The 118,591-nt window shown below is 46.3% G+C and overlaps 1 protein-coding gene across 1 annotated transcript; it reads right to left on the bottom strand.

The window, feature by feature from the left end:
* Positions 1-31,259: 31,259 nt before the first annotated feature.
* LOC149470710 (uromodulin-like) lies at positions 31,260-112,533 on the bottom strand. The gene is made up of 17 exons (XM_089661621.1): positions 112,410-112,533; positions 103,847-103,990; positions 98,689-98,948; positions 98,485-98,610; positions 84,227-84,404; positions 80,828-81,028; positions 79,588-79,602; positions 69,385-70,215; positions 69,154-69,267; positions 65,394-65,596; positions 64,077-64,231; positions 61,288-61,536; positions 59,925-60,087; positions 47,353-47,428; positions 36,154-36,174; positions 34,328-34,348; positions 31,260-31,946 (listed from the first exon to the last, which is right to left on the bottom strand). Exons 1-17 carry the CDS (start codon positions 112,471-112,473, stop codon positions 31,882-31,884), a joined length of 2,886 nt encoding a protein of 961 aa, XP_089517747.1. The 5' UTR covers positions 112,474-112,533; the 3' UTR covers positions 31,260-31,881.
* Positions 112,534-118,591: the final 6,058 nt, after the last annotated feature.

Below are 118,591 nucleotides of genomic sequence, written 5' to 3'. Positions count from 1 at the left end.
ATTTATAGGTAACATAACCCCCCCCCACCCCCATTTTTTTTCCTTGGTGCCTTGCTTTTTAGACCTGTTCTTGTGGTTACTTGGGGGCGCTGATTCAGAAAATTGCATTGGATAGACTGAATCAATTCTAGTTTCTTAGATATGGTCTTATCTCCCATCTACAGCCACCAAAAATATCTGCACAGAAGGGCTGGTTGTTGGGCAATGGATTGACTTCAGTATAACCAGCCTGATCATAGATGGATTGAATCTTGGCTCCTCCATGTTGAACCGGCTGAGATTTGATCCTTCTATGGTTGGCTTTAGTGTATTACACTTTTATTTTAATGTTTAATGTGTTTCTTCCATGCTGCAAGGAGATTAAATAAAACACTACATTATTATATCTTGATGTTTGATGGGTGACCAGAGTAAAGAGTGATTTATGGCATTTTTGCTGTATTTCAAAAACTAGAGCTGATAAGGAAAAATTGGTGCCATCTTTGGAATCAGGGGGTCAAATATACCCAGGAACAGGTCCAATATTTGAGGCACCAAAAATATGTGCTGGTCAGTTGTCAGATGCCTGTGATAGTGAGACCTTGTAGATCATCAGCTCGGGGTTCCCCAGGGCACGGAGTCTAAGCCCCAGCCTGCTTCTTCACCAGGGCCCCTGATGGTGGGGATGGGCTTGCAGCAAGGTAGAACCAGGTCCACCCCCCAGGTACACCCAGCTGTGGATGTGGAGACCACCTGCCTGTGAAGAGTACAAATGGCAGAAAACTGAAGAACAACACATGTGAAAGGGATCACGGGACTAGGAGAAGCACTGCGACAAGGAGGTAAGAATTACACTGGCAGGAAAACCGTATTATATTTTGCAGTGAAAGTTATTGAGTTTCATCACAACTGGCAAGAGATTTAATATAAAGTTCTGTAATATAAATGATAAGAGACCCAGCCCTGCAATACATTTCCTACAAAGAATATAAAACGCGCTGATACATAAATCACTATAAAATAATTCAATATCCTTTAGTGAAAAAAATTATAAATATCATCTGAAAAGTCCAGTGAAAAACAATGTATGTCTCTCATACAATAGTCAGCATTCCACGTTGTGAATAAAAGGGCCAACTTAGGGGGTGATTTACTAAAGGGAAATAGACTGTACACCAGACAAGGTGTTGTTGCATGTTGCAAGTGCAATTGCTCCAGAGAATTGTAAATGAGATAGAGATTCACTTTGCCAGGAATATCCAATCACGTGCAGGGAAAATTAAAAAAAAAAAGCCCTTTTGCTTTCACTTGATTGGATGATGGAAGTCCTGTGACTGCTGTGTCCAATGGAGCCAGTGATTAAGTAAAGCTTCATCTGAGGGATAAAGTGATGGTGGGGGTGGAATCAGTGACATCAGTGTGACATACAGGAGGGGGGAAGGCATACAGAACCCGAGGAATACATAGTAAGTGATCCACTATCCTTAAGGACTTTAACCACTTCCTGTCCGGACACTTTCACCCCCTTCCTGTCCAGGGCAATTTTCAGCTTTCAGCGCTATCACACTTTGAATGACAATTGCGCGGTCATGCAATACTGTTCCCATATGAATTTTTTACCATTTTTTTGAGACAGATAAAGCTTTATTTTGGTGGTATTTATTCACCGCTGAGATTTTTATTTTTTTTACTATGTAAATGAAAATGTCCAAAAATTTTGAAAAAAATGGTTTTTTTTAATAAAATTTTGAAAATAAATAATATTCCATCATAAATCTTGGCCAAAATTTATTCCGTTATTTTTTTAGTAAAAAAAAAAAATCCAAACTAGTTTATAACCAAAAATTACAATTTTTAAACATTTTTTCTTACATTTTTATTTTATTTTTTTATATTATTTATTTATTTATTTATTTATTTTTTTACATACTGTCACCCTAGCAGTACACTGTCACCATGGTGACACTGTACTACTTGTGGGGGTGATGAAGATTTTTTTTTTTTTACACTGATTGCTTTTACACCCATAGGATGTAAAAGCAATCATTTCTTTCTCTCTGTCTGCATTCTTGTAGTCATTGAGAAGTACTGAGTGAGCTGTGATTGGTCACAGCTTGTCACATGGTACAAGGCTGTTGTGAATAGCTCTGTACCATGTGACCTCTGTGATCATTCACAGATTTCACACGTAGTAAGCAATGATGTCACAAGTGACATCTTGCTTACTACTTTGCATGTGATCACTGATTCGCCAATCAGTGATCACATGATCGGGACCTCGTACAGAGGTCCCGTCCGACGATCGGTGTTTCACTGTGTCCGGAGGACACAGCGGGCACCGGATCGCGGTGCTGTGCGCTCCCAGGGAGCGCGCACAGCTAGAAAAGGCGGGTGCCGTTTATGAATGGCAACCCGCTCCTGGACTGCCACCGCCCTGCCGTTTATATACAGCAGGCGGACGGCAAGAGGTTAAAGTGATTCTAAAGGTTTACTTTTTTTTTAATAACAAACATGTCATACCTGCCTGCTCTGTATATTGGTTTTGCACAGGGCAGCCTGGATTTTCCTCTTCTCAGGTCCCCTGCCGGCCCTCCTGACCTTTTCCCTCCTGTCAGGTGCCCCCACAGCAAGTAGCTTGCTATGGGAGCACCCATACATGCGCACTTCCCAGCCGCTGCTCCGTGTGTCCATTCACTCACAGAGCCGCTGCTTGGTCCTGTCCCCTCGCTTTTCTCATTGGTTCACAGGCTGTGATTGACAGCAGCAGAAGCCAATGGAGAGGGAGAGGGAGCCACAGGTTTAGCTGACACTCCAGTGCACTTCGCTGGATCAAGAGGGGGCTCAGGTGTGTATTAGGGGGGGGGGGCTGGGGGGGATGCTGCATACAGAAGGTTTTTTTTATACATTGTTTTGGTTGTATACAGTATACACTTTATCTGAAAAGCTGTATCATAGTATGTGGAGTGTTCAAAGATTGACTAAATGGCTAAATAGTTAGCATTAGAGATGAGCGAAGTATTCAAAAATTCGATTCGACTGATTCGGCGAATTCGTGAAAAAAATTTGATTCGAGTCGAATATATTCGCTGTGAATTTAACTTATAAAAGGGTGTTTCTAGGCTTCAGAGAGCCTTTATATTAGTGCAGAACACTGTACCTTTAATTTAAATGCCCTTGGAGTCTGCTGGGGAAGAGAAATAATACTGTCACTCAGTATGACATGCAGATGAGTGCCGTCGATCTTAGAATCACCGCACACTTCACTCATTTGGGCAGTCACGGGGCCAAAACCAGAGTGTGGAGCCACAGTGTGGCGGTGGAGGCAGCAGCAATGGGAGGCCATACAGCACCCTATGACAAAATGGAACCCACCAGCAGTGTGAGGAGACCTGAAAGTGGCACATGGCAGAGTGTGGCGATGGAGACAGCAGCAATGGGAGGCCGTACAGGGACCCACGCTGCTGGTGGAGCTGCCACTGCTCCTACCACCCCACCCCTCCCCTGCTGCCATGGCAGCGGAACGCGAGCGCACAGGGCCCACAGTGTCTGAGGATGGACGTTGGCGCAGAAAGGCAGAGACCAACTGACTACATAGGTGGTTTTTATAGTACGTAATTTTGGCCTCCCTCTCAGCAGGTGTGAAAAAGGCCACCATTTTGGAACGGTAGCGAGGGTCCAACAAGGTGGACAGCCAAAAGTCATCCCTTTGTCTGATGGTTATTATTCGGCTGTCGCTACGCAAGCAACCGAGCATGCTATGGGCCATTTGTGCCAAGGAATGCGAGGGACTCCCTGCCTCCATCTCCACAGCATACTGCCACGGTGCGTCTGGGTCCTCTGTCTCCTCCTCCTCCTCCTCTACCAGATGCTCCTGCTCCTCCACTCCTGTCCGCTGAGTGGAAAAACCACCCATTTCACTCAATAATTCCTGAGCACCAATGTCCTCCTCTACCTCCTCCTCTTCTTCCTGTCCTGCCCCCACAGGGGTCATGTGGCGTTGAGATCTGTGCGCCACGTCTACCGCACCCTGACCAGCCATTGTTAACAGCATTTGTTCCAGGATGTGCAACAGAGGAATGACGTTGTTCATCCCATAGTCCTGCCGACTCACGAATAGCGTGGCCTCCTCAAAGGGCCTGAGCAAGCGGCAGGTGTCACGCATGAGCTGCCAATGGCTGACATCTAAGTTACACAGGGGAGTACCTTTATCCGCTTGTAACATCAGGAAATCTGTGATGGCCTTTCGCTGTTCGTAAAGGCGGTCTAACATATGTAGGGTTGAATTCCACCTTGTTGCAACGTCACAGCATGAGGAGGCGGTACAGGGGCCCATGGCAGATTAGGGGCCTGGCCGCAGCAATGTGAGGCCCGTAATCTGCCAGCACCCTATGACAAAATGGAACCCACCAGCAGTGTGAGGACACCTGAAAGTGGCACATGGCAGAGTGTGGCGATGGAGACAGCAGCAATGGGAGGCGGTACAGGGACCCATGAGACACTGTGGACCTGGCAGCAGCATGAGGAGGCGGTACGGGGGCCCATGGCAGATTAGGGGCCTGGCCGCAGCAATGTGAGGCCCGTAATCTGCCAGCATCCTATGACAAAATGGAACCCAGCAGCAGTGTGAGGAGACCTGAAAGTGGCACATGGCAGAGTGTGGCGATGGAGACAGCAGCAATGGGAGGCCGTACAGGGACCCATGAGACACTGTGGACCTGGCAGCAGCGTGAGGAGGCGGTACAGGGGCCCATGGCAGATTAGGGGCCTGGCCGCAGCAATGTGAGGCCCGTAATCTGCCAGCATCCTATGACAAAATGGAACCCAGCAGCAGTGTGAGGAGACCTGAAAGTGGCACATGGCAGAGTGTGGCGATGGAGACAGCAGCAATGGGAGGCGGTACAGGGACCCATGACACACTGTGGACCTGGCAGCAGCGTGAGGAGGCGGTACAGGGGCCCATGGCAGATTAGGGGCCTGGCCGCAGCAATGGGAGGCCCGTAATCTGCCAGCATCCTATGACAAAATGGAACCCAGCAGCAGTGTGAGGAGACCTGAAAGTGGCACATGGCAGAGTGTGGCGATGGAGACAGCAGCAATGGGAGGCGGTACAGGGACCCATGAGACACTGTGGACCTGGCAGCAGCGTGAGGAGGCGGTACAGGGGCCCATGGCAGATTAGGGGCCTGGCCGCAGCAATGGGAGGCCCGTAATCTGCCAGCATCCTATGACAAAATGGAACCCAGCAGCAGTGTGAGGAGACCTGAAAGTGGCACATGGCAGAGTGTGGCGATGGAGACAGCAGCAATGGGAGGCCGTACAGGGACCCATGAGACACTGTGGACCTGGCAGCAGCGTGAGGAGGCGGTACAGGGGCCCATGGCAGATTACAGGCCTGGCAGCAGCAATGGGAGACGCCCGTAATCTGTCAGCATCCTATGACAAAATGGAACCCAGCAGCAGTGTGAGGAGACCTGAAAGTGGCACATGGCAGAGTGTGGCGATGGAGACAGCAGCAATGGGAGGCCGTACAGGGACCCATGAGACACTGTGGACCTGGCAGCAGCGTGAGGAGGCGGTACAGGGGCCCATGGCAGATTAGGGGCCTGGCCGCAGCAATGTGAGGCCCGTAATCTGCCAGCACCCTATGACAAAATGGAACCCAGCAGCAGTGTGAGGAGACCTGAAAGTGGCACATGGCAGAGTGTGGCGATGGAGACAGCAGCAATGGGAGGCGGTACAGGGACCCATGAGACACTGTGGACCTGGCAGCAGCGTGAGGAGGCGGTACAGGGGCCCATGGCAGATTAGGGGCCCATGGCAGCAATGTGAGGCCCGTAATCTGCCAGCATCCTATGACAAAATGGAACCCAGCAGCAGTGTGAGGAGACCTGAAAGTGGCACATGGCAGAGTGTGGCGATGGAGACAGCAGCAATGGGAGGCGGTACAGGGACCCATGAGACACTGTGGACCTGGCAGCAGCGTGAGGAGGCGGTACAGGGGCCCATGGCAGATTAGGGGCCTGGCCGCAGCAATGGGAGGCCCGTATTCTGCCAGCATCCTATGACAAAATGGAACCCAGCAGCAGTGTGAGGAGACCTGAAAGTGTCACATGGCAGAGTGTGGCGATGGAGACAGCAGCAATGGGAGGCCGTACAGGGACCCATGAGACACTGTGGACTTGGCAGCAGCGTGAGGAGGCGGTACAGGGGCCCATGGCAGATTAGGGGCCTGGCCGCAGCAATGTGAGGCCCGTAATCGGCCAGCATCCTATGACAAAATGGAACCCAGCAGCAGTGTGAGGAGACCTGAAAGTGGCACATGGCAGAGTGTGGCGATGGAGACAGCAGCAATGGGAGGCCGTACAGGGACCCATGAGACACTGTGGACCTGGCAGCAGCGTGAGGAGGCGGTACAGGGGCCCATGGCAGATTAGGGGCCTGGCCGCAGCAATGGGAGGCCCGTAATCTGCCAGCATCCTATGACAAAATGGAACCCAGCAGCAGTGTGAGGAGACCTGAAAGTGGCACATGGCAGAGTGTGGCGATGGAGACAGCAGCAATGGGAGGCCGTACAGGGACCCATGAGACACTGTGGACCTGGCAGCAGCGTGAGGAGGCGGTACAGGGGCCCATGGCAGATTAGGGGCCTGGCTGCAGCAATGGGAGGCCCGTAATCTGCCAGCATCCTATGACAAAATGGAACCCAGCAGCAGTGTGAGGAGACCTGAAAGTGGCACATGGCAGAGTGTGGCGATGGAGACAGCAGCAATGGGAGGCCGTACAGGGACCCATGAGACACTGTGGACCTGGCAGCAATGTGAGGAGGCGGTAAAGGGGCCCATGGCAGATTAGGGGCCTGGCCGCAGCAATGTGAGGCCCGTAATCTGCCAGCATCCTATGACAAAATGGAACCCAGCAGCAGTGTGAGGAGACCTGAAAGTGGCACATGGCAGAGTGTGGCGATGGAGACAGCAGCAATGGGAGGCGGTACAGGGACCCATGAGACACTGTGGACCTGGCAGCAGCGTGAGGAGGCGGTACAGGGGCCCATGGCAGATTAGGGGCCTGGCCGCAGCAATGGGAGGCTTGTAATCTGCCAGCATCCTATCACAAAATGGAACCCAGCAGCAGTGTGAGGAGACCTGAAAGTGGCACATGGCAGAGTGTGGCGATGGAGACAGCAGCAATGGGAGGCCGTACAGGGACCCATGAGACACTGTGGACCTGGCAGCAGCGTGAGGAGGCGGTACGGGGGCCCATGGCAGATTAGGGGCCTGGCCGCAGCAATGGGAGGCCCGTAATCTGCCATCATCCTATGACAAAATGGAACCCAGCAGCAGTGTGAGGACACCTGAAAGTGGCACATGGCAGAGTGTGGCGATGGAGACAGCAGCAATGGGAGGCCGTACAGGGACCCATGAGACACTGTGGACCTGGCAGCAGCGTGAGGAGGCGGTACAGGGGCCCATGGCAGATTAGGGGCCTGGCCGCAGCAATGTGAGGCCCATAATCTGCCAGCATCCTATGACAAAATGGAACCCAGCAGCAGTGTGAGGAGACCTGAAAGTGGCACATGGCAGAGTGTGGCGATGGAGACAGCAGCAATGGGAGGCGGTATAGGGACCTATGAGACACTGTGGACCTGGCAGCAGCGTGAGGAGGCAGTACAGGGGACCATGGCAGATTAGGGGCCTGGCCGCAGCAATGTGAGGCCCGTAATCTGCCAGCATCCTATGACAAAATGGAACCCAGCAGCAGTGTGAGGACACCTGAAAGTGGCACATGGCAGAGTGTGGCGATGGAGACAGCAGCAATGGGAGGCCGTACAGGGACCCATGAGACACTGTGGACCTGGCAGCAGCGTGAGGAGGCGGTACAGGGGCCCATGGCAGATTAGGGGCCTGACCGCAGCAATGGGAGGCCCGTAATCTGCCAGCATCCTATGACAAAATGGAACCCAGCAGCAGTGTGAGGAGACCTGAAAGTGGCACATGGCAGAGTGTGGCGATGGAGACAGCAGCAATGGGAGGCGGTACAGGGACCCATGACACACTGTGGACCTGGCAGCAGCATGAGGAGGCGGTACAGGGGCCCATGGCAGATTAGGGGCCTGGCAGCAGCAATGGGAGGCCCGTAATCTGCCAGCAACCTATGACAAAATGGAACCCAGCAGCAGTGTGAGGAGACCTGAAAGTGGCACATGGCAGAGTGTGGCGATGGAGACAGCAGCAATGGGAGGCCGTACAGGGACCCATGAGACACTGTGGACCTGGCAGCAGCGTGAGGAGGCAGTACAGGGGCCCATGGCAGATTACAGGCCTGGCCACAGAAATGGGAGACGCCCGTAATCTGCCAGCATCCTATGACAAAATGGAACCCAGCAGCAGTGTGAGGACACCTGAAAGTGGCACATGGCAGAGTGTGGCGATGGAGACAGCAGCAATGGGAGGCCGTACAGGGACCCATGAGACACTGTGGACCTGGCAGCAGCGTGAGGAGGCGGTACAGGGGCCCATGGCAGATTAGGGGCCTGGCCGCAGCAATGGGAGGCCCGTAATCTGCCAGCATCCTATGACAAAATGGAACCCAGCAGCAGTGTGAGGAGACCTGAAAGTGGCACATGGCATGACACACTGTGGACCTGGCAGCAGCATGAGGAGGTGGTACGGGGGCCCATGGCAGATTAGGGGCCTGGCAGCAGCAATGGAAGGCCCGTAATCTGCCAGCACTCTATGACAAAATGGAACACAGCAGCAGTGTGAGGAGACCTGAAAGTGCCACATGGCATGACACACTGTGGACCTGGCAGCAGCATGAGGAGGCGGTACAGGGGCCCATGGCAGATTAGGGGCCTGGCAGCAGCTATGGGAGGCCCGTAATCTGTCAGCACCCTATGACAAAATGGAACACACCAGCAGTGTGAGGAGACCTGAAAGTGGCACATGGCATGACACACTGTGGACCTGGCAGCAGCATGAGGAGGCGGTACAGGGGCCCATGGCAGATTTGGGGCCTGGCAGCAGCAATGGGAGGCCCGTAATCTGCCAGCACTCTATGACAAAATGGAACACAGCAGCAGTGTGAGGAGACCTGAAAGTGGCACATGGCATGACACACTGTGGACCTGGCAGCAGCGTGAGGAGGCGGTACAGGGGCCCATGGCAGATTAGGGGCCTGGCAGCAGCTATGGGAGGCCCGTAATCTGCCAGCACCCTATGACAAAATGGAACACACCAGCAGTGTGAGGAGACCTGAAAGTGGCACATGGCATGACACACTGTGGACCTGGCAGCAGCATGAGGAGGCGGTACGGGGGCCCATGGCAGATTAGGGGCCTGGCAGCAGCAATGGGAGGCCCGTAATCTGCCAGCACTCTATGACAAAATGGAACACACCAGCAGTGTGAGGAGACCTGAAAGTGGCACATGGCATGACACACTGTGGACCTGGCAGCAGCGTGAGGAGGCGGTACAGGGGCACATGGCAGATTAGGGGCCTGGCAGCAGCTATGGGAGGCCCGTGATCTGCCAGCAACGTATGACAAAATGGAACACACCAGCAGTGTGAGGAGACCTGAAAGTGGCACATGGCATGACACACTGTGGACCTGGCAGCAGCATGAGGAGGCGGTACGGGGGCCCATGGCAGATTAGGGGCCTGGCAGCAGCTATGGGAGGCCTGTAATCTGCCAGCATCCTATGACAAAATGGAACCCAGCAGGAGTGTGAGGAGACCTGAAAGTGGCACATGGCAGGGGCATGATTCATGGCGGATTTAGTCAGTTGTGTTAGGAACTGGTGGTTTGAAATCCAGACTAATCCACGCCTGATTCATTTTCACAAACGTGAGTCTCTCCACACTTTGGGTGGACAGTCGTGTCCTCCACGGAGTTACAATACCTCCTGCCGCACTAAACACGCGCTCCGATGCCACGCTACTGGCCGGGCATGACAGCCTTTCAAGGGCAAATTCAGCTAGTTGGGGCCAAAGGTCAAGTTTCGTTGCCCAGTAGTCAAGGGGATTGTCTACCTCGGTTGGCAGGGTGCTGTCCAAGTAGGCCCAAGCCTGTTGTTTGAGCTCCTGCTCCAGGTCCACCTGATGCTGCTGCTGCTGCTGCTGCTGCGGCTGGTTAGTAGTTTCCTCACTGCGCTGGTGAAGAAAGCTACTCATCATCGACTGCAGACTGAGGCAGCCGCTGCTGGTGGAGCTGCCACTGCTCCTACCACCCCACCCCTCCCCTGCTGCCATGGCAGCGGAACGCGAGCGCACAGGGCCCACAGTGTCTGAGGATGGACGTTGGCGCAGAAAGGCAGAGACCAGCTGACTACATAGGTGGTTTTTATAGTACGTAATTTTGGCCTCCCTCTCAGCAGGTGTGAAAAAGGCCACCATTTTGGACCGGTAGCGAGGGTCCAACAAGGTGGACAGCCAAAAGTCATCCCTCTGTCTGATGGTTATTATTCGGCTGTCGCTACGCAAGCAACCGAGCATGCTATGGGCCATTTGTGCCAAGGAATGCGAGGGACTCCCTGCCTCCATCTCCACAGCATACTGCCACGGTGCGTCTGGGTCCTCTGTCTCCTCCTCCTCCTCCTCTACCAGATGCTCCTGCTCCTCCACTCCTGTCCGCTGAGTGGAAAAACCACCCATTTCACTCAATAATTCCTGAGCACCAATGTCCTCCTCTACCTCCTCCTCTTCTTCCTGTCCTGCCCCCACAGGGGTCATGTGGCGTTGAGATCTGTGCGCCACGTCTACCGCACCCTGACCAGCCATTGTTAACAGCATTTGTTCAAGGACGTGCAACAGAGGAATGACGTCGTTCATCCCATAGTCCTGCCGACTCACGAATAGCGTGGCCTCCTCAAAGGGCCTGAGCAAGCGGCAGGTGTCACGCATGAGCTGCCAATGGCTGACATCGAAGTTACACAGGGGAGTACCTTTATCCGCTTGTAACATCAGGAAATCGGTGATGGCCTTTCGCTGCTCGTAAAGGCGGCCTAACATGTGTAGGGTTGAATTCCACCTTGTTGCAACGTCGCAGATCAGGCGATGCTGTGGAATTCCGTTCTGCCGCTGCAGCTCAATGAGGGTGTTCTTTGCGGTGTAGGAATGGCTGAAATGCATGCACAGTTTACGTGACATTTTAAGGATGTCTTGCAGTGGGATGGTGGATTTTAGGAACCGCTTGACAACCAGATTGAACACGTGAGCCATGCATGGCGCATGGCACAACCTTCCTTGACGCAGAGCAGACACCATGTTCTTTCCGTTGTCGGTCAACATGGTTCCGATTTTCAGTTTGCGCGGAGACAGCCATCTGTCGATTTCTCTGTTCATTACACTCAGAAGTTCCTCCCCTGTGTGACTACGTTCGCCAAGGCATACCAGGTGCAGCACAGCGTGACACCGTTGCGCCCTGCACATGTGATATGCCGGTCGGGTAATGGGACTTGGCACGGGGGTGGCGGCTGAGGACACGGCGGAAGAAGAGGTGGTAGAGGCGGACATATTTGCTGGACCAAGGACGTGCAAACGTGGAGGCAAAAGCGTCGTGACCTGTCCAAGTTGCTGGTGCGGCTGTGCCGGCACCACGTTCACCCACTGGGCCGTAAATGACATGTACTGTCCCTGACCGTAGTTACAGCTCCACACGTTGGCACTGCCGTGCACTTTGGCAGAGACCGACATGCTCAAGGACTGGCCCACCATCTCTTCTACATGTGAATGCAGGGCTGGCACTGCCTTTTTGGCGAAGAAATGCCGGCTTGGCACTCTCCACCGCGGCGCGGCACAAGCCATCATTTCTCGGAAAGGTGCTGAGTCCACCACTTGGAAAGGGAGGGACTGCAGCACCAGCAACTTGGACAGGAGGACGTTCAGCTTTTGCACCGTCGGGTGCGTGCTCGCAAACTGTTGTCTCTTGGAAACGGATTCCAAGAAAGACTGCTGACGGAATCCGTGAAGAGGAGTAGCAGGAGAAGGAGCATCTGAACGAGCGGAAGATGCCAACGAGCGACAACTCCCCTCAGCAGAGGTGTTGGAGCCTTGACTGGCTGATAGAGGGCGATTGACGTCGGGTGACGGAGCAAGTAACAGAGCGGGTGATGGAGCGGGGGCTGGGGCATGCAGAACCGCCGTATCTTTATCACGGTTTTCCCAGGCCACCAAATGGCGACGCTGCATATGCTGACGCAACGCTTTAGTCCCAACATCGGCCCCCTGGCCACGCTTGACTTTCTGGCCACATAGTCGACATACGGCTACGTTTACTTCCTCAGGCGGCTTGACGAAAAATTGCCACACCGCCGAGTAGGAAACTTTGCCCCCGCTACTCCTCACTGGCTGACTGCTACTTCCTCCATGCACACCGGCACCACTACTGGCCGTGGTGGTAGGCTGCAGTGGAGCTGGTGCTCTACTCCGTGGCCGTTTGCCTCCACTGACACTGCTGCGACCCTGCTGAATCCTGGGCAACCCACCGACTGTTTTGCTCGCTGCCAAGCTGGCACCCTCTTCTCCTGATGATGCGGAAGAAATTGCCTGATGACGACGAGGCTGCCAAGTGCGATCAACCTCCTCATCATCAATTAGGGTCTCCGCCTCACTACTAGCCCCCTCGGCTGCGTGTGGGTCAGGAGACAGACCTGTCTCTAGACCGGCTACCGAGCCACTCTCCTCGCCAGTACTTCTTCGCCTGGCTGCTGAAGAGGCGGATGTCTCCCCCCGTTCCTGACCGCCCTCTGTTAGCTCTTCCTCACTGTACAGTGGGGCTGAGCCCACAGCATGCGATACTTCGCTTGGTGAGGGAACAGCAAAGGACAGGGGCAGGTAGAGGACACGTGATTTCAGTGGGCTTGCTCCCGGCCCATGCCAACTAACGGTTGTGTCTGACGTACACACCGACCGTTGGCTGTAGGTGTCAGAGGTGACCTGGGAAGAGGAATACGACCGAGCCAACCAATCGATGACGGCACGGTTGTCGGTGGAGACACGACCGCTGGATGACACCGGGAGCACTGGCCTCTGGCTGCGACTAGTGCTGCCTCGACCCCTTCCTCTGCTGCCACGTCTGCTCGCTCCTAAAACATTGCCTCCTCTGCCACTCCTCTGCATGTTGTCTGACATACTCTTTAATTCAACGATTTTGTGTCCCTGAGTAACAATTCTGTGTCCCTGAGTAACAATTCTGTGTCTGTCCCTGAGTAACAATTCTGTGTCCCTGAGTAACAATTCTGTGTCCCTCAGTAACACTTCTGTGTCCCTCAGTAACAATTCTGTGTCCCTCAGTAACAATTCTGTGTCTGTCCCTGAGTAACAATTCTGTGTCTGTCCCTGAGTAACAATTCTGTGTCTGTCCCTGAGTAACAATTCTGTGTCCCTGAGTAACAATTCTGTGCACCTGAGTAACAATTCTGTGTCCCTCAGTAACAATTCTGTGTCTGTCCCTGAGTAACAATTCTGTGTCCCTGAGTAACAATTCTGTGTCCCTCAGTAACAATTCTGTGTCCCTGAGTAACAATTCTGTGTCCCTCAGTAACAATTCTGTGTCTGTCCCTGAGTAACAATTCTGTGTCTGTCCCTGAGTAACAATTCTGTGTCTGTCCCTGAGTAACAATTCTGTGTCCCTGAGTAACAATTCTGTGTCCCTCAGTAACAATTCTGTGTCCCTCAGTAACAATTCTGTGTCTGTCCCTGAGTAACAGTTCTGTGTCCTTGAGTAACAGTTCTGTGTCCATGAGTAACAGTTCTGTGTCCCTCAGTAACAATTCTGTGTCTGTCCCTGAGTAACAATTCTGTGTCCCTCAGTAACAATTCTGTGTCCCTCAGTAACAATTCTGTGTCTGTCCCTGAGTAACAGTTCTGTGTCCCTGAGTAACAGTTCTGTGTCCCTGAGTAACAGTTCTGTGTCCCTCAGTAACAATTCTGTGTCCCTCAGTAACAATTCTGTGTCCCTGAGTAACAATTCTGTGTCCCTCAGTAACAATTCTGTGTCTGTCCCTGAGTAACAATTCTGTGTCTGTCCCTGAGTAACAATTCTGTGTCCCTCAGTAACAATTCTGTGTCCCTCAGTAACAATTCTGTGTCTGTCCCTGAGTAACAGTTCTGTGTCCTTGAGTAACAGTTCTGTGTCCCTGAGTAACAGTTCTGTGTCCCTCAGTAACAATTATGTGTCTGTCCCTGAGTAACAATTCTGTGTACCTCAGTAACATCTCTGTGTCCCTCAGTAACAATTCTGTGTCTGTCCCTGAGTAACAATTCTGTGTCCCTGAGTAACAATTCTGTGTCCCTGAGTAACAATTCTGTGTCCCTCAGTAATTCTGTGTCCCTGAGTTACAATTCTGTGTCCCTCAGTAACAATTCTGTGTCCCTCAGTAACAATTCTGTGTCCCTCAGTAACAATTCTGTGTCTGTCCCTGAGTAACAATTCTGTGTCTGTCCCTGAGTAACAATTCTGTGTCCCTGAGTAACAATTCTGTGTCCCTCAGTAACAATTCTGTGTCTGTCCCTGAGTAACAATTCAGTGTCTGTCCCTGAGTAACAATTCAGTGTCTGTCCCTGAGTAACAATTCTGTGTCTGTCCCTGAGTAACAATTCTGTGTCCCTGAGTAACAATTCTGTGTCCCTCAGTAACAATTCTGTGTCCCTCAGTAACAATTCTGTGTCTGTCCCTGAGTAACAGTTCTGTGTCCCTGAGTAACAGCTCTGTGTCCCTGAGTAACAGTTCTGTGTCCCTCAGTAACAATTCTGTGTCTGTCCCTGAGTAACAATTCTGTGTCCCTCAGTAACAATTCTGTGTCCCTCAGTAACAATTCTGTGTCTGTCCCTGAGTAACAATTCTGTGTCTGTCCCTGAGTAACAGTTCTGTGTCCCTGAGTAACAGTTCTGTGTCCCTCAGTAACAATTCTGTGTCTGTCCCTGAGTAACAATTCTGTGTCCCTCAGTAACAATTCTGTGTCCCTCAGTAACAATTATGTGTCCCTCAGTAACAATTCTGTGTCTGTCCCTGAGTAACAATTCTGTGTCCCTGAGTAACAATTCTGTGTCCCTGAGTAACAATTCTGTGTCCCTCAGTAATTCTGTGTCCCTGAGTTACAATTCTGTGTCCCTCAGTAACAATTATGTGTCCCTCAGTAACAATTCTGTGTCCCTCAGTAACAATTCTGTGTCTGTCCCTGAGTAACAATTCTGTGTCTGTCCCTGAGTAACAATTCTGTGTCCCTCAGTAACAATTCTGTGTCCCTCAGTAACAATTCTGTGTCTGTCCCTGAGTAACAATTCTGTGTCCCTCAGTAACAATTCTGTGTCTGTCCCTGAGTAACAGTTCTGTGTCCCTGAGTAACAGTTCTGTGACCCTGAGTAACAGCTCTGTGTCCCTGAGTAACAGTTCTGTGTCCCTCAGTAACAATTCTGTGTCTGTCCCTGAGTAACAATTCTGTGTCCCTCAGTAACAATTCTGTGTCCCTCAGTAACAATTCTGTGTCTGTCCCTGAGTAACAGTTCTGTGTCCCTGAGTAACAGTTCTGTGTCCCTCAGTAACAATTCTGTGTCCCTCAATAACAATTCTGTGTCCCTCAGTAACAATTCTGTGTCTGTCCCTGAGTAACAATTCTGTGTCTGTCCCTGAGTAACAATTCTTTGTCCCTCAGTAACAATCCTGTGTCCCTCAGTAACAATTCTGTGTCTGTCCCTGAGTAACAGTTCTGTGTCCCTGAGTAACAGTTCTGTGTCCCTCAGTAACAATTCTGTGTCTGTCCCTGAGTAACAATTCTGTGTCCCTCAGTAACAATTCTGTGTCCCTCAGTAACAATTCTGTGTGTGTCCCTGAGTAACAGTTCTGTGTCCCTCAGTAACAATTCTGTGTCCCTCAGTAACAATTCTGTGTCCCTCAGTAACAATTCTGTGTCCCTCAGTAACAATTCTGTGTCTGTCCCTGAGTAACAGTTATGTGTCCCTGAGTAACAGTTCTGTGTCCCTGAGTAACAATTCTGTGTCCCTCAATAACAATTCTGTGTCCCTCAGTAACAATTCTGTGTCTGTCCCTGAGTAACAATTCTGTGTCTGTCCCTGAGTAACAATTCTGTGTCCCTCAGTAATAATTCTGTGTCCCTCAGTAACAATTCTGTGTCTGTCCCTGAGTAACAGTTCTGTGTCCCTGAGTAACAGTTCTGTGTCCCTGAGTAACAGTTATGTGTCCCTCAGTAACAATTCTGTGTCCCTCAGTAACAATTCTGTGTCCCTCAGTAACAATTCTGTGTCCCTCAGTAACAATTCTGTGTCTGTCCCTGAGTAACAGTTATGTGTCCCTGAGTAACAGTTCTGTGTCCCTGAGTAACAATTCTGTGTCCCTCAATAACAATTCTGTGTCCCTCAGTAACAATTCTGTGTCTGTCCCTGAGTAACAATTCTGTGTCTGTCCCTGAGTAACAATTCTGTGTCCCTCAGTAATAATTCTGTGTCCCTCAGTAACAATTCTGTGTCTGTCCCTGAGTAACAGTTCTGTGTCCCTGAGTAACAGTTCTGTGTCCCTGAGTAACAGTTATGTGTCCCTCAGTAACAATTCTGTGTCTGTCCCTGAGTAACAATTCTGTGTCCCTCAGTAACAATTCTGTGTCCCTCAGTAACAATTCTGTGTGTGTCCCTGAGTAACAGTTCTGTGTCCCTGAGTAACAGTTCTGTGTCCCTGAGTAACAGTTCTGTGTCCCTGAGTAACAGTTCTGTGTCCCTCAGTAACAATTCTGTGTCCCTCAGTAACAATTCTGTTTCCCTCAGTAACAATTCTGTGTCCCTTAGTAACAATTCTGTGTCTGTCCCTGAGTAACAATTCAGTGTCTGTCCCTCAGTAACAATTCTGTGTCCCTCAGTAACAATTCTGTGTCTGTCCCTGAGTAACAGTTCTGTGTCCCTGAGTAACAGTTCTGTGTCCCTGAGTAACAATTCTGTGTCCCTCAATAACAATTCTGTGTCCCTCAGTAACAATTCTGTGTCTGTCCCTGAGTAACAATTCTGTGTCTGTCCCTGAGTAACAATTCTGTGTCCCTCAGTAACAATTCTGTGTCCCTCAGTAAAAATTCTGTGTCTGTCCCTGAGTAACAGTTCTGTGTCCCTGAGTAACAGTTCTGTGTCCCTGAGTAACAATTCTGTGTCTGTCCCTGAGTAACAATTCTGTGTCCCTCAGTAACAATTCTGTATCCCTCAGTAACAATTCTGTGTGTGTCCCTGAGTAACAGTTCTGTGTCCCTGAGTAACAGTTCTGTGTCCCTGAGTAACAGTTCTGTGTCCCTCAGTAACAATTCTGTGTCCCTCAGTAACAATTCTGTGTCCCTCAGTAACAATTCTGTGTCTGTCCCTGAGTAACAGTTCTGTGTCCCTGAGTAACAGTTCTGTGTCCCTGAGTAACAGTTCTGTGTCCCTGAGTAACAGTTCTGTGTCCCTCAGTAACAATTATGTGTCTGTCCCTTAGTAACAATTCTGTGTCCCTCAGTAACAATTCTGTGTCCCTCAGTAACAATTCTGTGTCCCTCAGTAACAATTCTGTGTCTGTCCCTGAGTAACAATTCAGTGTCTGTCCCTCAGTAACAATTCTGTGTCCCTCAGTAACAATTCTGTGTCTGTCCCTGAGTAACAGTTCTGTGTCCCTGAGTAACAGTTCTGTGTCCCTGAGTAACAATTCTGTGTCCCTCAATAACAATTCTGTGTCCCTCAGTAACAATTCTGTGTCTGTCCCTGAGTAACAATTCTGTGTCTGTCCCTGAGTAACAATTCTGTGTCCCTCAGTAATAATTCTGTGTCCCTCAGTAACAATTCTGTGTCTGTCCCTGAGTAACAGTTCTGTGTCCCTGAGTAACAGTTCTGTGTCCCTCAGTAACAATTCTGTGTCTGTCCCTGAGTAACAATTCTGTGTCCCTCAGTAACAATTATGTGTCCCTCAGTAACAATTATGTGTCCCTCAGTAACAATTCTGTGTCTGTCCCTGAGTAACAATTCTGTGTCCCTAAGTAACGTTTCTGTGGCCCTAAGTAACGGTTCTGTGTCCCTAAGTAACGTTTCTGTGGCCCTAAGTAACGTTTCTGTGTCCCTAAGTAACGTTTCTGTGTCCCTAAGTAACGTTTCTGTGTCCCTAACTCTCTCCCTCAATACAGCCAGGTCTGCCTCTCTTGAATGACTGGAGGCAAATGGAGAATTCTAAAATGGCCGCCCTTTATAGCTCGACCATTACACAGTGCTGGCTGGCTGGCTGCTGATTGGCTAATGCGATCAGATGTCATGAATGAATGCATTATGGGTCAGCGCGCCTTGTCTGCGCGCCTTCCCAGACATCCCCGCTCCATCGCCGCACATGTCGCCGCCATTTTAGGAAAAATTTTGATTTGCGCATCCGAAGTATGCTAATTTTCGGATTCGGCGCGAATCAAAATTTTTCTAATATTCGAAACGAATTCCACTTCGCCATGTTCGATTCGCTCATCTCTAGTTAGCATGTCTGCCTTGCAGTACTCGGGTTATTAGTTCAAATCCCAACCACAGCACCACCTGACTTGAGTTTGCATATCCTCCCTGTGCCTGTGTGGGTTTCCTCCAGGTACTCTGGTTTCCTCCAACGCTCCAAATACATGCTGGGAGATTAATTGGATCCTTTAATTGGAACAAAATGACTTACCTAACGAGTAAAACACAAAGGAAACTAAACAAATGTTTTCCATCTCTACTTATGTCCTGTAACTTTGTCCTTGTTTGAAATACATCCTCGTCATCTCAGGCCCCCGTGAGCTCCACCTCCACACCTGTCCGTATACTCACCTAAAGATTGCACAAGAATGTTAGACCTGTTTCTGGGTGAGTTTGATCCCCCGATTCCAAAAATGACACCCATTTTCCCCTATCAGCTCTAGTTTTTGAGGTACAGCATACATGCCATAGATCGCTCTTCACTTTGGTTTCCCATCAATCTGGATATTTAGTGTAGTATTTTATTCAATCTCCTTGCAGCGTGGAGGAAACACAACCAGCAGCCATGACCTCTCTGGTAGAGATGTGCACAATGAGTACGATGGTTTCATCGTTTGGGATTCATTCGTTAAGTAAATTGTTTAGTTTCTTCATATTCATCAGGTTAGAATGATTCGTTTTCAGAATTTGTTTCATATATTTGGATTTGTTTCGTTTTTTCGTTGTTCCAAATTGATTCTTATTTTTAGAAGTTATTTTAGAAGATTCAGATTTATAGGTTATTTCTTAATCTTATTTCAGTGACTTGTGACTTTGATATGACTTGCTTGTGGCTTGCTTGTGACTTTGATGTGACTTGCTTGCGGCTTGCTTGTGACTTTGATGTGACTTGCTTGCGGCTTGCTTGTGACTTTGATGTGACTTGCTTGTGGCTTGTTTGTGGCTTTGATGTGACTTGCTTGTGGCTTGTTTGTGGCTTTGATATGACTTGCTTGCGGCTTGCTTGTGACTTTGATGTGACTTGCTTGCGGCTTGCTTGTGACTTTGATGTGACTTGCTTGTGGCTTGTTTGTGGCTTTGATATGACTTGCTTGCGGCTTGCTTGTGACTTTGATGTGACTTGCTTACGGCTTGCTTGTGACTTTGATATGACTTGCTTGTGGCTTGCTTGTGACTTTGATGTTATGTAACTTTGGCAACTGACAGCAGAAAAAGACTGAGTGGCCCATCGAGTCTACCCATAGTTTTTGTGTATGTTTTTTTTTTGTTTTTTTTTTGTTTTTGTTTTTTGTTTTGGGGGGTTGGATTTTTTTTTTTTTTAGTTTATTTATATATTTATTTTTTATTATTAAACTTACAAAATCCACTGAAGTTGCAAATAAAACAAATGAATTCAAATTAATTTTCATTGAAGATTCATTTAAATTGTGATTCAGAGATTCCAAAACATCTAAACTTGTATGTAATGTAATCAATGTTTAACATTTGGCAGAGGATACGTGGACCCCAATCGTTACTGCCCCTCCACAGTCACACACTAATATTATAATACATGTATGTAGCTCTGACATATACCACAGTGCTGTACAGAGAACACTGAGCCAGTCCCATCAGTCTCTGTACCAGAGGAGCTTACACTCTAATGTCCCCTCCCCACAGTAACATCAGTCTCTGTACTAGAGGAGCTTACACTCTAATGTCCCCTCCCCACAGTAACATCAGTCTCTGTACTAGAGGAGCTTACACTCTAATGTCCCCTCCCCCACAGTCATACACTATTATTGTTATACATTTATATAGCTCTGACATATACCGCAGTGCTGTGCAGAGAATACTGAGCCAGTCCCATCAGTCTCTGTACTAGATGAGCTTACACTCTAATGTCCCCTCCCCCACAGTCACATCAGTCTCTGTACCAGAGGAGCTTACACTCTAATGTCCCCTCCCCCACAGTCACATCAGTCTCTGTACCAGAGGAGCTTACACTCTAATGTCCCCTCCCCCACAGTCACATCAGTCTCTGTACCAGAGGAGCTTACACTCTGCACCAGATTGTGCTGCAGTTGCTCTCCCTCTCCAGACACTAGGGGGCCAGGCCTGCTCGCCTGGCCCCAGAAACATGGCCTCTTCTGGGCTAGGCTCAGACCATGCTCCCCCTGAGGGACCCAGCTTGCCTTCCCATACTTCACCAGCACCTGAAGACCTTGACTGTGGCCCTAAAAGTGGGGAATCCCTCCCTGTCTTCAGAGAGCGGGTTGCTGACTATCTGGTGAGAATCGCAAAGGAGGAGGAAAAGTTGATGAACCTGAAAGCTGACTACAAGCAGAAGAAAGTTCTCCATGACAAGTCATGGAGCAGCAAGAGGCAGAGCATGAAGCCGGAGATGAAGGGTTTGGAGGTCGCCATTAAGAAGCAGCAGAATCTGGTAAAGACGCTGAAGGAGAAGAGCGGAGCTTTCAGAGAAAAGTTCCGGAATGAGGAAAGGTTCCGGAAGATGAAGGGAGACTCCGGTAAGGATTCAGCATCGGCGGTGGCAGTACGGGTGGAGAGTGAGGAGGGGGTCCTGGATGCTGCCCCTTCTATCCCATCCACCTCAGGATCTGCTTCCCTGGAGGAAATGTCAGCCTCTCCTTCCCTCCCTCCACAGCAAGCTGGAGGAACAGCACAGGAGGTAGAGGAAAATGGCGGAGGGCTGCTAAAGTACATTGAGGAATTGGAGTCTTCCCTAATTGGAAGAACCTTCCGCTTTTCTGAGGACTCTGAGGATGACGGTGAGGACTCTGTACCTGGTCCTGTAAAGGAGAAAAAAACAGAAAACCCACGCTTTATTAAAAGTGCCAGTTTGGACTCCAACATGGACAGCCATGTGCACTGCAGTGTTTTGGAGGGAAATCCTCCTGTGTGTGCACAGAGCTCTGCAGGGAAGATGGCTGCTGTGCCTGCAGGACTGCACTCTGCTGGGACTGTGGACTCTGATACCTGGAACCCTGTGACTGTGGACTCTGCTGGTGGGAAGGTAAAGGGGGGATCTGACACACTTGCTGGACAATCCCTGCTGATGGCTGCAAATGCAGCAGAAAATGGTGGGAGGGAAAATGTCAGCAGCACTCTGAAAGGTGTTGCTGAAACCCAGGGGAGAGTGACCAGGAGTGGAAGGCTTTTGCCTAAGAGGAGTATGTTGGGGGAGGGGGAGACAGGAGCATCTGGTGTGAGTGAGTCTGCTGGGAGCAGTAGTGCCACGAGTGAAAGGAAACATATGGATGATAAGAGTGCTTGCAATGCTGGAAAGGGGAATGCCTGTGTGTTGGTGGATGGAGTGACTGCTGCTGCCTCTGATGGTGGTTTGCAGAGCGGGGGTTCTGAGGTTCCTGCAAACAATGGGCAGGGTGCAGCTTTAAGGTCCACTACAACTAATGCTGCAAATAAAACCTATGCTGGGGTTCTGGCTGGGAGGAGGGGGTCACATCATGTTGTCAGTTCTGGGGGGAGGTCTGCTGCAGGTCTGCCATCTGCACCCCTATCCTTCAGGAGGAGGAATTTGGTGCAGCTCAGATGGGAAGGTGGGGGTACTCCCCCAGTCAGGAAGATGGTGGTGGACAGGATTTTGGAGATGGGGTTTAGGGCGGATGACATCTTCGCCTTGATCAGCCCTGTAGGATCCTATGAATATGATCTGTCCTTTGTGCGCCCCGAGTCTCTGGATATATTCTGGGAGAAATATGAACACATGTATAAGGGTCTGCCGGAGTGGAAGGGACTCGTCCCAAAGGTTGTCTCACGCCAACCTCTAGTGAAGACGGTCACCATTCTAGTACGGAATGAGTCTATTCCTTCGGCTGACTTGGCTGTCTGGCTGAGGAGATTTGGGGAGCTACTTGCACCCCTGAAGAAGATTGTGGATGAGAGAGGGATATAGACTGGTGGGTGGTCGGTGCAGATGAGGTTGTATGTGTGTGGGAATGTGGTCCAGCATCTGCCCTCCTCAGCCTTCATTGGGAAGGATAGGATTGTGGTGTTCTACCCTGGACAGCCCAAGCTCTGCAATAAGTGCGGTTCTCTGGGTCACTTTGCCTCCTCATGTCCAGAGATGAAGTGCTCTCTATGTCAGGATCTGGGGCACCTGGTTCTCGGGGTCACTTGGCCTCCTCATGTCCAGAGATGAAGTGCTCTCTATGTCAGGAGTTGGGGCACCTGGCTAAGGATTGTAACATCATCAGGTGCAATCTGTGTGATAAGGTTGGCCATTCGTACAACCGGTGCCCTGAGGCCATGCACAACCAGTCAGCTTTGATGGAAGAGTTTTTTCATCTGGACATGGAGGAGGCAGAGGAGAGGGAGGCTGTGCCAGGGGTCCTCAATGTCTCTGTCCCTGTGGTCCCAGTGTCTGATGGTCCCTCTAATGTGTCATCTCCTTCTGTTGTGCCCCCTGAGTCAGTGTCCGTGGCTGTTGTATCTGATCCTCCTGTGTCAGTTTCCCCAGAGGTAGTGGGGGCTGTGGAGGGAGCTGGACCAATGTGTATGGTTGCACTGACCCCCGCTCCCTGGCGTCGGAGGGTCAGAGTGCGTGAGGCGCTGGGGGGTGGAGTGAATGATGGTGGGGGTGTTGGGGTGAAGGTTGGGCGGACTGCTGTGGTGAGTGGAGAGAGTGGGGTGGATGATGTTGTCAGTGATGGTGGAAGGGAAGGGGAGGGGGCTTTGTGGTCTGGTTTATCAAATGATGATATGGAGTGGTTGGAGGCAAAAAGGAAGTCTGGGAAGAAGAAGCGGAAGAAGGATGTGCCTGTACCTGACCCTGGGAGGGTGGAGGTGTCAAACACTTTTGATGTGTTATCTGAGGTGGAGGATGAGGGATCTTCGGGTGATGAGTCTGTAGTTTCCATGGAGGAGGAATCACAGAGGACTCTGAAGCATGTAGGGTCTCCAAGTAGGGAGAGGGGTAAGCAGGCTAAGAAACGGGTACCTCGATCATCCTGATGGCAGTTCCCACTACTTTGAAGGTGGCGACCATTAATGTCGCCTGCATAAAATCAGTAAGCGCTCGTAACATGGCCTTATTTTTGCTCAGCAGGTTTGATGCTGACATTTTCTTTTTGCAAGAGACCAGGTTGTCCAGTTTGGGGGATGTCCATATGGTGAAGGAGTGGAGGCGCGGTCCCTCCTTCTGGTCTCTTGCGGCCGAGCCTTACACTGGAGTTGCGGTACTTTTTTCCGGCATGGTAACCTGTCGGCGGATTATTGAGGTAGAAATGGGGAGATGCATGGTCTTAGACGTCTCCATGAGGGGGCAGGACCTGCGCCTGATTAACATCTATGGGCCCCAGACAAAATGGGACAGGAAATGCCTCTTCATGAAGATCAAGCCTTTCCTTTTTACAGCCCAGCAAGTTGTCTTCAGTGGTGACTTTAACACCGTCACTAGGACTAAGGACAGGAGAGGGACCGGAGTCAGGCTGGACTGTGACGGGTTTTTTTTAAACAAAATAGCTAGAGAGGCAGGTCTGGTTGATGTGCACATTCATTGCTGCCCAGACGACACGGGATTCACTTTTCAGCGAGGTTCTAGTCAGAGTAGAATAGATAGTTTTTTTTTAAAGGGGAACTCCGCCTTCTCGGCACCAGTGTGTCAGGCGGTGGAGTTTTCCGATCACTGTATTCTGTTTGTGACTCTGAATGGCCCCGCTACACCACCTAAGGGGAGGGGTACCTGGAAGCTGAATTCGGCACTCCTGGACGATGAGGTGAGTCAGTCCTTTGAGGATTTTTTTCAGGCACAGGTATCAATCATGGACTTTTGCAGCAGTAAGTCGGAGTGGTGGGAGCTTACAAAACGAAGGATCGTTGGGTTTTTCAAGGCCATAGGAAGAAATAAACAGCTTGATAAGTATGTCACCTACCAGCGTCTGCGGAGGAAGCTCGATCGGCTTGTCTCGAATAATGGAGATCCAGAAGCGATCTCTGAGGTTAAACTCCTCCTCAGGCAGTGTCAATATGACAGGCATGCCTCTTTGGTTCTGGAAAGGGATTATGGGAAATATCACTCGCCCGACCCTTACCAGAACTGCAAACAAGGTAGAGCAGTTAAGTCAGTTGTAGGCCTGGCTGACAGTACGGGTTTCCTGACAAAGTCCAAGTCAGGGATCCTGGAAACCTCCAGGTCATATTATGCTGACCAGGACTGGGAAATGGCAGTTCTCTTGTGAATTTGACAGAGGACATCACGGCAGATGAGGTGGTGAAAGCTATTGATCAGCTTGCCATGAAGAAGTCGCCTGGGCCAGACGGATTGACAGCCGAGTTTTATAAGCACTTCAAGGTGACTCTGGCCCCATATTTGGTGGAGGTTTTTAATGGCTGTCTGAGAGAGGGTTCGCTCTCTCCCTCCATGCGACAATCTGCAGTGATTCTTCTGTCAAAGGGTAAGGATTCCTCGAGGATTGAGAATTGGCGGCCCATTAGCCTTCTCAATGTTGATAGGAAGATATTGGCAAAGATTATTTTCTGGCGTTTATCGTCTGTTGCGGGCAATTTTCTCGCCATCAGCACTGTTCGGTTCAGGGAAGAAGCACTTTTTCAGTGGTGTTAGCTGTCCGGGAGGCCCTGGAGCGGTGCAGGGCTGCAGACTGGGGAAACTTTCTGCTGGCATTGGATCAGGCCAAAGCTTTTGATCGAGTCAATAATGAGTACCTATGGCTGCTTCTTGGCAAGTATGGCCTGGAGGGGGGCTTCATCGATTGGCTAAAGACCTTATACAGAGGGGCTGAAAGCTTCATGCTTGTAAATGGTTGGACTGGACGGCCCTTTGAGGTTGGCTCAGGTGTGCGTCAGGGGTGTCCTTTGAGTCCTCTGCTATATGCGTTTGTAATCGATCCCTTCATTCGGAGGTTAGAGAGCGGACCGTTGTGTGGAGTTCCTTTGGGCATTCCTGGGGAGCCCCCTCTGAGGGTCGTGGCCTATGCTGATGATGTGTCTGTTTTCATCTCCGGGACGCAGGAGGCGGAGGAGGTGGTCTCGGTGATGGAACAGTATGCTGAGGCAGGAGGCAGAGGAGGTGGTCTCGGTGATGGAACAGTATGCTGAGGCAGGAGGCGGAGGAGGTGGTCTCGGTGATGGAACAGTATGCTGAGGCAGGAGGCGGAGGAGGTGGTCTCAGTGATGGAACAGTATGCTGAGGCATCTGGCTCAAAGATCAATCAGGATAAGAGTGAGGTTTTCTGGATGGGAGAGGAAGGCGAAGGCTTTACCCTTCCGGACGCCTTCCCAGAGCCTCAGCAGGAAATTAAAGTATTAGGCATCAGATTTGGTCCCGGTGATTACGGCCTTGCAAATTGGGTAAGCCGGCTACAAGATGCTGATGCCAAGGTGGCCAGCTGGAAGGATTGGAAACTCTCTTACAGGGAAAGGATTGACCTGATTAAAACTTACCTGATCCCGGTATTTCTGTATGTCAGCTTTGTCTGTGTTTTGCCAGTGTCTCTCTATGCGAGGATCTACAGTTGTTTCTTCCAGCTGTTATGGGGGCACAAACTGAACCTCATTAAGAGGTCTGTAACCTACCTTCCCAGGTGGATGGGTGGCCTAGGTATGGTCAACCCGGTGGTTTTCTTTTCTCTGATGTTTTTGAAACATAATTTTGGTAGCATGCTGGCAGAGGAACCGCCTGGGTGGGTTGGTATTTTTCAGTCCTGGTTTAGGCCTTTTTTATGGAGTTGGGAGAATGGTGGGCCAGTGAAAAGCCTGAGGGTCCAACATGGTAAGCTCCCGGCTTATGTTGCCCCATGTCTGAAAATGCTTTGGCAATGGCGAGTGACGGCGGAGGAAATTAAGTCTCTTCCTAGGAAGGCCCTTGAGAGGAGGGTTGTTGAATCTTCCTTTAGCGAGCCATTGGCCTTGAGGGATTGCCCAGGCCCAGTTATGAGGGAGGGTCTGCGTTTGATGAATCTGGAGAGAATCCCTTTAAAGTTTCGGGATTTGGCCTATCTCTCGTTCCATGGCAGACTTTATGTGAAGGGCAACCTGAAGCATCGCTCTGCGGAGAACCGTGGTTGTCCAAGAGTGGAGTGCGGTGGGGTGGAGGAGACGATGGACCATTTCTTGCTTCAGTGCCCCTTCAATATAGAAGTCTACAAGCGGGTGGGTGGGGTTCTGGGGATCCCTTTCCTTTCCCGCTTGAGTTACGCGGAGTGGTCTTACGGAGCCTTTCAGACTCACCGGGATTTTGTTTTTGAGACACTTTTTCTAGTTAGCTTAGTAGTCCGTTACTACACGTGGAATGCACGGTGTCAGGTTTCCATTCGCAAAAAAGTCCTTCCTGTCGAGGTGGTGGTGAACAACATTCTGGGTGAGGTTGGGAAGATTCGGGGTCTTGAGAAGGACAGGTGGCGGCCGGGAGCCTGGACAAAGGCGTGGAGGAATGTCCGGTCCCCGTACCTGCTGTCTGTCAGTCTCTGGGGGCGTGGCTTCTCTTTCTGTCCTTTCACGTCCCATAGATTTTGTAACATCAGATTTTTGAAGAAAGGCTGCATGCATGGGATCGATGTATGGGATCAATGTGTGGGGTCAATGTATGGGATCGATGTATGGGATCAATGTATGGGGTGAATGTTTAATTGTTTCTTAGCCTGAGGGGGTGTTTAGGTGACGGTCAGGATTTGTTATTGTTTTGCTGAAGTAAGCTGGTTTTGTTTAATTATATATATTTTATTCTGTATATATGTAAATATGATTTTTTATGATGTTTTTTGTTTGCAAGATTTTAATAAACAAAAAATTTACACTCTAATGTCCCCTCCCCCACAGTCACATCAGTCTCTGTACCAGAGGAGCTTACACTCTAATGTCTCCTCCCCCGCAGTCACATCAGTCTCTGTACCAGAGGAGCTTACACTCTAATGTCCCCTCCCCCGCAGTCACATCAGTCTCTGTACCAGAGGAGCTTACACTCTAATGTCTCCTCCCCCGCAGTCACATCAGTCTCTGTACCAGAGGAGCTTACACTCTAATGTCTCCTCCCCCGCAGTCACATCAGTCTCTGTACCAGAGGAGCTTACACTCTAATGTCTCCTCCCCCACAGTCCCATCAGTCTCTGTACCAGAGGAGCTGACACTCTAATGTCCCCTCCCCCACAGTCACATCAGTCTCTGTACCAGAGGAGCTGACACTCTAATGTCCCCTCCCCCACAGTCACATCAGTCTCTGTACCAGAGGAGCTGACACTCTAATGTCCCCCTCCCCCACAGTCACATCAGTCTCTGTACCAGAGGAGCTTACACTCTAAAAAATGTCCAAAGCAGGGCTGACAGGAGGAGCGGCAGAGATGGCTCCTGAAGACAAGCATGAAGTGCCGCTAACAGGGACACCTCCTGGGCCAGGCGCTGCACTGAAGGGAGAATGGTGGCCTCTGTTCTTCACCTGCGGCTGCTAGCACACTGTGACAGATCTGTAGCGGCGGTAGATGGGACTGTCTCTGCTGGATGAGCTGTCTCTTTGCTGGATTGTCTGACTCTTTGCTGGATGAGCTCTTTGCTGGATAGGCTGTCTCTTTGCTGGATGAGCTGTCTCTTTGCTGGATGAGCTGTCTCTTTGCTAGATGAGCTGTCTATTTGCTGGATGAGTTGTCTATTGTCTGGAGGGAATGTCTCTTTGCTAGTTGAGCTGTTTCTTTGCTGGATATGCTGTCTCTTTGCTGGATGGCTGCCTCTTTGCTGAAGGGGTTCTCTCTTTGCTGGATGAGCTGTCTCTTTGCTGGAGGGACTGTCTCTTTGCTGGAGAGGCTGCCTCTCTGCTGGTGAAGCTGTCTCTCTGCTGGAGGGGCTACCTCTTTGCTGGATGGGTTGTCTCTTTGCTGGATGAGCTATCTCTTTGCTGAAGGGGCTGTCTCTTTGCTGGGTGAGCTGTCTCTTTGCTGGAAAGGCTGTCTCTTTGCTGAAGGTGCTGTCTCTTTGCTGGAAGAGCTGTCTCTTTGCTGGATGGAATTTTTCTTTGTTGGAAGGGCTGTATATTTGCTGGACAGGCTGTCTTTTTGCTGGATGGGCTTCTCTTTGCTGGGCAGGCTGTCTCTTTGCTGCATTATGTATAATACATAACGGGGGATATGATCTCTATGTATAATACATAAGGGGGGATATGATCTCCATGTATAATACATAAGGGGGGATATGATCTCCATGTATAATACATAAGGGGGGATATGATCTCCATGTATAATACATAAGGGGGGGATATGATCTCCATGTATAATACATAACGGGGGATATGATCTCCATGTATAATACATAAGGGGGATATGATCTCCATGTATAATACATAAGGGGGATATGATCACCATGTATAATACATAAGGGGGGATATGATCTCCATGTATAATACATAAGGGGGGGATATGATCTCCATGTATAATATATAAGGGGGGATATGATCTCCATGTATAATACATAAGGGGGGATATGATCTCCATGTATAATACATAAGGGGGGATATGATCTCCATGTATAATACATAAGGGGGATATGATCTCCATGTATAATACATAAGGGGGGATATGATCTCCATGTATAATACATAAGGGGATATGATCTCCATGTATAATACATAAGGGGGGATATGATCACCATGTATAATACATAAGGGGGGATATGATCTCCATGTATAATACATAAGGGGGGGATATGATCACCATGTATAATACATAAGGGGGATATGATCTCCATGTATAATACATAAGGGGGGATATGATCTCCATGCATAATACATAAGGGGGGATATGATCTCCATGTATAATACATAAGGGGATATGATCTCCATGTATAATACATAAGGGGGGATATGATCACCATGTATAATACATAAGGGGGGATATGATCTCCATGTATAATACATAAGGGGGGGATATGATCACCATGTATAATACATAAGGGGGATATGATCTCCATGTATAATACATAAGGGGGGATATGATCTCCATGCATAATACATAAGGGGGGGTATGATCTCCATGTATAATACATAAGGGGGGATATGATCTCCATGTATAATACATAAGGGGGGGATATGATCTCCATGTATAATACATAAGGGGGATATGATCTCCATGTATAATACATAAGGGGGGGATATGATCTCCATGTATAATACATAAGGGGGATATGATCTCCATGTATAATACATAAGGGGGGGATATGATCTCCATGTATAATACATAAGGGGGGGATATGATCTCCATGTATAATACATAAGGGGGGGATATGATCTCCATGTATAATACATAAGGGGGGGATATGATCTCCGTGTATAATACATAAGGGGGGTATGATCTCCATGTATAATACATAAGGGGGGGATATGATCTCCGTGTATAATACATAAGGGGGGGTATGATCTCCATGTATAATACATAAGGGGGGGATATGATATCCATGTATAATACATAAGGGGGGATATGATCTCCATGTATAATACATAAGGGGGATATGATCTCCATGTATAATACATAAGGGGGGATATGATCTCCATGTATAATACATAAGGGGGATATGATCACCATGTATAATACATAAGGGGGGGTATGATCTCCATGTATAATACATAAGGGGGGGATATGATCTCCATGTATAATACATAAGGGGGGGATATGATCTCCATGCATAATACATAAGGAGGGATATGATCTCCATGTATAATACATAAGGGGGGATATGATCTCCATGTATAATACATAAGGGGGGGTATGATCTCCATGTATAATACATAAGGGGGGGGGATATGACCTCCATGTATAATACATTTTTTGCTTTGAGGAGATGTTAAACTGCTGGCAAGAGTCTTGGTCACCAGGTGGAGTAGGTTATACATATCCTTATACATCCAGATCAATCAGGATTTACTCTTATGGAAGTCTCCCGCAGCTGCCATGGAGAACACAGGAAGTGAGTGTAGCGTGTATAGGAGGAGGAGCAGATCTGGTGAGCTGTACTTGCTGTGGATGCCATGACCGATGTCTTTATATGCTGTTTTACATCGCACTTTGGGTGCTTTTTTCCTATTGGAGTGTTTTTAATAAAATAGTACCCTACAGAGAGCACTATTTGTGGCCCCATTCTTAGTTTGCATGCATGTCTTCCTGAGGTGGAGAGTGTACGTTTATGTAATTAATTTTTATTTTAGGTAATTATATAGCGCCATCAACTTTACACACACACACACATATATATATATATTGTACATTCACATCAGTCCCTAACCCTCAAGGAGCGTACAATCTAAGGTCCCTAACTCACATTCATACATACACATACTAGGGACAATTTATACAGGAGCCAATTCACCTCCCAGCATGTCTTTGGAGAGTAGGAGGAAAACAGATTACCTGGAGGAAACCCATGCAGGCACAGGGATAACATGCAAACTCCAGGCAGGTGGTGCTGAGGCTGGAATTCAAACCAATGACCCTAGTACTGCCAGGCAGAAGTGCTAACCATTCAGCCACTGTGCCAAATGATCTGTAACAAATGCCAAATAGCCCAAGTTAGGGCAACAAGCGTGATGAGACCTTGATTCATATGGAGGTCCATGAGAGAAGGTGAGCGTATTGTATGCACACAGGGTGGATGGATGGATCACCTGGATGGGATTTATAGAGAGCTGAACACAATCACAGTACACTGGTGGAGGAGTTGTATGGACATCAGAGACAATATCAATTGTGTGTTTGATTAATTTTCGTTTATTTGATGTTGTTATTTTGATTGCACAGCATTTATGTTTACTTCAGTATACATCAGTTATCTGGGGGGAGCCCATGGTATAACTTTGTTTAATAAAAAATAATCATGCATCTTTTTAGATGCTATTTATTATATCTGTATATTTATTATTAATATACAGGATTTATATAGAGCCAGCTGTGTGCTCAGCACTTTACAACATAAAGGAGACAGTACAGATACAATACAATACAGGAGGAATCAGAGGACTTTCATTGAAAAGCATTTCCATAATATTTGTTATAAATCCAAGCTAATAGTGTTTAGTTTTGGTAATCAGGTATAGAAAATGATCACATAAAACACCATCAAAAATATTCCCCTTAACCCAGATACAGTATATCACCTATTTATTCCTCATAGAAATCACACCTTGAAGAAATGTCCCACTTTGGGCAAGTTTTTAGTCTTGTAGATGTAGATGCCTTTGTCTTTTTTCCTTCCTCTGGCTATGTTGGTCAGCGAACTTCCCACACATTTATTAATGTGTTCGTGTTTTAAGTCATATAAAATGTAATCGATATGCTGGGAACTCTGATGTTAGTAGTTCTCCCGATATTTACTATCATAGCAAGACTTTGTCTGCAGTAGAGGATCACTCTTTGCTTTGATGATTTATAGACCCTTCCACAATGTGTAGAGTGACTGACCTACAAATCTGACACCAATTCACACGGATGGGTCAGTATAATACTAGTACAACAGGAACAGGAAAACAATGGCGGAGATGAAAAGCTTTGCAGTTGGGACAGCAGTGCCTGGAAGACAAAAAACAATGTTCATTAAAAAATAGACAGTATTGTGGAACTCTGCAATGAACTTCTGTGTATTCCAAACCCAACTATTCGAATGAAAGTGCAGGTGATCCAATTAGTTTATTTCTGTGCTGACTCGTGTTCTGCAACTATATGGGTCAAGTTTGTTGTTTTTCAACTAAAACTGTTACAATGTTTATGTGTGCACTGTGTTCTGGGGTGACCTGCTAGGTGGATGATCTGAGAGGAAGGGGTTAATGTTGCCGGTCAGGTCTTCCCACCAAAATTCTGATATTCATCTCTTCCATGTGTCAGCCCATATGAATAAGATCTCTTCTGTGCCCCTGAGAGCTCTTGCTAGTTCATTGCGAAGCTGTAGGCTGTTATGCTGCTAAACTCTGCCCCCCTTCAGGGGAGGGGGGGCATCTGGGGTTCCCTGAGGGGCTGGAAGCCTAAGGACTTTATGGACTCTTAACTGTCAGCTATGGACTTTTTGCCTCTATGGCTTATTGTCAGACATGGACTTTAACCCATTGGGACCGGTGTGTCCTGGACTTTTAAGAGGTTTTTGATGCCGAGGAGGGGATTTCTGATCATGAGACCACCATGATTGGCTGTCATTGCAGTCACATGATTGGAAAGCTCCCAATCACCAATAGAGATTGGAAGCTTTCCATTAGCCATTGGTAACTGTGCCGGGAACATGCAAGGTGCTCGCTCTCGGCACATCTGTGTGTACATTCTGCTAAGCATATAGGCAGCCTCTCGGCTTTAGGGCCCACCAGCCCAGAGGCCACATATATGTATACTGTTGGCATCAACAGGTTAAGGATACTTGCTTCCACTTGTGGATTATTCACCTTAATGGACTTGTGCCTCAAAGGACCGTGGACTTGCTGCTACTCAGGTATTCTTACCCAATTGCCACTTAGAGAACCTTTGTACTTGTGAAGCTGTTATAACAAGAACTGTTTCTGTATGTTTTGCACTACTTCAGTAGAGACTGTTGGTTGTTCCTTTAAATGCCTAGTCTAAAGTCTCTCAAGAGGGTGCAATGCACGGTGTATCTAAAGAACGGGGTGATATCAGCGGTGTAAATAGCACTGTTTTATTTAATGAACCACAAGATGCACAAATTGCGCCCTTACATTCTGCTCACATATGTATGCTTCCACTACTGGCCCAAATCCAAGATGGCTGTGCTCTCCACGGACCTTAAATGATGTCTTGGGCATAGCCCCGATCACTGCGTTTCATCTAAAGGATTTCTTCAGTAACCGTAATCCCAGGGCTCCAGTCTGTGGAGCACACAGCCATCTTGGATTGGGACCAGTAGTGCAGTTTACATACACTATATTGCCAAAAGTATTGGGACAGTCATCCCTCCAAATCATGTGATTCAAGAGTTCCAATCCCCTCCATGGACACAGGTGTATACAATCAAGCCCCTAGGCATGCAGACGCTTCTACAAACATTGGTGAAAGAATGGGTCGCTCTCAGTGACTCCAAGCGTGGTCCCGTGATAGGTGGCCACCTGTGCAATTGTTTTTTTTGGAAATCGTCCAATCAGCTTATTCCAGTTCACTTTATGGGTTAGACTATCCGAATTTAAATATATGAAACTAATCCAAATATACAAAACTAATGTGAATTGAAGAAACAAACTCCAAATATGTGAAACAAATCTGAATATATGACAGGAATCTGAATATACGAAACACATTCAGAAAATGAATCACTCTAACATAATGATGATGACAAAATCAAATTATGAATTTAACAAATGAATCCGAAATAAACAGATATTTTTGTTGTGCACATCCCTAGCGGCAGCACATTTGCTCATGGATATTCTGAGACGTATATTTTATAATACGGTAATGAGGAGGATTTGTGTGATTATTTATACTATGAGCACAAACTATTTATTTGCTATGCAAGGAATCATTGTTCACCAGTGTGGATTTACATTTATTATTTTTATTGAGAGTATATTTGTTTAGAGCAAACAGCGCTCCACCTCTGGAATATCTCTGTAGTATCTCCACCTCCCTTATCAGGAAAGGAAATCCAGCAGCTGTACCCACCAATCAGCACCTTGTATTTTCCATAGGCACAGAGCTCACATTATAATTATTCTAAGACTCCTACCTTGTATGATAGGAGGGACAACCCCGATCCCTCTATACTGAGGAAGACCCTCACATTTCTGAAATCCCACCTAACTTCATTGAATGTTTGAAAGGAACACACCTTCCCTGGAATAGGGACTCAGATGACTTATTTAGACCTTTTTATCCCAATGAGTTACTCCACCAGCCAACCAAATGTGATCCACTATGACTAAATGCAATTGATTATAATAATCACTTTCCTTTCTTACCTCCATCAGAAGACAGAGCAGCTGGAAATAAAATACAAACACAAATCAGATTGTTTTCATAGAAAAACTATGTTACAATTTTACTATGTTACTATTGTTCTGTATAATATATATATATATATATATATATATATATATATTTTTTTTTTTTTAATTACAGGTGCTTATACAGAGCTGTCAATTTACACAGAGCTTTATATAAATAAATAAATATCCAAATACCACCCAAAACGCACTATCCGCTCCTCGCAAGACCTCCTACTCTCTAGTTCCCTGGTCTCTTCTTCCCATTCCCGCTTCCAGGACTTCTCCAGGACATCACCCATCCTATGGAACTCCCTACCCCAATCCATCAGACTATCACCTACTCTCCTCTCCTTTAAGCGCACCCTGAAAACCCATCTCTTCAGGGAAGCCTACCCCACCCTCTGCTAACTTGCTGACCTCCTCCACTCTTCCTACCACTCCATCCCCCACAGCTATCTCCTCCTGTGCCACCATCCCCTCCCTCTTAGATTGTAAGCTCCAAGGAGCAGGGCCCTCGAACCCCTCGTGTACTGTATTGTATTGTTATTTTACGTCTCATGTATTGTCTCCCTTTGTAATGTACAGCGCTGAGCTAACTGTTGGCGCTTTATAAATACTGTATAATAATAATAATAATTATATATATCCTGTCCTGTCCACCATACTGCCCCAAACTCTGTCCACCATACTGCTCCGAACTACATCACTGACCTAATATCCAAGTACCACCCAGCACGCACAATCCGCTCCTCACAAGACCTCCTTCTCTCTAGTTCCCTGGTCCCCTCCTCCCATGCCCGCCTCCAGGACTTCTCCAGGGTGTCACCCATCCTCTGGAACTCCCTGCCCCAACCCATCAGATTATCACCTACTCTCCTCTCCTTTAGGCACACCCTGAAAGCCCACCTCTTCAGGGAAGCCTTCCCCACCCCCTGCTAACTTGCCGACCTCCTCCACTCTTCCTACCACTCCATCCCCCACAGCTATCTCCTCCTGTGCCACCATCCCCTCCCTCCTAGATTGTAAGCTCAAAAGAGCAGGGCCCTCGATCCCCTCATGTATCACATTGTATTGGTATTGTTCTGTCACATGTTCTGTCCCCCTTTGTAATGTACAGCGCTGAGTGAACTATCGGCGCTTTATAAATACTGTATAATAATAATAATAATATATTAGATTCACATCAGTCCCTAACCCTCAAGGGGCGTACAATCTAAGGTCCCTAACCCTCAAGGGGCGTACAATCTAAGGTCCCTAACCCTCAAGGGGCGTACAATCTAAGGTCCCTAACTCACATTCATACATACACATACTAGGGACAATTTTAGACAGGAGCTAATTAACCTGCTGGAATGTTTTTCTAGTGTGTGAGGAAACCGGAGTACCAGAGGAAACCCACACAAGCACAGTGGGGACATGCAAACTCCAGGCAGATAGTGCAGTGGTTAGGATTCAAACCAAGGACCCTGGTGCTGCTAGGTAGACGTGCTGAGCACTGTGAAGTCTGGATTGGCTCTCCAAGCTGCTGTTCTGGGAACTATGACTATTGAGGCAAATTCACATCCATTAAACAATAATATTTAGGACATTTCTATGTTTCTAAAATCCCCCTTATTCTGATTGGGTGCCAAAAATGAGCAAATTCTCCACATGGATAAAATTAACTCCTTAAGTTCTTCAGCGATATACTTTTACCAGCAACCAATGAGAGAACGCCTACTTAGTTCTAATATATTCTTCCTTCATGTGTGATGCATTGCGATTAAATTGCAGCTGATTATAAAAAAAGTCAAACTCACCTCCAACAGACGACACAGCGGCTGGAGGTAAAATAAAGATACAAATATTATTAACTTCATTTTTATTAACAACTTTTTATTAGTAACTTATTTATGAACTTAATTTTTGCTTTGATTTTTAGAATTCTAAAGGCTTCCTGTACATAAAAAAATATATTTTTTATCGATTACTTCTAGTTTATCAGGTTGTATCAGCTACTGATATGAAGCCGAAGTATTGTATCCAATTTACTACAAATAAAGGAAAAGACATCAAAGAAAAAAACAAAATAGTGTGACATCACTTCTATATAAACCTTTAACAAGTTATTTTCACATTTTAGCCATTGCTTTAGTCCGTTGATTGCCTTTCTATAATTATAAATCATATTTAATGTAAAAACCGGGAAGTTTGGTAAGTAAGATAGTAAAATAAGAGAAAATGAAATAAATGTGTGGGTTGTAAAGTGAGAAAAATGCCAAACTATTCTGTTTATAATAATTATAAGAGAAGGGAAAATAAAAGTATAAAAAAATCTTTCTTGGAGTGAAATGTGAGATACAGGATTCTTATTCATTACCTGGGCTATTATGCAGCTACTTTCAGATGATTGGACAAAAAAAGGGGTGTATCCAGTGACATCCTCCTTTTTAACTCCTCCCACTGGAACTCATATTTCAGTTTTGTAGCAGGCAATAGGGAGATCAGATGGGGGGAGGGGGATCTCCTGTACATAGATTGTACTGGTAAGTCAAACATTCCACTTTGTTAGTCATACAGTACAGGACACAGAATCTTCAGTCATTAGGACATCCAAACGTAAGGCTCAACAGACGCAGAGCATCAAAGAGAAGCAATGGCGCAGGAAGATGTTGTATCTGCAACTGTACTAGAAAGGAAGAAGAATATCCGCATTGTGACCAATGATGATTGGCACTCCGTAGTACAGAGACACAGGCACAGAGGGAGATAATAATGGATGCAGTGTAAAGGCAAAGTCTAAACTGATTGGCTGATACAATATAGAATAACATATAACAGATTGCTGCCATAGCCCCGCCCACTCCCGTCGGTGGGCCCGTGTACTGACTCTCGGTGCTATGCTATGCTCTATCAGCCTAGCTGATACTCAACTGAGCTCAAAAGTATAAACCAAATACTATTGTCTAGTGACAGAACTACTAATTGGGGTATGAGAATGGTTTTGCACCTATATCTGTATAAAAAGTCTGCAGCAGTGGAATCTGAAGCAGTGGAATCCACTTTGGGAATCCTCAGGAAGCACAAAAAGGATCCAATTGCATAAAAGTGGCACCAACTAAAAGGCAAACATTTATAATGAATATTATATCAATGCAGTGGAGAGAAATGTCAGAGCAGGTCATAAGTAGAGATGAGCGAATCGAAGTAGGCAAAGTGGAATTCGTTTCGAATATTGGAAAATTTTCGATTCGCGCCGAATCCGAAAAATAGCCTACTTCGGACGCGCGAATCAAAATTTTTCCTAAAATGGCGGCGGACATGTGCGGCGACGGAGCGGGGATGTCTGGGAAGGCGCGCAGACAAGGCGCGCTGACCCATAATGCATTCCTTAATGACATGTGATCGCATTAGCCAATCAGCAGCCAGCCAGCCAGCACTGTGTAATGGTCGAGCAATAAATGGCGGCCATTTTAGAATTCTTCATTTGCCTCCAGTCATTCAAGAGAGGCAGACCGCTCTGTACTAGGGACAGGGACAGAGTTAGGGCCACAGAAACGTTACTTGGGGACAGAGAAACGTTACTCAGGGACACAGAATGGTTAGTGAGGGCCACAGAAACGCTAGTTAGGGCCACAGAATTGTTACTCAGGGACAGACAGAATTGTTACTGAGGGCCACAGAATTGTTACTTAGGGCCACAGAAACGTTACTCAGGGACACAGAATTGTTACTGAGGGCCACAGAAACGTTAGTTAGGGCCACAGAAACGTTAGTTAGGGCCACAGAAACGTTAGTTAGGGCCACAGAATTGTTACTCAGGGACAGACACAGAATTGTTACTCAGGGACACAGAATTGTTACTGAGGGCCACAGAACCGTTACTTAGGGCCACAGAATTGTTACTCAGGGACAGACACAGAATTGTTACTCAGGGACACAGAATTGTTACTGAGGGCCACAGAACCGTTACTTAGGGCCACAGAATTGTTACTCAGGGACAGACACAGAATTGTTACTGAGGGACAGACACAGAATTGTTACTGAGGGTCACAGAACTGTTACTTAGGGCCACAGAATTGTTACTCAGGGACACAGAATTGTTACTGAGGGCCACAGAACCGTTACTTAGGGCCACAGAATTGTTACTGAGGGACACAGAATTGTTACTGAGGGCCACAGAACCGTTACTTAGGGCCACAGAATTGTTACTCAGGGACAGACACAGAATTGTTACTGAGGGCCACAGAATTGTTACTTAGGGCCACAGAAACGTTACTCAGGGACACAGAATTGTTACTGAGGGCCACAGAACTGTTACTGAGGGCCACAGAAACGTTAGTTAGGGCCACAGAATTGTTATTCAGGGACAGACACAGAACTGTTACTGAGGGACACAGAATTGTTACTGAGGGCCACAGAACTGTTACTTAGGGCCACAGAATTGTTACTCAGGGACACAGAATTGTTACTGAGGGCCACAGAACCGTTACTTAGGGCCACAGAATTGTTACTGAGGGACACAGAATTGTTACTGAGGGCCACAGAACCGTTACTTAGGGCCACAGAATTGTTACTCAGGGACAGACACAGAATTGTTACTGAGGGCCACAGAATTGTTACTTAGGGCCACAGAAACGTTACTCAGGGACACAGAATTGTTACTGAGGGCCACAGAACCGTTACTTAGGGCCACAGAATTGTTACTCAGGGACAGACACAGAATTGTTACTGAGGGCCACAGAATTGTTACTGAGGGCCACAGAATTGTTACTTAGGGCCACAGAAACGTTACTCAGGGACACAGAATTGTTACTGAGGGCCACAGAACTGTTACTTAGGGCCACAGAAACGTTAGTTAGGGCCACAGAATTGTTATTCAGGGACAGACACAGAACTGTTACTGAGGGACACAGAATTGTTACTGAGGGCCACAGAACTGTTACTTAGGGCCACAGAATTGTTACTCAGGGACACAGAATTGTTACTGAGGGCCACAGAACCGTTACTTAGGGCCACAGAATTGTTACTCAGGGACAGACACAGAATTGTTACTCAGGGACACAGAATTGTTACTTAGGGCCACAGAATTGTTACTCAGGGACACACAACCGTTACTTAGGGCCACAGAATTGTTACTCAGGGACAGACACAGAATTGTTACTCAGGGACACAGAATTGTTACTTAGGGCCACAGAATTGTTACTCAGGGACAGACACAGAATTGTTACTGAGGGACACAGAATTGTTACTGAGGGCCACAGAACCGTTACTTAGGGCCACAGAATTGTTACTCAGGGACAGACACACAATTGTTACTCAGGGACAGACAGAATTGTTACTGAGGGCCACAGAAATGTTACTTAGGGACACAGAAACGTTACTCAGGGACACAGAATTGTTACTCAGGGACGGACACAGAACTGTTACTGAGGGACGGACACAGAATTGTTACTGAGGGACACAGAATTGTTACTGAGGGACACAGAATTGTTACTGAGGGACACAGAATTGTTACTGAGGGACACAGAATTGTTACTGAGGGACACAGAATTGTTACTGAGGGACACAGAATTGTTACTGAGGGACACAGAATTGTTACTGAGGGACACAGAACTGTTACTTAGGGCCACAGAAACGTTACTCAGGGACACAGAATTGTTACTCAGGGACACAGAATCGTTTAATTAAAGAGTATGTCAGACAACATGCAGAGGAGTGGCAGAGGAGGCAATGTTTTAGGAGCGAGCAGACGTGGCAGCAGAGGAAGGGTCGAGGCAGCACTATTCGCAGCCAGAGGCTAGTGCTCCCGGTGTCATCCAGTACAGTGAGGAAGAGCTAACAGAGGGCGGTCAGGAACGGGGGAGACATCCGCCTCTTCAGCAGCCAGGCGAAGAAGTAGTGGCGAGGAGAGTGGCTCGGTAGCCGGTCTAGAGACAGGTCTGTCTCCTGACCCACACGCAGCCGAGGGGGCTAGTAGTGAGGCGGAGACCCTAATTGATGATGATGAGGCTGATCGCACTTGGCAGCCTCGTTGTCATCAGGCTATTGCTTCCGCATCATCAGGAGAAGAGGGTGGCAGCTTGGCAGCGAGCAAAACAGTCGGTGGGTTGTCTCCATCGCCACACTCTGCCATGTGCCACTTTCAGGTCTCCTCACACACTGCTGGTGTGTTCCATTTTTTGACATAGGGTGCTGGCAGATTACGGGCCTCCCATAGCTGCTGCCAGGCCCCTAATCTGCCATGGGCCCCTATACTGCCTCCTCATGCTGCTGCCAAGTCCAGAGTCTCTCATGGGTCCCTGTACGGCTTCCCATTGCTGCTGTCTCCATCGCCACACTCTGCCATGTGCCACTTTCAGGTCTCCTCACACACTGCTGGTGTGTTCCATTTTTTGACATAGGGTGCTGGCAGATTACGGGCCTCCCATAGCTGCTGCCAGGCCCCTAATCTGCCATGGGCCCATATACCGCCTCCTCATGCTGCTGCCAAGTCCAGAGTCTGTCATGGGTCCCTGTACGGCCTCCCATTGCTACTGTCTCCATCGCCACACTCTGCCATGTGCCACTTTCAGGTCTCCTCACACTGCTGGTGTGTTCCATTTTTTGTCATAGTGTGACGGCAGTTTACGGGCCTCCCATAGCTGCTGCCAGGCCCCTAATCTGCCATGGGCCCCTATACCGCCTCCTCATGCTGCTGCCAGGTCCAGGCGAACGTAGTCACACAGGGGAGGAACTTCTGAGTGTAATGAACAGAGAAATCGACAGATGGCTGTCTCCGCGCAAACTGAAAATCGGAACCATGTTGACCGACAACGGAAAGAACATGGTGTCTGCTCTGCGTCAAGGAAGGTTGTGCCATGCACCATGCATGGCTCACGTGTTCAATCTGGTTGTCAAGCGGTTCCTAAAATCCACCATCCCACTGCAAGACATCCTTAAAATGTCACGTAAACTTTGCATGCATTTCAGCCATTCCTACACCGCAAAGAACACCCTCCTTGAGCTGCAGCGGCAGAACGGAATTCCACAGCATCGCCTGATCTGCGACGTTGCAACAAGGTGGAATTCAACCCTACACATGGTAGACCGCCTTTACGAACAGCGAAAGGCCATCACCGATTTCCTGATGTTACAAGCGGATAAAGGTACTCCCCTGTGTAACTTCGATGTCAGCCATTGGCAGCTCATGCGTGACACCTGCCGCTTGCTCAGGCCCTTTGAGGAGGCCACGCTATTCGTGAGTCGGCAGGACTATGGGATGAACGACGTCATTCCTCTGTTGCACGTCCTGGAACAAATGCTGTTAACAATGGCTGGTCAGGGTGCGGTAGACGTGGCGCACAGATCTCAACGCCACATGACCCCTGTGGGGGCAGGACAGGAAGAAGAGGAGGAGGTAGAGGAGGACATTTGTGCTCAGGAATTATTGAGTGAAATGGGTGGTTTTTCCACTCAGCGGACAGGAGTGGAGGAGCAGGAGCATCTGGTAGAGGAGGAGGAGGAGGAGACAGAGGACCCAGATGCACCGTGGCAGTATGCTGTGGAGATGGAGGCAGGGAGTCCCTCGCATTCCTTGGCACAAATGGCCCATAGCATGCTCGGTTGCTTGCGTAGCGACAGCCGAATAATAACCATCAGACAGAGGGATGACTTTTGGCTGTCCACCTTGTTGGACCCTCGCTACCGTTCAAAAATGGTGGCCTTTTTCACACCTGCTGAGAGGGAGGCCAAAATAACGTACTATAAAAACCACCTATGTAGTCAGTTGGTCTCTGCCTTTGTGCGCCAACGTCCATCCTCAGACACTGTGGGCCCTGTGCGCTCGCGTTCCGCTGCCATGGCAGCAAAGGAGGGGTGGGGTGGTAGGAGCAGTGGCAGCTCCACCAGCAGTGGCTGCCTCAGTCTGCAGTCGATGATGAGTAGCTTTCTTCACCAGCGCAGTGAGGAAACTACTAACCAGCCTCAGCAGCAGCAGCATCAGGTGGACCTGGAGCAGGACCTCAAACAACAGGCTTGGGCCTACTTGGACAGCACCCTGTCAACCGAGGTAGACAATCCCCTTGACTACTGGGCAACGAAACTTGACCTTTGGCCCCAACTAACTGAATTTGCCCTTGAAAGGCTGTCATGCCCGGCCAGTAGCGTGGCATCGGAGCGCGTGTTTAGTGCGGCAGGAGGTATTGTAACTCCGCGGAGGACACGACTGTCCACCCAAAGTGTGGAGAGACTCACGTTTGTGAAAATGAATCAGGCGTGGATTAGTCTGGATTTCAAACCACCAGTTCCTGACACAACTGACTAAATCCGCCATGAATCATGCCCCAAACATGTGCCACTTTCAGGTCTCCTCACACACTGCTGGTGTGTTCCATTTTTTGTCATAGGGTGCTGGCAGATTACGGGCCTCCCATTGCTGCTGCCAGGCCCCTAATCTGCCATGGGCCCCAGTACCGCCTCCTCATGCTGCTGCCAGGTCCAGAGTCTCTCATGGGTCCCTGTACGGCCTCCCATTGCTGCTGTCTCCATCGCCACACTCTGCCATGTGCCACTTTCAGGTCTCCTCACACACTGCTGGTGTGTTGAATTTTTTGACATAGGGTGCTGGCAGATTACGGGCCTCCCATAGCTGCTGCCAGGCCCCTAATCTGCCATGGGCCCCTATACCGCCTCCTCATGCTGCTGCCAAGTCCAGAGTCTGTCATGGGTCCCTGTACGGCCTCCCATTGCTGCTGTCTCCATCGCCACACTCTGCCATGTGCCACTTTCAGGTCTCCTCACACTGCTGGTGTGTTGAATTTTTTGACATAGGGTGCTGGCAGATTACGGGCCTCCCATAGCTGCTGCCAGGCCCCTAATCTGCCATGGGCCCCTATACCGCCTCCTCATGCTGCTGCCAAGTCCAGAGTCTGTCATGGGTCCCTGTACGGCCTCCCATTGCTGCTGTCTCCATCGCCACACTCTGCCATGTGCCACTTTCAGGTCTCCTCACACTGCTGGTGTGTTGAATTTTTTGACATAGGGTGCTGGCAGATTACGGGCCTCCTATAGCTGCTGCCAGGCCCCTAATCTGCCATGGGCCCCTATACCGCCTCATCATGCTGCTGCCAGGTCCAGAGTCTCTCATGGGTCCCTGTACGGCCTCCCATTGCTGCGGTCTCCATCGCCACACTCTGCCATGTGCCACTTTCAGGTCTCCTCACACACTGCTGGTGTGTTGAATTTTTTGACATAGGGTGCTGGCAGATTACGGGCCTCCCATTGCTGCTGCCAGGCCTGTAATCTGCCATGGGCCCCCGTACCGCCTGGTCACGCTGCTGCTGGGTCCACAGTGTGACATGGGTCCCTGTACCGCCTCCCATTGCTCCCACTCTGCCATGTGCCACTTTCAGGTCTCCTCACACTCCTGCTGGTTTCCATTTTGTCATAGGTTGCTGGCAGATTACAGGCCTCCCATAGGTGCTGCCAGGCCCCAAATCTGCCATGGGCCCCCGTACCGCCTCGTCACGCTGCTGCTGGGTCCACAGTGTGACATGGGTCCCTGTACCGCCTCCCATTGCTCCCACTCTGCCATGTGCCACTTTGAGGTCTCCTCACACTCCTGCTGGTTTCCATTTTGTCATAGGTTGCTGTATGGCCTCCCATTGCTGCTGCCTCCACCGCCACACTGTGGCTCCAAACACTGGTTTTGGCCCCGTGACTGGCCAAATGAGTGAAGTGTGCGGTGATTCTAAGATCGACGGCACTCATCTGCATGTCATACTGACTGACAGTATTATTTCTCTTCCCCAGCAGACTCCAAGGGCATTTAAATTAAAGGTACAGTGTTCTGCACTAATATAAAGGCTCTCTGAAGCCTAGAAACACCCTTTTTTAAGTTAAATTCACAGCGAATATATTCGACTCGAATAGAATATTGTCCACGAATTCGCCGAATCAGTCGAATCGAATTTTTGAATACTTCGCTCATCTCTAGTCATAAGGAAGACATGACAATGCATTGGAAGGAGAAACCACCTCAAGGAGGAAGGAGGCTTTAAGATAACTTTGTCCTTGTGCAACAGTTGGAAGGGCTCCTCACAGGCTAAGGCTGCTATCTCAGAGACCCTCCACATAGAGGTGATAGTAACAAGAATGGCCACCTGGCAAATTAAATCAGACAAGGGAATATCCCTGATAGATCCAAAGGGCAGCTTCTAAAGAGCTAAAAGAACCAGATGAAGACCCCATGGAGAAACAGTGAAGTGTGAAAGGTGAGTGAGACAACTTGTACAAAAGCCTTAGATAGTGAGTTAGAAGCCAATGGCCTATAAAACAATACAGCCAAGGCTGATATTTCCCCTTTATTAGTACTTAAAGCCATGTGCTGATTCAGACCAGACTGACAGAAAGACAGGATGAGTTCTCTGGAGTATTTCTTAGGAGAAATTTCCTTTTCTGAAGACTGAGAATGTTCATTTGACAACTTTCCACTCCAAGAATGTGGATGTACACAGGGCTGGAATATGCAGTTCAAGCCATGAAAAAAATCATGTCTGTTTCCCGTTCCACATCTTTGGAGAAAAGGACTTCCTTGACTCCAGTACTGAGTTGGAAACTCCAAACCCCAGGGAGAGCATGGCCTTACAGTCAGATGCTGACAAAATGTTGAGTTGCAACAGTCTGGATCAAAAGTAGACATATGGCATTGCCTCAAAAGGGAAATCTTTTCACCCCCAAATAATCATGCAGGCACAAAGTGAGACAGAAGTTGGTTCCAGGGTAGGAAAATCCTGGACTGGGTATAACAGGTCAAAGCACTCTAGTTTGTGAGAAGGTTCCAGCAATGACTTTCATAGGCTGAGGATTAAACCAAAGCTTTGCAGAATCTGCATCATCCACTGGATGTTAGCTGACAGGGATAGGGAGGACTGATCCTTTACCGGGAGATCATCCAGGAATCCCACAACATGAATCCCCAGAACACAGAGCAGAGCTCAGACTGGGGCAAGCGCCTTTGTGAAAACCCGGAGGAACCAAGGACAAGCCAAAGTGATGAGAGACAAAGGGGTGATGCTGATCGTCCATTGCAGAACTCAGATAGCATTGATGATCTCTTTTTTACCAGCGTCCAATCACCTGAAGGCAGATGCATAATACCCAGTGCAACAACTAAAGATCCATGTCCTGTACCATACGACTAACACCTTCCCTTGCTAATCATTGTTATACAAATGTTTTGTGAACTAGAAGTAGATATTATATATATGTGAATTTTACGGTATCCCTTCAATAATTCAGTACAATAAGGCTATAAATAGCATAAAGATTCACTATTCCCCAAAATGTGTAAAAACTGTGAATATAAATGCTAATACCAATATTCCCAAAAGTATATATCACACAAATATATATATAAAAAAAAATTCAAAATGCAACAGTCCAAAAATAGATAAAGAAATAAAACTAAATAATTTATAAAAAGTCACTCTGTGCCAACTTCAATCATCAATTTTCAAATTCAAATCAGAAAAAACCACAGCGCCCAGGACCAATCTATTAACAAACAATTTTAAGTGAAATGCTGCTGTGCATAGGTACATAAACCAAAACAAATATTCCAATATAAACCAGCGCAAAACACAATTAATAAATAATAAATAAATCTAAAATAATTTTAATTAATAAATAATAAATAATTAATTTATTGAAAATTATTATTAATTAATTATTAATTAATTTGAAAATTATTTTAGATTTATTTATTATTTATTAATTGTGTTTTGCGCTGGTTTATATTGGAATCTTCAAATTCAGCCTTTCAATGGCTCAAAGAAATGTCAACATAAAAAGAAAAATCACGTAGTGCATTATCTTAAATAAAATATAAATGAAACAGATGTGATAAACGCAAACCACCATGCGTGATCACAAATAGTGAAAAAAGTGAAAGTGTCAAAATAGTGCCAGTGAATCAATCCAGTGAAAAATATGCATCCAAAAACAGCATGTGAAACACTGTGTCCACTTCTATGGTGTAAGGAGTGAATACCCTTACCAAAAATATGTGAATAATATGCCTTTACACCTCCCAGCGAGGGTATTATCACAAATCCTGCTTCAACCAAAGGATGATCACAGCCTCATGGATCAGATCAAGACGTCATCCAGATATAGCAGCTTCAAAGTATAACCATGAATCTCCACCAATCCACGGATTCCCACCACGTATAGAAGAACTCATAGTGTAAACCCGCATATACAATTTAAATGACTTTATTGAATATGCTTACATCATGATTCCTCTTTTATCAGAATATCCAAACCTCTCAGAGATCCCTGGTTCCTCCACATGGACTTCTATGAGGTTTTACCAGATTGTAAAATGGCCACCAGATCACTTCCAGTTCCTCTATGCGTCTGACATCACTTCCCTTGACATGTTTCGTCACCTGACTTAATCATAAGAGATCGTAAGAGATCATAAGAGAATTTGTGATAATACCCTCGCTGGGAGGTGGAAAGGCATATTATTCACATATTTTGGTAACGGTATTCACTCCTTACACCATAGATGTGGACACAATGTTTCACATGTTGTTTTTGGATGCATATTTTTCACTGGATTGATTCACTGGCACTATTTTGACACTTTCACTTTTTTCACTATTTCTGATCACACATGGTGGTTTGCGTTTATCGCATCTGTTTCATTTATATTTTATTTAAGATAATGCACTATGTGATTTTTCTTTTTATGTTGACGTTTCTTTGAGCCACTGAAAGGCTGAATTTGAAGATTGATGATTGAAGTTGGCACAGAGTGACTTTTTATAAATTATTTAATTTTATTTCTTATCTATTTTTGGACTGTTACATTTTGAATTTTTTTTTTTATATATATATTTGTGTGATATATACTTTTGGGAATATTGGTATTAGCATATTTATATTCATAGAAGTAGACATTGACAGTCACATGTACAGTATAGGAGACATCACATATTTCCAAAAACAGTCTTTATAAAAATAAATCTTACCTTTCTGGTATATGGGCCCAATAGTTATATTTTTCACATTATTGTCCACCGAAGCAGATCTCATAGCCGGACAACTCTAAAACCAAAAATAAAGAGTCATCAAATTGTTACCCAGAAACAATAATAGAGATGTTCTGTTTGTCGATCTAATTAGTTTCGTATTACTATATGCATAGAAAAGAGATTACTCTTCTAAATGAAGTAAAATGTTACTGTTTCTAAGCTCATCAATAGAGATGAGCGAATCGAAGTATCCGAAGTGGAATTCGAGTCGAATATCGGAAAAATTTCGATTCGTGCCGAATCCGAAAAATAGCCTAATTCGGACGCGCAAATCGAAATTTTTCAGAAAATGGCGGCTGACATGTGCGGCGACGGAGCGGGGATGTCTGGGAAGGCGCGCAGACAAGGCGCGCTGACCCATAATGCATTCCTCAACGACATGTGATCGCATCAGCCAATCAGCAGCCAGCCAGCCAGCACTGTGTAATGGTCGAGCTATAAATAGCGGCCATTTTGGAATTCTTCATTTGCCTGCAGTCATTGAACAGAGGCAGACCGCTCTGTACTAGGGACAGGGACAGAGTTAGGGCCACAGAAACGATACTTGGGGACAGAGAAAAGTTACTTAGGGACAGAGAACCATTACTCAGGGACACAGAATTGTTAATGAGGGCCACAGAATCGTTACTTAGGGACAAAGAAACGCTAGTTAGGGCCACAGAATTCATACTCAGGGACAGACAGAATTGTTACTGAGTGCCAGAGAATTGTTACTTAGGGCCACAGAAACGTTATTAGGGCCACAGAATTGTTACTCAGGGACAGACAGAATTGTTACTGAGTGCCAGAGAATTGTTACTCAGGGACAGACAGAATTGTTACGGAGTGCCAGAGAATTGTTACTTAGGGCCACAGAAACTTTAGTTAGGGCCACAGAATTGTTACTCGCACAGACACAGAATTGTTACTCGCACAGACACAGAATTGTTACTGAGGGCCACAGAACTGTTACTTAGGGCCACAGAATTGTTACTCGCACAGACACAGAATTGTTACTCAGGGCCACAGAACTGTTACTGAGGGCCACAGAACTGTTACTTAGGGCCACAGAATTGTTACTCGCACAGACACAGAATTGTTACTCGCACAGACACAGAACTGTTACTGAGGGCCACAGAACTGTTACTTAGGGCCACAGAATTGTTACTCGCACAGACACAGAATTGTTACTTGCACAGACACAGAATTGTTACTGAGGGCCACAGAACTGTTACTTAGGGCCACAGAATTGTTACTCACACAGACACAGAATTGTTACTCAGGGCCACAGAACTGTTACTGAGGGCCACAGAATTGTTACTCGCACAGACACAGAATTGTTACTCGCACAGACACAGAACTGTTACTGAGGGCCACAGAACTGATACTTAGGGCCACAGAATTGTTACTCGCACAGACACAGAATTGTTACTCAGGGCCACAGAACTGTTACTGAGGGCCACAGAACTGTTACTTAGGGCCACAGAATTGTTACTCGCACAGACACAGAATTGTTACTCGCACAGACACAGAACTGTTACTGAGGGCCACAGAACTGTTACTTAGGGCCACATAATTGTTACTCGCACAGACACAGAATTGTTACTCAGGGACACAGAATTGTTACTGAGGGCTACAGAACCGTTACTTAGGGCCACATAAACGTTAATCAGGGACACAGAATTGTTACTGAGGGCCACAGAACCGTTACTTGGGGCCACAGAAACGTTAATCAGGGACACAGAATTGTTACTGAGGGCCACAGAACCGTTACTTGGGGCCACAGAAACGTTAATCAGGGACACAGAATTGTTACTGAGGGCCACAGAACTGTTACTTAGGGCCACAGAATTGTTACTCGCACAGAAACAGAATTGTTACTCAGGGCCACAGAACTGTTACTGAGGGCCACAGAACTGTTACTTAGGGCCACAGAATTGTTACTCGCACAGACACAGAATTGTTACTGAGGGCCACAGAACTGTTACTTAGGGCCACAGAATTGTTACTCGCACAGACACAGAATTGTTACTCAGGGCCACAGAACTGTTACTGAGGGCCACAGAACTGTTACTTAGGGCCACAGAATTGTTACTCGCACAGACACAGAATTGTTACTCGCACAGACACAGAATTGTTACTGAGGGCCACAGAACTGTTACTTAGGGCCACAGAATTGTTACTCGCACAGACACAGAATTGTTACTCAGGGCCACAGAACTGTTACTGAGGGCCACAGAACTGTTACTTAGGGCCACAGAATTGTTACTCGCACAGACACAGAATTGTTACTCGCACAGACACAGAACTGTTACTGAGGGCCACATAACTGTTACTTAGGGCCACAGAATTGTTACTCGCACAGACACAGAATTGTTACTCAGGGACACAGAATTGTTACTGAGGGCCACAGAACCGTTACTTAGGGCCACATAAACGTTAATCAGGGACACAGAATTGTTACTGAGGGCCACAGAACCGTTACTTGGGGCCACAGAAACGTTAATCAGGGACACAGAATTGTTACTGAGGGCCACAGAACCGTTACTTGGGGCCACAGAAACGTTAATCAGGGACACAGAATTGTTACTGAGGGCCACAGAACTGTTACTTAGGGCCACAGAATTGTTACTCGCACAGACACAGAATTGTTACTCAGGGACACAGAATTGTTACTGAGGGCCACAGAACCGTTACTTAGGGCCACATAAACGTTAATCAGGGACACAGAATTGTTACTGAGGGCCACAGAACCGTTACTTGGGGCCACAGAATTGTTACTCAGGGCCACAGAACTGTTACTGAGGGCCACAGAACTGTTACTTAGGGCCACAGAATTGTTACTCGCACAGACACAGAATTGTTACTCGCACAGACACAGAATTGTTACTGAGGGCCACAGAACTGTTACTTAGGGCCACAGAATTGTTACTCGCACAGACACAGAATTGTTACTCAGGGACACAGAATTGTTACTGAGGGCCACAGAACCGTTACTTAGGGCCACATAAACGTTAATCAGGGACACAGAATTGTTACTGAGGGCCACAGAACCGTTACTTGGGGCCACAGAAACGTTAATCAGGGACGCAGAATTGTTACTGAGGGCCACAGAACTGTTACTTAGGGCCACAGAATTGTTACTCGCACAGACACAGAATTGTTACTCGCACAGACACAGAACTGTTACTGAGGGCCACAGAACTGTTACTTAGGGCCACAGAATTGTTACTCGCACAGACACAGAATTGTTACTCAGGGACACAGAATTGTTACTCAGGGACACATAATCGTTGAATTAAAGAGTATCTCAGACAACATGCAGAGGAGTGGCAGAGGAGGCAATGTTTTAGGAGCGAGCAGACGTGGCAGCAGAGGAAGGGGTCGAGGCAGCACTATTCGCAGCCAGAGGCCAGTGCTCCCGGTGTCATCCAGCGGTCGTGTCTCCACCGACAACCCTGCCGTCATTGATTGGTTGGCTCGGTCGTCTTCCTCTTCCCAGGTCACCTCTGACACCTACAGCCAACGGTCGGTGGGTACATCAGACACAACTGTTAGTTGGCATGGCCCGGGAGCAAGCCCACTGAAATCACATGTCCTCTACCTGCCCCTGTCCTTTGCTGTTCCCTCACCAAGCGAAGTATCGCATGCTGTGGGCTCAGCCCCACTGTACAGTGAGGAAGAGCTAACAGAGGGCGGTCAGGAACGGGGGGAGACATCCGCCTTTTCAGCAGCCAGGCGAACAAGTACTGGCGAGGAGAGTGGCTCGGTAGCCGGTCTAGAGACAGGTCTGTCTCCTGACCCACACGCAGCCGAGGGGGCTAGTAGTGAGGCGGAGACCGTACTTGATGATGAGGAGGTTGATCGCACTTGGCTGCCTCGTCGTCATCAGGCAATTTCTTCCGCATCATCAGGAGAAGAGGGTGCCAGCTTGGCAGCGAGCGAAACAGTCGGTGGGTTGCCCAGGAGGCAGCAGGGTCGCATCAGTGTCAGTGGAGCCAAACGTCCACGGAGTAGAGCACCAGCTCCACTGCAACCTACCACCACGGCCAGTAGTGGTGCCGGTGTGCACGGAGGAAGTAGCAGTCAGCCAGTGAGGAGTAGCGGGGGCAAAGTTTCCTACTCGGTGGTGTGGCAATTTTTCGTAAAGCCGCCCGAGGAAGTAAACGTAGCCGTCTGTCGACTATGTGGCCAGAAAGTCAAGCGTGGCCAGGGGGCCCATGTTGGGACTACAGCGTTGCGTCAGCATATGCAGCGTCACCATTCGGTGGCCTGGGAAAACCGTGATAAAGATACGGCGGTTCTGCCTGCCCCAGCCCCCGCTCCATCACCCGCTCCGTTACTTGCTCCGTCACCCGACGTCGTCAATCACCCTCTATCAGCCAGTCAAGGCTCCAACACCTCTGCTGAGGGGAGTTGTCGCTCGTTGGCATCTTCCGCTCGTTCAGATGCTCCTTCTCCTGCTACTCCTCTTCACGGATTCCGTCAACAGTCTTTCTTGGAATCCGTTTCCAAGAGACAACAGTTTGCGAGCACGCACCCGACGGTGCAAAAGCTGAACGTCCTCCTGTCCAAGTTGCTGGTGCTGCAGTCCCTCCCTTTCCAACTGGTGGACTCAGCACCTTTCCGAGAAATGATGGCTTGTGCCGCGCCGCGGTGGAGAGTGCCAAGCCGTCATTTCTTCGCCATAAAGGCAGTGCCAGCCCTGCATTCACATGTAGAAGAGATGGTGGGCCAGTCTTTGAGCATGTCGGTCTCTGCCAAAGTGCACGGCAGCGCCGACGTGTGGAGCTGTAACTACGGTCAGGGACAGTACATGTCATTTACGGCCCACTGGGTGAACGTGGTGCCGGCACAGCCGCACCAGCAACTTGGACAGGTCACACCGCTTTTGCCTCCACGTTTGCACGTCCTTGGTCCAGCAAACATGTCCGCCTCTACCACCTCTTTTTCCGCCGTGTCCTCAGCCGCCACCCCCGTGCCAAGTCCCATTACCCGACCGGCATATCACATGTGCAGGGCGCAACGGTGTCACGCTGTGCTGCACCTGGTATGCCTTGGCGAACGTAGTCACACAGGGGAGGAACTTCTGAGTGTAATGAACAGAGAAATCGAAATATGGCTGTCTCCGCGCAAACTGAAAATCGGAACCATGTTGACCGACAACGGAAAGAACATGTTGTCTGCTCTGCGTCAAGGAAGGTTGTGCCATGCGCCATGCATGGCTCACGTGTTCAATCTGGTTGTCAAGCGGTTCCTAAAATCCACCATCCCACTGCAAGACATCCTTAAAATGTCACGTAAACTGTGCATGCATTTCAGCCATTCCTACACCGCAAAGAACACCCTCATTGAGCTGCAGCGGCAGAACGGAATTCCACAGCATCGCCTGATCTGCGACGTTGCAACAAGGTGGAATTCAACCCTACACATGTTAGACCGCCTTTACGAGCAGCGAAAGGCCATCACCGATTTCCTGATGTTACAAGCGGATAAAGGTACTCCCCTGTGTAACTTCGATGTCAGCCATTGGCAGCTCATGCGTGACACCTGCCGCTTGCTCAGGCCCTTTGAGGAGGCCACGCTATTCGTGAGTCGGCAGGTCTATGGGATGAACGACGTCATTCCTCTGTTGCACGTCCTGGAACAAATGCTGTTAACAATGGCTGGTCAGGGTGCGGTAGACGTGGCGCACAGATCTCAACGCCACATGACCCCTGTGGGGCCAGGACAGGAAGAAGAGGAGGAGGTAGAGGAGGACATTTGTGCTCAGGAATTATTGAGTGAAATGGGTGGTTTTTCCACTCAGCGGACAGGAGTGGAGGAGCAGGAGCATCTGGTAGAGGAGGAGGAGGAGGAGACAGAGGACCCAGACGCACCGTGGCAGTATGCTGTGGAGATGGAGGCAGGGAGTCCCTCGCATTCCTTGGCGTAAATGGCCCATAGCATGCTCGGTTGCTTGCGTAGCGACAGCCGAATAATAACCATCAGACAGAGGGATGACTTTTGGCTGTCCACCTTGTTGGACCCTCGCTATCGTTCCAAAATGGTGGCCTTTTTCACACCTGCTGAGAGGGAGGCCAAAATTACGTACTATAAAAACCACCTATGTAGTCAGTTGGTCTCTGCCTTTGTGCGCCAACGTCCATCCTCAGACACTGTGGGCCCTGTGCGCTCGCGTTCCGCTGCCATGGCAGCAGGGGAGGGGTGGGGTGGTAGGAGCAGTGGCAGCTCCACCAGCAGCGGCTGCCTCAGTCTGCAGTCGATGATGAGTAGCTTTCTTCACCAGCGCAGTGAGGAAACTACTAACCAGCCGCAGCAGCAGCAGCAGCATCAGGTGGACCTGGAGCAGGAGCTCAAACAACAGGCTTGGGCCTACTTGGACAGCACCCTGCCAACCGAGGTAGACAATCCCCTTGACTACTGGGCAACGAAACTTGACCTTTGGCCCCAACTAGCTGAATTTGCCCTTGAAAGGCTGTCATGCCCGGCCAGTAGCGTGGCATCGGAGCGCGTGTTTAGTGCGGCAGGAGGTATTGTAACTCCGCGGAGGACACGACTGTCCACCCAAAGTGTGGAGAGACTCACGTTTGTGAAAATGAATCAGGCGTGGATTAGTCTGGATTTCAAACCACCAGTTCCTGATACAACTGACTAAATCCGCCATGAATCATGCCCCTGCCATGTGCCACTTTCAGGTCTCCTCACACATTGCTGTTGTGTTGAATTTTTTGACATAGGGTGCTGGCAGATTACAGGCCTCCCATAGCTGCTGCCAGGCCCCTAATCTGCCATGGGCCCCTATATACCACCTCCTCATGCTGCTGCCAAGTCCAGAGTCTCTCATGGGTCCCTGTACGGCCTCCCATTGCTGCTGTTTCCATCGCCACACTCTGCCATGTGCCACATTCAGGTCTCTTCACACTGCTGTTGTGTTGAATTTTTTGACATAGGGTGCTGGCTGATTACGGGCCTCCCATAGCTGCTGCCAGGCCCCTAATCTGCCATGGGCCCCTATATACCGCCTCCTCATGCTGCTGCCAAGTCCAGAGTCTCTCATGGGTCCCTGTACGGCCTCCCATTGCTGCTGTTTCCATCGCCACACTCTGCCATGTGCCACATTCAGGTCTCTTCACACTGCTGTTGTGTTGAATTTTTTGACATAGGGTGCTGGCTGATTACGGGCCTCCCATAGCTGCTGCCAGGCCCCTAATCTGCCATGGGTCCCTATATACCGCCTCCTCATGCTGCTGCCAAGTCCAGAGTCTCTCATGGGTCCCTGTACGGCCTCCCATTGCTGCTGTTTCCATCGCCACACTCTGCCATGTGCCACATTCAGGTCTCTTCACACTGCTGTTGTGTTGAATTTTTTGACATAGGGTGCTGGCAGATTACGGGCCTCCCATAGCTGCTGCCAGGCCCCTAATCTGCCATGGGCCCCTATATACCGCCTCCTCATGCTGCTGCCAAGTCCAGAGTCTCTCATGGGTCCCTGTACGGCCTCCCATTGCTGCTGTTTCCATCGCCACACTCTGCCATGTGCCACTTTCAGGTCTCCTCACACACTGCTGTTGTGTTGAATTTTTTGACATAGGGTGCTGGCAGATTACGGGCCTCCCATAGCTGCTGCCAGGCCCCTAATCTGCCATGGGCCCCTATATACCGCCTCCTCATGCTGCTGCCAAGTCCAGAGTCTCTCATGGGTCCCTGTACGGCCTCCCATTGCTGCTGTTTCCATCGCCACACTCTGCCATGTGCCACTTTCAGGTCTCCTCACACACTGCTGTTGTGTTGAATTTTTTGACATAGGGTGCTGGCAGATTACGGGCCTCCCATAGCTGCTGCCAGGCCCCTAATCTGCCATGGGCCCCTATATACCGCCTCCTCATGCTGCTGCCAAGTCCAGAGTCTCTCATGGGTCCCTGTACGGCCTCCCATTGCTGCTGTTTCCATCGACACACTCTGCCATGTGCCACATTCAGGTCTCTTCACACTGCTGTTGTCTTGAATTTTTTGACATAGGGTGCTGGCTGATTACGGGCCTCCCATAGCTGCTGCCAGGCCCCTAATCTGCCATGGGCCCATATACCGCCTCCTCATGCTGCTGCCAGGTCCAGAGTCTCTCATGCCATGTGCCACTTTCAGGTCTCCTCACACGGCTGTTGTGTTGAATTTTTTGACATAGGGTGCTGGCCGATTACGGGCCTCCCATAGCTGCTGCCAGGCCCCTAATCTGCCATGGGCCCCCGTACCGACTCCTCATGCTGTGACGTTGCAACAAGGTGTAATTCAACCCTACATATGTTAGACCGCCTTTACGAACAGCGAAAGGCCATCACAGATTTCCTGATGTTAAAAGCGGATAAAGGTACTCCCTGTGTAACTTAGATGTCAGCCATTGGCAGCTCATGCGTAACACCTGCGCTTGCTCAGGCCCTTTGAGGAGGCCACGCTATTCGTGAGTCGGCAGGACTATGGGATGAACGAGGTCAAATCTGCCATGGGCCCCCGTACCGCCTGGTCACACTGCTGCTGAGCCCACAGTGTGACCTGGGTCCCTGTACGGCCTCCCATTGCTTCCACTCTGCCATGTGCCACTTTGAAATCTCCTCACACTCCTGCGGTTGTCCATTTTGTCATAGGTTGCTGGCAGATTAGCGGCCTCCCATAGGTGCCGCCAGGCCCCATATCGGCCAGGGGCCCCCGTACCTCCTGGTCACGCTGCTGCTGGTCCCACAGTGTGACCTGGGTCCCTGTACGGCCTCCCATTGCTTCCACTCTGCCATGTGCCACTTTGAGGTCTCCTCACACTCCTGTGCTTTTCCATTTTGTCATAGGTTGCTGGCAGATTAGCGGCCTTCCATAGGTGCCGCCAGGCCCCATATCGGCCAGGGGCCCCCGTACCTCCTGGTCACGCTGCTGCTGGGCCCACAGTGTGACCTGGGTCCCTGTACGGCCTCCCATTGCTTCCACTCTGCCATGTGCCACTTTGAGGTCTCCTTACACTCCTGCGGTTTTCCATTTTGTCATAGGTTGCTGGCAGATTACAGGCCTTCCATAGGTGCCGCCAGGCCCCATATCGGCCAGGGGCCCCCGTACCTCCTGGTCACGCTGCTGCTGGTCCCACAGTGTGACCTGGGTCCCTGTACGGCCTCCCATTGCTTCCACTCTGCCATGTGCCACTTTGAGGTCTCCTCACACTCCTGTGCTTTTCCATTTTGTCATAGGTTGCTGGCAGATTAGCGGCCTTCCATAGGTGCCGCCAGGCCCCATATCGGCCATGGGCCCCCGTACCTCCTGGTCACGCTGCTGCTGGGCCCACAGTGTGACCTGGGTCCCTGTACGGCCTCCCATTGCTTCCACTCTGCCATGTGCCACTTTGAGGTCTCCTTACACTCCTGCGGTTTTCCATTTTGTCATAGGTTGCTGGCAGATTACAGGCCTTCCATAGGTGCCGCCAGGCCCCATATCGGCCAGGGGCCCCCGTACCTCCTAGTCACGCTGCTGCTGAGCCCACAGTGTGACCTGGGTCCCTGTACGGCCTCCCATTGCTTCCACTCTGCCATGTGCCACTTTGAGGTCTCCTCACACTCCTGTGCTTTTCCATTTTGACATAGGTTGCTGGCAGATTAGCGGCCTTCCATAGGTGCCGCCAGGCCCCATATCGGCCAGGGGCCCCCGTACCTCCTGGTCACGCTGCTGCTGGGCCCACAGTGTGACCTAGGTCCCTGTACGGCCTCCCATTGCTTCCACTCTGCCATGTGCCACTTTGAGGTCTCCTTACACTCCTGCGGTTTTCCATTTTGTCATAGGTTGCTGGCAGATTACAGGCCTTCCATTGGTGCCGCCAGGCCCCATATCGGCCATGGGCCCCCGTACCGCCTGGTCACGCTGCTGCTGGTCCCACAGTGTGACCTGGGTCCCTGTACGGCCTCCCATTGCTTCCACTCTGCCATGTGCCACTTTGAAATCTCCTCACACTCCTGCGGTTGTCCATTTTGTTATAGGTTGCTGGCAGATTAGCGGCCTCCCAAAGGGGCCGCCAGGCCCCATATCGGCCAGGGGCCCCCGTACCTCCTGGTCACGCTGCTGCTGGGCCCACAGTGTGACCTAGGTCCCTGTACGGCCTCCCATTGCTTCCACTCTGCCATGTGCCACTTTGAGGTCTCCTTACACTCCTGCGGTTTTCCATTTTGTCATAGGTTGCTGGCAGATTACAGGCCTTCCATTGGTGCCGCCAGGCCCCATATCGGCCATGGGCCCCCGTACCGCCTGGTCACGCTGCTGCTGGTCCCACAGTGTGACCTGGGTCCCTGTACGGCCTCCCATTGCTTCCACTCTGCCATGTGCCACTTTGAAATCTCCTCACACTCCTGCGGTTGTCCATTTTGTCATAGGTTGCTGGCAGATTAGCGGCCTCCCATAGGTGCCGCCAGGCCCCATATCGGCCATGGGCCCCCGTACCGCCTGGTCACACTGCTGCTGGGCCCACAGTGTGACCTGGGTCCCTGTACGGCCTCCCATTGCTGCTGCCAGGAGGCAGCAGGGTCGCAGCTGTGTCAGTGGAGGCAAACGGCCACGGAGTAGAGCAGCAGCTCCACTGCAGCCTACCACCACAGCCAGTAGTGGTGCCGGTGTGCACGGAGGAAGTAGCAGTCAGCCAGTGAGGAGTAGCGGGTGCAAAGTTTCCTACTCGGCGGTGTGGCAAGTTTTCGTCAAGCCGCCCGAGGAAGTAAACGTAGCCTAATGTCGACTATGTGGCCAGAAAGTCAAGCGTGGCCAAGGGGCCCATGTTGGGACTACAGCGTTGCGTCAGCATATGCAGCGTCGCCATTCGGTGGCCTGGGAAAAATGTGATAAAGATACGGCGGTTCTGCCTGCCCCAGCCCAGGGTTCCATTTTGTCATAGGGTGCTGGCAGATTAGCGGCCTTCCATAGGTGCCGCCAGGCCCCATATCGGCCAGGGGCCCCCGTACCTCCTGGTCACGCTGCTGCTGGGCCCACAGTGTGACCTGGGTCCCTGTACCGCCTCCCATTGCTTCCACTCTGCCATGTGCCACTTTGAGGTCCCCTCACACTCCTGTGCTTTTCCATTTTGACATAGGTTGCTGGCAGATTACAGGCCTTCCATAGGTTCCGCCAGGCCCCATATCGGCCATGGGCCCCCGTACCGCCTGGTCACGCTGCTGCTGCTGGGCCCACAGTGTGACCTGGGTCCCTGTACCGCCTCCCATTGCTCCCACTCTGCCATGTGCCACTTTCAGGTCTCCTCACACTCCTGCTGGTTTCCATTTTGTCATAGGTTGCTGTATGGCCTCCCATTGCTGCTGGCTCCACCGCCACACTGTGGCTCCAAACACTGGTTTTGGCCCCGTGACTGGCCAAATGAGTGAAGTGTGCGGTGATTCTAAGATCGACGGCACTCATCTGCATGTCATACTGACTGACAGTATTATTTCTCTTCCCCAGCAGACTCCAAGGGCATTTAAATTAAAGGTACAGTGTTCTGCACTAATATTAAGTCTCTCTGAAGCCTAGAAACACCCTTTTTTAAGTTAAATTCACAGCGAATTTATTCGACTCGAATCGAATATTGTCCACGAATTCGCCGAATCAGTCGAATCAAATTTTTCATTTCTTCGCTCATCTCTACTCATCAATATAAATTGTGTTTTCCAACTTTATGAAAAAAAAGATCCATAATTTATTTTACAGGGAATTCCACGAAATGTCCCCAGCCAGCAGCCTCCTGACATCTAAAGGTGTTACAGTGGGAGGAGCCTGATGGGAAAGCTGAAACACTAGATCCCCATCAGGCTATCTGCTTGTGAATGACAGCAGGCAGCGAGTGTATTCTATAGCCAATAGCTATCAGTTATATCAGTTAGTTAATTATGTATATTGCTCAAAAATCTTTTTAAGGGGGAAAAATTAATGCAATAAAAATGATTATTATCAACTCATTTTTACAAATAGGATATACTTTAAATTGTAATAAATACATAATGTACCGACTTATTATGAAGTCATTAACTATTATATAATAAAAATTAATAAACTATTATGTAATAAACATTCCAAGAAATTTCAAATTAATTGTAAATTTATAGTTATTATAGTAAAATCTTTAACCTGCCAAAATAACATGCAAGTCCTTTCCAGTCTGATTTGTGATTCCCACCCTTCTACCACACTACACCTACTTTCTTCTTCAGATTTCAGGCTCCTGCTCCCACCTCTATCTCTAGCCTGCTCATTAGATAATCAACCATCATCATCTCTATGATAACTCATTGTCCAATTAGCAGGCAGGTGACAAAGAAAGTTACTGAAACAGGAAACAGTGGAGTTATATTTCTGGCTGTGCAGTGTGGCAGGGGTTCCTAAACCACAAGATTAGCCAAACAGATTAGCAAAATTCCTTTCCAAGAGAAACATTTCACACGTATCAGTTTTGACTTGGAATTCATCTATTTTTCTGAATTCCCAACCTTAGAATATAGAAATGTACATTACCAATCAATACTCACAGCTGCACAGTAGGAGTTGGAGGTGTCACACAAGCCGACCTGACAGTGTAAGTAAATCTGACTGAATCCTGCCAGGAATTTAAACACTTGAAGTGAAAAGCGACCTTTAAGGGACACTCCATTTTCTGCCACAGACAGTGTTGGGTCATTCTTGTTGGGACATCTAAAAGTGATATCATCAGACAAGGATCAGAATAATTTCAACCATATCAATCTATAAAGGTGAGTTATTTACATACATTAATATTCTCTTTCCTGTAACAGTTTTCCTGATCTGAAAGGTCATTTTGTTTTTTTTTTCCACCATTGATTAGACAAAAAAAAAAGACAAAATCATTTCCAACCTGTCCTTTTCCTTATTTTATGCTTTGAGTTTTAGACACAAAGACATAAAAGCAACTTGAAAAATGTAAAGAGACTTTAATAAAATCATGCAGCCAGTGTTAAGGTGCCTCAATGCTCCTTTCTTGTACAAGTGTATTGCAGATGCTATTACCAGCCTATGTGTGTTACCATCACTTGCTCCAATTGTGGATCCTTTGTATTTGTGATGTATGTATCTTGAAACCCTTAATACAAACCTATTGAACATTAAAGTACTTTAGATTTTAAGGATTTTGATTATCATCTTGTAAGGGGTTTGCATACTTCCCCACCCATCACCCATGGGGGGTACAAAGCTGAATGTCTTCTGTTCTGGGTTTGTATCTGTTGTTTGTGAGTTTCTTTCATATACACAGCGTGTCCTCCTCCAAACTCACACACAACATATAGAAGCCCAGCACCCCCGGCATTCAGCTCTGTACTCCCCATGGGTGAAGGATGGGTAAGCATGCCAGTCTCTTGCTAAGATGATAATAAACATTCTTAAAAATCTACAGAGCTTTCAGAAGAGTCTCTTAAAAAGGTCTCCCCAAAACCCAGATCAGGTGTTTATAAACCGGGTAGCTTTACATTCCTCATGATCTTTGATTAGACTTTGCCTTGTAGTGCCGCAAGTCAAATCTAAAGAACAAATTTTGCAAACTCCATTCAGACTGAAACTACTACTTTCATAACTAAATGAAGTTTGGTAACATTTCCCACCCGTACCTATACTTCACTATTGTGAAGGGCAGGGAGAAGCATCCAACCATGTCCCCAATAAAATGACGGGGCTCCTGTGATCCTCATCACTCGGCTATATCTGAGGAATATGGGTTTCCTGGGGTTTGTCCAACCCTGCAATGGAATATTCATATTTTCCTACTCGCAGTTCTGATTGGGTGCTCTTTTTTTGTTTGGCAATGCTGGAAAAAGGATAACATGACAAAGCTTACTATAGCTTGATACGAATAATATACAAATCATGTAATGAACTTACTGGCTTATTAGGATATCATATCGGGGGCCGTAGGAGCTGTCAGCTGTTGGAGAGGCGTAGCAGTTTTTCATGACGAGCACAAATGGCGATGAGCCCGTAGCACCAGTTACAATGACACCAACGTATAGAATGGAGGAGGAGTCCAGCCACACCTGGGAGGCAGTATATGGGGTGGTGTAGCCGGAATCTTGGAATAGACTCATCGTAATTGTGAAATTTGCTGTTCCAGGCACATTGATATGAACCCCGCTGTAACAGAATATAGTCATTATTAAAATAGCAAGCAAAAAATATATAGACATGATGTGAGCCCAGCAATGACAGACTTTAGTCTTGTCTCCAGGAGGCACCACTGACTTGGAAGGACAAAGGCCACATGTCAGGATTTATTGAATATGTCAGAGTGTCAGAGCCTGGGTCCAAACCTGGGTCTTCTATGGTGAGTGGTAATGTTTCTTCTTGCTGAGCCACCTGGAATGCTGTACAGCTCCCTTGACAATTATTTAGATGATCCTACCTTGACCTTGTTTGTTATCAACCTTGAACCTCCTGCTCCTCCCATGAACTTCCTGATATAAGCCATGTCTCTGCACTTCCTGTTTACAAGATTATTGTGCTCTCCAGCCAGTATCGTGCTCCTTGTCGTCTCTATTATTATCCATATTTCCTATCACTCATTATTCACCCTTGGCTTGTTCTCGACTACGCTTCTGCCTGATCCCAACCTGCGACTGCTCATTACCGACCTTGGCTTGTTCTCGACTATGCTTCTGCCTGATCCCAACCTGTGACTGCTCCTTACCGACCTTGGCTTGTTCCTGACTACGCTTCTGCCTGATCCCAACCTGCGACCGCTCATTGCCGACCTTGGCTTGTTCTCGACTACGCTTCTGCCTGATCCCAACCTGCGACTGCTCATTACCGACCTCCGCTTCTTCACCTCCTGGTGGGGTGACCCTGAGGACCGCGACATGGTGCCAACATGCAGCCAAATCCATCTCCACCATCAGGAGCTCTATTTAACACCGGTTAGTACTTAGACTTTGCACCTCAGGTGATCCCACTCCACTGCCACAGTGACCTGCCTGTGTACCTATCCTGCTGGTTTCAGGTAAGCCTTTCCACTGCTATAGCAACTGGTCATCAAGCCTGACCCCTGATCGTGACACAGGGTGTATAGCCTAATCTTTATATTCTAATTTTTGGCTCATTCTACATCTTCAGCTTCCCAGCCTAAGGCAGTTGGGTGACAAACCAGGGGCATTGGCCAAATGGAGTTTGTATGTACTGATATGACAGGACCAGCTCCCTCCAACTGCTCTACAATGTTCAATAACATATTAGTTTTTATTTTATCACATCATCCCTAGATTCAGTATATGTCTGCCTGTGTGACTGGTAGGTAGTCTGTAATCCTGATGTATAAAGTGGAGCCTGATGTATAAATCACTCTGGAATATGTTGGCGATAAATAAACATAAGAAATACATTTCTACAGGACTGGACACCAAATGGCTCATTTAGTACTACTTGGATAAGAAATGATTGTGACCTCTCCTTCATACCCCACATCCAACTGCTATCTAGATCTTGCAGGCTCCACCTCCGCAACATCTCCAAGATATCCATTCCTCACCCCAGACACCACCAAACAGCTCATACACTCCCTCATCATCTCACGCCTGGACTATTGCAATTCCCTTCTCACTGGCCTACCCAAACGAATGCTATCCCCATTCCAGTTGATCCTAAACTCAGTGGCTAGACTCATCCACCTCACCAACCGCTCCACATCTGCCTCCCCCTCTGCCAATCCCTTCATTGGCTCCCGATTGCCCAACGCATCAAATTCAAACTGCTAACTCTGACCTACAAAGCCATTCACAATGCCGCCCCAAACTACATAACTGAACTGATACCCAAATACTACCCTACCCGTGCCCTCCGCTCCTCACAGGACCTCCTACTCACTAGCTCCCTGGTCTCCTCCTCCCACGCTCGATTGCAGGACTTCTCCAGGACTTCCCCCATCCTCTGGAACTCCCTACCCCAATCCATCAAACTGTCACCTACCCTCCTCACCTTCAGGTGCACCCTGAAAACCCTCCTCTTCAGGGAAGCCTACCCCAACCTCACCTAACAACTAACCTCCTCCACTCTTCCCACCACTCCATCCCCCACAGCCATCTCCTCCTGTACCACCTTCCCCTCCCTCCTAGATTGTAAACTCGAAAGAGCAGGGCCCTCGAACCCCTCGTGTAGCGTATTGTTACTGTCTTGTCTCATGTTCTGTCCCCCTTGCTACTGTACAGCGCTGAGCAAACCCTTTGGCGCTATATAAACACTGTATAATAATAATAATAATTGTGGTGTTACAAACCCTTACACCGTATTCATAGGGAAGGGTACTTGGTCTATGCCAGGACATACACTGTGCTTGTCATAGATAAGCATGGAGAAAATGGAAGTCCATCACCGACACACTTTGGAAAAAAATTGTTACAGATTTTATTTGTTATCCATCAAGTCAATAAAAGAATCCATAATATAAAAAGATTAACCTGTTTCTGCCCCTTCTGAGCCTTAGTTGTAATAATTATAATGACTAAGGCCCGGAAGGGGCAGAAACACGTTAATCTTTTTATATTATAGATTTTTTTATTGACTTGATGGATAAGAAATAAAGTCTGTAACTGTTTTACTCCAAAGTGTGTTGGTGCCGGACTTCCACTTTCTCCATTGAGCACTACACCTGTATCTAGGAAAGGTACCAAGGAAAAGTGACTCACATTATGTAGGGGTTGACAGCGGTTAGAAGATGGATCTCCATGTCTGATGGATAAGAGCAATGGAAGTCAATGGGGTACTCATCTCTAATAATCACTCCGTCAGATTTTGGTGTTAGGTATACGGTGTTTGTATATGTGATATCAGTTCCATCGTTCTGAAAATAACGTTTACAGTAAAAATTAAAGAACAATTCCAGGAAAAAATATTTTCCTTTATATATGACTTATTGTATGTTATTGTCATGTAGTTACGTTTCCGGCTCATTTCCTCTGCAGTCTGACGCACGTTGTGAGCTGCCATTTTAATCAAGCAAGGCAACAAAATGAGTCAGAACACCAATAAAGTGACCAATGATTGGTTTACTGATCGCTCTCTGTCTGTTCCTGTTGTATCCTCCACCATAGAGATCATCCAACACCTGGACTGAGTCACCTTTTACTGCTCATTTGGGTCTCCTGTTCTTCAAGGGGGAATCCAGGGCTCAGTTACATTGTTACAGCTGCTGACCCCGATCTGTTCTACACATTTGTGATTTACAAATCATTTTATTGGTTCTGATTGGAAAGCCGACAAGTCTGCTAGAAGATACTCAGCATCAAACCTTCTCACCGCACATTCAGATCCATCAATTGAGGATTTTTACTTGACATTAGTATTCACCAGTATGTAGCCTTTGATTGGACAGAGAATGGGAAGGAGGGATGATGGGTAGATGAATATCCCGGGTTTACTTGCTTTATCTATATCCCCCCTTAGTGGTTTTCTGCTATCAGATCACTACAGGAAGTCTGTTGTATATTTGACACATATCAGGTACATCTTTTATTTTTATTCATTTCTATTTGTGTTTTCTCTTGAAATACAGATAAGATAATGTATGATTCCATATCCAAATTAAAATTATTTAATTCCATCATATATAATCATGAAGCAATTAAAAAATTAACATAAAAGTAGCATACCCATTCATGTACTTAGTGTGAATAGTAACAGGTCCATTCCATGTCCTCATGTCACTTCTCAAAGTCCATTGATAAAGAAGTCCAGTGAAAAAAAAACATTTTTATGAACTGACTTCTGTATGAATGATCTGTACATTGAACACAACTTATTGAATGCACTTAGAGAAGGTGATATATGGATGCGGTGATGACTATGTTTTCATTCCAAAACTGGACATTTGTTTATAAAGATCAAATGCCCATTCAACTGGTGACGGGGAGCGAGAAGACTTGGATCAAACAAATGGGGACAATGGTGATGCAAACATTTCATGAACCCAACATCAGATAACATGGCAGTGGACATCTACGTACCCCAATGGATCCCCCACAACTACCATCTGATGGCCGTGTGATGAGAATGTTGTAACTTTTATCACTTCTTTCAATGATTCCTCGGCAGGAATTGTCTCTCAGATGAAAGGCTGATGTGTTATATCCCCGCTGCTCCAGGAGACATTTGCTGAACCTCACTTCTATGTTCCCCAGGCCACAGGTGACTTGTGGTATACGGTCATCTACATAGGTAGAGAGAAAAAATGTATTGATATATATTGTCAGTATAGTATAAACTATTCTGTATATTAAATATAATATAATATAATACAAGATTTACTTTGTCATCAAACTGATTCATCTGCTTCACTCACAAAGAATTACTTAAAGCATAAGTTCACCTCTGGGGACGTTACATGTTCCAACCCATGTTCCAACCGTTTTTAGGATGGAACATGTTACATGTTCCCATTCACCCCAATCCACTGCATCCCTGTGACAGCAATCTGGGGATCTTCTCCTTGCATTTGCTGTCACTATTTGCAAAAAAAAAAACATTCAGGTGCATGGGGCTCCGCCCACCAAGCTGCTTCATTCATTCACTGAGTCCTGTGAATGGAAGAACTACAACTACTGTCAGCCTCTGAGGCTGATGGCTTGTAGTCCTCAGTGAACTACGCGGGAGCTGGTGAGCACTCTAGGTAGTTCATTGATCCTTCCTGTCATTCAGGAACTGTTTGCCCGTATGATGTATGGGCAGACAGTATAGTGGGAGAGTCTGCAGGATCCAGGCATTGCACCCACAATCTGATCATCACGGGTGCAATGCCTTTCAGGCTGAAATGTTAAAGAATAATAAATTCACTTTTTTTAACCTACAAAAAGACATGCATTTGCCTATATTTTAATTTTTTTTTACACAGGTGAATGTATCCTTTAAGTGTGTTGGATGCATTTAGTAAATGATTGAATGGAGGGTTGGGATTGTATCAGTTTAAAAAGACCCTTTGACTGTACACTGAAGAGGGGGGTAGAAATGTATTAGCTACCCTATTCCAGCAGGAAAGTGCCATATGGAAAACTTTTTTGCAAATCCATCATGTCCTCCTAGGATAGCAGTACTGCAAAGAAAAATGGTCTCCATTAATACAAAAACTATTTTTAGGGGGAGGGGTGGACATTTTATATGGATATTTCTTCTAGAAGAACCTTCTTAGACCTGAAGACATACAGACAGAGCTATTCAGCCATGGCCATAGAATCCGCTATCTTTGGGTAGAGGGGACATGCACATTCCCAATTTTTAATTCATAACTCTATCAATCTGAAAAATGGAAAAATCAAGTTCTTGGATTAATCTGAACCTGGTAACAATGCTGCTAGAGTGCAGGCAGAGGACATGGAAGAACATTTATTATACTTCAAATTGGACTCAACACCCTGGATTTATGGAGGATCTGCCCAAGCCACCACTAAGCTCCGACCCCTCTGAGTGATATGCCCCACCCCTTGTTATTCAAGTTTAAAATGACACGGCCTTTATTGGCCACTAAGGATTTGGCATTGAGAAGAAGAATGGCTGGGGGAGTGGCTTAGAAAGCGAGGACATGAATCAGTGCAGATTTGGACAGAAAGCGATGTTCTCAGTACAGCCTGAACCTGGAATCTAATGGGCTCACCAAAGACACAGAAACTGATATGAAGAAAGGAGATGGAACTTTAACAATATTAGACCATTATAAGTCAGAACATGTTTATTTTAAAACAGCATTTTTTAAATTATTTGTCAAAATCAGGAAGTGTGTCTAATCATCCTACCAAAGATACCAGACTAGTACAGGCTACTATGTAGTTATGTAGTTTTCTTCCATAATCTGTTCAATTCTTTCATAGCTTGCTAATCACACATATCAGAGATGATGACTTCACTCCTCCAAAGTAGACAAACCGCAATCTTCCTCCACAGTAGGGATTACCCCACACATTCTAAGGCACTACAAAGGAAGAGCCACCCACATACAGTAATATAGCCACAAAGTGAAAGCCTGTGAAGTGTAGTATTTTATAAGAAGAGGGCAGTGAAGCTCACTTTAAATAAAAAATAACCAATATCACACAATATTCCAGTTCAGTAGTGATAAAGCCACAATAGTTTTGCTCCAATAGAGATCAAACAATTCCTATCCTGGGATAACTGTATTTTTTACATTAAAAATAAATGTTGATAAAATAATTTGAACCATTTGTTTTAATTCTCTCCAGCAGAGTATGGAGAGCTCCAGCGAGTCCCAACTGGGGTTCTGGGGAAGTTTCCCTTTAACCTGTTCCAGCTGATGTGGCACATATATGCGTCCCTATGCAAACACTTCTCTGTGTTGAGAACGCGCGTCCAGCACAGGCACTGGCGGGGACCGGAAAGCTCCCAATGCATGCTAGTAATCAGGACCTTTCCAATCATGTGACTGCTGTGACAGCCAACCACAGTGGTCAAATGACCCAAATTCCCACCTACACCTCCCGGCATTTAAAAGCTATTAAAGGGCCAGGAGGTGGCAGCAGAAAGGGGTTAAAAGAATGCAATGACTCCAAATAAAAGAGCTTTAAAGGAGTTGTGTGACCTGATGAAGGGGCCCATCCTGAAACATGCAGTCACTACATCTACCTGGCAATTTTCTTTCTTGTCCATTTACCAGAGGCCCAGATTCCCTATTGGAGTAGTTGGTTCAGAGTTTCAGGTTGAAGACTCACTGCAGCAGTTCCATCATGGCTTTACTAGATTACATCTCCGCCTATTGATGCCCACATAGCAGCGTTCCTCTGGAATAGTTCCGCCAGGTTCTTACATCACATCTGCTCCCGGCAATCATCACTTCTGGTGTGACGACCCGAGAATGAGAACTTTGGAGGTCGCCGGCTTCCTTGCTCTCTGAGTTACTCCCATTGTCATCACCAGGAATGTTCCCTTCTCTTGACATACACCGGGCACTGGAGCCACCCACACATGCAGCCATGGGATACCCACATGTGCCTTATCCTCCATGGACTATACTGGTGATATGTGGACATTCAATTATGACGTTATGGATTATATTGATATTATTGGATTCAATTGTTTTCATGTTACACCTGACTCTTCTTGAACTTTCCTATATGGACCACATATCACTCATTGCAATATATAGGACTCTGGCGCTCCTTTAAAGCTCTTTTGTTTCTTTTCCCATACATGTTCATAAGGACAGTGAGCAGCCTTGTCCCAGACAGGTTTTTTGTGGCAGTGATTGAGCCCCCCTACTCTGTGTTTTCCAATGACTCCAAATAGGCTACTTTTAAAATAAGAAAGGCCTGCACAGACTCCTTGGAAGAAATCTAGGAACCAAAAGGTGAAAGAAACCCTCCCTCCATAGAAACTAGAATCCAAATAGCTTTATTGCCAAGAACAATGAACGAATCTGCTTTGGGGGACAGGTTGTTCCCCATGACTCGGAGTAGGAGGAAAAATCAGTGCCCTGTCTTATTCACATTTTCTGAAGAAAACTGGTGGATATTTTTTCCAGCAGCCAATACTTTGCTACCAGAATGATTTTTCTTAGCTTTGATTCTCCACCAATTTCTCCTTAGAAAACCTGAATTAGACAGAGTCCCGATATTTCATCTTATGCAGCTTCTGCAGCCCTGAAGAAGAGGGAGCAGCCTGACACCAAAGCACATTGGCCTGCAAAAGACCACCACAAAGGAAAATATCCCCAATGACTCTCCGGGCAGATTTCCTAATGAATCCTCATGTTTTATAACCTACCTGTTAGATTTCCTTGTTGTATTCCATATTGACAGTAACAGCCAGGAACTCCGTCCACAATTCTACATTCCTCATCCGGAGCGCAGTCCACCCCTGAGCAGCTATATTTGGATTCTGGAAAGAAATGGAAATAGAAGACAGCACATAAGAATTATACATACTGTATATATATATACTGTAGTTGTACACATGAAGACAAAACACTGAGTTATGCTTTGTGTCAGTACTTACCTGTACAATAGGCGAAGCTGCAGCTCGGTGGACTCTGCAGTTTATACACATAAAATCCTCCCGGACACATTTTCACAGAAATATTATAAGGTTCTGTGCAGCATCCATCATACCAGTTGGAACAAACTGTACGATTCACAATGCCGTCACTGTCTGTAGGGTGGGAGCCGTTCATCCAAATGGGGATATCAGTCCCACAGCTGGATTGTGGTACGCAGTGCTCAGGGATTTGCTGGTTGTATGTTCCTTTAAACCGATACCAGCCAGACATGTCATTGTCACAATGAAACCAGTCATCCCAGTAATTATTATAATCATATGTATTAGAAGTACTGCGCCAGGGATCATTCAGTTCGGTGTGGTTGGAGCAAGGGTCAATACAGGAATAGGATCCAATGTTCTTAATGCATTCTTCATTAGAGCCACATGGCGTTCCTTGTTGGCATTCATTGATCTCACAGTGTCTTCCATCTCCATAATATCCATAGGGACAAGTACAGGCATAGGATCCATAATTATAATTTGTACATATAGCTACTGGATGACAGTCATTCAGAGATCTGTCCGCACATTCATCAATATCAACACAGCCAAATTCCTTTTTATACTGAAATCCAGTAGGACAATCACAGGTGTAAGATCCGGCAGTGTTCACACAGGTACCATAACTATTATAATAATTACAATTGTTGGTGTAATAATCCTGACATTCATCTATATCAGTACAAGATGTTCCGTCTCCAGTAAATCCCTCTTTACATGTGCACTCCCCGTATCCTCCAAATTCCGAACAAGTGGCATCTGGGTGGCAGTCAGAATCCGAACAAGTTCCTAAAATGATAAAAAAGTTATAATTCTATATCCACAGTTGATCCAGAGGAAGGCAAACAGCCCAGCAAAGTATGATCTAATCTGCTCCTGCAGGAGAAAAACATTCATTCCGTATCCCCCGAGAGGCAAACGGATATTCCCTGGATCCACATTCCCTATAAATGTTATATCCAGTTATATTTTGTGTATCCAAGAAAGAATCCAGGACTTTCCTACAGCAATCCACTGAGCTGGCCACAACCAACTCCTGAGGGAGTCTATTCCACATTCTCACAGCTCTCACTGTGAAGAAACCTTTTCTGTGTTTGGAGATGACATTTCTTTTCCTCCAGACGTAAAGAGCGCCCCCTTGTCCTCTCTGATGACCTCAGGGGGAATAACTACACCGAGTTCACTATATGAACCACTGATGTATTATACATGGAGATCATATCCCCCCTTATGTATTATACATGGAGATCATATCCCCCCCTTATGTATTATACATGGAGATCATATCCCCCCCTTATGTATTATACATGGAGATCATATCCCCCTTATGTATTATACATGGAGATCATATCCCCCCCTTATGTATTATACATGGAGATCATATCCCCCCTAATGTAACATACACGGAGATCATATCCCCCCCTTATGTATTATACATGGAGATCATATTCCCCTTATGTATTATACATGGAGATCATATCCCCCCTTATGTATTATACATGGAGATCATATCCCCCCTTATGTATTATACATGGAGATCATATCCCCCCTTATGTATTATACATGGAGATCATATCCCCCCTTATGTATTATACATGGAGATCATATCCCCCCTTATGTATTATACATGGAGATCATATCCCCCTTATGTATTATACATGGAGATCATATCCCCCCCTTATGTATTATACATGGAGATCATATCCCCCCTAATGTAACATACACGGAGATCATATCCCCCCCTTATGTATTATACATGGTGATCATATCCCCCCCTTATGTATTATACATGGAGATCATATCCCCCTTATGTATTATACATGGAGATCATATCCCCCCTTATGTATTATACATGGAGATCATATCCCCCCCTTATGTATTATACATGGTGATCATATCCCCCCTTATGTATTATACATGGAGATCATATCCCCCCTTATGTATTATACATGGAGATCATATCCCCCCGTATGTATTATACATGGAGATCATATCCCCCCTTATGTATTATACATGGTGATCATATCCCCCCTTATGTATTATACATGGAGATCATATCCCCCCCCCCCCTTATGTATTATACATGGAGATCATATCCTCCCTTATGTATTATACATGGAGATCATATCCCCCCTTATGTATTATACATGGTGATCATATCCCCCTTATGTATTATACATGGAGATCATATCCCCCCTTATGTATTATACATGGAGATCATATCCCCCCTTATGTATTATACATGGAGATCATATCTCCCTTATGTATTATACATGGAGATCATATCCCCCCTTATGTATTATACATGGAGATCATATCCCCCTTATGTATTATACATGGAGATCATATCCCCCTTATGTATTATACATGGAGATCATATCCCCCCTTATGTATTATACATGGAGATCATATCCCCCCTTATGTGTTATACATGGAGATCATATCCCCCCTTATGTATTATACATGGAGATCATATCCCCCCTTATGTGTTATACATGGAGATCATATCCCCCCTTATGTATTATACATGGAGATCATATCCCCCCTTATGTATTATACATGGAGATCATATCCCACTTATGTATTATACATGGAGATCATATCCCCCCTTCGTGTATTATACATGGAGATCATATCCCCCCTTATGTATTATACATGGAGATCATATCCCCCCTTATGTATTATACATGGTGATCATATCCCCCCTTATGTATTATACATGGAGATCATATCCCCCCTTATGTATTATACATGGAGATCATATCCCCCTTATGTATTATACATGGAGATCATATCCCCCTTATGTATTATACATGCAGATCATATCCCCCCTTATGTATTATACATGGAGATCATATCCCCCCTTATGTATTATACATGGAGATCATATCCCCCCTTATGTATTATACATGGAGATCATATCCCCCCCTTATGTATTATACATGGAGATCATATCCCCCCCTATGTATTATATATGGAGATCATATCCCCCCTTATGTATTATACATGGAGATCATATCCCCCCTTATGTATTATACATGGAGATCATATCCCCCTTATGTATTATACATGGAGATCATATCCCCCCTTATGTATTATACATGGTGATCATATCCCCCCTTATGTGTTATACATGGAGATCATATCCCCCCTTATGTATTATACATGGAGATCATATCCTCCCTTATGTGTTATACATGGAGATCATATCCCCCCTTATGTATTATACATGGAGATCATATCCCCCCTTATGTATTATACATGGAGATCATATCCCACTTATGTATTATACATGGAGATCATATCCCCCCTTCGTGTATTATACATGGAGATCATATCCCCCCTTAATCTCCTCTTCTCAGTAGAGAATACATTCAGTTCCTCTAATCTTTCCTCATAGCTGATCTCCTCCATACCTCGTATAAGTTTGATTGCCCTTCTCTGTACTTTCTCCAGTTCCCCAATGTTCTTTTTGTGAATTGGTGCCGAAAACTGAACTGCATATTCCAGATGAGGTCTTACTAATGATTTGTACCCGGGGGGGGGGGGTGATATCTCTCTCTCTGGAGTCTATACCTCTCCTAATACAAGAGAGGATTTTGCTCACTTTAGAACCCGCAGCTTGGCTTTGCTGCCATTACACTGTTCAAAAAATTTTTATTTTTTGCCAGTTTTGGAAACAAAAGGATCCATTTCTTAATGAATTTCACATTCTGAGTTCAAATATAACAATGAAATTTGTCAATTGGCTCTAGTTTTTCTGTAAACGGAAAGTTTTCTACTATAGGCGTAATGACTACATAATGCACAATAATTCTATAGATAGATGTCTTTCCACAAATATAAAGCAAGTGATATGACTACATAACAAAGCCTAAATGGCATAATATATTGCATAGGATTACCAAGAAAAATGATAGCCATAAGCTAAGTTGAATCATTTTAATACTTAGGATTCTCACTAGTTTTGTCTTCAGTTTGTGTCGGTTTTGCTTCTCTTGGCTTTTCTCTTGTATTCGAGGAAAGGGCTATCTCTTACAACTGCACGTGACTACACGCTTCAGGTTCTTCCTCACTTGACTCAACCACGAAGGATTCTGGTGCTTTAGGAATTGGTAGCCCCTCTCCATGAGGAACTGGACGTATTGCCGATGGAATATTTGGATAGTGCACAGATAACTTTTTCTTCTTATTTAGCCCTTTTACAATTGGAGGCACCATACAAAAGTAACAATTACTAACATGATCTGTTGGCTCTCTCCAAATCATTGGCACAGCGAAAGGCATAGATGCCTTTTTTCCATTCAACCATTGCTCCAGTGCCGTCCCACAAGAATTGCAGCATATATGTGGTGCCCAGCTCTTGTCCTGGTCTCCTATCTTGCAGCCAAAATACAAGTTGTAGGCTTTCTTAATCATTCCTGTTATCCTCCTTTTTTGTGAGATAAAAGTTATTTCACCGCAGATATAGCAGAAATTATCTGCTTTATTCACACAAGTTCGAGGCATTACTGAGTAGCCTATATAAGCATAAAACGAAATGTAAAGACGAACTCCAATCAGCTACAGATACTGCAGCTTTTATGCAGTGAAGTGATGCAATTAAAGGCTAATATTGCATCATCTCAGTATACATGACATTTTCTATTGGTCACCAGTATCAATTGCGCAATATGCAGCTGAAGTTGCATCATAATTTTGAATGGCTTACGTCATTAGATGGGTGAATATATCATGGAAACTAGAGCCAATCAATATTTTTTAGGGTCATTTTCGTTTTCAGCACCCCAAGATTATGTAAGATTAGCTAATTTTATGCCCAAAACTTTTTACCTGTTGAACAGTGTTATTAAACTTGTGATCTACCAGAACCCCCAGATCCTTCTCCACCATTGACCCCCCCAGATCCTCCTCCACCATTGCCCCCCCAGTTGTACCCCCCCAGTATGTATGATGCATATTCTTATCCCCCAAGTGCAGAACCTTACATTTATCACCATTAACCCTCATTGGCCCCATAGTCCCCCAATTACACAGAGCATTGAGGTCGGCTTGTAAGTTGGAAACATCCTGTAAGGACGTTATTCCCGGCACAGCTTGGTGTCATCTGCAAAGACTGAGATGGGATTTATATTCTCAGACCCCATATTGTTTATAAATATATTATAAAGTAAGGGTCCCAACACTGAACCTTGGGTTCCCCCACTAATAACACTGCACCTTGGGGTCCCCCACTAATAACACTGCACCTTGGGGTCCCCCACTAATAACACTGAACCTTGGGGTACCCCACTAACAACACTGCACCTTGGGGTACACCACTAATAACACTGAACTTTAGGTACCCCACTAATTACACTGCACCTTGGGGTACACCACTAATAACACTGAACCTTGGGGTACACCACTAACAACACTGAACCTTGAGGTACACCACTAACAACACTGAACCTTGGGGTATCCCACTAACACCCCTAGACCATTCAGAGTATGAATCATTAACCACTACTCTCTGATTACGATCTTTTAGCCAGTTTTCTATCCATTTACATTTGAATTTTTCCAGCCCGTAGACTTTACCTTACACATTAGCTGTGTGTGGGGAACTGTGTTAAACACTTTTGCAAAATCCACATATACAATGTCCACTGCCATCCCTCTGTCCACGTATACCACGTCCACCACCACCCCTCTGTCCAAATATACCACGTCCACAGCCACTCCTCTGTCCAAGTATACCACGTTCATAGCCACCCCTCTGTCCAAGGTTTTGCTCACCTCCTCATAAAAAAAAAATCAGATTTGTTGGACAACTTCTGTCTTTCATGAATCCATGCTGTCTGTTGCTTAAAATATTTTTTTCCAGCAAGAACTCCTCTCTGTGTTTTTTATTAAACTCTCCAGAATCTTCCAAACTATAGAGTTACACTAACAGGTCTATAATTACTTGGTAAAGATTTTGACCCCTTTTTAAACATTGGCCCCACATTGGCCTTACGCCAATCCAGTGGTACTATGCCAGTCATTAAAGAGTCCCTAAAAATTAGAAACAATGGCTGTGAAATGACAGAGCTGAATTCTTTAAGGCCCCGTGGGTGTATGCCATCCGGTCCAGGGGCTTTATTCACCTTTATTGTGTCTAAATATTTCTGGGTCATATCAATTGTGAGCCAATGTGGATCATCTGGAGCTGTGTCAGTACCACACCCATAATGGACAAGAGCCCCCCCCCTCTATGCTCCTTTGTATACACAGAGCTGAAGAAGGGATTTAACCACTTCCTGAGCGCCCTATAGCAGAAATACTGCTACAAGGTGGCATGGATGTGCAAAATCGCGTGTATATATATGTGATTTAGCATTTCCGGGTGGGGGCGCGCAAGCCATTAGCTGCCATGGCTGTCAATCACCAGGTCCCGGCTGGTGATTACTCGTCAGTGCCCAGTAATTACCGGGAATCTCCAACGGGGAGGGGAACTGGATATAGTGAATGCAGGGTCCGGGGAGAGCTGATATAGTGAATGCGGGGTCCGGGCAGAGCAAGTATAGTGAATGCAGGGTCCGGGGAGAGCGGATATAGTGAATGCCGGGTCCGGGGAGGGCGTATATAGTGAATGCGGGGTGCGGGGAGAGCGTATATAGTGAATGCGGGGTCCGGGGAGAGCGTATATAGTGAATGCGGGGTGCGGGGAGAGCGGATATAGTGAATGCGGGGTCCGGGGAGAGCGGATATAGTGAATGCGGGGTCCGGGGAGAGCGGATATAGTGAATGCGGGATCCGGGGAGAGCGGATATAGTGAATGCAGAGTCCGGGGAGAGCGGATATAGTGAATGCGGGGTCCGGGGAGAGCGGATATAGTGAATGTGGGGTCCAGGGAGAGCGGATATAGTGAATGCGGGGTCCGGGGAAGAGCAGATATAGTGAATGCAGAGTCCGGGGAGAGCGGATATAGTGAAGGCGGGGTCCGGGGAGAGCGGATATAGTGAAGGCGGGGTCCGGGGAGAGCGGATATAGGGAATGCGGGGTCCGGGGAGAGCAGATATAGTGAATGCGGGGTCCGGGGAGAGCGGATATAGTGAATGCGGGGTCCGGGGAGAGCGGATATAGGGAATGCAGGGTCTGGGGAGAGCAGATATAGTGAATGCGGGGTCCGGGGAGAGCGGATATAATGAATGCAGCGTCCGGGGAGAGCGGATATAGTGAATGCGGGGTCCGGGGAGAGCGGATATAGTGAATGCGTGGTCTGGGGAGAGCGGATATAGTGAATGTGGGGTCCGGGGAGAGCAGATATAGTGAATGCGGGGTCCGGGGAGAGCGGATATAGGGAATGCAGGGTCTGGGGAGAGCAGATATAGTGAATGCGGGGTCCGGGGAGAGCAGATATAGTGAATGCAGGGTCCGAGTTTTAGTAACACTTTAACAACCATGACTTATCTGCTGTCTGTGAGATTCCCTGCTGACAGCAGAATATAAGTAAACCAGTGATCGCATTAGTTAAAAAAACAGCATGGTGGTCCCCCAAATCGATACAGACCCTTTCAGTTTGGGTATGTATTTTAAGGGTAACCCTATGCCAAAATAACAAATGCCCACCCAAAATTCATACGAGACCCTTATCCAAGCACGCAGCCCGGCAGGTCAGGAAAGGGGGGCAAGCCAGCACCTCCCCATTCTGAACTATACCAGACCACATGCCCAAAGCACCTTGGCCTCCGAAGGGACTGGTAGAGATTGGGGTGGGACCTCCACATTTTTTTTTTGTTTTTATTAATTGTAATGCCATTCCAAAGCTGCAAAACAAATGCTGAAGATAGGAAACAAATTCTGAAATTTTGACATTCGTTTTGTGTATTTGGATTGGAATAGCATTAAATAATAATAATAATAGAATGCCGAAAATATATGAAATTAGATGGAATTTGTTTTGTTATCCATAGAAGCTGGTTTTCAAGGACTGGGTGTCCGTGACGTCCTTAAGAACCACGACTCCCCTGCTGTCAGAGGGGAATACGAATGTAAACAAAATAATTGCCAGCATCAAGATAAAAAAAAAATCCACATGTGTTCCTTACCACGCCCCGTTCATTACACACCGCCTCTCCTCCCATTCCTCCACTGCTAGAGCCTCTGAAATTTGCCCTCAAGATTTGGTCACCTTGTGTGTAATCTCAGCAATTGCTGTCCATGTGTTCTCCACTGTTGACCATATTGTATAATCCAGAGGTCCCCGATACTTTGTCCTACTTACAGATGAACCCTTAGGCATCTAATGGAATATTCCAACTCTGCCATCTGGTCAATCCTGTTTCGCACAGAATTCGATCATTTGAGGAGATCAGGGCGTGGAAATCCACAATACCTGTATCAGCCAGATACACTTACCTTCAGTTTCGTCACTTCTTCTGCTCCCTGGATCCCTCCTTAACATTGGATTGCCCTACAGACTTCGAGAGGATAGCTACTTAGGGTCCCTCCCAGCAGCATCTAATACCTCTCTATATAGACTGCTTCTCAATAAGGAGTCTATGGTTGAGAATTCCCTTCGTTATATGAGGAGATGGGAGGATGAACTCCAATGTTCAGTCTCCTTGAAGTGATGGCAGGTGATATGGGATTCTGCTGCTAAGACTTCTCGCTGTGTTGTATACACAGAAAACTTATATAAAGTGTTGATGCATTGGTACAAGACCCCTGTAGTGCTCCATGAGATCAACCAGAATCTGTCTGCTAAGTGCTGGAGATGCATGGGAGGAGTGGGTACACTGGCGCACATTTTTTGGTTTTGTCCAAAGATCATGGGTTATTGGGCCATGGTTCAAACGGTATTGGAACAGGTGCTTGATGTTGTCCTGCCCCTAGACCCGTTACATTATCTTCTGGGCTCATCCTTTAGGGGTATCCCCAAACAATCTAACAGGTTGGGAGTACATATTCTGACAGCCGCCAAAAGGGTGATACCACAATTTTGGAAATCAGCAGGGGTGAACATTCAGGGCATTTTCACTCTATTTGGGGGCCATAGGACCGCTTTCCCTTTGGTAGGCATCCTTCCTCCCCCCCGTTCCCCCCTCCTCTTGCATAATTCAGACATTTCTCAAGCAATATGCTTTTGACAAATAATGTAGTCTATTGTAGTCATTGATGTGCAGGTTGATTCATGTTCTTGAATTGTGCAGATTAACACGCTGTTCACTTATGTTCATATCTTCTTTGATTTTGTTTTTTTTTCTATGCTAACGATAGATTCCTGTCATTGCAACGTTTACATATAAAATGTTATTGTTGTAACTGTGTTCTGGTAAAAATTTTGGGCATTGGCCCTTAATAAAAATTTACAATTAAAAAAAAAAAAGTAAAAGAAAAAGAAAAAAAAAACACAGTATGCTCCCCCAATCCATACCAGGTCCTTCGAGCCTGGTATGAATTTTAAGGGGAACTTCACACCAAACTTTTATAAAAAATGGTGTGGGGTCCTCCAAAATCCATATCAGGCCCTTATCCAAGCATGCAGCCTGGCAGGCTAGAAAAGGGGGGGGGGGAGTGAGATCCCCTCCTCCCCTTAAACCATACCATGCCAAATGCCCCCCAACATGGAGGGGGTGCTTTGATGCATGTGTTGAGGGACATGTGTGGCCTATTATGTTTTGGGGGTGCTGGCTTGTCCCCCTTTTCTTGACTTGCTGGGCTTCATGCTCAGATAAAGGTCTGGTGCAGATTTGGGGGGGTCATGCTGTTTTTTTTATGTAATGCCGGCACTGGTTTGTTTATATTCTGCTGTCAGTGGGGAAGGTCAGCAGAGGAGTCATTGTTGTCAAGGATGCCCCGCTACTTAACACTCAGCTATTCTTCACAATGAATTCAAATCGATTTGATATTTTTGATTCAAATTCAATTCAAATACTTTGAAGCTATTGTAAAAAAATTGAATCCGATCAAAACCGAATAAACAAAACCAAAGAAAACTAAACAAAACAAATTCATTACGAATGGAACAAAACTAAATTTGTAATTTAACGAATTGATCGGAAACTAAACCCATATTCCCATTCTGCGCATCTAATTCCATCCACAGACCAGCAATCTCTACACATAACACAAAGATAACAGAACTGTAATATTTACTTGTAAGGAAATCACAAAACTATTAGATGTCAATCTTACCTGATTTGTCCGACTCTACAAAAAAAAGTAAAAAAGAAGAACATTAGATTTCATTTCTTGGCACACATCTGTTGCAATCAGCAAATCATCATTCCTGATAAAGTGACATTTTCTGACAACAATCATTATACAGAACTTGTTTACAATCTGCCAACAATACATCGCTCACATTTCACTCTACAGGATGCTAGAAACAGATCGGTATATTCAGTGATCTGTGTATTCAGTGATCGGTATATTCAGTGATCTGTGTATTCAGTGATCGGTATATTCAGTGATCGGTGTATTCAGTGATCGGTGTATTCAGTGATCTGTGTATTCAGTGATCGGTATATTCAGTGATCTGTGTATTCAGTGATCGGTATATTCAGTGATCGGTATATTCAGTCTGTGAGGATTTCCTTCCACAGAATAGAAGATAATAAGTAGGTAAGTTACAGTGGAATTTGAGAAGTTTGAACATTACCAGCAGTGGAAAAACCAGGACTTGTTTCAGTGGGAACCTCGGGGAACACATACCTCCAGCACTGAATGTATGTCAATGGCAAGTGATTCTGAGGTGTGCTGGAGGGTCTGTTGATGCTAGTGGGGGATCTATTTTGCTGGGGAGGTCAATTGCTGCTGATGATGTCACAAAAGGGTGGGGGTGACCCTGCCCCCTTGTGATGTCATCACAGTATTTAAGAATTGTCATCCCGGTACAGCTGTCAGACGGCCAGAGTGGAGAGCGGAGCATTTTGTTTCCCTTTTTTTGGGTTAGCAGTGGTTGCCAACATCATGATTGATGTTTGATCTACTTTGGGGGACTTTGTTTTACATTTTTGTTGTTATTAAATGGCTTGTCAAGGACTGTCTTCTGTACCGTTCAGTAAATTGTCCCGGTTCAAAGTTCACAGTTGAGCATTCGGTAGGTTTGAATGGTCAACTGTGTACTGAACAGGGGGGTGTTCAGCCCATCACTACTTCATTCTTTCTCCCTGAACCACAGTGGGGAGAAATGAACTCTGGGAGGGGCATCACAACAAAACGATTGGCTCAATGTAGGTCACATGGCTCCCAGAAGACATTTGGGAATCTGAACTGCCAAAAAACACACCAAAATTTGGATTTATATATGTCCATGAAATCTGTTGTGAATTTAACATTATCCAAATATCAAGAATAACTCTATTAGACAAGTCATAGAAGAGGACCTGTCAGAGTCAGAAATATTCATATACATCGAGATGATAGAACTTACCAGTAAATCCTAATATTTGAACAGAAATTGTTAAATTCCCCTGAGCGTTCAGAATCCAGGATCCCGCAGCCGGACTTTTTACCAAACGGGAACTTAGAAAAGCAACATCATCGAAGTAATAGTGATAGTAGTGATAGTAATAGTAGTAATAGTCATAGTAATACTTATATATTGGATTTTTTTCAAATGTAAATGTGTTTCCTAAAAAAAATAACAAATGGATACAATTTAAATACATTTAGACATTGAAAACAAGGCGAATATATGGATTTTGTTATCAAATATTTGTAATACTCAAACAGTATCATTCAGTTTGGGGGGGAGGGGTGGTGTGCAGGCAGATTCTGGCTGTGGACATCCAATCCCAATAAATTATACAATTTCCTCTACATGTATGTATTGATTTCATGCTATCCAGAAAATATTATCTCCATAGTAACACCAAGCTGGGTACATGCCTTACCTATGACATAGTAATAATTATAATATATAATAGTAACGATCTATATATTGTTTGCTGTGTACTAGAAGTGTTTTTGTGGGTAATGTCTTGTAACAGAGACAAGCTTGCTAATCAAAATGATTAAATGGACACGTAGGGCTCCTTTGTGCTTTCCCAACATTCTGCACCCTTTGTAGACTAGGATATGGAGAAAGGCACAGAGATTTTGCCACGGTCCTAATATATCCAGAGCTTCCCCAAGTACCTGCATTGTAATACAAGGAATATAGGGCACACCAGCCTAGTGTATTACCTGGGAAGTAACTTCATTATTACATTATTATACTCACAAAAAATATGTTAACAAAACTAAATCAAAGATCAAAGACGATAGGTCACCCAAACATGAGAGGACCCTCCAAATGGCTGACGTGTTTCAAGGGGTGATCCCCTCCTCATCAGAGCCAATCTTTGATGTTGCAATAGCAGTCCTAATATAGCAAATGACTGAGGTCACGTAATGTTGAATAGACTCCCCCCATCAATAGGTGGGAGTGATGACCCAAACACTATACAGCTGGCAACACCCTTGACATACACCAGGTTATATTCTAAATGGTCCAGTGCATGCTTTGATAATTGTATAGAAAAGTATAATTAAAAGTATTTATGCCTCCACTAATAATATGCACAACCATATTCCTTTCACATAAAACAAAAAACTGTATACAATGATATATGTACATCCTTACCGAACAAGGACAGCATAGACACATCCTCGACCTATAACCATTGGGGGTCCCTCCATGTATAGGAAATAGGAATAATAATAGAGGTGCAGAACACAGGGCTTGGTGTATATTCTATAAAAAAGTGTCATGGATCACCCAGTAGGGTGCAGAGCATCTCCTGGAAGGCATACCATCCAAAAACCGGAAGTTGAAATGTTTTGGGTTAGTAGTTAAGAAGCTAAAAGCTAGTGAGTCTGTCTATTGTCCTCCATGTCTTCCATTTATTCCCCTTTTCCTTCTCTAGGCCCTTAAAATTGAGCAGTATGTGCTTTTTCCCATTGTTTTTGAAAACCAGGGCACTCAATAGTACCTACACATGGTTGTAACAATTCAATCTTTGTGTGAGACATCAAATAGAATGGTAATATCACAGTGACATTCAATTTATGTTACAGGTGATGGGGCCCTAAAATGTGGTCAGCAGAGGCATCCATTCAATAAAAAGGTGTTTCCAGTATACTGTCCGTCTACTCCAGGCTGAAGAAATGCACATAGATCCCACCCATTAAAGTGTACTCTATACCTTTCCCTGATGAAGTGACCACCAAAGAGCCATGGAACACATTAATGGTGTGTTTTAACCTGTTCTTATGATCGTTTGAAAGCATCTTTTTATTTATTGGGCTGACCACAATTTGGTTATATTTTTGTGAGGTTAGGCTTGCCACTTACTATGCAAAGTGCTCTTTCTTTGCTAAGTACCTGGCACTTTCAACACGGCACTAGACTAAGAATCTTGTACAAAAGTGAGTAAATACATCAGTGATCCACGCCAAGTTGTCTGGGCATTCTCTTTTATCTTTTCTCCCTCCCTCGGCTTTCTTTTTCCCCTCTCTCTAACCTGCAACATGATCATACTAATCTCCTTCTTTGAAATAACAGCCTCTCTCTTTAAACTCTCATTTCTTTACCCCCCCCCCCCCCACCACCCCACAACCTGTAAATATCTCCCTCACTTTTGCCCTCTCAATATTACTGCACTTATCACCTCCTGCTCTTTCTGAGCCCACATAATGTCACCACTTCAAATTCATTGCAACATCTGCTCTCGTATAAATCCTGCTCACACCTTACCAACCTTTCCCTCCTAATACTCCTAACATTTGGGGATAACTCCCCCCCCCCCAAGAATTGACAGTCTACCTTCTCTGGCAACAGCCATACCCCTCATTCTCTTATCTCAATCTCCCTGCTTCCACAAGTCAGCCCCTCCCTTATGTGTGCCCTCTAGAATACCCACTCAGTCTATAACAATCTTGCCTCTGTCAATGACCTTTTTCTCTCCAACACCCTCAATCTACTTACGATTACTGAAACCTGGCTCCAGATATTTGACACGGCCTCTCCAGCTGTCTGCTCTCATGGTGACCTCCTGTGGACTCACTCATCCAGACCCAGTGGCCAAAAACGAAGCGGAGTTAGACTTCTCCTCTCCCCAGAAAGCACCTTCAAGGATCTTCTTACACCTCCCTCTCTTTCTCTCTGTTCTTTTGAAGTTCACTGCTTTTGCCTTTTTTCTCTAGTTTGTCTGAGGATTGCAGTCATTTAATGACCTCCCTGCCCTGTGTCACACTTTCTGGATTTTACCTCTGAAGTACCCACCATCATCCTCGGTGATATTCCAATCAATATTAACAGCTGTGTTGATGGACTTTTGTTCACTTTCAATGGGTTTTGTATCTCTATACAAGTCTATGTCAATGCAAAACCTGCTAGAAGCAGGTCAAGTGTAGGTCAGAAGAAGGTCAGATCCAGATCAAATGTATCTGTCACTGGATTCTGGAGGATTTCAGAAGTTCAAAGCCCATCAACAAAGGAATAATGATAGAATGACCCAGATCTGGGGTCACTAATGCATTCCATGTCTTCACATCTCAGGATTCTGGTGAACCAAGAAGAGAAGAAAGAGAATTCCCTTATACTAAGTTTTAAAAAATGTGAAACCCGCCGACTCCCAGGACACTTTGTGTGAATAAAGCGCTGAGCAAACTGTTGGCGCTATATAAATCCTGTATAATAATAACAATAGCTGTAAGGATTCATTATCATTTTATTGTAGAAATGGTGGACATCAGTTTTATCTTCTTACCGTTGTTGGAAATAATACAGTATATACATTCAGACGTTCTTACTGTAAATCTAAGTCGTCGTAAGTCGTGAACGTACCATTCGGATCAGTGAAATCCAGAGTGAATGATTCATCTCCTATGATCATTAAATGTGATAAGGAAGTGGTAACATCAAAAGTTTCAGTATATTTGTCGGTGACATTTTTGTTGACGTTCAGGATGCGCACAGATGAATTTAGAGGTTTAGACAACAATAATTCGAATGAGCGAAACAACTGTCAAAAATCAGAGAGAAAGAAATCATATTATTTAAAAAAAACACAAAAAATGTATAAAGGAATACATTTATGGGCGCAAACCCTCTGCTGTCATTGAAACCCCCATTCATTTCCCATATACACCCAGATGTAGCAATCTATCTTAGTACTTCAAGTGCTAAAGATACCACTGAGCTATGATAATTGGTGATTTATCCTACAAGAATTTGTCCAGTGTTCACTACACAAATTATTTTGTTTATCCCGGACCTTATTGGTCCATATACTGACCAGGGAACCACCAAGGAGTCTTGGGTTGGCCATGGATGATGTGTGATCTGGAAAATCTCTAAATCCCACAATGAAACACTATGAGACTCTCACAGAACTTTGAGGGATTGAGCAAATATTGAGATTATATAGATAAGAAAACTTCAGTTCCCAGCCTCATCTCTTGTGGTTTAGGAGAAATACATCAGGACCACTCCCTCCAAAACACCGACCTCTGCAAGATTCGCTACATTTATGATATGGCCGATGTTACATTTGTTGGCATTTTTACTTTGAGAAATTCAGTGTTTTGAAAAGTAAAATCATCACAGATTACTAGAGATGTCTTTGTGCAATGCTACTGTCTGCCACTACACATTTATCACAATTCCGGTCACTATTTTCATCTACAATTCCTCATTTTAGGTCACTGTTGCTTTCCATAACCAGATGCAGACACCGGCCCCTTTAATTCCATTTCCCACAACTCCCTGGGTTCCTGGACATGCCCAGGAATGATAAGTTTTTCTGCTTTACTCCATTGGCAGCTCAGATTGGTCACACCTGATGAGGCAGAAGTAGCTAAGCAGGTGATCTGCAGCCGGGTAAAAGCCCAATGGGTGTGAGGGCGGCAGGGGAGAAGTCTCATAGCTCACAGCTTCTTCAGAAAACTCAGCTATCATGGGAAGCCCTTCCCCCATTGCTACCAATGCATTCAAGTTCCAGTGGGGGGGGGGGCTTTGCTACTGGTCTTTGGATCCCTCCAACTGTTCACCTGTGTTACCAGAACTTCCCAGGTTTTCATTGTAATAGACACTTTTATGACAATATGTACAAGAAGCTGTTTTCTTAAAGTGTTACTAAACCCACAACAGTACAATCAGTCTGTAGATGCAGCAAAGCATGCTTGTTATACTCACTGTAGAACCTAAGGGGTTAATCCTCTGCATTGATTGCAAAGTATTGATCTTGGATTAAGTATTGAGCATTGCACTTCAGCTCTGCACTTCAGCAAACACACAAAAGCGAGAAGCCGACAACTTCAAATACCAAACAGACTACAGGTGACCTGTTTCCCTATCCAGCTCTTTCAGCTCTTATCCAGTCTGCTTCTTCATCTCACCACTCTGTGACATGCACTCCCTACTCCTCCTTCTCACAGTTGTATCCTCTCTCTTCAAACTCTCTCTCTTTCACTCCTCTTCTCCACCCCAAAGCTAATATATATCACTCTCACTCCTTTCTTCACCTTATTACTGTACTCATCAACTCCTGATAATTCTGAACCCACATACTAATAAAACCTTCAGGACACTGGGACCTGTCCCTCCATATAAGTCATACTCCCATATTATCTCCCTCCCCCTTCTGCTTCTCCTAACATCTGGAGACATTTCCCCAAATCCTGGGCCGCCATCTTTTTTCTTTGATCAACATACCCAGCACCCCCTATCCTCTAACTGCAGCCACAATCTGGTTACTTTTCCTCTTCTTCCTAGCTCCAGCCTCCCTTTTTCCTGGGCCCTCTGGAATGCCCGCTCTGTCTGTAACAAACTCACCTCTGTCCATGACTGTTTTATCACAAACTGCTTTAACTGGCTTGCAATTACAGAAACCTGGCTTCATGAATCTGACTGTCCCTCTCCTGCTGCCCTCTCCCATGGTGGTCTCCTCTGGACTCACTTTCCCAGGCCTAGTGGATAAAAAGGAGGTGGAGTTGGAATCCTCCTATCCCCTCAAAGCACTTTTCAGGTCCTCCATTCACCTCCCTCTCTGTCCCTCTCCTCATTTGAAGTTCACTCTATTCGTCTATTCTCTCTCCAGTTTCTTTAAGAATTGCTGTGATCTATCGGCCTCCTGGACTGGTATCAATGATGACCTCTCTGACTGGCCGCCTTACTTTCTCTCTTCTGAAATTCCCTCTATCATTCTTGGTGATTTCAACATCCCCGTTAATCTTAACACTCCTGCTACCTCTAAACTTCTGAGCCTCACCATTTCTTTTGACCTAAAACAATGGACACATGCTTCTTCTCGCTCGAATGGTAACTACCCCGACATTGTATTCTCCTATCTATGTACTCCTTGCAACCTCACCAACTTTCCTCTTCCTCTCTCTGATCACTCCCTTATTAGCTTCACTCTCTCCTTGTCTTCCAACTACCAAACAGTTACCCGTAGAAACCTTCGTTGCCCTAACCCTACTCTTCTTTTTTCAGCAACAGATTGTCTCTATGACAAAATCTCAGCCCTGTCCTGCCCCAACCTGGCCACTTCTGTCTACAATAGTTCACTGTCATCCACCGTGGACACATTGGCCCCCCTCACTACACATAGAATTAGGCCCTGACCGCTCCAGCTCAGGCAAACAGACAATACCAGATGCCTCAAAAACATAGCCGTGCTTTTGAGAGTTTATGGCATAAGACTAGGACCCAGCAAGACTTCGACCAATATAAATCTTCCCTTCAGAAATACAATTCTTGTCTCCACACTGCCAAACAGACCTATTTTATCACTCTCATTAACACCCTCTCATGCAATCCCTGTCAACTCTTCTCTACCTTTAACTCTCTACTTCAGGAGATCGCTAATCACTTCAAAAATAAGAATGATACAATTTGTGATGAGATCTCTTCTGTACAGATAACTCCCTCACCCTACAATCCTTGTCCACTTACACAATCTATACTTCCCTTGTGTAACCCAGCTACTATAGTGGAGGTTGGTAAACTTTTTTCTAAAGCCCACCTAACCACCTGCCCCCCGGACCATGTTCCCTCAAACATACTACAGTCACCCTCTGGCTCTTTTCTTCATTCTATAACTCATATCTTCAATCTCTCCCTTTCTACTGTCATCTTTCCCAACTCTCTAAAACATGCACTAGTCACCCCCATACTTAAAAAAGCCTCACTGGACCCCACCAATCTTAGCAACCTAACCATCTCCTTACTCCCTTTTGCCTCCAAACTCCTTGAAGGTCTAGTCTACAACCGGCTGAATTGCCACCTTATTGAGAATAACCTTCTTAATCCCCTTCAGTCTGAATTTTGCCCACAAAACTCCACAGAAACCGCTCTCCTAAAACTCACAAACGGCTTAATAACCACAAAACCCAATGGTCACTATTCTGTACTCTTTCTCTTGGACCTCTCCGCTGTCTTTGACACAGTTGACCCCCCTCCTCAAAACAAACTCTATTTACTTGGTCTCCATGACTGTACTCTCCGTTAGTTCAAATCTTACCTATCTCACCGCACCTTCATTGTCACTTCCAACTCTACTTCCTCCTCTGCTACTCCTCTTACTGTCGGGGTCCCCCAAGATTCTGTCCTTGGACATCTCCTATTCTCAATCTACACCTCTTCCTTGGGTCAGCTGACAGCTTCCCATGGTTTCCAATATCATTTCTATGCTGATGACACACAAATCTATCTCTCTACTCCTCAGCTCACCCCATCAGTTTCCTCACATATCACCGATTTATTAACAGACTGGATGTCACACCACTTCCTAAAACTTAATGTATCCAAAACTGAGCTTATATTATTTCTTCCCCCATGTGCCTCTTCCCCTGATTTCTCAGTCAGGATCAATAGCACCACTATCAACCCATCTCTGCATGCCAGGGTGCAAGGTGTAACCCTGGATTCTGAACTATCCTTTCAGGCCCACATCCAATCCCTGTCCAAATCATGCTGCCTCAACCTCCGCAACATCTCCAGAATACGCCTCTTTTTAACCAATGATGCCATAAAGCTTCTAATTCACTCCCTGGTCATCTCCCGCCTCAACTACTACAACTCCCTCCTCATTGGCTTAACTTTACATAGGCCACCCCCCCTCCAGTCCATCATGAATACTGCTGCCAGGCTCATCCACCTTACCAACCATTCAATGTCTGCTTCCCCAGTCTGCCAATCCCTCCACTCGCCTCCATTCAGTGTCCTCCACCCCTGTCTGCCAATTCCTCCACTGGCCTCCACTCAGTGTCCTCCACCCCAGTCTGCCAATCCCTCCACTGGCCACCACTTAGTGTCCTCCACCCCTGTCTGCCAATCCCTCCACTGGCCTCCACTCAGTGTCCTCCACCCCTGTCTGCCAATCCCTCCACTGGCCTCCACTCAGTGTCCTCCACCCCAGTCTGCCAATCCCTCCACTGGCCTCCACTTAGTGTCTTCCACCCCTGTCTGCCAATCCCTCCACTGGCCTCCACTCAGTGTCCTCTACCTCTGTCTGACAATCCCTCCACTGGCCTCCATTCACCCAACGAATAAAATTAAAAATACTAACAACAACTTACAAAGCCATCCACAACTCTGCCCCCAGCTACATCACCAACCTGGTCTCAAAATATCAACCAAACCGCTCTCTTCCATCCTCCCAAGACCTTCTGCTCTCTAGTTTCCATGTCACCTCCTCCCATGCTCACATCCATGACTTCTCCCAAGCTTCTCCCATCCTATGGAACTCCCTACCCCAATCTGCCTGGCTATCTCCTAATCTATCCACCTTTAGATGATCCTTGAAAACTTTTCTCTTTAAAGAAGTCTATCCTGCTTCTAACTAGGAAACTGCCATTTATTTCCTCCATCAGCTCATCCCCCCCACAGCTATTACCTTTTGTATCACTCAACCCTTCCTCCTAGATTGTAAGCTCTAACGAGCCGGGCCCTCTAATTCCTCTTGTACCAAGTTGTATTGTAACTGTAATGTCTGCCTTCATTTTGTAAAGCGATGCTCAACCTGTTGGCGCTATATAAATCCTGTATAACATTAATTGTGTAAAAATTCTGTTTGATCCTGACCTCTCTGATCCTCCCCTTCTTCTAGTGTCCCTCTCTTATCTCCTGATGGTAACACATATTGTGTGGAGTTACTCTGCACATTTTTTTTTCTTGGGAGAGTGCATGTGTTCAGCACAGGGCCAATCAGCACTGTGCAGACAGAGGTCAGGGGCCCTGCATACTCCTAGAGCAGAATGAAAACTCCTACATGCTGTAACCAGTGCTCTGCAGGACACTGATAGAAGTCACAAGACTGCTATATACTGCTGATGAGAAAAGGTATTTAGCAGATTATATTTACTAAAATAATTGCATTTCCATATCCTGGGTACTGTGGGAGAGCGGATATAGTGAATGCAGGGTCCGGGGAGAGCGGATATAGTGAATGCAGGGTCCGGGGAGAGCGGATATAGTGAATGCGGGGTCCGGGGAGAGCAGATATAGTGAATGTGCGGTCCGGGGAGAGCGGATATAGTGAATGCAGGGTCCGGGGAGAGCGGATATAGTGAATGCGGGGTCCGGGGAGAGCGGATATAGTGAATGCGGGTTTTGGGGAGAGCGGATATAGTGAATGCGGGGTCCGGGGAGAGCGGATATAGTGAATGCGGGGTCCGGGGAGAGAGGATATAGTGAATGCGGGGTCCGGGGAGACCGGATATAGTGAACGCGGGGTCCGGGGAGAGCGGATATAGTGAATGCGGGGTCTGGGGAGAGGGGATATAGTGAACGCAGGGTCCGGGGAGAGGGGATATAGTGAATGCGGGGTCCAGGGAGAGCGGATATAGTGAATGCGAGGTCCGGGGAGAGCGGATATAGTGAATGCGGGGTCCGGGGAGAGCGGATATAGTAAATGCGGGGTCCGGGGAGAGCGGATATAGTGAATGCAGGGTCCGGGGAGAGGGGATATAGTGAATGCGGGGTCCGGGGAGAGCGGATATAGTGAATGCAGGGTCTGGGGAGAGCGGATATAGTGAATGCAGGGTCCGGGGAGAGCGGATATAGTGAATGCGGGGTCCGGGGAGAGCGGATATAGTGAATGCAGGGTCTGGGGAGAGCGGATATAGTGAATGCGGGGTCTGGGGAGAGTAGATATCCGAGAGAGAGCGGGGTCCGGGATGCAGTGGGAAGCCGTACATTTAGAAATTCCTCTGCACAGCCAGTGATGTATTTCCACCTCATGCAGCTGTCATCTTGGGATTCCTGGCTAACATCATGTAGACAAAGTGGTGGGGATCGTGTTAAAAAACACTGTGGGGAATCCCCCTCCCAAACCTCCTATCAGGCCTGGAAGGGAATTTAAGGGGGAACATAAGGAGAAAACCAGACCCTTTGATATACAGTTGCAAGAAAAAGTATGTGAACCCCTTGGGATTACGTGGAGTTTTGCATGAATTGGGCATAAAATGTGCTCTGAACATCATCTAAGTCACAACAATAGAAGAACACAGTCTGCTGAACATAATACTACACAAACATTAGATGTTGCCATGGTTTAATTGCATATAGCATTGAAAACATTCACAGTGCAGGGAGGAAAAAGTATGTGAACCTTTGGACTTAATAACTGGTTGACCCTCCTTTGGCAGCAATAACCTCAACCAAACGTTTCCTGTAGTTGCAGATCAGACCTGCACAACGATCTGGAGTCATTTTGGACCACTCCTCTTCACAAAACTGTTTCAGTGTAGCAATATTCTTGGGATGTCTGGTGTGAATCGCTCTCTTAAGGTCATGCCACAGCATTTCAATGGGGTTGAGGTCAGGACTCTGACTGGGCCACTCCAGAAGGCGTATTCTGTGCTGTTGCAGCCATTGTTTTGTTGAATGACTTGTATGCTTTGGGTCATTGTCCTGTTGCATCACCCATCCTCTGCGGAGCTTCAGTTGGCGGACAGATGGTCGTACGTTTTCCTGCAAAATGTCTTGATAAACTCTGGAATTCATTTTCCCATCAATGACAACAATCCGTCCAGCCCTGAGGCAGCAAAGCAGCCCCAAACCATGATGCTCCCTCCGCCATGTTTTACAGTGGGGATGAGGTTTTGATGTTGGTGTGCTGTGCCTTTTTTTCTCCACACATAGTGTTGTGTGTTCTTCCCAAACAACTCAATCTTGGTTTCATCTGTCCACAGTATATTCTGCCAGTAGTGCTGTGGAACATCCAGGTGCTCTTTTGCAAACTTCAAACGTGCTGCAATATTCTTTTTGGACAGCAATGGCTTCCTCCGTGGTGTCCTCCCATGTACTCCATTCTTGTTTATTGTTTTCCTTATTGTAGATGTGTCAAAAAAAATGTTAGCATGTGCCAGAGATTTCTGTAGGTCTTTAGCTGACACTCTGGGATTCTTCTTTACCTCATGCAGCATTCTGCGCTGTGCTCTTGCAGTCATTTTTACAGGACGACCACGCCTAGGGAGAGTAGCAACAGTGCTAAACTTTCTCTATTTGTAGACAGTCTGTCTTACCGTGGACACATGAACATCAAGGCTTTTGGAGATACTTTTGTAACCCTTTCCAGCTTCATGCAAGTCAACAATTCTTGATCGTAGGTCTTCTGAGAGCTCTTTTCTGCGAGGCATGGTTCACATCAGACAGTGCTTCTTGAAACCAGTAAACCCAAAACAGGTGTGTGTTTTTTAAGGGCAGGACAGCTGTCAGCAACAAATCCAATATCATCACACTGATTGGAGTCAAGGTTGGCTCACTCCTGGTTCCAATTAGCTCTGGAAGAAGTCATTAAGCTAGGGCCTCACATACTTTTTCCTCCCTGCACTGTGAATGTTTACATGTTATGTGCAATGAAACCATGGCAACATCTAATGTTTGTGTAGTATTATGTTCAGCAGACTGTTAGGAATGGACTGGCCAGCAATGGTGGGACTCACCTGCCTTTTGATCTGCAGTACCAGGGCTGGCCAGCGGGTGCTCCCAGCAATCAGAGACTCAACCTTTCAGCCAGCTAACACCTGGAACTGATGATACTGGTGTATTTAAGGGATGGCCAGACTTGCAGACTCTGCCTTGGTGTTGTGTTTGTCCTGGGCCCTGTATCTGTCCTGCATCCTGTTTCTGTTCCTTTGCTGACTTCTCCTGCTCTGATCCTGGCTTGTGACCCTGACCATCCCTCTGTCTGACCCTCTGTACTACGCTGCTTGCTACCTGTTCTGATCCCTGGCTTGTGACCCGGACCATCCCTCTGCCTGACCCTCTGTACTATGCTGCTTGCTACCTGTTGAACCTGGCCTGTGACCCCGACCATTCTCCGCTTGCTCCCCCTGTACCTACCTGCCCAATTGATATTGACCCGGCCTGCCTGACGACGCTTGCTTGTATATACTGTTATCTGTGGGTGGTTTGGTTTGGTTTGTTTGCACTGTATTATGTTTTAGTATTGCACTGCGTTTATGTTTGTACTGTTAGTGTTAATAAATTATATTGTTTATAACATATCTGAGGTCTGCGTTTCCCTGCATCAGTCACACACCTCTGGTCATACCTGGGAGCCCTGACATTACACCAAGGCCAATCCTGACCAGAAGTGGCTGCACAGGGAAGCCATCTTGGCTTGTTGATGGGAAGGATGGATCTGGATGAGGTTGTGTATTTATATCTGCTAGTGTTTGATGACAGGGAGTATGCTTATCAGACTCTGAAGGAGTATCCCCGGGATGAACTGCTAGAATGTATACGGCTCGCTCATGTTCTAGTAGATCAGGGCACAGTGTTCTCTGAGGTGCAGCCATTGATTGAGGTTTGTGCAGAGTTGGTTTCATCTGGTTCCCCCGAATGCAGGGATGAATTTTTGCCACCATTTAGTGCAGACCAGGTAGAGTCCCTGGTGTGGTTATTAGAGGATGATGTGGGTTACTTTCTGGAGCGTTATTCTGCATGTTCACCACAGACACTGAGAGATTGTATAAACGCAGTGCAGTCATTGACCAGACAGGCTTTGTGTAAGCTCAGCTTTGTTCAACCCATACTGCAGACATGGACAGACTTGTTGCACCCAGCCTCAGTCAGCTTACAAAGACCCAGTCCTGCTTCTAACTCTACTCCTGTATTCCCACCAGCTCCTCCAGTTACAGCCCAGTATACTTGGCTATCTACCGCATGTCAGTCCCCTGTTCCCACTCGCTGCACCTATCCTGCCTTTAACCCTGTAAAAAAGCCCTCTGTAGCAACTGCTCCCTCTCCTGTTCCATCCTCCAGTTCTTCTCTGTCTCCAGCTGCTCCATTCGTTTGCAGACCTGCGTTTACTTGCAGTGCTCCAGTAGTTAAAACCAGAAAAAAGCGAAAATTCTTTCCAACCAATACCATCCTGCCAGTATCCAAACCGGTGAGCCTGCCTTCCGTGGTTCAGACTGATGCCTGTACGCGGCCTGAAGCCTCTACTCGGCCTGAAGCCTCTACTCGGCCTGAAGCCTCTACTCGGCCTGATGCCTGTACTCGGCCTGATGCCTCTACTCGGCCTGAAGCCTCTATGCGGCCTGAAGCCTCTCCTCGGCCTGAAGCCTCTACTCGGCCTGATGCCTGTACTCGGCCTGATGCCTGTACTCGGCCTGATGCCTCTCTTCAGCCTGATGCCTCTACTCGGCCTGATGCCTCTACTCGGCCTGATGCCTCTACTCGGCCTGATGCCTCTACTCGGCCTGAAGCCTCTACTCGGCCTAATGCCTCTACCCAGCATGATGAACTGATCCAGCCTGACGATCCTATTAGGCCAGTTGACTCGATGCCCGCTGTTGATCCAGATGATCCGGTACCTGATCCGGTGCCCGCTGTCGTGCCAATTAACTCAGAGCCCGCTGTCGTACCTGGTGACTCGGTGCCCACTGCCTTGCCAGATGACGCGGTGCCCGCTGGCAAGCCAAATGACCTGATGCCTGGTGACCTAGTGTCCGCTGTCATACCTGATGACCTGATGCCCGCTGTCGAGCCAGACAATCCGGTACCTGATGACCCGGTGCCCACTGTCGTGCCTGTTGACTCGGAGACCACTGCCTTGCCAGATGACGCGGTGCCCGCTGTCGAGCCAAATGACCTGATGCCAGGTGACCCGATGCCCGCTGTCCAGTCAGACGATCCAATGTCTGACCCAGTGCCCGCGGTCATACCAGTTGACTCGGAGCCCACTGCCTTGCCAGATGACGCGGTGCCCGCGGTCGAGCCAAATGACCTGATGCCTGGTGACCCGATGCCCGCTGTCCAGCCAGACGATTCAATGTCTGCCCCGGTGCCCGCGGTCATGCCAGTTGACTCGGAGCCCACTGCCTTGCCAGATGACGCGGTGCTCGCTGTCGAGCCAAATGACTTGATGCCTGGTGACCCGATGCCCGCTGTCCGGTCAGACGATCCAATGTCTGACCCAGTGCCTGCGGTCATACCAGTTGACTCGGAGCCCACTGTCGTGCCTGGTGTCTCGGTGCCCGCCGCTCCGCCTGGGGGCCCGAGACCTGTTGCTCCGCTTGGGGGTCCAGCGCCCGCCGCTCCACCTGGGGGTCCGGCGCCCGCCGCTCCGCCTGAGGGCCCGAGACCTGTCGCTCCATCTGGGGGTCCGGCGCCCGCCGCTCCGCCTGAGGGCCCGAGACCTGTCGCTCATCCTGGGGGTCCGGCGCCCGCCGCTCCGCCTGAGGGCCCGAGACCTGTCGCTCCTCCTGGGGGTCCGGCGCCCGCCGCTCCGCCTGAGGGCCCGAGACCTGTCGCTCCGCCTGGGGGTCTGGCGCTTGCCGCTCCGCCTAAGGGCCCGAGACCTGTCACTCCATCTGGAGGTCCGGCGCCCGCCGCTCCGCCTGGGGGCACGATGCCTGTCGCCCCGCCTGGGGGCACGATGCCTGTCGCCCCGCCTGGGGGCCCGATGCCTGTCGCCCCTCCTGGGGGCCCGATGCCTGTCGCCCCTCCTGGGGGCCCGATGCCTGTCGCCCCTCCTGGGGGCCCGATGCCTGTCGCCCCGCCCGGGGGCCCGGTGCCTGCCGCTCCGCCCGGGGGCCCGGTGCCTGCCGCTCCGCCCGGGGGCCCGATGCCTGCTGCTCCGCCCGGGGGCCCGGTGCCTGCTGCTCCGCCCGGGGGCCCGGTGCCTGTAGCCCCGCCCGGGGGCCCGGTGCCTGTAGCCCCGCCCGGGGGCCCGGTGCCTGCTGATCCGCCCGGGGTCCCGGTGCCTGCTGCTTCGCCTGGTAATCCGATGTGCCTCTGCCCGGAGTCCTGCCCGATGTGCCTCTGCCCGGAGTCCTGCCCGATGTGCCTCTGCCTGGAGTCCTGCCTGATGTGCCTCTGCCCGGTGTGCCTCTGCCCGGAGTCCTGCCCGATGTGCCTCTGCCCGGAGTCCTGCCCGATGTGCCTCTGCCCGATGTGCCTCTGCCCGGAGTCCTGCCCGGTGTGCCTCTGCCCGGTGTGCCTCTGCCCGGTGTGCCTCTGCTCGATGTGCCGCTGCCCGGAGTCCAGCCCGGTGTGCCAGTCTTTGATTTCCCGCCAGTTGCCAGACCCGGGCGGTGGAACATTTTGCCCAGCTAGGACTGTTTGGAGCGTCCTGAGGCCGCTCCTTGAGGGGGGGGGTACTGTTAGGAATGGACTGGCCAGCAATGGTGGGACTCACCTGCCTTTTGATCTGCAGTACCAGGGCTGGCCAGCGGGTGCTCCCAGCAATCAGAGGCTCAACCTTTCAGCCAGCTAACACCTGGAACTGATGATGCTGGTGTATTTAAAGGATGGCCAGACTTGCAGACTCTGCCTTGGTGTTGTGTTTGTCCTGGGCCCTGTATCTGTCCTGCATCCTGTTTCTGTTCCTTTGCTGACTTCTTCTGCTCTGATCCTGGCTTGTGACCCTGACCATCCCTCTGTCTGACCCTCTGTACTACGCTGCTTGCTACCTGTTCTGATCCCTGGCTTGTGACCCGGACCATCCCTCTGCCTGACCCTCTGTACTATGCTGCTTGCTACCTGTTGAACCTGGCCTGTGACCCCGACCATTCTCCGCTTGCTCCCCCTGTACCTACCTGCCCAATTGATATTGACCCGGCCTGCCTGACGACGCTTGCTTGTATATACTGTTATCTGTGGGTGGTTTGGTTGGGTTTGTTTGCACTGTGTTATGTTTTAGTATTGCACTGCGTTTATGTTTGTACTGTTAGTGTTAATAAATTATATTGTTTATAACATATCTGAGGTCTGCGTTTCCCTGCTTCAGTCACACACCTCTGGTCATACCTGGGAGCCCTGACACAGACTGTGTTCTTCTATTGTTGTGACTTAGATGACGTTCAGAGCACATTTTATGCCCAATTCATGCAAAACTCCATGTAATCCCAAGGGGTTCACATACTTTTTCTTGCAACTGTAGGTGAAGGGAGTCCCGGGCCACATTTTACAAAGTAGTCAGGAGTAGTAATTTAGGAGCAAATTAATGGCTTTTTTTTGCAGAGATCAATTTTGCTGTAGAAGGTTGTATACATAATAGATATATATCCATTCACAGGCAGGCTGAGGACACCCACCAGGCATGTTATTTGAGGACTTTTGCATTTTTTATGTTGTCAATAAGGCAATATTAATATCGCTGCTACCCAACAAAATAATTTTTTTTAGAATTACTTTTTACTTTGGTACATGTTCCTCTGCTCTGTTTCCTCTATTGTCCGGGCACCAAAAGAAAAATGGTGATGGGGAGGGACATCCAGCAGATTGACACCCTGAGCTCTCTTCCTGTGTGCTGTGTGAAGGTTGGGGTGTCTCTTCCCTCCAATCAGCTCTCAGAGCTTTCCTCACTGAGCTCTACAGTGTGTGCTTTCAGCTCCCTGCCCCCTTTTTTTCTGAACTCTCAGACAAGCTTTAAAATGATGTTCTTAAAACAGTTGTAGAGAAGAGTAGACAGCAGGTAAACTGGTGCAACTTATGTAAGAGAATTTGTTTAATCCTCCTGTGAGGCCGGTCACTGGGTATATGGGAGGGTTTACAACCACATTAAAGTTCCCATTGGTAAATTACACAGTGACTATTTTCACTGTCCTCTAATACAGAATAAAATACATGCTGTTGTGGTATATGTGACATGTAAACTATTGGCCAAGAAAGGACACATTTCCTAGCAATGGACCCAGACTTGTCAGCATAGTGTCAATGAGAGCAAACAATAGCCTGAGCTTTATGGTATTTCACCAATGACATCCATAGTACTACACTAGGATCCAGAGATTGTAGGGAGAAACGCTTTCCTCATAGAAATAGGTGTCTCCATATTTCATCAATGTCATTGCCTAAAACACCTTTGGGTCTGGTATGAATTTCTTGGGGGACTACACACTTTTTCAGTTTTTTTTTTGTGAGGTGCTCCCTAAAAGGGTCTGATATGTATTTTGGGGGTCTCTGTTTTTTATGGTCTAGCTGAAGGATGTACTACAGCAAAAATTAAATTTAAAATAAATAAATAAATTACACAAACCTCTCCTAAGGACCCCCAAAATGCATAACAGAACCTTGGAGGGGTCTGTGTGCTTTTCTAAACAAAAAACTACTGTATCAGTTATGTCTTCTGCCAACAATTTTGAAACCTTTTTCCTTTGTAAATGTCAGTACTGCTGCAGCACTTTCTATACATCACAGAGACGCCCCCTTACAGGCAGGATTAGGACACCCCGGGGCAATAATAAAAGTATTTTTACTGTTTCAATTTAATCATTTAAAAAAATCACTGCTGCTCACCAAAGGCATAAAAGCACAATTTTTACATTGGTACACGTTCCCAACGGCAGTGCCCACCCCAATGCTATTATTGACCCTTGCTTGCCTATTAGTTCCGAAAAACTGCATTTTTAATTTGACAGATTCTGTTTCCATTGATGTCAATGGGGTTCAGCTTCAGCACGTGAACTTCTTTAAAGTTCACTGAATCCCTGTTGAACTGAACCCATGGCAGTTCAGATCATTGTGATCTACAGATGTACAGTATGCAGTATATTTGGAATTGAATCTCATACATCATCTGTTCACCACAAAATATATTTGCCTTCTCTACTGTATGCTTCCTATGATTCTAATAAGATTCTTACCATATAAATATCAGTAAAACCCATATTAATCCATTCTCCATAACTACGAGATGAAATGTCATGAAATACATCAAGCTGGGGAGCCCCCTGTGCACAATTCAGCCATGTGTACCAAAGAAAATAAACCTGTAGAGAGAAATAAAATGTTTAGCTATGGATCAGAGATACGTAGACGATGTATGACTTTACATGGAAGACTCTTACTTGGGACTTCTTTTCCTCCAGCAATGCATAAACATCGGACAGAAGCTGAGCATCATTGTAATCCATCATGGAGCCAGCTGTAGGAACCAAAATAATGGACTCAGTGGGGGAAACCTCCAGAGCTCTCTTCAGCCCGTAGAGGGTGGACTGATTGCAGTTTGATAGATGGGTATAGTAATTATTAGCAGTGTCATCCCAATAGTTTCCTGTTATGCTTTGTAAAAAAACACTCTTGTCATCGGTGATAGTTTCACTGGTTTCTGAAAGACAAAAGAATATTGTATTGAAAAGTAGAAATGGAAATTGAATGCTCCAAATAAAGGTATAAAGACTAAGTAATATAAGAAATAATAAGACCGCCCATCAAAGTCCTGATATCCTCAGATTAGCAATGTCGTTATTCAAAATCAGCTCTGCTCAGAAAAAAATTTCACAGAGCCCAATTATACCTATTTTCAGACTAGATCCCTTTTCCCTGACTGATCTGATTGGCCCAAACAAGGCACAGAATGTTGTACACATCATACTCTTAGCCAGCAGTTCACACCCTGCGCCTTACTGCTGTACTCTGTATGCTGTGCTTTATGTTGTACTCGTGACTGCTGTACTCTGTATGCTGTGCTTTATGTTGTACTCGTGACTGCTGTACTCTGTATGCCGTGCTTTATGTTGTACTCGTGACTGCTGTACTCTGTATGCCGTGCTTTATGTTGTACTCGTGACTGCTGTACTCTGTATGCTGTGCTTTATGTTGTACTCGTGACTGCTGTACTCTGTATGCTGTGCTTTATGTTGTACTCGTGACTGCTGTACTCTGTATGCCGTGCTTTATGTTGTACTCGTGACTGCTGTACTCTGTATGCCGTGCTTTATGTTGTACTCGTGACTGCTGTACTCTGTATGCTGTGCTTTATGTTGTACTCGTGACTGCTGTACTCTGTATGCTGTGCTTATGTTGTACTCGTGACTGCTGCACTCTGTATGCTGTGCTTTATGTTGTATACATGACTGCTGTACTCTGTATGCTGTGCTTTATGTTGTACTCATGACTGCTGTACTCTGTATGCCGTGCTTTATGTTGTACTCGTGACAGCTGTACTCTATGCTGTGCTTTATGTTGTACTCGTGACTGCTGTACTCTGTATGCCGTGCTTTATGTTGTACTCGTGACTGCTGTACTCTGTATGCCGTGCTTTATGTTGTACTCGTGACTGCTGTACTCTGTATGCTGTGCTTTATGTTGTACTCGTGACTGCTGTACTCTGTATGCCGTGCTTTATGTTGTACTCGTGACTGCTGTACTCTGTATGCTGTGCTTTATGTTGTACTCGTGACAGCTGTACTCTATGCTGTGCTTTATGTTGTACTCGTGACTGCTGTACTCTGTATGCTGTGCTTTATGTTGTACTCGTGACTGCTGTACTCTGTATGATGTGCTTTATGTTGTACTCATGACTGCTGTACTCTGTATGCTGTGCTTTATGTTGTACTCGTGACTGCTGTACTCTGTATGCTGTGCTTTATGTTGTACTCGTGACTGCTGTGCTCTGTATGCCGTGCTTTATGTTGTACTCGTGACTGCTGTACTCTGTATGCTGTGCTTTATGTTGTACTCGTGACTGCTGTGCTCTGTATGCTGTGCTTTATGTTGTATACATGACTGCTGTACTCTGTATGCCGTGCTTTATGTTGTACTCGTGACTGCTGTACTCTGTATGCTGTGCTTTATGTTGTACTCGTGACTGCTGTACTCTGTATGCTGTGCTTTATGTTGTACTCACGACTGCTGCACTCCATGCTGTATGTTACATAATCCTGATCACTGCACCCTACAGGCTGTGCTGCTCATTACATATTTTGCTAAATCAAAAAGTTAAAAAAGAGGGGCACTCCATAAACTGGGTACCTAATGTGTACCCCAATCAACTGCCCACTCACTGAAGTCAAAATATATACAGTGGGGATCTATGGCCAAGGTACAGCATAAAGAAAATAGAGGCAGATACAGAACAATCCACCAAAAGGGCCGTATAACTCAGCCTCCGGGGCATAACTTGACAGGTTCATCAATGATACTCAATAATAAAAGACAATTAGAAAACATCTTTATTAAAGTTTTCCAAAATCTATACAAAAACTGTAAAAAATAATAAACCACCTTCCACCACCATAAAAAACAAGACAACATTGCCTTAGTAGCAAATAGTACATCTAGACGTCACACGTACATTCATACAGCCCACATTATAATATATCAAAGTATTACATTCTGCAATACAGACTGTATGTATCCTCCACCTAAGGGTGTCCTATCAGTGAGACTGTAGGATCATGGTGACCCATAATCAGCTAAATGAGCCAGAGGCAGGGGCGGACTGACCATTTGGAAACTCGGGCACTGCCGAGGGCCCAGGGTCAGTAGGGGGCCCCATGAGATGCCCCTGGTACCTTTTTCATAGGCTTTTTTGAGTTTGGGCAAGGACACAGGGGCCCCATGATCTCCTATTGCCCGGGGGCCCCATGAGTTGTCAGTCTGCCCCTGGCCAGAGGTGAACAATCACAATGCTATAATAACTCCGGGCAACCAAAATACAATACAGCTCACTCAAGCTTAGCAAGAACATAACAGGATCCCCGGGTGTAAAGGACATTCTGTAAGTCATTGTGACTATTAAATCGGTCAGATATTGATTCATGCAGGAAGCCTATACTTGGGCTAGGAATGTAGTAGCAGCAAAGCCATGGATACAGAGGAGCCAATGTCCTATACTGAGCACACAATCCTGTAAGTGGGGGGGGGGAGCTGGTCACAGTGTTTATGCACATAATTACCTCTCACAGCCCCCCAGATAGATAACAGTTCAGCAGAAAAGCTCAAAGCGGCAGAGGCAGCATGTGTAACAAATGGTAAAGAGACAGCGCTCCGCATCACCAGATCTTCCACAACAGGCTCATAAAGGGTGTGAAACTACAGCACCATAAACCACAGGAGACATGTTTTGCTCTGTGGGCTGTGCTGTGCATTACATACCCCTGACCTCTGCACTCTGTAGAATGTGCTGAGCATAACATACCCCTGACCTCTGCACTCTGTATGATGCGCTGCGTATTACATACCCCTGACCTCTGCACTCTGTATGATGCGCTGCGTATTACATACCCCTGACCTCTGCACTCTTTAGGATGTGCTGAGCATTACATACCCCTGACCTCTGCACTCTGTAGAATGTGCTACGTATTACATACCCCTGACCTCTGCACTCTGTAGAATGTGCTACATATTACATACCCCTGACCTCTGCACTGTGTAGGATGTGCTACGTATTACATACCCCTGACCTCTGCACTCTGTAGAATGTGCTACGTATTACATACCCCTGACCTCTGCACTCTGTAGAATGTGCTACATATTACATACCCCTGACCTCTGCACTGTGTAGGATGTGCTACGTATTACATACCCCTGACCTCTGCACTGTGTAGAATGTGCTACATATTACATACCCCTGACCTCTGCACTGTGTAGGATGTGCTACGTATTACATACCCCTGACCTCTGCACTCTGTAGAATGTGCTGAGCATAACATACCCCTGACCTCTGCACTCTGTATGATGCGCTGCATATTACATACCCCTGACCTCTGCACTCTGTATGATGCGCTGCGTATTACATACCCCTGACCTCTGCACTCTTTAGGATGTGCTGAGCATTACATACCCCTGACCTCTGCACTCTGTAGAATGTGCTACGTATTACATACCCCTGACCTCTGCACTCTGTAGAATGTGCTACATATTACATACCCCTGACCTCTGCACTGTGTAGGATGTGCTACGTATTACATACCCCTGACCTCTGCACTCTGTAGAATGTGCTACGTATTACATACCCCTGACCTCTGCACTCTGTAGAATGTGCTACATATTACATACCCCTGACCTCTGCACTGTGTAGGATGTGCTACGTATTACATACCCCTGACCTCTGCACTGTGTAGAATGTGCTACATATTACATACCCCTGACCTCTGCACTGTGTAGGATGTGCTACGTATTACATACCCCTGACCTCTGCACTCTGTAGAATGTGCTACATATTACATACCCCTGATCTGGCTCTTGGCCCCATTGAGTGCCCCCATGGGAAGCGACTTCCTATCATGGACACCGAAGCATATGCAACCCCAAGCCAGGCTATTTGCATCTATTCAGACTCACAGCCCGGTTTGGCCCTGCCCCCCACTCTCTGCCCTCAGCCAATCCTGTGAGACAGGAGAGAGGAGAGAAGAGCGGCTGCAGATGTGCACAGTGCTGGATGGAGATGGGGATCAGGTGATTATTTAGGAGGGGCTGCGGGGGAGTTACTAATAAAAGGTGTAATACCTTAATACAGAGAATGCATTAAATTATAAAAAACCTTTTACCTTTACAAATGTTTGCTTAGTACCCCCCCCCCCCCCATCTCTTTAAGTTCCCCCCAATGAAAGGCTCAGGCAGTGTGTTGGCTGTGTGTCTATAATCTGTTTGCAGAAAATCAGATGGAAGGGAAGAGTTTCATTATTTCTAAAATCACAGTTAGTCTTGAAGTTTTTAGGGTCCCAGCAATGACCTGAGAAATCTGTTACATTGGTGGGTCAGTGGAACATCTATGTCCTTCTGTACTCATCCACCATACCTCCATGTAAGTATGGGAAGTGATGTCAATTCATAACCCCTCCCAGCTATGACATCAGAGAGCCCATCAGGCTGAGTGAGATATCAGGCAGAGAAGGACTTAGACATCCCACCGATCATTGTATATAGGGGGAAGAATGTGCAGCAATTCAGGGGGGAGAGAACAAAAGTGAGTGTTGGTTCAGAAACAGAAAGTGAAAACCTGTATATTGGTGCCGGGATGGAGGGGGAAGAAGTGAGCATCAGTGCAGCACCAGAGAGTGAAGTCCATGTCAGGCTAAGAGCAGATGGAAACAGTGGGGGTTATTTATTAAAACCAGAGCCAGTTTTAGTAAATCTCCCCCTTTGTGAAATTCCCCTCAATGGTCAGTGTGACTGTTCTCATAGACAGATACCACTGGAATCATTTCTACAAAAATGAAACATTGCTTAGAAATTCAAATGTTACAATGAAACAACTAAAGTAGTGATGTTTGTACTTACCTGCATAGTCCAGGATTAGTGAAGTATATTGTCGTGTGACGCAGGGGAATCTGGAGGATACAGAATTCAGAGCTTTCTCCAAGTAGGAGGAATAACCATAATACATGAAATACGCATCCATCATCACTGTCAGGGAGGTCCCCTCTGCAACACAAATCCATCAGATAAATCCATGTTCTATTCATATTTTATAAATCACATTCAGGACCATCACTGGTAACATTGTAACAACATCTTGTGGTTGATTTTGGTGCTGAATTTGGTAAATGTTTGTTGTTGGAGCTTTAAGCCAGTTTTCCTGCTCCCCGCTGACAACAGAATGCAAACAAAATAACTGTCGGCATTTAAAAACTTTTTAAAAAGCAGCTTGGGGTCCCCCTGTAAGTGGAATCCCATGGCAAAATAAAAAGAAATGGTGTGAGGTCCCCCCAAAAATCTATACCAGACCCTTATTCAAGCATGCAGCCCAGCAGGTCAGGAAAGGGGGAATGAGCAAGTGTCTCCCTCCTGGACCCAGACAGGCCACATGCCCGCAACATAAGGGGGTGCTTTGGGGGAGGGTGTACTCCCCCCCCAAAGCACCTTGTCCCCATTTTAATGGGGATAAAGGCCTCTTCCCCACAACACTGGACAGTTACTGTGGGGGTCTGCAGGGGGAGATTATTGTTATCTAAAAGCCCCCTTTAACAAGGAGGCCCCCAGATCCCAGCCCACCATGTGAATAAGTATATAAATGCAAAGTAAATAAAAAACACAGCCAATTTTTGACAAGTTCTTCATTTAAAATTTCCCAAAAAATAAAAACGTTCCCCCAATTAGATTCAATGTAAATCATGATGAATGCCAGCCACCAACCTGAATGGAAAAAAAACCCGGCCCACTTTGTTGATTGGCTTTTGACGAATGACAACTCCGATGTCTCCCGACATTAAACTAAAGGATGGGGCCGCCCGATGATGTCACTGGGTGACCCCACTCCGTAATGACATCATCAACTGGGGCATGCTGGATTGATGCTTTCATAGGGGGAGGGTCACTCAGTGTGTTTATCAGGTGGCCCCACCCCTTAGTGTACTTAGTGGTGGAAGGCAATGGAGCTGTCATTTAGTGGGGGTTGTTTTTTTTTTGTTTGTTTGGGTCACCGGATGGCATTCATGAAGTTTTATGCTGGATTTACTTTTTGGGGCATTTTTTTAATAAAGCATTTGTCAAAAACTAATTTTTTATTTACTTTTAACACTTTTTTTGGTGAATGAGTAAGGTTAGTATGAACCCCTACTCATTCACATGGGGGGGCCAGGAGCTGGGGGGCTTCCAGATTCCAATAAGTTCCCTGCCTGCAGACTCCACAAACACTGTCTAGGGCTGTGGGGAAGAGGCCCTTGTCCCCATTAACATGGGAACAAGGTGTTTTTAGGGGGAGTCCACCCTCCCCCAAAGCACCCCCCACATTGAGGGCATGTGGCCTGGTATGGTTCAGGAGGGAGGACACTTGCTCGTGCACCCCTCCACCTTTTCTGGCCCCACGCCATTTTTTATTTTATTTTGCAGTGGGATTCCCCTAAAATCCAAACCAGACCCAAAGGGCCTACTAAGTATTGGAGACACACCCATGCTATATATTTTTTACATTTTTAAATGTCGGAAATTATTTTGTTTTTGCTTTCTGTCGGCTGGGAACCCTTTTGACAGCAAATGAGTCATGGTGTGGCGGCCGCTCGCTTCTTGACAGCCATGTTGTTTACTGGTTATTAAAGTGGAAGTAAAGGCAAAACCCAACTAATTCTAAACCTTCTCTCAGCTACAGGGGCGGACTGACAACTCATGGGGCCCCAGGGCAAGAGGGGATCAAGGGGCCCCCGTGTCCTTGCCCACACTCAAAAAAGCCTATAAAAAAGGTACCAGGGGCATTTCATGGGGCCCCCTACTGACCCCAGGCCCTCGGGCAGTGCCTGAGTTTCCAAATGGTCAGTCCACCCCTGCTCAGCTACAATCCAAGCCTAATCTATCTAGCCTTGTAAAGAGAAAAATCGCTATACTTACCTGTTCTGCAGCCTCTCCGGTCTGTTCCCAGGCTGAGCTGTCAGCGGCGTGTGGGCCAGTCTGTGGGAGTGTGCAAGAGAGGCAGGTGACAATGGAAGCCCCATAGTAACTCTACGGGGTGACGTCACTTCCCAGACATTTCACAGCTGTTGTCAGATGTATCCTGTACACAGGGCGCCACTGGAGACCGGACCATTTACTTTAAGGATGCCGGCTACCACCAGCATTAAAATACATTCATAATGTATTGATGATTCCAGAACTGCATTAATGTGTGCCTTAGTAACATTGTGCTTACACATGATTGGATGATTAAAGTGAAGACCTGATTTACCTGATTCACTAAAACAAATAACATTCATTTGCATTCTCTACTCCTTTAGTGAATGAACCCCAGTGATAGGATCTCATGAGATCACATGTCTTATTAAGACCTAAGATGGTCAATTCCCACCCCTGATGGTGTATACATCTATTGGTTATATTCAGATCAATATGTGGCATTTTTGTTGTGTAATCAAAAAGTCCAAAAGGATGAAACTGCTTATTTAAATCAAAATAAATTAAATTGTGAAAAAAAAATTGATATTTTTTTGCTTGTCTGACTGAGTTCTTGTATCAGAGATTCCTCACTTGGTGAGGAAAAATGTAGATATGAGATCCCTACAAAAGCATTCTTCTCTACAAAAAGGGGCAACAACTTCAGCTGTTCTGTTTGCTTAAAACCAACTCCCCGCTTCATAAAAGTTAACCCTCCCATCACAAAAGTCAGCTCCCCCCCATCATAAAAGTCAGCTCTCCCCCATCATAAAAGTCAACTCCCCCATTCCATTACAAAAGTCAACTCCCTATGATATCATAAAAGTCAACTCCCCACTCCCATCATAAAATCCAACTTACCTTTGCATCATAAAAGTCAACTCCCCCATCACATCAAAAAAGTCAACTCCTCCCATCACATCATAGAAGTCAACTTCCCCTTTGCATCATAAAAGTCAACTCCCCCCTCCCATCATAAAATCCAACTTACCTTTGCATCATAAAAGTCAACTCCCCCATCACATCAAAAAAGTCAACTCCTCCCATCACATCATAGAAGTCAACTCCCCCATTGCATCATAATAGTCAACTCCATCTCCCATCATAAAAGCCAAATCCCCACTCCCATCATAAATGTCAGCTCCTCTTTGCATCATAAAAGTCAACTCCACCTCCCATCATAAAAGTCAACTCCCCCCTCGTACCATAAAAGTCAACTCCCCCCATCACATAATAAAAGTCAACTCCCCCCTTGCATCATAAAAGTCAACTCCCCCTCCAATCACAAAAGTCAAGTCCCCTTTGCATCATAAAAGTCAAACTCCCCCCTCGTACCATAAAAGTCAACTCCCCCCGATCACATCATAAAAGTCAACTCCCCCCTCGCATCATAAAAGTCAACTCCACCTCCCATCACAAAAGTCAACTCCCCCCTCGCACCATAAAAGTCAACTTCTCCCATTGCATCATAAATGTCAACTCTCCCCATCATAATAAGTGCATGTATAAGAGTATATACAGTATACTATATCTTAAGAATGTAGTATGGACTGGGGGACGGGGGGGGGAGGGGGCGGGGATGCATTATTTTTCACTCAAAGAAAATAAAATATTTGCTGGTTATTTTCTTTTCACAGTCTGCTTTTTTAATGGCATAGGGAGGCACAAAATGCATTCCAGACAATCATCATTCTCAATGAGGTCCTGGGATTTATTCTTGGGGGTCCACAGGTCAATTTTTCACAAAACAAATGAAGCCTGCAGGAAAATAAAAGTTACCAGCAATTGAAAATGTCACTTTTTCCTTAATACTTTGCAAACATTCAAGAGATGTGCAACTTCACTGGAAGGTTTAAGGAATCCCCCAAGCAGGTTTGCCTTTTAGCCTTGAGTTTAATGGATTTTAATTGATTTTATAGATTTGGCTCCCATTGACTTAAATAGGATCTGAATTCAGAATTATTGTGATATGTCCGGGTACATTGAGCCTTTCCCTACTTACTGGGCATGAAAGGTATCAGGGCTGAATTGACACACCTCTGGGCCAAAAAGTGACAGAAAAAATATATGTATATATATATCTATATATATATATATATATATATATACTCTATAAAAGGGGTCTCCAAACTTGTCAAACAAAGGGCCAGTTTATGGTCCATCAAACTTTTAGAAGGCCGGAGTGTGGCCAATGGGGGTAGAAGATGTTTTAGACCCAGAATCAGTGAGAATAAACATGGCCTCAGAGATGGTGGTCAGTAGAGGGAAGAGTAGTGCTCTACCATTGGTATTAATGGGAGGAATAATACCCCATAAGTGCTATCAATAGTGCCCCATTGTTGGTGTCAGTAGGAGGAATACTGTTTCATATCATTAGGAATAGTGCCCCAAGGCTAGCAAAGGGCCATATCTGGACAACAGGCCACAGTTTGGAGACCCCTTGTCTATAGTAACCTATTTACCACTTTCCTGCTGCCCTATAGCAGAAATACTGCTACAGGGAGGCAGGGGTGTGCAAAATCGCATATATATTTATGTGGTTTTGCATTCCCGGGTAGGGGGCGTGTGGGACTCGCGCGCCCTACCTGCACCGCCATTGCTGTCAGTCACTGGGTCCTGGCTGGTGATTATTCGCCGGCATCCTGTGATCACAGAGTATTACAGACGGAGTAGAAAACTGTACATAAACAATACAGATCTCTCCCCTGTCATCTCCTGCAGACTGTTTGTATGGCTCTACATAGCAGTGTGCTTACAGTGGAAAGCACACACAGCCTCATAGTAAAACACACCCAGCACACAGTTAACCCTTTGATCGCTGATCACCGCCATTACTAGTAAAAAAAAAAATCCAATATATATACCAGCATTTGTAAATGCTAAACATAAACCAGTTATTTTACACGTATTGGGAGTTTTTTATCACAGACATGTAGCAGAATACATTTTGGCCTAAATTTGTGAGAAAATTTGACTTTTTAAATTTTTTTATTGGACGTTTAATAGTAAAAATTCTAAAATTTTGTTTTTTTTTCTCAAAATTGTCAGACTTTTTTGTTTATAGCGCAAAAAATAAAAAACACAGAGGATATCAAATACCACTGAAAGAAAGCTCCATTTGTGGGAAGAAAAGGACATAAATTTCATTTGGGTGCGCAAAAGTAACACAGCAATGTAACGCAAAATATGGCCTGGTCAGGAAGGGGGGTAAATCCTCCGGAGGACAAGTGGTTAATTATCCACTGTGGTGGGTGTTTGTTTTATTCATCCGGTGTAGGTTTATGTATTGTGTTGACTTTCCACGTCTGATCACTAATGAACTTGAGAAAGGACTGTGATACCCTAAAGCAGGGGTGGCCAACCTGCGGCTCTCCAGCTGCTGCAGGACTACAAGTTCCATCATGCCTCTGCAAGTCAGTAACTTCCCATCTTTGCAATTCCTCATGGGAAATGTAGTTCCACAACAGCTGGAGAGCCACAGGTTAGCCACCCCTGCCCTAAAGCCTCGCATACACAAAGAAAAAATCTGACAAATATTACCACTTTCGGAACGGTCGTCCGATAAACTGATTGTTAGTACATAGCTTTTGAGATCATTCATGACAGTTCATGCAAAATTATCCGAAAGGACAAACGTGAACATTTTTCTCATAAGACACAAGAACTAACAATTTTCATTTAATCAGTGCAGTATTCTTCCAAAAAAAAATTGAAAGACTAAGACCACACATGCTCAGAATTGGAAGGACACATTACAATGCAATATAATACATGACATCACTTCTGAAGTTGTATTCTGCCGTACGAGAAATTTTGTAACTTAAGTAACCTCTTCATTTTCGATATGAGACTCTCATGCATCATGTGTACAAGGCTTTAATGTTCATTCTGTTACTTGTGAAGTGTATGTATGAAGAAATACAAAGCAAAGTTCTCCATCCCCTTCATTTGTGGATATACTATATTATATTGCCAAAAGTATTGGGACGCCTGCATATACACGTACATGAAGTTTAATGGCATCCATTTTTAGTGCCAGTTCACATACAGTATATGCAGTTGGGATGTGGTTTAAACCGCATCCAATCCACATGAAATATGAAAAAACATTCCTTCCTATGGTGCCTGGTCACATATGTGCACTGGTGGTGTGGATTCAGTTCGGTTTGAAAAAGAGTCATGTACGATTTCTGAGCAGTGCCTTCAGGTTCAGATGCAGATTACAGGCTATTGACTTCTATGGGAACCATTTCTATGTGCGAACAGGATAAGATCCTGAGCTAATCCTGTCCTGAACCTGACGTAAACCTGACATGAATCGCTGAACAACTTCTGTATCAATTAGCTGTGAAACCTGGGCTTTAATCCGCAGCGCACATGTGTGAATCAGTTCTGTCTGTAGGGTTTATTATTGAGTATTGAGGTAGCTCTGAGGAGGGCTTGACCTTGACATCAAAATGTGTTAGATGGCCTCACCTACTACATTTGACTTTATGCATTGTAGAGGTGGTATTTAAATACATTCAGTCTCTGAGGATGTGAAAGCACCCCGTGCCTAGGATTTGGGGATATTCCTGCAATTCTGTCTCTTTTGGAAGTATTTTATTTTATTAAAAAGTTAACAATGTAATGGTGTTTGAAGGTTTTGCACTAGGCCAGTCTGTTCACTCTTTTCTCTGTCCCTTTAGTATGGAAGATTACCCCAATCAGAAGAGAGCCGCGAGGCCGGGAATGATTCCTACACACTATAAGTTCTGAACAGTATTAGAGGAGGAAATCTCTTCAGCCCAGAGTCCCAAATCTGTATCCTTCAATGCTTGACCACTGATATTGTATGTATATTTCAATGAACTGGTCTATAGTTAATTGAGAAAGACTTCAATCCCTTTTCAAATACAGGCACTACACTGGTCTTGCACCAATCCATTGCTACCAAGCCAGTCATTAGAAGTCTATTAAAATTACAATCAATGACAATGAATGAGAGGACTCATGGGTGTAAGCCATTTGTTCCTGGCGCTTTGTTCACCTTTAATTTGTCTCTGGACCATATTGATTTTGAGTCATTGGAGGCTGTGGTAATACTATCCCCATTATGGTCCTGAGCTCCTCCAATTTTCCTTCATACACTCAAAGCTAAAGACAGTATTTTGTAGATATGCCTTCTTTTTGGCCCCAGTCACCAACTCTGACCTATCTTGTAAAGAGACCTACATGCCGAGACGTTATTTTTTACTATTAATATATTTAAATTATTTTTTGGGGGGGGGTATTTGTATCTTTCCCAACTTTTTTTTTGTCCTGGCCGATTTATGTGGTTTCATTTATATTATGTAATAGTATTAAGCTTGCTGGAATCCTGCTGAACCCGATATTTAGTGATGCCCCATTCACACATTTTAAGTTCAGCATCTTCACCTCCCTTGTTGGGTCTGTAGATGTTTTAGGAATGGATCTAGGTCCTCCATATGGTGTCTGCTCTCCCCCATCAATATCTATGGCATAGACCAGCAATGGGCAAACTACGGCCCGGCGGAACTTTTAATCCGGCCCGTGGAGCGTAATACTGTCAGGATGGCTGTCAGGATGTGTGTAGGTGGGGCAGCGTGACAAACGTGAGGGGAGCTAGGCTCCTCTCACAGTCCGCCCTGAAGACCGGAACGGCGCGGGAACACTGCGAGAGGAACGTGCGGAGCAAAGGTAAGTGAATTGACACAGGGGGGACTTGGCTTACTACTTGGGGGGGGAATAGTACTATGGGGGATGAAATACTATATGAGGGATGAATTAATATGGGGGATGAATTAATATATGGGGGATGAATTACTATGGGGGATGAATTACTATAGGGGGAATGAATTACTATGGGGGATGAATTACTATATGGGGGATGAATTACTATATGGGGGATGAATTGCTATATGGGGGATGAATTACTATAGGGGGGATGAATTACTATATGGGGGATGAATTACTATAGGGGGGATGAATTACTATAGGGGGGATGAATTACTATGGGGGATGAATTACTATGGGGGATGAATTACTATATGGGGGATGAATTACTATGGGGGATGAATTACTATATGGGGGATTAATTACTATGGGGGATGAATTACTATGGGGGATGAATTACTATGGGGGATGAATTACTATATGAGGGATGAATTACTATGGGGGATGAATTACTATATGGGGGATTAATTACTATGGGGGATGAATTACTATATGGGGGATGAATTACTATGGGGGATGAATTACTATATGGGGGATTAATTACTATGCTTACTATGGGAGAATATTACTATACTTACTATGGATGACACATACACATCATTCATCTACTCTTGGTCCGGGCCCCGGGTCGAATATATGAACCCATTGCGGCCCTCAAGTCAAAACGTTTGCCCACCCCTGGCATAGACCATCCCTAACCCTCCCACCCAGGTTAAACCACATCAATTGTCCTGAATCTACTCACCAGCCATCCCATGGGGAACACACAGCAGGACCAGGAGGAAGAGAAGAGACATCATTCTTCTCATTGTGGATTCTTCTTTCTGTACTGATCCTTCGTGAACACAAACCGCTCCCAACTATGGTTTGTTCACAAATACGATGTCAGCTTTGCCACTCCCCCTTTATAATATTTCTTCACAGGTGGTGAAAACACACATTGTCCCTTGGCACATTCCACATTATATTTATGGTTGACTTCCTTATACTCTACCATTGCTGTCACACCAAAAAATGTTACTGCTGCTGCCATTATTAACTAAGTACCTGAACACCCAGTGAGACCTCGGGCTAAATCATTTAAATATTTCCTCTAAATGACTTCAGTGAGCTGCCCGTAACTATTAGAAAAAAAACATTTCCCCCGTTAACGAACAAAGATATTTACTACCCAGAAAAAAAGAAAAACTAACTAAACTCTATCAACTCCTTAAAAACAGGCTTTTGTTGCATACATTTGTAAATACATGTTGAAGTTACATGGTCATGTCAAGGCAGCTCTGTGGAGTGCGATTCCTTACTCAAATCTGAATCCCTAACAATGGGGTGTATATAAGGTTAAAACCCAAAGCAATTGCATTTTTCTGAAAGCAGAGACCCTGGAGAGTAAAATGGTGGTAGTTGCAATTTGGAAGTAAAATGCTACTTCCGTGTTCCTTAGTTACAGGGAGGATCAGGAACGGATGTTCTAAGATCACCTCTTGCTCTCAATGATAAAGCCATTTGATATGGTCCTGGGCTTCCCGGAGAAGCCATCCAGATGACTTTTACCTGAAAGCCCTTTGCTTGCTCAAAATATCAATTGTTTTATTCCATTAAGTATAATGGATATAGGACATAGGGGTAAGAGGTACAACACCAAACCAGAAACCCAGACATGTGTATATAAATGCACAATACATAGTATGAGCATCACTTCCGTCATTTTTACAGTCCAGCCCTTTAATTAGATCTTCAACAGAATAATTATATAAAATCAGCTCGTTATTGCAGATCTTAGTGATGAATAACCTTTCTCTCCACAGAAAATGTTTTACAAGGATACTCAGTTCACATCAGTCACATCAGTCTCTGCATCTGAAGAACTTACACTATATTGTCCCCTGTGGGGTTCAGCTTCAAGCGGAGAGCTCCCAGAAAGGTAAATCAAATGCCAAATTGTGTCTAAGGTCTTCCTGCCTGTGTTTATTCATCAGAAATGCAAAAACACAACCAAAGTGAAGAGGTTCCCTCACAGAGGTAAGTAGGTGCAACCAAATAAACAGAAAAATAATGTAGCCTTCCTTCTGGCTAATAGTGAGAACACTCCGGGCCTGCTCAGACCTGCATACAAGTTCCATCACAGCCCACAGGTCTCCTTTCCCAGCAGCACTGATCATCCCGGGGAAAAGACAAATGATACCCCAGGTGGTGGAACAAGGAGTGTCCAATGCTACAACCTCTGTATATAAAGACTTTCCACTGCTACTAGCTAATCTTATCAGTTTATGAAATGCCAGAACCTGAGAGGTGTCACAAGTACACTCCATCCACAACCCTTCCCTGCACTGGAAGGGGCTGTTTGTCACATTCCCACCTCCCCTATTTTTTTATTTTTGAACCCATGGGATTGAACATCAAATGCCAAACATTAGGTTCTACACAGGACATCCAAATTTTCTGGTTACAAACCTTCTGGTGCTCGACTTTAAGAGAAAATTCCTGCTGGTGATTCCTCTAGTACTACAAAGATCTATATAGAGGAATCAGGACCTCCTTCCTCCTGCCGGTGACCCCTCTAGCGATACAAAGATCTATAGAGAGGAATCAGGACCTCCTTCCTCCTTCCGGTCACTCCTCTAGTGATATAAAGATCTATATAGAGGAATCGGGACCTCCTTCCTCCTGCCGTTGACCCCTCTAGTGATATAAAGATCTATATAGAGGAATCAGGACCTCCTACCTCCTGCTGGTGATTCCTCTAGTGCTTCAAAGATCTATATAGAGGAATCAGGACCTCTTTTCTCCTGCTAGTGACCCCTCTAGTGATATATAGATCTATATAGAGGAATCAGGACCTCCTTCCTCCTGCCGGTGACCCCTCTAGTGATATAAAGATCTATATAGAGGAATCAGGACCCCCTTCCTCCTGCTGGTGACCCCTCTAGTGATATAAAGATCTATATAGAGGAATCGGGACCTCCTACCTCCTGCTGGTGATTCCTCTAGTGCTACATAGATCTATATAGAGGAATCAGGACCTCCTTCCTCCTGCTGGTGATCCCTCTAGTGCTACATAGATCTATATAGAGGAATCAGGACCTCCTTCCTCCTGCTGGTGATCCCTCTAGTGCTACAAAGATCTATATAGAGGAATCGGGACCATCTACTTCCTGCTGGTGACCCCTCTAGTGATATAAAGATCTATATAGAGGAATCGGGACCTCCTTCCTCCTGCTGGTGAACCCTCTAGTGCTACAAAGATCTATATAGAGGAATCAGGACCTCCTTCCTCCTGCTGGTGACCCCTCTAGTGCTACAAAGATCTATATAGAGGAATCAGGACCTCCTACCTCCTGCTGGTGATTCCTCTAGTGGAGTGGTCTCCAAACTGCAGCCCGGGGGCCAGATGTGGTCTTGTTCTTGCCTTTATCCAGCCTTTGGGACACTATTCCTTCACTGACACAGGGCATAATCCCTGTCACTGATACCTACAATAGGTCATTATTCCTACCACTGACCACAACAATGGGGTACCATTCCTCCCACTGACACCAATGATGGGGCACTATTCTTCCCCCTGACACCAATGATGGGGCACTGTTTCTTCCACTCACACCAATGATAAGGTACTATTCCTCCTACTGACACCAATGATGGGGAACTATTTCTTTCCCCTGATACAAACAATGGTGCAATATTCCCGCCACTAAAACCAATAATAGGGCATTGTTTGACCAATTGTGAGGTTTTGTGAGAGCTGGCAGACTATTAATATGCTAATTCTAGGCAAACTGTTACTGTAAGGAGAAGAAGGTTAATTGGCCAAATTGGGAAGAAGAAGCTGAGTAGGAAAACATGTAGATGATTTGCATTCTCCTTGCCCCTAGTCACCAACTATGAGCTGCCTTGTAAGGAGCCTAATAGCTCACACTTAAACATTTATCATTGATATATTCTAAGCATTTATGGAGATTTGTTTTTTTCCTTTTTACAACCTGTTGTTTGAGCTGGAAATGTAGGTGATTTCATGCACGACACATTATAATGTCCATTATATTATTAATTTTGCTGAGAACCTGAAAAATCGGGGATGGTGATGCACCTTTCACACATTCCAAGTGTTGGACCTAAACCTCCCCTGCAGGGTTCCTATATTTTGTTGTTGTATGCACTGGAGCCAATCCCTTCATACAATGTCCAATCTCCACCATCAGTCACCTCTAACCCTACCACCCAGGTGTAACCACATCAGCTGACATGGATTTATACATGGGTCATCCCATGGGGAGCACACAGCAGGACCAGGAGGAGAGACATCCAGCTTCTCATTGTGGATTCTCCTTTCTGTATTGATCCTTCATGAGCACAAACTGCCCCCAATAATGGCTTTTGTTCCCAAATACGATGTCAATTTTGCTGACACAAAAGGCATACACATAAAATGTCCCTCGATACTTCCCGTACCATATTTAAGATCTATATATATAAAAGGTGCAGCGCTAGATGTACATATAACTAAACATATTTAGACGACATGTTGAGTGGACATAAAATAGACATAAATTAGCAATAAAAATAAAATGAGGTGCAAAATAGTAGATCACACTGGGTAAACTATAATGAGTGAATGTCCCAAGTAACTCAAACGCCCACGTGGGGATCCAATAGATCCTATTAGAGTGCGTGGAGGCGGAAATCCGGTGTGTCACACAGTGGATAATGGGTATAAAGAATGCGCACTCACCAGAAGTGCGTCAAAAATGCGCATATAGGATATCCTCTCTCATCAGGTAGTGGTCATCTACTGCCAGAACAGGGTCAGGGTCATACACCATCCAATCTCATCTAGGGTAGATACTCCAAAAAGCCTTAATTGTATGTCACCGTCTGGGGTCCCTGTAAACGGGTTTCTGCAAGTGGGAACTCTCAATGAAGAGAGCCCAACAAGGGAGACCACATAGCGTAATACCGTAGACACAAGAACTAGGCCCCAAAATGCATTTTGCTGCTCCTCCTGAGTATTTCTATACCACATGTGTGAGACTTTTCCACAGCTTGTCCACATAGATGAGGGAAACATCCAAGTAGCATATTTAGGAGTTCTCCTTGCTGCTCTTGATTCCTTCACATGTGTGTTTGTCTGTGCTCACCTTCAGGTGAGTGCGCATTCTTTATACCCAGTATCCACTGTGTGTCACACCGGATTCCGCCTCCACGCACTCTAATAGGATCTATTGGATCCCCACGTGGGCGTTTGAGTTATTTGGGACATTCACTCATTATAGTTCACCCAGCGTGATCTACTATTTTGCACCTGATTTTATTTTTATGTCTATTTTATGTCTATTTTATGTCCATTCAACATGTCGTCTAAATATATTTAGTTATATGTACATCTAGCGCTGCACCTTTTATATATATATATTGATTGGAAGGTTTGTTCTTGGTTGCCTTTCGGTGTTCTAGCAGCTATTTTTGTAGTCTCAGATAGCGCTCGCTTACTATTTCTCTACATATTTAAGATCTGACTTCCTTATATTTTGCAATTTTTGCCACACAAAAAAAAATGTTATTATTGCTGCCCAAAGCATTTTATCAAATGACCTGAACATTCCTTGAGACTTCAAGGTAAATATTTTAAATATTTCCAGTAAATGACCTTTTCTTTATTGTAAGAAAACATATCGGTGCAGTTAATGAGCAGAGATCTGCATTTATTATATACACACTATGGGTGAGCATCACCCCATACTCATTCACATGGGGGGGGGGGGGGGTCTGAAGAATGTATTTAAAAAATATATATTTTTAAACATATATTCAGATTTTTTAACATATAAAAAAGTAATTTTAACATATATTTGTAAATGCATTCCAAAAAAGTAGATTTGTATTTTTAACCGCATGCCACCCAGTCACTGTACATATACGGTGGCAGGGCGGCACTCACAGGCAAAACCACGTTTTAAAACGTGTGTTTTGTAAACAAATAGGGGGCGCGCGCGACGCGCACTGCTGCCCTATTTGTCCGCCGCAGTCCCGCAGTCCCGCCATAAGTCGCTGGTCGCTGCCATAATTCACTGATCGCCGCCATTATTAGTATTAAAAAACCCCTAAAAATCCCAGTATCTTTCCCGCCATTTGTAAACGCTATAACTTTCACGTAAACCAATTAATTTACACGTATTGGGTTTTTTTTTTAGCAAAGACATGTCGCAGAATGCATTTTGGCAGAAATTTATAACTAAATTTGATTTTTGCATTTTTTTTTACTGGACATGTTTTATAGCAAAAAGTCCAAAATATTGTTTTTTTCCCTCAAAATTGTCAGCCTTTTTTTTTTTATAGTGCAAAAAATAAAAACCGCACAGGCAATCAAATACCATCGAAAGAAAGCTCAATTTGTGGGGGAAAAAAGGATGTAAATTTCATTTATGTACCGTATTGCATGACCGCGCAATTGTCCGTTAAACTAGCGCAGCGCTGTATAGCAGAAAAATGCTGTAAGTTGCAGTATTTATACCATAGTTTGTAGACGCTATAACTTCACACAAAGCAATCAATATACACTTATTGGGATTTTTTTTACCAAAAACATGGAGCAGAATACATTTTGGCCTAAATTTATAACCAACTTTGAGTTTACTATATATTTTTTATAGCTGAAAATAAAAAATATTGTTTTTCTTCAAAATTTTGGGCGTTTTTTTGTTTATAGCGTGAAAAATAAAAAAGCGTACAGGTGATCAAATACCACCGAAAGAAAGCTCTATTTGTGTGAAAAAAAGGACGTAAATTTCGTTTGGGTGCAGCATTGCAATTATCAGTTGAAGTAGTGCAGCGACGAGTAGCAAAAAGAGGCGTGGTCATTAAGGGGGGTAAATCCTCAGGAGGGCAAGTGGTTAAAGACATCCAGTATATTTGAAATGTATTTTTAAAAATATT

This window comes from Staurois parvus, unplaced genomic scaffold (assembly GCF_062004578.1).
Source record: "Staurois parvus isolate SC_StPar_1 unplaced genomic scaffold, SC_StPar_1.0 ptg000034l, whole genome shotgun sequence".
Classification (NCBI taxonomy): Eukaryota; Metazoa; Chordata; class Amphibia; order Anura; family Ranidae; genus Staurois; species Staurois parvus.
Note: the sequence above shows the minus strand (reverse complement) of the source record. Positions and strands in the feature narration are given on the sequence as shown.

Bases quoted from the DNA above. Each gene is read 5' to 3' on its own strand.
- LOC149470710 (XM_089661621.1), bottom strand. From the start codon at position 112,473: ATGAGAAGAATGATGTCTCTTCTCTTCCTCCTGGTCCTGCTGTGTGTT. The intron at 98,611-98,688 runs GTAAGAGTCTTC...TTCTCTCTACAG, and splicing joins TGGAGGAAAAGAAGTCCCAA to GTTTATTTTCTTTGGTACAC. The intron at 64,232-65,393 runs GTACGTAGATGT...CGTTATTTTCAG, and splicing joins GTTGTGGGGGATCCATTGGG to AACGATGGAACTGATATCAC.